The sequence below is a fragment of the Dromaius novaehollandiae genome, chromosome 5 (genome assembly GCF_036370855.1).
Source record: "Dromaius novaehollandiae isolate bDroNov1 chromosome 5, bDroNov1.hap1, whole genome shotgun sequence".
In the NCBI taxonomy this organism is placed as follows: domain Eukaryota; kingdom Metazoa; phylum Chordata; class Aves; order Casuariiformes; family Dromaiidae; genus Dromaius; species Dromaius novaehollandiae.
Genome location: NC_088102.1, coordinates 10,266,632 through 10,410,810, shown reverse-complemented (window position 1 = coordinate 10,410,810; position 144,179 = coordinate 10,266,632). Strand labels below are relative to the sequence as shown.

General features: G+C 42.3%; 4 protein-coding genes across 10 annotated transcripts; 1 reads left to right on the top strand and 3 right to left on the bottom strand.

Annotated features, from left to right (window-relative positions):
• Positions 1-39,882: 39,882 nt before the first annotated feature.
• Positions 39,883-51,087, top strand: CLBA1 (clathrin binding box of aftiphilin containing 1). Of its 4 annotated transcripts, none has more exons than XM_064511977.1 (7): positions 39,883-40,029; positions 41,036-41,179; positions 41,348-42,031; positions 45,468-45,616; positions 47,136-47,265; positions 48,530-48,643; positions 50,290-51,087. In XM_064511977.1, exons 3-7 carry the CDS (start codon positions 41,573-41,575, stop codon positions 50,455-50,457), a joined length of 1,020 nt encoding a protein of 339 aa, XP_064368047.1. In that variant the 5' UTR covers positions 39,883-40,029; positions 41,036-41,179; positions 41,348-41,572; the 3' UTR covers positions 50,458-51,087. The 4 variants fall into 4 exon arrangements, with proteins under 4 accessions (XP_064368047.1, XP_064368049.1, XP_064368048.1 ...); XM_064511979.1 differs by having other exon boundaries at positions 41,334-42,031; XM_064511978.1 differs by lacking the exon at positions 41,036-41,179 and having other exon boundaries at positions 39,887-40,029.
• A 5,899-nt stretch (positions 51,088-56,986) lies between these two features.
• LOC112991693 (SERTA domain-containing protein 2-like) lies at positions 56,987-71,718 on the bottom strand. 4 transcript variants are annotated; one of them, XM_064511982.1, is made up of 4 exons: positions 71,522-71,718; positions 68,401-68,519; positions 66,869-66,963; positions 56,987-60,646 (listed from the first exon to the last, which is right to left on the bottom strand). In XM_064511982.1, the coding sequence occupies exon 4, from the start codon at positions 60,640-60,642 to the stop codon at positions 59,794-59,796; it is 849 nt and encodes a 282-aa protein (XP_064368052.1). In that variant the 5' UTR covers positions 60,643-60,646; positions 66,869-66,963; positions 68,401-68,519; positions 71,522-71,718; the 3' UTR covers positions 56,987-59,793. The 4 variants fall into 4 exon arrangements, with proteins under 4 accessions (XP_064368052.1, XP_064368051.1, XP_064368054.1 ...); XM_064511981.1 differs by lacking the exon at positions 66,869-66,963; XM_064511984.1 differs by lacking the exons at positions 66,869-66,963; positions 68,401-68,519; positions 71,522-71,718 and adding an exon at positions 65,382-66,845.
• Positions 71,719-79,911: 8,193 nt separating this feature from the next.
• On the bottom strand, positions 79,912-88,043 carry CDCA4 (cell division cycle associated 4). The gene is given in 6 exon segments (XM_064511976.1): positions 79,912-81,916; positions 82,077-82,203; positions 82,205-82,365; positions 84,305-84,385; positions 86,744-86,808; positions 87,934-88,043. Coding segments are annotated over 4 exon segments (1,083 nt in total). The 5' UTR covers positions 84,344-84,385; positions 86,744-86,808; positions 87,934-88,043; the 3' UTR covers positions 79,912-81,160.
• Positions 88,044-100,046: 12,003 nt separating this feature from the next.
• On the bottom strand, positions 100,047-118,499 carry GPR132 (G protein-coupled receptor 132). The gene is made up of 2 exons (XM_026114325.2): positions 118,389-118,499; positions 100,047-104,175 (listed from the first exon to the last, which is right to left on the bottom strand). The coding sequence occupies exon 2, from the start codon at positions 104,150-104,152 to the stop codon at positions 103,037-103,039; it is 1,116 nt and encodes a 371-aa protein (XP_025970110.2). The 5' UTR covers positions 104,153-104,175; positions 118,389-118,499; the 3' UTR covers positions 100,047-103,036.
• Positions 118,500-144,179: the final 25,680 nt, after the last annotated feature.

Sequence of the window (144,179 nt, the reverse complement as noted above, 5' to 3'; positions counted from 1 at the left end):
TCCTGCTGAGTTAGGTGACTATGTATTAAGGAGCTCCGCAGTCGTCACGCTCTCCCTCAGGGTCTAGCCTGTACAGTCTTCCCTTTCTTTCTTCTGATCGCTTTCTTCCTTGCTGAGACACACTGGGACTGGGTGGCAGAGGCTCTCTTTTGCAGCATCCATGAAAAGAGAGCTCCAGTTTCATTTTGGGCCTCCTTCAGCACCACAGAACGGGAGTCATAAAGTACAGATAGCAGCAAAGCTTTCATGTCTAAGCAAGAAGCACTTTGAGCACTTTATCTCCTGGTAGTAGATAACCTAAATAAAGCCTTAGTTTTCCTCTAGATATTGAACTAGAAGTGTGCACCAGGCATTATTTCCACCAAATGAGATAGTGATTTATCTAATCACATAGCCATAGAGCAGAGCCATGCTGATAGCTGGCTCAGCACAAAAAGATAAACATGTCAAGAGCTTTTCCTGAAGCAGGAGCAATGCTTGGGCTGCAACTGTGCAAACCATGTTGCCATCATCAAGATTTAAGAAGAACTGGCGTGATTTTACGGCACCACTTGTACACAATATGAGAGGCTTTTAAGGGCAGGCGAGTAGAGGGCATCTTTCTAAGCATGCCAAGTGTGTTACAAATAATTCCTGAGAGCTGCAGCCAAGTCCTACTGAGATCTCCCTCCTGACTGCAATGAGAGAGGGCTTTGTGCATGGCGCTGTGACTCCTGGCTGTATGCGGATACATGGAAATGTATCACAGGATGGGGGATTTCTGCTCCCATTTCTGGAGGGAGGATTGCTGGTTTGCTCTTCCGTGGCTCCTGCTGCCCCTGCACAGAGTGTCCGGGCTTGCAAGCTAGAGACATGTCATGGTACGGCCTGGCCAAGCCCCCATCAGATGAAGGCGGCCGGGGGACTTTCAGGTGTTGACCTTAGAGGGGAGGTCCCATGGTTTGTTACGTACTGACCACATTGCTCGTCCCAGCCCTTCCCAGGCTTGGCAGGGAGCTGCAGGGAAGTCGACCTCCTGGGGGGATTGCACGGGAGGGGATTTGGGGAAATTTCCACTGTCTTTGCCTAAGCAACACAACAAAAGTGGAACTGAGCTTAGACTGCCACTTTGAGCAAAAGGTCGCATTTGTTCCTTGTTCCTCTAACGTATAAAGCACCGCAGCTAAATGCAAAGGGACTTATCCACAGTGGTATATTTGCGCCTCACTCTTACTGAACTTAATGGGAATTAGGCAACTAAATGCATTTCTGGCTCTGGCCCTAACTCTGTAATGCGTCCAGTCCCCCACTGAGAAGACAAACTTATTAAATGTCGCAAAGCCTATGAAAGGAAGGTGACTGATGTGTTGGTAAATTGGAAATGCAATTCATTCCATCTTTAGTTAGAGAACTGTGTCCTGCATCTGACATTAGTTGCATTATATTAATGTTTTTCTTTTTCTTTTTTGGAGATCTTCCTCCTGGGGAATTTGAGCCATATATAAATCAACCTGGTTTACGTTTCAAGGTTTTTATTAAATTTAACAACTACTGGAAGTCAAAGATTTAGGAGCGAGTTTTCAAATTAATGTGAAGCTTGACTTATTCTTATACTGGAAACCAATGGGAAGGAATAAAGTTCCTTCTGACTGGCAGCCAACAGCCACTTAAATTAAGGAAGAGTCAAAACTTTTGCCAGTTTCCAAGAAGTCAACACATCTGTCTGAGTTATGAATTATGATTGCTGAGCTTAGACCAAAAATATGGACAAAACCAGATCTGGATCTTCACTTTTGATGCAGAGGACTGAGCTCTATTTTTATATATTTTATATGTTTGTCAGGACAATGGTGAAAAGCACCTCTGCTTAAACAATTGAAATGCTCATTGGAATAATAACAATCCAGGAGTCCCTTGATACGTTTCTTTAATTTAGGCTTTCCTTTGTTAGTTTGCTTACACTAAAACTCCAACTTGCAATTAATGGCAGTTTTGCTCTATACTGAAAGAACCTGGAAAATATAGGATCTTCTATGTTACTCTGAACTATTGTGTACATTGTCTCAAGTCACGCAAAAATTAAAATTTAATACCAATTTTATTTATAATTTAATTATGATTAATATACAATTTATATATATAATTTGATTCTAATTTAATTATAATAGCCATTCCCAGCCCTGTAGGTAACATTTACTATGAGTAAACTTCAAAGCATTTCACAAAGAGAGTAAACATATGATTACCACTGTTTTATGAATGGGGAAACTGAGGCAGGAGCTGACTTGTGCAGAAGAGAGCAAAAGGTTAGCACCAGGCACAGCACCTCAGTCCTCTGAGTCCCACTCTGCGCATAGACCACAGGGTCGTTTGGATGCTCTGGTGCCTTTCTGGATTGCATATGCTAAGCTGTGTATTTGGGATCTGCATCTTTGTTTTCCAAACCCTCTTCTCCCTGCATCTGCCCTGCAAAGCTCCAGCCATCATCCATCCTAAAAGAAAAACGTTAGGCAATACATGCTAATTATTACTGTGGCAAAACTTGCTATCTTTGGCAGTCAGTCACACAACACACTGTCATGGGAGCATTATATACTTTTAGTTATCTCTCTGGCTTTTAAAAATTGTCTTTGAAGAAGCTAACCCCGTTTAGACCAATTGAGGCTGTAGTGCCTTCGCTTGTGCGAAACCATGTCCCACGTGCAAGCACTTTGCTGTTGGGCGACCTCCTGAGAGCCTCCCTGGCCATTTTAGCTACAGCCACTGCTTAGCCATACAGAAAGGCACACCAAGAGCTCAGATTTTTTGCCAGATCATCATACTAAACAGGTAAGCAGAGCTGGATTACTGCAAGAAATGTGTGGGCGAAGAATTAATCCTTGTTTAATTTGCTACTAATAACCCATTAGCTATAACTCCATACCAAGCATTAGAGTGGACACAGTATCAGATTTTACGAAAGGAGAAATAGGCGGCTAACCCACAATGTGATGCAAAAGGTATAAAAAAGGTGAGTTTGTAACAAACATAAAGCTATAAAAGGAAGGATGTATAAGAATATATGAGGATATTAAAAACGAAAAGACAAAGCAGAGGTAAAGGGCTTCACCGCAGCAGTAACTGACCTGCCTGACTTGCGGGATGCTGATGATGATTTTTGTCACCAAACTAATAAAAAAAGAAGTTGAAATATGTATTTTTTTTCCTTACTCTTTAGCAAGCTCTCTGCAGCAGTGAAATGGCAGCGATTTCTCTGGAAAAGAGGAGGCAAAGACATAGTTCAAACAATTTGAAAAGGAATGCGAAAAGGATGGAGTAAAGGTATGTCTGAATGAACCATGCACATACTGCTAGGAGAGATGAAGTTACACAGGAAAGCTGACATGTTTTTAAAATTTCCTGCCTAGACTATGCCAGCAGAAGTCACAGGTGGCTTTGGAGCCTGCACCAGCCCTCGGGTTCCCTGGGCCGGGGCTTTTGTCCGTGCGATAGTCTCTCCTGTGGCTGTAGACGGTCGCCTGGAGCCGCGGTGCAGAGGGGTGGGGGGTGCAGGCACACAGTCACAGCGGGAAGTGTGTGAAATTTGACCTTGGACTTCTAAGTAATTTCAGTTAGACCAGGAGGGTGAGGAGTGAGGTACAGGAGTTTCATGCCATTTTGTTTAAAGCCCTACAACACAGAAAATCTTGCACTGAAGTGAAGGATCCCCAGATTTGAATCCCGGCACCTTTGTCAGCTTGCTGGTTGACTTTGGACAAGACGCTTAACCGCCTGGTATCCCACCTTCCTCTTCACGCAGAGGAAACTGCCTGGAAATCACGTTTGGAGCACTCCAAGATCCACTATTGAAAAATAGACATGTAGATGTTATCTTTCTTTAGAACTACTGAGTATGTGCAATGCGTGGCTTGTGCCCAGCAGGCAGCAGGCCCTTATCCAAGAGGACTATATTTAAGGTATGAGCATGGCAGCATGACATGAATAAGATAGGGTAGAATAGAATAGAATAGAACAGAACAGAATAGAATAGAATGGAATGGAATAGTTACTATCACAGCTGTTTTGTAGCCAAAGATACCAGTGCCTGGAAGTGGCTGGGTGAGTAAAGCTTGCTTGATGAGCACACAGTTGTTCAGGCCCTATGTGCAATAAGCCCTCTCCACACGTGATTGTCTGCTGCTCCCTCAGCTTTTCCTTGTGCTCCTGCCCTACCCACCTATTTCTCATCAGAGAGGTCCAGGGCTTCCTTCTCCCTGGATCTCTGTTGCTGCCTATTTTTGGTGAAGAGTTCAAAGCGGTTGGCTTGCGCACTGTGCTCATCCAAGCGAAGGGGAGGGGAAAAGGTACAATACGAACACAGCACAAACCAGAAAGGGGTGAGGAATGGCACGTGGGTTTCCTGTGATGCTGCTGCATGGAAGAGCTGCAGTTGCAGTGGGCTGTCAGCACTTCTGGGAGGTGGAGGGGATGGTGCAGAAGACCGCACACAGCAAGGTCAGGGTGAAGGAGTTAGGCAGTAGATGAAGGGAGACACTTAGGTGCACATGAAGGAGTAGAAGACTAAAGGGGAAACTTGACCTAGAGACAAAAGAAGAGAAGAATCCAGAGAAAGGGTAAGGAATGATGACAGGAAAGAGCAAGAATGTTCATGAGCAAATAGGAGAGAAAATCTCGCTGTTACAATATTAAATAGTTAAAAAGTCTGAACATTGCATCACATTATTGCTGGCTTGTTTTCATCATACTGATTACTGAACAAAGTTAAATACATACACACACACAAGAGGAAGGGATAAAGAACAGTTAAGCCTGCATCCCTGGGCTGGCTCTCGCTTGTAGTCATCCCTGGGTTAACGGACTCTGGGGAAACGCTGGTCCAGGCAAAATTTTACCCAAGACCAAGTGCACTTGTAGCAGTATTGGCCCACTGTGGTCATTGCTGTTAGCTGCCGCTTTTATCCCAGGCTCACCAAGCCGAGTCACAGCAAAAGGAAACAAGAAATAACATGGGGAAGAAAGAGAACAAGTATAGGCAGGGTATTAGGAGCAGTCCAACTGCTGTTGGGGATATAGCCAAAGCCAGTGACAGGAATGACGTTGTCAAATTGCTTTCTCTGAACCAATCCAGGACGAGACTAGAGAGGCCCACCAAATCTAAGGTATAATCAGGGGCCATACAACTCCAGGGGAAGCTGAAGAGTTAAATTCTCCCCCAGGATAAATCAGAAAACACTGTTAAAGGCAAAGTAGAGACTTTGTTTTCCAGTGGCTGGAGGGCTGGCCAAGAAGCAGTCTGTTGAGGCTTCTACAAGACAGGTTACGGCCTAAGGAAGGAGGCTGGCAATAAAAGTTTGAAGTTGTGGAACTGAAGGCAACATCTTGGCCTTCTCCTTACAAGAACTGGTGAGGACTGGGAATCTGCAGCTAAAGTCCCATGAAATCAGAGGTGGGAAGCTGCAGGCATCCCTGGGCTGGGAGATCAGGCTCAGAGGCCCATTGTGGGCCCTTACTTAAAGCCTCTGCTAATCTGAATTGATATTTGCTTGATTTGGGGGATGGAAGAGGGGGAACTGTAGGTTTTTCCTAGGTGAAGCTTTCGGGGTCAGGGCAGTGGATCAGAAACCCTTTCCTATTGCCCAACCTCTGCCTACCCTGAGACCCTTCAGCAAGATCCACAGATGCTGTTCTGCTGAGGGAAGCCCCCATAATGTAAATGGCATAAATCCCCTGGCTTTGAGTGCTGAAGGGGAATATCACTAATCTGAGCCAGCTGAGGATCTGGCCCCGTGATTCGTCTGAGCCCAGAATGGTTTGACTTGAGAATAAAATGCCACCCCAAACAGGAGTATGCCAGTGTGAGCCGGAGAGAGTTGACTAGCCTAATGGGTGAATGCTGTCCTGAAAAAGCTGATGTTTCTGCAGCAGTTACATCACTTGTATTTGTTATTCTTCATCTGTTCCTAACATCTCAGTTCCCGGATGTCTCTCTGCTATTGCTGGCTAATGGGAAGCCTGTGTATCTCACTCAGATGTTATTAATTCCAAGCGAATACACTTGTTAGCTTTCTCTACTTACCCTCCTCATGTTCTCACATAAAAATGACTCCAAAAAAATGTATTTCCTGGAACAGTCCTTGACAGCTTGTTTACCATCTTAAATTGATCACCCATCACGGACTCTTTCTCTGCCATAACCACTCAATATTTCAGGGCCAGGCCAAGAACTTGCATTAAGAAGAGAAGATTTGCACGCTGTGTCTCCAAGACAGAGGAGCCCTTTGAAAGATTAAATGCCGGGGTCTGCAGCACTCTCCGTCTTGGCTGGAGGCTGGAGCACTGCAGGGAGGAGTGAAAGGCAAGCACCCTGCAGCAGCCCTCAGCAGGCACTGCTGTTTCCATCAGTTTGGGGCTGCCAGCCTAGCAAGAGCTTCCATAGCAAGAGCTTCCATAACTGAAAGCTGATGAAAATGGGAGTAATTCCAGTTCTAAAGATAATTAGAACTTTTTTTTTTTTTTTTTTTTGCTTTTCTTTTCCCGTGGATTTTTTCAAATCTACACTAAAATCATATTTTTCGTTTTGGTTCAGTTTGGAAAGAAAAACAGCGGGTTTTGGTTTCCTTTATTTTTTCTCCTTTTCCTTTCCCCCCACTTCCATTTTTACCAGATAATAGGACTGAGGATGGAAAAGCAGAGAGGAAGGAGAAACAGGCACACAAAACCTAAATGAATGAAAAATGTGAATGAACTTGAATCACCAGGAGATGCTTCATTTTACATCAAAACAAAAAAAAGCTTTGCTTAAAAAATGAAGTGGTGAACAAGTAAATAAATAGCCAGCACTCTTGTGTTATTTTAGAAGTAGTCTTTTATTTCAAAAGCACTACTCACTGACAATATTTCAGCTTCCACCCAACTGTCTATAATCAAAATTGTAATCTGGATTCTTATATCATGTAGAATTTGGGGTGGCCTGACTCAAAGTCAGGGGACCTGGGGATACCTGAGAACACAGGCTGTTCCCAGCTTTGAGTGCCTGCAGCGCTGTGCCTGGCTCCAGCCCCATCCAGACACCGACTCCCTGGCGGCTGCGGCCGAGCCAGCAGTACGGCACAGCCATGGTGCACGTTGGGTCTGTGCGCCAGCACACTGGGACCCGACCTGGAGACATGGATGTGTCCGGCTGGGGCCACCACCGTCGGCCACGCGGGGCAGAGAGTGCCTCTGGAGCTATGCTGAATCAGTTTGAAGCTGGCAAGTGAGAGTTCACAGCAAATTATTTCATTAGAGTCACTTACTTTCATTAAAACAGGCTGGTGAGCAGCAGGACTTTCAAATCAGTCCATTTCTGGATCGGCCTGGGAAATTCTTTGTTTCCAATGGCATTAATTAATGATGGCTAGCTGTGCGGGGGCGCTGTAAAAACACGACTTTGGAGGTGGGGACTGGTGCTGAGTTACTCTGAAGACAGGATTCAGGGCATTGTGTGCAGTGAGATGTGAGTAAGCCAGATGGGCTGGTAGCATGACACAGCACGGCACGTACTGAGCAGAGATAGCAGCAGAGAGCCCTGAGATACCTGCTTCCAGCAGCTGTGGCTAAATAGCCCACATTAATAGGGAAATATTCTGCTCAAGTACATCTGTGCTAGGACCCAGCTATATGGCTTCTTATTCTAGTACTTACAAAACCTGTGTTAACTCAGGAACCTCTACACAGCATCTGTTGCATGGATGAATCCTCCCTTGGTCTCCAGCATCATGCAGGTCTTGCAAAGCTGAACTGTGCAAAGCCCAAAGTACTCCTCTCCCTGTGCTTCAGTTCTTCAGTAATAAACTGGATACAGTATGACCTTTACCTTACAGGGGAGTTTTGAGGAGAAATCTATCAAAAGTCTGAGCACTGCTTAAACGAGGCCGTATAAGGCCCATCCATACTTTCTGAAATATGGTTAATTCAGTTGAGGCCTTGCCTAGCCATGACATTGTTTTCAGAGAACAGTCAGTGCAATGTCAGTAGAAGACATTCCCTAGCAAGGACAGGCTCCCACTGATAGTTCTGATGTACTCTTGTCCAGAGGAATGTTTTGTTCCAGCTCTTCAAGCAACAGAAACATTTTCTTTGTAGGTTTAGCAGAGCCCAGCTGAAATCCATATAGATTCATTGAAAAGTGGAGGCAGAAGTCCGGCGATCCCTGTCTGAGATTCCTTGCCATTTTGCTGCTAGATACCCTGTAATGGAGTGTGGGCTGGGGCTGAACTGGGCTCCCTGGTTGCTATTTGCCATTCCCCTTCCCTCACCTGATAGCGAAATGACCCCTTTGCCAGAGTTCCCAGGTGAGTCCATCAATGATTTTAGCCCCCTTTTACCATGAATCAAGCACACTACTGGCTGATCCAGCTCCCATTGGATTTTGCTTTAGTTTTGCCAGAAGTTTCTTGTGGAGCATGATCAGACCCCCTTGAGCATTAGTCCAGCCACCCAGCACTGCTCCTTCATCATCACACAACAAGGCAGATTAATGCATTTCTCCCTTGCACACTCATCTGCTCTTTGCTTTCCCATATTAATAGCTTCTGAGCAGCTGACTTTAGCATAATGCAGTGATCCAAACATAAGCAGACACAGCAGGATTTACTGGAAGACACCGTCTCTCACAATTCATTATTTATAACACAGCATTTTATGATTAAACCTGAAGCCATTAGAATGGCAAAAGGTTAGACTCAGACAACATCAGCTTGCTTAGAAATGTACAGGCATGGCTGCTCCAGAAAAACACGCTTTTTTGTGCCCTATCTACAGGATATATAGGCAAAGTTCGGGCAAGGAAAGAAGTTGACAGTGTAAGACTGAAGAGATGGATTCTGATCTTGTGGGAAGGCAGGTGTCTCCCCGCGTGGAGGAAGGTGTCGCAGTTAGTGTGGGTATTGCTGGGGCTGTCTGTTGGGGCCAACTTGTCTGCACAGACCTGGCTGGAGGTGTGGAGGTGTCATACTTCTCCCAGCCTGGCCCAAGTGCAGCTGCTCTCCAGGGAGGCATACCGAGTCCCGTAGAGCATCATAGCCCTGGCACCCTGCGAGCCTCAGGTCCCCAGGCCTCCCTCACACCGGCATCGCCAGTTCCCTATGAAGTTGTGCAAAATCCTAATGCTCAGTCCTTCCATCACGGATGGGTCCAGATGGAGCTCCTCACCAGATGCGTGTCTGAGGAGCCCCCTTCAAGGCTGCTGGTAATTGCTGGCAATTACAGCTAGTATTCAGATGATGCTATTGGCAATTTTGAGAGCACCAAGAATGCATCTAGGTTCTGGCAGGTCTGAACTTGCGGCCCTCAACTCTCCAAGCAGGCAGGGGACTGCTTGCACACTCAGATCCTAAATGTGCTCACCAGCCTTCACGCTCAGGCCAGGCAACCCACGTGGTCATTTGGGTATAATTACTGCTGGGAGGGAGCAAGAGGAGAACCCTTGTTCTTCCCACAGGAGACGATGCCCAGGCATGTCCACAAAGCACAGTGATGCTAACATGCCTCCTGAAGCATCTCTGAATGGTTATCGCCCTGCTACCCCCTCGAGGCCACGTCTACACCGCAGCCCTACTGGGCTGCTCCTCTGCTGAACTGCAGCCTGTGCCGACCGTTCAGGGCCAGCTGCTCCTCTCCAGCGAGCCACCAGTCCCCTGGCACCATCAATAAACTTGCTCAGGTGAAGAGCTGTTCACCGCAGGCAGGAAATGTTCTCAGACGTAGGCTGATGGAGGCTTTTCCACCCCACCTAGCACAGGACTTCGGCGCCCAGGTGGGGTATGGCTCTTAGCCAGCCTCAGCTTTACTAGGTGAGAGCAGCAAAGGTCCCAAGGAGACTTAAAATTAGGCCCTTCCAAGCCTCCTGCTTCATGCGAGGCTGCCAGCGGGCACAGCTCTGCCTGGGGCCTGGCACGCGCTCTCTCGCGCGGTGCTGTCAGTGCGAGCTGCCTCTGGCCACAAGCTGGAGGCAAGGGGCCCCCCAGGAGAGCAGGAGGAGGTGTGGGAGTGCAGGGGGAGCAGGCGAGAGGAACTGCTGCTTTTCCCTCTCTCTCCTCCTCTCTCTAGCACTTAATGAATGAGGAAAGACAGCCTAGGAGAGCGGAAAGGAGGAATAAAGCGAAAGCTCCTTTTTTCCTTTGAGAATACAAGGCCTTGTGTCTGTACAGCGGTTATCTGTCAGGTCCCTGGCATAACCCTAGGCACTGCAGACAGGGAAACCCATTTATCATCTGCTGTGATGTAGCAGGAACAATTTTTCAGTGTCCTTCAAAAATGTTTGCAGTGATGCTGTCCAGAGCCATCCTTATGATAGCCTTTCTTTTGACCCCTTCCTCACCCAGTATCTGGCTCTGAACTGCGCCATGCACAGGCAAGGGCCAAAGGTCAGGAACGTCCAAGCTCAGAGAGGAAAAGAATTGTTTTCTCCACTACAGAAGGCATAGCAACCCCCTCCAACACCCCCCCCCCCAAAAAAATACAGCAGTTTTCCAGAGCAGTGAAATAAGGGACCTCTCAATGGTGAGCATAACACCCGAACGGCATCTTTCTCAGTTTTTAAAGAGTAGGGGTTGCAAGTCTGTCACAGGTCTCCAACAGCCAGCCTGCATCACAGCTCGAGCTGCAGAGTCACAGTTTTTATCTCCAGCATCACTAGTTCGGTCCTGAGTAGAGGCTATTTCAGTCATCCTTCCTTTTGTTCAATACGCCTTGTTTGACAGGCCTTTATTCTGCTCCATTGACTCCTCCAGGCACAAGTTGAGGACCTATATGCTCAGTTCCCAGAAATGGGTAGGGTCTGTTCTTGTTTTCTGGAAAATCAAAGGAGTTCCTGTTCCTCTGTCCAAAGCCGCAAGCTAACAGTGCATAGAAAGGCTCAGAGAAACAGAGAAGGTTGAAGACAGCAAAGTGCAGAAGCAGCTGAAGGGGACAGTCTCACCATCACATAAAAAAAGCCACCTAAATTCTGCTCCTTGGTCCCCTCTCTGTCACTCAGTTTCTCTCTGAGGAGAAGGAAAACAAGAGGTTTTAGTGTCCTTTTTTACTGAGGATCTCTAGCTGCCCCATCACTGCAGGGGAGTGACAGGAGACGTGTTTTGGCCCCCGTGCCCAACCTCCTTCCTGGGGAACCCAGGTGGTCAGGGTGTCCGGCCCTCTCTGGATGTGGAGCTGGGACACAGCCCAGCATGCACACTGCAACCTGATAGACAAGGACCTCAGTACAGGTATAGCTGGCAAAACACATCTCATTTTATTTACACAACTACTCACTCAGCTCTTTTTTGCTCTGGTGCATATTAGGAGTAACACCGCTGTGGTCCAGTGACATAAATCTATGATGACTAATAGATTAACCTTGTATTTCATTATCATACTGGTATGACCTTGCTGCTGAAGTGTAACCTCAATCCGTCATTTCTGGAGAATAAATTCCTTTATCAAACTTCAGGCCTGGAGTTTTTCGGTCCCTGGCCAACAGAGGGTCAGGAGATTACTTTATGCTACCAGACTTCTGACACAATTTTAAGGGCTCATCTACAGCTGTCGGTATATACATATTTTTAATATTTTCATAATCTTATACTTGTACCTTCATCTACATAGCTATAATATTAATATGAAAAAAAATTGAAAAAATACCAGCTTTGCTTAAATAGCTGTAGGGGTATTTCATAGGTGAAATTCCAGGTCTACTCAAGGCCAGTGCATTGCTTACTGGCTTTGCTCACGTAACGGCTACATGCAACCAACAGCTGCACCCCAATCACAAATGGTGGGCCAATATCAAACAACAGATTTTAAAAGAGACCTACAAAATGGCTAAAACCCCAGCTCCCTCCCCCACATTTTGAAGACTCCTAGTTCACTCCTTTGCACTATTATACATATGAGTCCATGTCTAGTCACCTCATTGTATCCTAGAAGGCGAGAATCAGCCCCAGGAAATGAGCATTACCAAACAAGCATACCCTGACCCAGCATATTAAAACAGTAGCAGGCCTTACTCAGTGCCCAGGACAGGTTCCAGCCTTCTGCACTAAATCTCTTCTACATGATTAAACCAAACTAAGCCATGTGCCCTAATGACCCAACCCTTGGAGCAAAAAAAGCAAGCCATCCGGACAGGAGGCTGTGTGCAAAGCTCTGTCATATCCCACCTTATTAGATAAGGACAAGAACGAAAAGAGCAGTACACACTCCATGCCAGATGTTTGCCACTCTTGACACTGGCCTTGGTGATTGCTCAGTCACAGGAGCTGCTGCTTCACTTGCTTTGAGCTTCTCTAGAGGGAGGGTACGTTCATACACATTGTGCATCTATGGACAGTGCAAATGGGTAGCAAAAGGCCTCTTAACAAGAGCTCACTCACTTTTTTGTCTTTTTTTCTGCACTTCTATCAGATTCCTTTAGTATAACCCTGATGGGGTCAGTCCCATGACTCACACTCATTTCAACTTGTGTTGCCAAACTGTTTTGAAAAAAGAATGATACAGCTTGTTAACCAGTCATGGGATGCAAACAAACATGGCAAGCCTGTTTAATGAGCAAATCCTCATTCTATTTTGGATAATTGGCTAATTTTCTATAGCCCTAAACAATTTCTGGTGTTGTTTGAGTTTTATTCTTTTCTTTTAGCAAACCCCTGAGTCAAAGGATGTTCCAGTTACAGCCCAAAGGGATGTGTGGTTTCAGTTGCATTTCCACTTCTTGAAATTCCAAAATCTCATACTTATGCAACTGAAAGAAATGTAAGTAGACTCATTTCTGTGATAACTGGCATCAATGAGTTCAGCTGAATTCTATAGAGCTGTACTTTGTACTAATTTATCCAAGAATTTATTGCTGAACAAAACAAAGCCAAGGCTGGTATTGTTTTTAACCAGGAGACACAGTTCTGTCCACAGTGTTCAGAAGGTTAGCCCTGCTGAGCTCAATTCTGCTGTGGTTGAATTTCTTGTAGCAAAGCAGAGTGCAAGAGCTGGTGAGTTTTGTATATGTTTTGTCATACTAAACTGATGTGCTTGGGGATTTTTCAAATCTTTCTGTGCGTATTTTTACATTTGGGCATAAAGTGATCAATCCACTTCATAAAAAATATTATTGGTTCAGGCTTCTGTATATGTTCCTCAAAAATACAAAACTGGGAAGGATGGCTTACAGGTCTGACTTCATGTCCAGTCAGAAAGCTCACAGAGCAGGCAAGGTCTTATTCTTTCTGTCAAGAAAAAAAGTGAGTTGGCCTCCTAAAACAAGGGCTCTCTCAAAGTCAAATAAATCCTCTGTTCAACTTCATTCTCCTCAGAACAAGCACTGGGAGCAAGCTTGCGCATCATGCTGTAACAGTCTAATGTGTCTGCCACTATTTAATTCTGAGTATGTTGGCATTTATGGGCGATACCAGACTATTCTGCCCCTCTGGGACTGCAGAAAATATTATCTCTAGTTTGTGGTCACTGATCTTGTTTGAGTCATGATACCAGGGAGATGGAATAACAGTAAATGGGGAGGATATGAGAAATGATTAAAGGGGAGGATAAAAGACATTTTTACAATCACAAATGATGTGAAGAAGATGGGTGAGAAACAACTGGGCATTGTTTGTCATACCTGAGAACTGAAGAGCACCCAGTGAAAAGAGCAGGTAGCTTGTTTATTTTAAAATAAACAATGGGAAGTACTTGCTCACACAATGCATCATTGAATCATGACTCATTAATGCATGATGTTGTGGGGGCTGAAAATGTACTCAGGTTTAGACAAATCCAGGGAAAAGAAGCCCATGGAGAGCTATGAAATCAGATAGTTCAGATGTTACCTACAGTTTACAGTCCCTAAACCACTGGTTGCTGGGAATTATGCTGGGCTGGCATAAGCAGGGAATGGGCAACTTGCTTTGTTTCCTACCTCTTTCCCTAGGAAACCACTTCTTGCCGGTGTCAGAGAGAAGACAGTGTGCTAGATGGACTTTCAGTCTGACCTAGTAAGCACGTAGTTCTGCAACACAAGCTTATTTGTGAAACTTGTGCCAAATTGCAGTCATATGGTCCCTATGGTCATGTTGTGCTCCCTAGGGCATGTCTATGGGGAAGAGGACTTTGAGGGGGTAGGCTGTTTGCATGGGATACGTGTGTCTCCGGTACTGAATAAATCAATGGTCAATTATACATCGGAGTGTGGGTCTGCCATTATTCATTTGATTTGCTTCCAGACTCTGTGATAGGCTGTTGTGAGCAAAATCAAAACTCATGAGTGCTGCTTTTTTCATGTTTAGGGTTTTATAGCGAAGATGAAGGGCATAGGTCCTCAGCCAAAGACCAGGGTCCAGTTAGTTTTGCTATGTGGGGTTCTTGTAAGAGGTGAGTGTAAGAAAGAAAATGCAAAAGGCTATTTTGGCACTTAAATGAGGCATTCATAAAAGTCTGTCTAAATACAGGGTCAGCTTGTCACTGTTGGAGAGCCATGGTTTGAAGCCCCAGTAATAGATGGTGTGAACTGTCCCCATGCCTTTGTCCATCCCTCGCAAGACAGGAAGCAGCTTGGATGTGACCCTGAAGGTTTCTGCTCTCCAGCCTGTAACAATTCATGCGCATTTTTCACACCATGGGTAATCCTTGCTGCATCTCCTACCAGTAAGCCCATCCTCCCTTTCCACTGACCTCAGAAATGTCTGAACACTAGGCAGAGCCCTCACCAGACCCTCATGAAGGTTTTGGATAAGCTCGTTTTCCTCTGGCGTCTCTGTCTGCTGGCTATGCCTCCAAAACACAGAGGAGTTAAAAAGATTAGACCTCAAATCAGTAAGGAAGTTCTTGTTCCCATCCACTACTCAGCCTCTCAGGAAGATCACTTTAAATTTCATTTTTTCCATCTATTTAATCTATGTAATTAAATCCACAAGCCCCTGTAAAGCTTTTACATCTGAAGAGGGCTCTGCCTGCATGGGAGAAATGGAGACATTTGTAGCTGGGCTTGAGAAACTGTAAGAATAACAAAACTGCTGCTTTTATCCTCCTAAGGCCACTTCATCCAAGTGGGTCCAAGTCCCCATTGCAAAGTGTGAGTGCATAACACCAGGGGATGGTAGCAGGGTAAGTGTGGGGAAAAGATCATTATATCCACAGATAAGAACAAGTGTGCAACATGGCTCAAACCACGCAGGCTCACATCCCTGCAGAGCGGATGGGCCTGCAGCTGTGAGAAGTATTCCCTTTCTGAACTTCAAGTAGAGAGTGAGCTGTGGAGACCCGAATGTCAAGGAAAATATGAACAGATAAATCCCAGGGCCAAGCTTGGTAAGACGAGCAAATACCGCAGAGAAGTGTCTCTCTTCTGTCTCAGAAATATGTCGTTGCTCTTGTACTGGAGAGCAGTACTACAGCATATTCTCCTCTCTCTTTGCTTTAGCTCATGAGATTGAGACTAGCTGAGCCGTCCATTTCTAAAAACATGATAAATGCATGTTTTTTTCCTGTACTTCACTCTCACTTGGCCTTATGTGTAGAAAGAGGATGTGCCCATGTAGGATTTGGCTTGATTCTAATATTGATTCTCTGAAAATTTTATAGGAATCAGAGCTGGTTGTGTTCCCCCTTCCCCCTGCGAAAAAGTTCCTGGATCATTCAGATGAAAGCAGCTGTACAAATTAGCTATCAGCTGCTAAATGTTTGGCAGCCTGGATGGTGCCAATATCAGTCAAGTTAACAGTTCTGGGTTTTGCTCCTTCTGCTAGATTAATGAAAAATTTAACTGCTCAGCTCATAAAGAAACCACCAGAAGTCATCTTCTCACTACTTAGATTGCTCTTTGCCCAAGGAGACCTTGGTAACGCTTTGTTTGCAAGTGCTGTTTTGTGGAAATACAGCTTATCTCCCTGTGCTATTTGAGAGGATGATTTGTTATGTAGTGTTTTGGTGAGATGAGACAAATTTCATGAAATCAGGCTGGGATGACATGAGAACTCTGGTTGACATTGGGTGGCATTTGGTCCATACTGAATCCCCCAGGTTTAAACTAAGGGACCCTTCTGCTTCTTGTTCAGTTTCCCTGCTTTGAACCATACAGAATCAACTGTCCTTGGTGAGGGAGGGATGAGGTGCAGAAACTCCACTAGTTTTGTACTTTCCCTGTCCTGCCAGAGCTGACCTCTGAAAAGGATCAAGGCTCTTGATGTTAGCAGTCCCCTTGCTGCCTTGAGTCCTATTCATTAAGTCCTGCCTCAAGAAAAAACATTAAAGAAAACCCATGTGTAAACAACAAACAGAAGTACTATATTTTCTTCAGCAATTCATATCTGAAAAAAGAATCCCACTCTCCCTTAGTCGTGAACTGAAAAGCCTTTAAAAGCCCTGGCAGAACTGACTGGGCTTGTCCTGCCCAAATGCTCCTGCTGCCATACGAGCATCACACACAGCACCTGACCGCCTGGCACCACAGCAAGGACACTGTGACTGTCAGTCAGCTCAGGGATGAAGGCCATCAGCATGGACAGGACGAAGGAGAACTGATTTCGAAGAAACTAACATCCATTTTAGTTTTTTGCCCTCCCCTATGCACCAGTTTCACAAGCTTCCTTTTCACGCTGTTCCAGCTAACAAGTCCACTAAAAAGCCCCTAGCAAAATATGTACATTCACAGTTCCCAGCAGTTTTGTTTGAAGAGCTTTTGTGGAAAATGCAATTCCTTATTCCACAACCAGAAAGAGGTTTGAGCTAAACATAGCTGCCTTAAGCCATTTGGGAAACACATATGTGCTTTACCATCTTGTTGAGCTGACGGCTGTACTGCTTGAAATGACAGGAGGGGGAGTCGTGAACTGCTCCCATCTCGCTCTTCAGACTTGCTAACTCCAGAGCCTGCTCACTTCAACACACTGAGCACGGAAAAACCACAGACAATTTCAGCGACTGGAATGTCAGCCACTAGGATGTGACAACTACGCAAAACCTCAAAAGACGCCCTCTCTAGCCACCTTTCATTGCATCCAACTGTCTTGTGACAGCTTTTGGGTCCCAGGATGTCTATTTTTGAAACATTAGTCTCTGTGTGTTCTGTATGTTGCTACTATATAAAACTCATGTGGTTCTGGTCCTGGAGCAATACAAGCCCTAGGATGTCTCCCTTCATATATTGACAGCAACTGTTTTGTTCTTGGAACTGTACTGTGTGATGTGCATAATATTTCATCCCATGAAGTCTTTATACTTGTTTCCTTAATCTGAAATAAGAGCACTTGAGATTGGATCTATGTGGCTGTCCTTTCTTAATGGAAAAAAGGACTACATTTTTTATGTAACTGTTTTCTCCAGGTTCACAGAAAGTATAATTTGTTCTGCTCTGTCATGCAAAATTTCACCAACCTGAACTGGCCTGATTGCTTATCCAATTACATAATTGTTTCAACTACAGAATGCTAAATCAAGAGTTTCCAGAGGGTTTTTTTTTTTTTTTTTTTTTTTTTTTTTTGCTATGTTTAAGTAGGTTTGAAGCACTAGAATTTAACTCAGCTTTTAAAAAACACCCCTGTACTTTGGAAGATGTTAACTTTGGCTCCTGAAAGGGATTAGCTGTAATACTAAACACATGCTATCATAACTCAGGAAAACAGAGACACTTACACAGATTCTTTTTTTCAGTGATTTTGGACATCGTCTCCCTGTGTAACTTTATACATAAATAGAGTTCTTTCTCTCTCACCCCACCCATGTATTTTTAATATCGTCTCTGGAAAGGGCTTCCTTAAACACTTTAAGGAAGCTGCTTCTTTTCCGAAGATCTTTTCCTGCCTCCCTCCTTAAACCAAGTACTTGGGTGGCCTCTTTTCTGATAAAGGGCGTCAGTCCTGTGAGCTTTGGGGTTTCAGCTCTTTCCCTGAGCATCTGTCCTGGCTAGTATGTGCACACATGGTGAATGAAACAGGTGCTCTAGAAAGACTCGAGCAGAAAGTGTTATGCCAGCAATGTTCCCGTAGCAATAATTGAAATGAGCAGAAATTTAGAACTACCTTGGCAGCAACAGTCATGAGCACTTTTGATCCAAAGATCGCTGTGTTTTAAAAATTGCTGTTTCAAAATGTTTTGGACTCCCGATAGCCCCGACCCAGCCCCAGCGGCCTCAATACAGTTGCTTCTCATTGTAGTAAGGTACAATTCGGACAGCAGGTCACAGTTCCTCTCAGTTGCATCCATCTGTCCTTGATTCAAATAGGTCTGAGAAGAAATAGGATTTAGCAGATAGGATATATAGGGGTCTGGAGTGCGTGATGATATTGAGGGAATTGGGTTTGTTCAGCCTTAAACAATTATTTAGTTTTCAACTACCTTGTGGGAGGGTATTGGAGGATGCAGCCAGACTCTTCTTGGAGGTGCACAGCAATAGGACAAGAAGTAATGGACACAAGTAGGAGCATGAGAAATTCTGGTAAGATATTAGGAAAAAAAAAATCACCAGGAGGACAGGCAAACACTGGCAGAGGTTTACCAGAGGAATATCCATCCTGTGCAGTATTCAAAACTCAGCTGGATGAGGCTGTGAGCAACCTGCATAGCTGGCCCTGCCTTGAGTGGGGAGCTGGACTGGACAAAGTCTAGAGGTCTTTTGCAATCTGAATTATTCAATGTTTCTATGATTGCTCGTGTACCGTTCCTCTTCATTCTTTCTTCTGTGCTGACAGCTTTTTGTGTCTGTGCCTGGTCATTTGCTCTGAAACCTGTATGAGAAACAATGTTGGCTAGGCCAAATTTGACGAACTACTGAATAAGCATCTCAGGATGCAGAAAAAGTGATTTTTCTTTCACCTTCAGAAGTGCCTCATTTATAAATCATAGTCTGCTTCTTTCATTGGCCTTCCAATCTCTTTGACCTTCTGTTTTGATACTAGAATGGCACAAAAAATTCTGGTGATGGTCTTTACATAGGTTGGTAACAGAAAAGGAGACAGTGTCAAGCACTAGTGGAAGCAGTATGGAACAATTTCATTAATTTTGCCTTCATACAGAGACTTAATTTCTATGGCAGTATAGTTCTTTCAGTAACTCTAGCACACTACCAGATGTGAAGATACGGATCTTGAATAATCATTCATGTTTCTTGACTTAATAAAACCAAGGCTCAAATCCAGCGGAACATCACGAGCGCTGCAGCACAGACCTGAGGAGGAACCTTTGTCTCACAGAAGTTGGTGTGAAGAAGAGAACAAACACAGACTGCCAGTGTTGCACCTAGCCAGGGAATGCCAGATCTTTTCCCATAAGAAACGACGCAAGATTCACTAATCTTTCCCCTTTCACTAGTACAAAATAGCCAAATATTCCTATTCCCTTTTCTACACAGACATTTCCACTGAAGACAGAACTATCCAGAAGCATGAATTAGCCCCATGTTTGCCAAGAACTTTGATACCCTTGGAAGACAAATCTGTAGAGGTTTTAGCCATTATCAATTAACATTAGTATTGGTTCTTGTAAAAATACCTTCTGCTTGAAATACTGTAATGTCACTTTTTCAGTGCTACAGTATTGCAACATGTACTTGCAGTATAAGCCAGGCTATGGCCTGTGTTTGTCACCCTGAGCACATATGCACACATACAGACACATGCATATACAGATTAAGTGGTGCATACGGTTTAGCCACCTGTCCTTCCTACACTGACTTCAGGGGAGCAAAGATACAGTATTTAATAATTCAGCTGGTTTCATCTGGCTTTTAACAGCTCAATAACCAACAAAGGAACTGACTGGCCAAACAGACAAAATCAACAGTAGCGTGTTTGCTCAATCCAATGACTAATAACACTTCTTAATGCTCATATGGTGCTTTATGAGTAAACAATAAAATGCTTAATTAAGGTTGCACAACACTATTTGGCTGTAGACCTGTAGTTTGGGTTGGCTGCAGCTCTCAGAGTTCCTGCAGCACTGTCTCTGGAGTTGATGGCAGTGTCTCGTAATCACATAGCAATGTGCTTCCATAGCTCACAGAGAAATCCATCATCAGTGCTGACTTCTTATATGGGGAGTAGACTCTCAACATGCAATCCAGGATCACCAGCTTGCTGGGTGGAGAGCCAAAAGAACTGTTGTTTAAATCTCATCCATGTGCAGTAATTAGGGTCCTTCCTAGAGCTTGGTCCCCATCCACTTGAGATCCATAATCTGCAGTCCATCAAGAGAGGAAGCTCACCAGCTTTTTTATAGAAGTGAAATCTACTCCTTTCCTTCAAAACATGGGAGACTGCAGAGTACTGTGGAAGGTACTGCTGTACCTTCATGGGGGTCATTCAGGGCACTTACCTACGACATGAGGCACCCAGTGTCCGTCTCAGTCTAGTGGTTGGGGCAATCACCCAGACTTTCAGCCTCTGTTCCTGGGACTACCTGTGCGCTGCTGGAGAAAATCATCTCCATGAGCACTTCGAGAATTAAGGTTTATACTGCAAGATTTCTCACCCTCAGGTGATTGCTTTAGTCTTAACATTTCTTTTTGTTCTCTTTCTGACAAAACCTATATTGAATACCTTCCAAGAGGAAGCTGGCAGAGACCTTCTCGTTGAGACTTGGGGATTATGGTGGTGTCCCAGGGAGTGGAACATGGATCCCTGTATGCAGAAGAGAGTAATGAACAACAGTCATTCTTTCTTACAATCCTGGTGAGCACTCTGTTGATGGGTTCTTCACTTTTAGGGGGACACTGGATTCACTGTTCTCAAGCAGCAGCAGCTGTCTGTGCTTGTTATGGAGCCCATTTCTGTTGGCATCTCTTCATTGTACTCTGAGAGTGTCTCCTGGATTGAGCTCCTGAGATGTACACGGACAATTGCCTTGTTCGTAGATCTGCAGGGTCATGCCCAGAGCATGGTGGTCAAAAAGAGGAACTTTAAGGTCACAAATTGAAGGATCTATGATGTTTAGATACTTTGGACCTTAATGCCTACTGAAGGGGGATTTTCAGAGCCAGGATTATCTGTTTAAATTCCTTATCAATCCTATATCAGGTGACTAAGAACCACATCCTAAATCTTATGAAGGCTCCTCAATTTCGCTGGTGCATTTGGCCTAATATGTTGAGCATGTGACTGCCACTGGTGTCTGTTCTATGTCCCACATGGTACCCAATACAGAGGCCAAGGACAGGTCACAGATCTCAGCTTGAGAGCTAGGTTTTTGGCTCCATCCAAGCTAGAAGATAAAATGGGTCAGGGCCTGTTCTCTGGTCTTTGCATGGCATAGTTTGCATCAGTACAGCTCACGTTTCTCACTCCACAAGATGTGGTGGCTATATCCAGGCTGCCTATGGGAGCAATCCTTGGCCCCACTAACCCTTGAACTGATCCCAGGCTCAGGCCAGGAAAGTGCTAGTGGGTGCAGGAGAAAACTGTAACATGGTGCCCATCAGCAGTTCAGCAATGTGGATGGTCACATACTGTGCTCAGGCCCAGGCCTAGCCCTATTTACTAGCAGGGAATGAGCTTTTAGCTCAAAATGCAGAGGCCCACACTTTTATTAATGGAGATCCCTGGTTTACTTTGCAATGTACTAGTGCCTCTTGGGCGATTTTTTGTTTCTACTACTTGCAAAAAGCTACTCATGGACTAACAGGTAGTATCCTTTCTAAATTTCTTCTTGGTATTTACACTTCATGGTGAATAACAGGTATCCCAGTGCTGACCCAGTTACAAGCAGAGAATATCACCCACACAAATGCAATCTGTATATCAGGTTATAAAGTCTTTGATGGCAGACAGTATCTTTCTTGTGGATAGGAAGGTACCTTCTAGCCAAACCAGTGTGAACTCTCGCCAGCTAAGTGTCATCTATTTAATCTCTTTATTCCTGTCTCTTAAGCTAGCGTTGCTCAGGAATGTAATCATGCTTGCGGTTCTGCCTCCACTGACAAAAAGTGAGTGATTTCAACAAATCCTTGATGCTTGAAATCCTGCTAAGGTACTTCTGAGAGGAGAAAACAGATGAGTCCAACAGATAATGTCATGGCTGGAAGTGAAGAGAATGAATAAACATTCTCCATGAGTTTCGAACGGGAAATACAACTACTTATTGTAATTAAGAAGGTGAGCATCTCTAAAAAAGTATTTAATATCTTCAGCTAGTGCAGGTCATTATCATTCACTGTCAGCACTAAAAAAAAATCATAGCATGATATATTCCATCACATGGTGACCTATGTACATGTATATTACACACTAGGGATGCAAAATACATGTTACATCCACAGATTTCATTTGTAAAATCAAGACCACTCCCTTTCTCTCAGTTTTGCAGGCAGAGAACAGTTCTCCTGGCGTTCCTCTCTGCCCAGCTCTAGCACGTTTCATCCGTGCAAGTCCTGGAAGCAAAACCTTTGGGTCCTGATCCATTGCAATTGCTCAGTGGAGGGTCTGCCATCTCCAGAGAGGTGTCACCTGAACACAAGACTACCCATGTGGAGCTTATGGGATATCAGGGCCTTGGTCAGTGAATCCCTGGAGCACAGCTGTCAGCTGAAAATGGTCAGTCTCAAAATCTCTAGAACTGTTTTGTAAACAACACGGACAATAATTAATGACTCCATTATAAAGATACAGCTATAGAAATAATCTCAAGTTGACTTTTGGCAGACTCTCTTGGCAGAGCGGATCTGAAATATCAGAGAGGGTCTCATGGGGTCTGGATCTGTTTGCAGCACTCAGCATTTGCCCATTGACTCCTGGGGAATCTTAGGATCTGCATAGAGCACCAGATCACTGCTGACCCACAAAGCCATGTGGCTTGGGACCAGCCTGATGTTTAGTCTTTCTCCTCCAAATGGATTAAACTTTTCGACATCCGGTGCACGGCATGAGTCTCAGAACTTCACCTACCCTTTCGTGGCCGTAGGACTCAGATCTATGAATGAGCGAGTGTGCAGACTTCTGCCAGTGTGCTCAGGGATTTGCACTGTGCACAGCTCACTAATGGCACAGTGCTTGGACTGTCTGACTTTCTGAGTTACAATAGCAGAGCAAGTGAAAAATGGCAGACTCTTCATGAACATATTCAAGATAGGAGGAAGAAAGGAATAATATTTACTTCAGTGAATCAGCTTTATCAGTGGTGTTACATTTTTCAAAATCTGAATGCTTTCTCCCCTTTCTCTCTTTTTTGTCATTGTTACGCTTTCACCTTTTTCTTGCATGTTCTTCTGTAAAAAGGTAAATGAAAGCGGAAAGTAACAGAAAAATCAGCAGAGAATTGGAAGTACTGTTATGGTCCATCAGATATGGATCATACTGTTCAAATCTGTGATTGCCATTGATCAGTTAGACTCCCTGCAAGACAATAAAGAATAAAGAGAAAAATAAACCCCATTATCAGACCACTGAAATATTTATTTCTGGGAAGCTGGACTATTCAACAGAAAGAAACAAACATTCCTTTCTTGTCTGCCAAGTACTCTCTCGCTCTTCCTTAAAAGCACTTCTCCTGCAGCCTCATCCAGCCCCAGATTCCACACCACGTTTCCTCCCCAGTCATCTGCAGTCCAGTTTCTCAACCTTGTTTCAGCTTCTGATGGACTCCTTTTCCCCCATGTAATCTGACGGCAACGTTTTCAAGTGACTTGCCATTTCAGGTGCCTCTTGGGTTTTTTAGGAGTCCAAATGAAGATGCATTAAATTTATCTTACTCTGGGATGTAGTGAGCAACCTCTCCTTCTTTGCCCAGCTCCAGAGCATCTAAAAATTCAGGTTCTTCAATCTGTTTTCATGTACAAAAGCATTGGTCTTGCTACGCAGTTTGCACTGCATTGTAGGTCTCAGGCAGGATGCCATATCATTAAAAAAAAAAAAAGATGAAAAGGGAAAATAGTCTTATGTGTCTAAACAAGGAAATGACACACATCCGTCTCCTTTCTCAAGTAAGCAAACAGTCTAGGAGCAATTGCTTGAGTTACAGCTGCCCGAAGATGGCCTTGAGTAGTGAGCTCCAGACCTTCTCACCCAGAACACCAGAGAGATTCTGTCCTTTCTCATAAATAGCAAGCAGAGCTGAACCAACACCCAGTGACAATTTGAACAGGCAAAGATACAAATCAGTCTGTCACGTTGTTCTGTACAAGCCACTCTTCAATAACTATACGCAAAAGCCACTGCAGCCATAGCAACATTTTTTTAAACAAACTGCTCCTCAACATAGTTTTTATACATTGATGTAACCCCTTCTTAGACAAATGCAGCAAGCAACTCACCCAACAGTATACAGCAAAGCAAAGGATGTAAATGAGAGCTCTTTGCTGCTGTCTGATCCTGTGGACGATGGATCAAACTGACACAAAACAGAATACTCTGAACATTGGTCTACCTCAGGCCATAGCTGTGTGAAATAGTGGAATTGGGAGATGCCAGTGTATAACAATCTAGATTCAACAATGTGAGCACTCAGGTTAAATACTATTGTAATTTTTTTTAGGGAAGGGGTAGTCACTTACAATCTCTATGTATGATTAAAAAAAATTGTATATGGAGATGGTCTAGGGACAGACAGTTTGCTTAAGATTAAAATAAAGGGGTATGCATGTCTCTATATTTAGTATCTAAATATGCATGTGTGTATATATATACGTATATGTATGTATGCATGTGTATGTGTATATATTTGTATACTTAGTGTGCAATGACAGTGTTGTCCTGCAAGGCACAGAGTACTGCGAAGATGCTCAGTGATTCAAAGAATTGCTTATCACCTTGTGAGGGGAGCCCTTACTCCTTAGGTCTGATCACTGTGTGTGCCAATTCAGCCACCAGCCTGGTGGCAAACTAACTCAACAGTAAAATGGCGTCATTTTCTGCTGTGCTAGAGAGAGTCAGTCAGGCTCATGGAAAAGCCTAGTGAGAAGCAGAGCCAGCTCAGGGGAGTAGATGGGCAGGGGGAAGGAGGAAGGGACATCTCTCCTCCAGTGTCTTTTCATGAGGTCAGCTCAGTGGACCCACAGCCCCTGCTGCACTTCTGGAAAAGCCTTTCTCTCTCTCTCTCCTGTGACTGTAGGAAGAGTCTAGGGAGCATGTTATGTTAGCGTTACTGAATATCACTCATAGTGTCTACACTGAGATTTACAACAGCTTAACTGAACAGATCACAGAACTGATTAAAGTAAATCCATGAAATTCAAGACAAATGAATTTCCACAGTCACACCACATCTGTTAGTTTCAACTTCTCATCATTTCTGGTCCACTTCTGCAACACTTCTAAAGCAGAATTGTAAGGTCCTGCAGATTACTGGTTCTTTAAGCTCTTTCTGCTATTTGAAGACAACATGGAAGGGGAATGTTTCAGTGGAGAGCAGTGGAACAGCTTTGAAAGAATATTAACATACTTCAGAGTGGTATTATGTAGCTATGACAGCTATAACAGCTTGGACATTTCACCCCATTCCTCTAACAAGTCAAAGATAAGAACACAATCCCCCTAAGGCAAAGGGTTGTCATATTTCTTACTTAACACTTTGCATCCATAAAAAATGCCTTTGAAAATTACTCAGATAATGAGAAAATAAGCATTAAGTGTTCTTCATACAATCATTTCCTTAGAATGATTATTTTGCAGCTTCATGTATACACTGTGAATCATTCAAACTGAGTATTTACACCACTGCACATACACTGACTCTTTTAGCACTAAGGATCAACCTCAGAAGTGTAAAATTCAGTATGAATTAATTCAAAAGCTCAGGTTGCAAGTCTGTAAAAAGACCTGACTCATTTTCATATTAGCATAGCAATATGTATTACAGAAAATAGTTGTCATTAATTCAAGAAAGCTGTTGGATCAATTGGAACAACTAAAGCTCAGCATGAATTTATCAAATCGTACAGTTATTTCATATATGATGTTAGGGTAAATTATTATTTGACAAGAGAGGAGTCTTCCTGCCTGGACTTTGCAAATCTGTTCTTTCCTTAGCTTAATTATTAATAAATATTGTGGTGAGGTTGGTAGAAAAGCTGGGCAAATGAAGGAACAGTTGTTAGTGAAATATGCAGACAGGTTTATTCCTCTCTACCAGCAGCTGAGGCCTAAGGAAGAGCTCTGTAGTTGCAAAAGTTACCTGGTATAAACACAGCCCTTGTGACTGGGATGGGCAGGCCAAGCTTGGCAACTCACAGTTATGAGAAAGGTGTGGACAAACAATCAAAAGCTATTAAGGTGCCACAGCCTGGGCAACAGTCTATCATGTGTTTTCCATCTGCTTCACCTGAAGAACAAAATATATCTGCTAAAGTCAGTAGGAAATGTGGCCAGGTATCATGGTTCAGCTGATGAGAGGCAGCTCCGTAAGCTGTGATGGTCCCCGTGCTCGTGGAAGAGGTCTAGTAAAACTGATGCTCAACATGATCCATTGATAGTTGAAACTGCTTTGAATTACAACAGCAGTGGCCACTTGGAGTTTGTGTGGTTTTATTCACAGTGGTTCTTAGAGTATGCAAAAGCTAGGAAGGTATCGGGTTATGGTGATTGCTTTCCAGAAAGGACAACTGTAGCTGCAAGGAAGAAGAGTTATGAAAATATACCTCCAGGTGCCCCCTTGTACAGAAATGGCTGTTCCAGTTGGACACACTGTTCTGAAGTTTCTTGCTGAGCCTTGTTTCTTAGAGTGCCAGGGACTTTAGGTGATCTCTAGGAAGCATCGTTGTAAAATCAAAGACTCAGCATTTTATTGCTCTTCAGTTCCTGGGAAAAGTGTAGAGACGGAAAGAGGCACAGTGCTGGAACTAATCTGCACTTCTACACACATGTCAGTTCTGCCAGCTGTAATTGATTCAAGACTCTATCCATGTTATAGATCAGGCATTTGAAATCAGGAATTTTGTCTGGCTGATTGAATGTTGAAATCCTTGCAATAAACTATGCCAAATTAGCTAAGGCTTTGCAGATTTTTGGGAGATAGAGCAAAAAAAAGGGTAAAAATAGCAGCTAAACCAAGATGGAACAGGCAACTCTCTCACACGAAGAGGGCTCTAAATCGCAGGCTGCTTGCATGGCTGTCTGGGAAATGAGGTGCAAATCTTCCCTTTAATGTCTGGGCTGAACTGCCATCTCACAGCTAGCTAAGCTTGAGAAGGGGAGCAGGTGAAGGGTAACCAAAACATAGGTGACAAAGGGAAGAACTTTAGCACTGCCACTCTCCACGTACCAACACGTGAGAGATACCAGGTATAGCCTAGGCACATGGCATCCTCCTGCAGAGCTAGATGAAACTTAGGCAGCAGATCGAAGCTGTCTACGCAAGGGGTGATCGACCAGCAGTTCCTGAGCCACGTGTTGCCTCCAAGTAGATGAAGCATGACTCCGCATCGAGCTTATGGCTCATGCCTGGCCAAGGGACTGCACTGCCAGAGTACTGCTGGGTTAGACAAATCCCCAGCTCAGGGGGGGAAATCCAATATGCATCCTCAAACTGAACCAACCAAGCTGCCCTGGCACCAACCCAAGTTGTGGCCTGAGTACCGGTAGGCTGGAGGGATGGCTAAGAAGTTGCTATCAGCTGCTGCCTGTGACAAGAAATGCTCCCAGCGCTCTCCCTTTCCCCAGCTCTTTGGGTGCCTGTGACACAAGACTTGTGGCAGATTTTGGCATGTGATTCACTGGGCGAGAGGGTTAGCCTTTCTCACCTGTACGGCCAGCTGAGTGCAGATCTGAGCCTGCACTTAAGATCACACCTGACCACTGTCAGTAATAGGCAAAGCGAATGTCACGGTCACCAGCACGTGTGCTGCAACCGGCTCTCCCCATGGACGTCCCTAGAGTGGGTAGCTGGAGCCTGACCTCCAGCCAGCCGTTCAGGTGGAAAGTGCGGCGTCATAGGGGCCTGTTCCTCACCCCACTGCAAGAACAGCCCCTTGCAGCCTTGCCATCCACTTCCACCGCCATGAGACAAAGCGTTCGCAGCAAAGCCATAGCGCAGCCCAAGAGCTGCTGGAGCGGAGCAATGGCTCAGTCACAGCTGCTGCCAGTCAGATAGTTCCCACCACAGTCGTTCTCTGGTTAAGCTGACATTTCCCTTGCCAGCACTGTGTCTTAAGATCATTTTCAACCTGTGGAACCACTGCAGCTGCTTTTTCCTATATGATAGGCTCTACTTCGCTGCTTTTCTTTTTTCACCTAACTGACAGCCTTTCAAATACTGAGCAATCCTGAAATGAGATTTTCTGGGCATAATTTGCCTGATTGGGGGAGTATGGAAAACAAGGTAGTGTGACATGCACCCCAATACACCAGCAGGCTCTACTGGGAGCCTCGGGAAATTACAGTGCTCTCCTTCACAAGAGAAGATTTCTGTCTGGAAAACGGCAGCTTGGATCTGCCTGTGGCTTGGAAGGATCCCTTGCAGCTAACACTGACAGGATGTGCTGATCCAGATGTCCCGACTCTGTGCTTTTGCCAGCTGATATCATCGACTTCTGACTCTCCATTTGGGATGCTCTGTAAGAAGATGCTTTGTGTTGCTACAATTCTTCATAATAATGTTGTCAAACACATTCATAGTCCTTACTGACCTAGTGGAGCTTGCATTAACCAGAACTAAATTTACGCCAACAGTCCTGGTGGCCCATGTTCAAAGATGCTGCATAGAAATGAAAAATTAATACTTTAAAAATTAAACAAGGCAAAGATCTGGATAACTAAAGTTACCCACTATATTCAATCCAGTCATCTCTGTACCCAGTTTTTTGACAATCACCCTTTCCATATAAATCAATTTAAACATAGAAGCCTCAGTGCCGTTACTTCAGATGAGGGGACACAATCTTTTTTCCAGTTATAGTTAATGGCCAAGTCACATCGACTACAGGGGGAACAACATCCAGGTGTTAGCTATAAATGCAAAAATATGTGGCTTCCAGAAGTTTTCAGGTCACATTATTATGTAAAGTTCAACTTATGAGCAGCATATAAAGCATTGATAGAGTATTAGTAGAAGGCACCTGATGAATAATTAGATGGGCTAATACACAGTGAAGTATATTATAAAATGTAATAGTTCAGTAAATTTGCTTTTAAAGGTAGTTTTAGTTAACAAAATGCCTTTCCCTGACATGCTTATACACATATAACTCATGTCTGTATTTAAGCTAATAATAAATCAATGCCCTTTTATACAATATTCACAAAGGGAAACTTAATATAAAGTGTGACCAGACTTCTCAACAAGAGCTTTCTTTAAAATAAACTATTGATGTGTCTGTGCATCTAATTTTGATACTTTGCTGTATTATTAATTCACATGAACTGCACACTTTGAAGTTGCCTGCCTTGAACATTTGCCTTTTACTGCAACTCTTTTATTTGATGTAAAATGTGTGTGGCATAATTCTCATTGCTAATTGCAACCTTATGATAATATTCCATAGAGTACTACTAGCCTCATTTGCAATAGTGTAAAAAGCCTAGTCCAGCTGTTAACAGATGTGTGTTAAGCCTTTTCTGTTTTGTTTTGTTTTGTTTTTTTTCACCATAAATAGAAGTGAACAGAATCTAAATCTCAAGATCCAAGTACTTGGGCATTTGGGGAAAGTTTGGATCTAGAGCCAAACTTCAGAGTTCCAGGCCAGACCCAATCGCAGCAGAGGTTCTCCGATTTTATGGCTGATTTGTTTTGCTCTCACAAAGGTGTTATCAGCAGTGGAGCAAGTAAACCATTAGAGAAAACACATGCTGCCCTCTTCCAGCCTTAGCTGTGATAGCATTGTTAGCACAAGAAGAATTGGTTGTGTACTCTCTCCTGCCCTCTTTTGATCTTCTCTGTAAATTGTCTAGTCTTGCGTTTATAGCGTTACATACATCAGGCTGGAGAGCAGTCTCCTTTCCCATCCGGCTTCTGACCATTAGCTTTAAGCTTGTAGGTTTAAACGGTTTTCTGTCTTCAAAAACTGTTACATTGTTATATATTTAGCTGTTTTCAGTTTATCATTTGCAATACAGAAAAAAAAATGAGACTAACAACTGCCTTCGTATTAACAGCTATGCTGCAGAGTATGTGGAAATACGGCCCTAGGTGACAGTCGCATTAGGCTTAAATGCAGTCCATATGCCATATGCACGCTTCTAAAAAAAAGCTCTATATTTGACTGGATGCAGTACACACTGTATTTTGAGCTGAGTTGGGAAGGGAGAGACAAGCTCCCAGCACGTGTGCAATGTTCACAGTGAACATGGGAGAGGTGGGCCTGTTCCTGCAAACCCTGCAGCTTACGGTCTGCCCTGCCTCTTAGGGCTCGCTCGCAGTCAAAGGAAATCAAGTTACCGCAGCTTAACAAGCTGCCATCTGTCTCCTGAGCTGCCATAACTCTTTGGGTGATTATTGTCAGCTCACCCCCACTATGAGACACACATCACTTACCTTAAAAGCCAGCGGGAGGTTCTAGATAGCATGTTCTCGCCTCCCAGGGGCAAAAGCACACGCAACAAGAGTTTGACAGTTCAGCTGACAGTTCACTTCAGCTTAAAAAGTGTCTTTTATCCGATTAAAAAAAAAAGTGTATTTTATCCGATAGCTAAACCCTTGCTCGTTGTCTACATCATGGTCACTCTGCCTCAGCAGACTGGTGGCACCATCTGGAATAAAGAGCAGATGACTGCCTTACGCACCTACGCAAAACTCACACAAATTGCATCTTTTTTGCCATTGAATCCACATTATTGTTTTCTTGCAATGACAGAATGTATTTTTCATCCATACTTCAGTGCTACGCTTTAAACAGTAAATTAGCATCTTTACTGCTGATTAATTTCACTTTGCAGAGTTTTGGGCATGCAGACATCCACTAGGGACTTAGTGTCTTCTTTTTGGGGCAAATAGTTAAATTTTCTGTAATTCGGTTTCCCCCTGTGCAAAGTGGGATTAGCCATTAGCCATTACTCAGGTAGCCCGGGGCCCTTGTGCAGCTCACTTGGGGAATGAAAAAGTGAGATCCCTGTAATCCGGGAGCTATGAAGATGCTAATTATTATGATTCAGTGTTCTCTCAAATGCTGCTTGAAGTGGCGATTCAAGTTTTAAAAATATTTTTGTGCTAATACTTTATTTGAATTTTTTCTTGAGGCTTGTTAAGTGTCAAGTGCTAAGGCTTAAAGTTGAAGCACAACACTTCTAATTGAGTGTTTGACCTTTCAACAGTCTCTTTGAACAACACCGCTGAAGTTTCCAGGCAAGCTAATTATTACACTGGTACAGCACCAGTTGGGTGTACCTCTAGCAGCTTAACTCTCAGCCAGGAGGATGAAATCCGCCTCCCCTCCCCACACTCACATCTCACTAACAATAATGGATTTGAGACCTAATCAGGCGTTAAAACAGAGGATTAGCGAGCTGCAAACTGCAGCCATCTCAACTCGATTTACAGTGTATGCAGGGGACTGGCAAAAATTACAAGGCACACTTTCAATAAATTAATACCTACATACCCGAAAAACCCATGTGGGCAGCAAAGACTGTTGGACTTGTGGGGCCACCAAATGCAATATATGACCGTTTCGAAAGAGAGACACAGAACAGTGATTTAATGAGAAATTTAAATCACGCAAGGAGCAGGTATAAGTAACTGTAAAGCATCTAGTATAACCTGACAGCGGTACCACACGCTACTGCTATGCTTTTAAGAAAAACACCCTTTTGAAGATGTAGGATATGTAGCATCTTTGTATGAGCTCTAGCAGGTCCAGGGCACGTAGGGCTCACTTTCCCCTATGTTGAGAAGGGGTAGCATAAGAAGGTGTGCTCCTGGTTTTCCTGCTTTGACCACACTGGGGACTAGGAAGAGGACACAGCAGTAAGAGCAGCAGGAGATGCAGGTTTTAGAGCTCAAGGGATATGTAATTATCTGCCTTGAGGACCCTTTTCTTTGCAGAAAGGATGTTGAGCAAGATGTACTCCGAACTTTAGAGAGCCTTTGGCTATGTTTACAGTAGCAAATAATTTGGTGCAATAGGACTATTTCTTTAAGGACAGTACTCACACACCAGTCATTGGAAGGTGCTGAAGTCCCTCCTCTGTGCTGGGCTGAACTCCCTCCTCCTCTGGCTCTTGCAGCAGGCCTGCCTGTGGGGTGTATGTTTGGAGAGTGGTTTGGTGGCTCTGGAGGGAGACACAACTGTGGCCATGCCCCGCCTCCAGAGCCTTTTGCTTTTGAGTAGCCAGTTCAGCACCTAGAATTGCTGTGAGCCCTGCTAAATGTCTGGACAAGCCATTCAACCTGCTAATTGTCTGGACAAGCCATTCAACCTTAGCCTTCGTGGTCCATCTCTCTCTTCTCTCCTCCCGCCAAAGTGCCACCCTGGATCCAGCGTGCTGCAGCATCCCCTCCGGGGTGGCCTCCAGTGTTGTATCTGCCTTTTGCCTGCCACATGGGGAAAGCTGAGGTGATGTGGTCCTTTCTTCATCAGAGGCATCTGTGGAGGGGAGAAAAGCAAGCCCTTGAGCATCTCTGAGGACATGGTGTGTTATTCTGCTCCCTGTGGCTGTCTTCTGCAAACCCCTGGTTCTTATGGACATAGTGGTTGTGCAGGAGCATTTTTTGGCCCTAACTCCTCTGAGGACAGATGAAGTTGAGCCTTGAACAGGATGGCCCACTGGTAAATTGCCCATATGCCATGGCCAACACTGTGATGTGGGAGACTCTTGATCTCTGCAAGGGAAAGCAGAGCAGCCAGTGGTGCCAGGTGAGCTGGGTGCAGAGCCAGGGATTCGTGTTAGGGCACTAAGAGCAGAAAAAGGCCTTCTGGTGACATCAATTCCTTATTTTTGTTTCGTAGTCAGCACTGAGCAGGGTGGATGGAGAAAATCCTGTCGCTTCAAGTGTTTCTGGGTACTGGATTATCTTCAGTGCAACAGAGGCAGCCTGTCAGTGTTAGCCGTGATTCTGCCATGCATCTGGCGGAGGCCTGTGTGGACCGAGGAGCAGCCTGGTTTAGCCGCTGTAGGAGCCGCACAGGCGAGCAGCTGCCTGACAGCTACCGGGACTCCCTGCAGCTACGCAGGTTTGCCTACATCCCCACCTCGTGCAGAGGAAAGGTATGATGTGCCATGGACTTGCTGATTCATTTAAGCAATGGCATGTCAATAAACATGATAGACACCCCTTTCTTTCCCCTTCTCTTGGGGGGTCATGCAAGGCATCACTGATTATCCCTGCAGGCTTTCCATGGGAACCTGCAGTAACAGTGGATCCGTGCCCTAGAGCCTGGGCTCTCCAGACTCCCAGGCCCCTCCTCCAAACAGGGCAGTATTCAATATCAAATAAGGTCTCAGCAGAGACATGCATAGCCAGAAGTCATCTCAGGAGAAGGACTGCAAGTCAGTGGTCTCCCTTACTGTCTGACTAAGCATGGGTGATTGTGTGAGGTCCCACGTCTGTCAGCATACAGGGCATGGGGGAGAAAGCACTGCTGTGATTGATATCAGACACTTACCACCTTGTCTTCCAACAGGTAGACACCCTTCAAGCTGTACTTGTTATACAAACTGGACTTTGTAGGGGTACTAGTGTATTTGTTATACACATGCATTACACAAAGCCTGTTGCATGGTTGTGAAGCAAAGCCAGGATGCACAGGGTTACTCAGACGGTGCCATATCATGAGCCTGTAACCTGCTGTGCTGGGGGAAGAGAGGGAAATGGAGGTCTAAGGGGGCTGTGCTACCCTCTCACACTACATGCACAGCTCCCTTGGACTGAGCTAGTTACCCATACTGGGTCAGGACTAGGCAGGCAGTTTCTGATAGTTGCTGATAGTTTCAGATAGTTGTTGCATGAGAGATTTCTCCTGCAGCTCATGGCCCCAGGGAAATTGTTTTGAAGGTTTTGCCAGCCCTCCTGGGAGTCTGCTGATATTCATCACTTCTCTGCAGATCTGAGCCCAAAGCTTTAATTCCATCAGCAGCATTGTGTCTCCCCTGCCAAGTGACATGTATAGAAAAGCAATACACTTAACATTGTGTTGGAAACTGGAGCATGTGCTCAAGGGCTGCTGATGCCAATCATGGCAGGGAATGGGCAAAAGAGGTATTTTGCAATGTGCCTTCAAAGGGATCTTCTGCAGGACCCAGGAATAGGAACCCTGGAGCAAGGTCAAAGCACTCACATTTCTGCAGGTTCTCCAACATGGTGACAAAGTCCATCTGAGCAGCTGGCTTCATGGTGTGCTTGTCTGCCATGCTCTCAGTGAAGTGTTATGGGACTTTAAGAGGATCACCTTTATTCTCCTGAAATACATGGGGGCTATTCCTTGCTAGTGCTCTCATATCAACAATAGTCATGAGGTCAGCAACCTCCCGAGTCTGCCACCAAATTATTCTACCCAGGAAACTTTTTTCTCACTCTCAGCCCAGATTAACAAACACTACTGCTTCCTTAGAGCCTCAAGTCACAACTCTCTGAGTTTAGGAGGCTTAAGGCAGAAGAGAGAACAGTTAGAAAATGGATAGTAAGAAAAAGGTCTGATAAAAGAAATGAGGAGTTCAGCAAGTGGGAATGACAAAAGAAGGGAAGGTAGCTGAAGAAAGTAAAGGATTTCAAACCAGAAGTGTCAGTGGATGATGGACGCATAGTGAAGAGTTGCAAGAATGAGTTGAAGGCTGGAAGATGCTGGCAAACAGGAAGGTTCCTATGGCACTTGGCCCTTTATATATAGCACAGGAACCATTTCTGGGTGTTTCTGTATGGTTTGAGAGTCTTCCTTCAGCACAAGTATTAGGTTACAGGCGGGAGGATCTTAAGGTAGTGCAGCCCACATACTGTTTTGGAAGATGGTGTTTCTGTGAAATGCTGGAGTGCTTCTGGAGCACTTCTGGAGGGGCACTTTGTTTCCTCCTTCCTCCAAACGGCATTTAGTTTATGCTCTTCAAAATCTTCTATTGCTGGTCAAAATAAGACCAGCAATAGAAACAAATGGGAGCAAATCACACTACTGGACTGGACACAATTGCTAACGTAGATGCAGCCATTGAACCCAGGGCACACATGTCTCTTCAACATCTAGCTTTTTTTGAGAGATGGATTGTGGCTCCTTTATGTTCCACACATGAGAGAAGAAGGGGACCTAAAGTATATGATAAGTCTCCTGGCAGAGGATTTTGCCTTTTTTACAGGTACAGACAGGGTCTTTCTATACTGATCTTTTCTCTAGAGCCGATCAATGAAGGGGTCCTGTGAAATGCCTTTTCTGCAGTCAGCACACAAACCAGGTGGTGCCAGATTGTAATAAAAGGCTGTGACAGAGCTATGTCATTAAATCTCAGATCCATGGTCCATCCTGCTGAAATGTCCACTGGTCTTGTCTGAGTCAAATCTGACAGCCTTTATTTGGTCCAACACCTTTTTCATGTGGCGTGTAGAGGGGACAGATTACTCCCCTGCTCGCAAGAGGAGTTTGCCAGGATGGTTGTGTGCATGCATGAGAGACGAGGGAGAGCTGCCATCTGCTGTTGAAAAGATTCTGGTCCATCTTTTAGCCCAGGGATTGCTAACTGCCCTAAGTGTCTCATTAATGCCATGTATTCTGCCCCACTGTTTTAGCACATGGACCGACCTGGGACCAGGAGATCTGGACCCATCTTGCACTGGAGAGAAATAAAGTTTGTCCTGAAGCACTATTGTTTGCTTTTCGCTCTCAGGAAAAAAAGCCGAAGGATTTTACTGATGTTTTGAAACATCCATGCTGGGATATCAATAGCATTGCAAAGCTGAGAGGCATAGCAAAAAATGCTGCATCTCCAGAAGAGAGTCCAATGGAATTATGGCCCATATATTCAAATTTCAGCCATAATTGGTTGCTTAGATCATTGTTTAGAGCTGATCTCTGCAATGTTTTGCAAAAAACTGAGCATTTCCTATTACTATTGAAATGAAAGAAGTGCTGAAGTCCTACACTTCTCAAAGTTGGGATATTTATGGTGAGAGAGAAAATTACTACTCATCTACTGAAAAGTCAATTTTGAGTCAAACAAAATTATTTATTGACTTCTGAAAGTCAATAAATGTTTACTCTTACTTTATAAATGACATTTTGAGCTAGACATAACATTCTTTTTACAAGAAAAAGTCATCCAAATAGTTCATTTGAATCAAAGAAAAATATTTCAGTCATTTAAATAGCAAACTAATCTGGTTTAATGTTTCAATTAAAAAAAATGAAAATTCTGTTTACAAAGCTACAAAGCTTGTTGATACTTTTGTTTTTTGCAAGCAAGAAAAAGAATGAAGAAAACAGCCATCCGTACTATGCTAGTCCTTTACAGAGGAAGCACACAGTTCAGAAATTTAGGACCAGAACATCCCACAAATGAGTGAAAATTCATATTACAGCAGTGTGGTCGTGTTTTGCTGTGAAAGTTTCTGAGTTCCTTCATTGCAAATTAGTATTTCCAAAGCACAAAATGAAAAAAAAATCTAAACTATATCCACAAAACACAAACATTTTTTCAGTAAGAATGGCAGCAGAAGCAGCAATAGCAGCTTCAGATTAGTGTTCAGTTAATTCAGTTGTTTGCGTTGGCGAGTTTCAGATTAGTGAGGTTCTGCTCTACTAGTTGTATAAACTTAGGCATCTAAATATAGGCTTTTTAGTCTATGTTTGAAGCTTTTAGCTTATTGAATTTTTAAATAAAGACTAGGTTGGTTTTTTTTTTTAGAGAAGTGATAGTTCAGAAAGAAATTCTGGATTTGATGCAGGAATAATGGGGCCAAGGCCTGTTATATCTCTGACAAAATCTTGACTTCTCCACCAAACAGATAATGAGAGTTTTGTCCCTGATTCAGCTCTTCTTCAGAGAGAAAAACTCTTAATCCAATTGCGATATTGCTTTTGACTTAAATTGGTCAGTCCACGAGATGGTGTAATTTAAAGCCCAACTTAGCAATCTTACCATCAGCTATCACACTAACACTTACAGCATCATGTCTTAGCTGGACTAAGTCAGGAGAAGTGAATTCAGATGCCAGCAGGTGGAATTTACTTTGGAGGGCACCTACATCCCACCTTGCTTCCCTCTGATTTAAAACCCCACACAAAACGCACCCGCGCCGGTTTTGCTTGGGGTGATTCTCTGGGTTTTTAGCTGCCTCTGGAGGAGAGGAGGCAGCATTAGGTATGTCCAGCAGGTGGAGCAGCCGGCTCTGCAGCCGGGCGCCTAAACACCACGGCTTCGTCCGGGGCCACTCCGGGTGAGCGACTCGCTTTCCCGCAGTGGGTTTCACAGTGTCTTGGAGGTAAATACAGAGCACTGTTACCTGTCACGTCCTTAAGGCAGTTACTGATGTTACTCTGGGAAGAAGGCACTACAGGTTTTTATGCTCCTACCATAGGGTTTCTAAGATCTGGGGTAACTTCTCATGCTCGCTAGCTTGCCCGCCGCTCCACACACACAAATGCAAAAGCAGCTTGAACTCTGCAAGGCAGAGTCAGCTTTGCAAAACCCACATGTGCCTTCACATCCAGATGCAAAGGGTGGAATGCAGAGGAGCCTTCACACAGCCTGCAGGTAGCTTTTGCTTTGAGAAGATGAACACATCAAGTGCTGCAAAACTATCTCAAGGGCTGAAAAAGCTGAGCTCCCTTCAAAACTCATAAGGTCCCTTCAGCACAAATTTACCATAGTGTAGGAAGACGACGCTATCCTAACATGAGACACTTTGGGTCTCACTGAGCTGGTCAGATATCCTCAGAGCTGCAAGCTTCCACAGGATGGCCACAAAGGGTAGGAAATGGCTCCAAAGTAGAAAGAAAACAAAAAGATTCTTTCAGAGACCTGCCAATAAAGTTTCTTTGGCTCTGTATCTAGGCATTTCTCCCAAATTCAGCCTCTCAGCCTCAGATAAAGCAGTACAGCCTAAAATGAGAGTCAGATGTGTGGGATGGGAGTGCGTGTATCTGTGCCTGGGCTGGAAAACATATGTACTGTAATGCCTAGAAAATGCTTTTTACTTTGGGCCTTGCTCCAGAAAACCTTTTTCCTTGCTTTTACAACTGTCCCCTGTTGCTTGGGTCTGCACGGATTTTAAACCCAGCCCTGAGGACAGGGAGCTGCTGCCAACATCCTGAAGAGAGGCTGAGGGTTTTCTTTGTGCACATCTTTCTGTCGCACAGATGTGGGAGCGGACAGCCAGCGAGCAGCTTTGGGCACAGCACTTCCAGCCCATGCTCCGGCTCCATGTTTTGGGCCCTCAGACACAAGAGAGAGGCGAGAAGGGACAGTCCCCCCCAGCTGTGGGCTGACCTGTTCACACCTTCCACCTTTATCTCAACGAGTGAATCAAGCTTCCAGCCTCAGGGAAGAGAGGGACAAAGGCAGGAAAAGTGGGACAACCAAATATAGAAACTTCAAAGGGCAAAATGAGGGAGAGAGGGAACAAGGAGATCCTGCAAAATAGTAGTTGGCTTATTCCTAGCATTTAATCCTGAGATTATGTTACTGGGTGGGTTGATTGTTATTTTTTCAACTCTGTATCATGGAATTTTGTAATTATGTGAGAAATTCAGCTATTCTCAAATTAAAAACAAACATGAACCACCACCATCAAGATATATGTCCTTAGCCTGCCAGTTTGCAGAAAGTCGAAAAATGTGAATGCATTATTTTTAGTGTCATGATTTTGGAATCAGTCTCCTGATTCTTTCTGGAGGGTGGGAGTTGACCTCTGGTTGTAAAATATAAAATGGGTGGTGGTTCTAACCCAGCCAGACAAAGGTGAAGAAAATCAGAATGACAGAGGCCTAGGGGCACAGTCAGTGAATCAGAGAAGTAGGTGTTAATAACCAGAAAAATGGGGGAGAATGGGGACTCTCAGTCAGGGAAACAACCAGATCTGTCCGGTTGGAAAGGCCACAGGGAAGCTGAGGAAACAGCTGACCACTCCTCTGCCCCTCATGGCTCTTCTGGAAGATGTGGAGAAGGAGCAGGTTGGACAGGAGAAGGAGTAGGTTAGGCAGGAGAAGGAGGAGGTCAGGCAGGAGAAACAGAAGGCCAGGTAGGAGGAGGAGGAAGGCAGGCAGGAGGAGAAAAGGAGGTCAGACAAAAGGAGAAGGAGCAGGTCAGGCAGGAGGAGAGGGAGGAGGTCAGGCAGAAGGAGGAGGAGGAGGCCAGGCAGAAGGAGGAGGAGGTCAGGCAAGAGGAGGAGGAGGAAGGCAGGAGAAGAAGGAGGTCAGGCAGGAGGACCAGGTCTGACAGGAGCAGGAGGACGTCAGGCAGGAGGAGGAGGTCAGGCAGGAGGAGGAGGAGGAGGAGGCGGTCAGCCAGGAGAAGAAGGAGGAAGACAGGCAGGAGAAGGAGGTCAGGCAGGAGGAGGAGGAGATCAAGCAGAAGAAGGAAGAGGTCAGGCAGGAGGAGGAGGAGGAGGAGGAGATCAAGCAGAAGAAGGAAGAGGTCAGGCAGGAGGAGGAGGAGGAGATCAAGCAGGAGAAGGAGGAGGAGGTCAGGCAGGAGGGGGAGGTCAGGCAAGAGAAAGAGGATGTTAGGCAGGAGGAGCAGGAGGAGATCAGGAAGCAGGCGAGGGAGGTCAGGCAGGAGAAGGAGGGTGTTAGGCAGGAGGAGGCGGAGGAGCAGGTCAGGTGGGGATGGAGCAGGTCCGACAGGAGAAGGAGCAGGTCTGACAGGCCCACCCTGCTCGCCGGGCGGGTGACCAGGCCTGCAGTTATGCCTGAGCACTTGAGAGCCTCTCCCCACCGCCCCTGGGGAGAAGCTCAGAGGCCGGGAGGCTCAGTGGAGCCGGGAGGGCCCCTCTGGCACCCCGGGGCTCCCCAGCCCCGCAGAACCGCCGGCGCCCCCCAGCCATGGCGGCCGCGCCCTCGTGGAGGCCCCGCCCCCGCGCGCCCTGGCCCCGCCCCCAGCGGCGCGAGGCCCCGCCCCCGCGCCGTTAAAGGCGCCGGGCCGCCCGCAGCGAGGCCCCGCCCCCAGCGCACACACCTCGGCCCCGCCCCTGGCGACCTGCCGACCGCGGCCCGGCGCTGGGCCCGGGGTTCTCGCCTGCGCGGCGGCGGCCGGGCGGGAGCGCGGTGCGAGGCGGGTAAGGCTGTTTCCTCCCTCCCCCTGCGCTGCGGCCGCGAGCGGGGAGAAGGCGGCGGGGGGGGAAGGGGGGCGGGACCGAGGTGTCGGGGCTCGGAGCTGCCCCGCGGGGCGCGCGCGCCCCAACAGCCGTAACGGTCGGCGCTGGCCTCGAGGCTCCCCCGAGGCAGAGCTGCGCCGAGCCGCGCGGGGGGGGGGCGCCTCGGTCGGGCCCGCGCCCGGCCGCTACAGCGGGGGAAACTGAGGCAAAGCCGCGGCCCTCACCTCCCCGGGGGTTGGGGCAAAACGGCCGGACCTGCTCCCCCTTTCTCCCCCCCCCCCCCCCCCCGAGGCAAATGCTGGGCCGCGCATCGCGCCGCGGGGGCGCCTCCTCCCTCAGGTGCGGCGCCCGGCCGCCGCCGGGGAGAGAGCGGGCGGCGCTCGGGGCCCTCCGCGCTGCCCCCCGGGGCTTCCCTCCGCCGCCGCTCGAGCCGGGGATCCCGTGCCGCGAGAGGCTCCGGCTGGAGGCGGCTCCGCCTCCCCGCCTCGTGCCAAATCCTCCCTGATCCCCTGGAGCCCCGCGTTAGCCGCGCTGCCATCAAAAGCTCCGCTTCTGCCTGCGCAGCCGGGGAGGCGCGAGCCGCCGTTTGGCTGTGGCTGGAGCTGTTCGTGCTTTGTGCCCGGCCCCTCTTCCTTACCTGCTAGGTAAACGTGAAGATCGAGATTTGTAGTAGGTACTAAGTACAGAAAAGCTCTAATATCTCTAATACAGAAAATCTCTTTTAGCAGTCGTTTTACTGTAGCTTCTAACCCTTCCCTTCCCAAAAACACAACTTGTCAATGAGAAGCGTGCTTGCGGAGATGCAATTAGTCTAAAATTATAAATTCAGTCTTGCATATGTAATTTAAAGATATCAAAATGAACTTATTAAGTCTGCCTCAGTTACTTATATAGTTGGAAGTGCTACATCTTTCACAGAATTGCACAGCCAGTTCCTGTGCTGCTGCAGTCATATTTTCCTTTTCAGTGATCTTTCAGCCACGGAAAGCCCGTGCGAACAGAGTCCTGGCTCAGTATATAGGAGACAAGATGAATTAATGATAGAGAATACCTAGAACATTTGTTAAATATTTTCTGAGTACCGATACACCAAGTACTGTGATGTGGACAGGTAGGCGAAATTATTTAAAATTTAGTCCTAACTCTTGCGATTTTCGGTTGCATAATACTGGAATGTGTTTATTTTAACCTAAGCATTCTTTCTTCTACCTTATCAGCTATCCTTGCTTATTCCTATGTAGCTGTTATCACCAAAGTATTTATAGTTCTTTCTTTGCAGGCTGATATTCTACACAAAGTCAGACTGAATAACATGCACATACTGATCACTGGAGGAGAGACTGAAGGACATCATGTTTTGGATTAGCGTTGTTACTGCTCTTTGGGGTGAAATGAAGAATTGGATTATGTTTTGGAAATATTCAGATTTCTACCTCATCTAAACTTCACTGGCTCTTTCTGCAGGGCAGATTTCAACAAATGATTTCTGATTTTTTTTAAAGAAATGCAGAACCTGTCGCTAGTAGAAAGTCTTAGTAATACAGACATGTTACACTGGATGTCTCTGAAAGATCTAGTAGCTGATGTAAGTGATATGTCTCTCCATGAAAGTGACTGTAACTCAAATGAAAGGAGAAATAATGAAGAGATGATTAATCTTGAAGTAATGCAGCAAAGCCTCTCTGTAGTGAATAGCAAAGGAAGAAGTTGTGAGGGGGTTTCTGAGAGCAGTCATAGTACATTAGAACCCAGTGGTTCCTGGGGTGATTTTGAAGGCTTCAGGGAGTCCTTAGATAAATCAGAGATTTTCAGTCATAATCCTGAAGTTTTGGTGAAGTCGACAAAAACTTCTAAAGGTGATACGGACTTGCACGGAAGACATGGTGGTGCTTCTGTTGGTCACTTTTGCTCTGAGCCATCTCTACATACTGGGAGACAGGAGGCTTCTAGCTCTCTAAATGAGGTATGTGCTAACAGTAAACCAAAGACTGAAAATGTTTGTACTACTTGCTACATCCAAAGATCGGTATCTGAATGTCTCCTCTGCGGGGGAGGGGGGGGGGGGATAATGCCATAGAGGGAGAGAAATTGCCAAGCTACTTTGCAATTAAGTGGAACAAAAGCAACTTCTTTACAGTGTTTAACAAATACTAAAGTTTTCCTGCTGGGGAGCTTTAAAGAATGTAACACATTGTTCTGCTTCTAGACACTAGGGATATAGAAGCCTTTAGAAACAATGATCATTTCCCTAAAGCACGTGCAGTTTGCAATGGGCAGAATGGGCATAGGAAACAAAATTTGGGAAAGTGGGTAACAAAGAAAACAAGGTGGACAAAAATCCTATGAGTTATTTGCAAGTTTATTTAAACAAACCATTATTAAGTCAGAAATTGGCAATTTTTGTATTTTATGTACTGCCTGAATAATCTTAACACTGGCATTTTAGATTAACTTCTACACTCAATAAATCTGACACAAATAATAAAGAGAAATAACTTAATATATTTCACTTTTTACCATAGGAAGTTGCATTCTCTCATACAATGTTAGAACTAAAAATTTGATTGAATGCTAAGTTACACAATACATTCATATTAGCACCAAAAAAATCAGTTTAGTGGTTATACCATGTTTCAATTAATATGTTTTAATGCTTATCAAAGTGAAGCAAACTAGCAAAAAGAAAATAAGCATGTCCAAACACAAAACAAAAATTCATACTACTCATTCGTACTACTTTTATCCTGAAGTAAAACATTTCTTTAACAAAAAGAGCAATTGTCCAAAACTTTCATGGAGTTACTCGGTAGCAATAAAAATTTACCACTTGTAGTCTGTTAGAAGGTGAGTTTTTGATACGTCTGTGGAAACTGAGGGCTTTCTGGAGAGTCTTTCTTGTCCTTGATGGGGAACTTTACCTATTGAAGAGATCCTACAAGGGAAGGCAGAAGGATGCATGTGGAGCAAGCTGTAGCACTGATAGAATGGAGATCAGAACATACTTTGTGATGAGTTATTAGTGTGTATAAACAAAGAGGAACCGAACTGTTTGCACTGCTTAAGGTTAGGACAAGAAGTCTAACGTTGAAAAAGAGGAGTATGTAAAGACTGGAGCTGAAACAGAATGCAGCAGATTCCTTTTGGAAGGAAATCCAGCAATACATCTTCGTGTTAATGAAGCCTTTGTTTTATTTTTGCATTTTTTTAAAGGCAAAGGAAAATGTCCAGTATGAACTAAATAACTTCGCTCTGCCCTGAGTTTTGAGTTGTCTTTTTTCAAGGTAGTGAAGCAGCAATAGGGCTGTTGGAGATTTCTTCAGACATATAATATGCATGTATCCTTCATTCCTATGCTTTTTATTTTGTTTGAGATCATAAACTCTTCAAGTCAGGGCTCTGTCTTCTGCATGGTCAATATAGAAAAGTCTAGTTTAGATGGGTCCTGCAAAGATCATCTCATCTGACTTTCAATGTTAAGTGCTTCAGTTAATTAAATGATAATAACCTGAGGGAAAGTCCTGTATTTTAAGATGAAAGCAATCGCTGTTTTGCCTGTAGTAGCAGCATACTTTGCATATGTGACTGAACAACTTTAAGGTTTTTTCATATCTTTAAATACAGACCATTTTAAGAGAAACTCATGGACTTGCTTAAACAGTGGAGTATTCTGTTATAATTGTATGTAGAGGATTTACTTAAAAAGCACAGATCTGAAATTCAGGCATTCATGTATTTATAATCGCTACAAAGCTATAAGGTAAAGCAAAATATACCTCACTTTTGTTTTAGAAATATCTAAGTAGAAAATAATAAAGATTAGATTAATACAAATACAATCTGTCAATTTTGCTGTATGCTGAGCTCTTCATCTGGCTTGGCTAAACTGTAAGCCAGTGAATAATCATTTCAGTGGCCCGTATGCATGACAGAGTAACATCAGACTCCAAGAAGGTACTACAAACAAGACAGGCATGTGCTTCCCTCAGTTCAAGCTTCTTAAAGACTTTTCTTCAAATGCCAAGAACAGCTGCCTGACTTTAGCGCTCTTCCCATTTGGAGTTTGGTACCTAGTTAGAGGGTTTTTTTCCTTGACCCTGACTCTCCCCATATGGTTTAGTAAGTGCTCTTTCATAGAATTCTGCTTTCCAAACTTTCATCCAGGACTCTGAATATGCCAGCAGTCGCACTTCAGGAAAGGTAATTTAGTTGGGCCTATACTTCAGGAAGGAGCAATATGGGGCACAAATTCCATTTCTTGGAGTGTACTCAGAAGTACAGAAGTCCTTTACCAGCTCCACTGATTGTGCCTACTTTCCCATTAGATTAAGTCTGTACTCTCTCAAACTCTACTTTGTTTGTCTGAGTTTAGTATAATAAAACTATGGAAGTATCTCAATTTATTTCAGCTGTTTGAGTTGCAATTAAATGAATACTGTCAAAATGTCAAGTATACCTTTATATTTGTTATGTTTTTCTAGTTTAAATTTGCTTGCTAGACAATGAAAACAAGCTGACTAGTTGCATTTTTCTAGTTTTCATGCAACATGGCTGCTCCTCAATTGCAGTTCATCTGCAGGTTATTGAAGACAATTCATTGTTTTGATTTAAAAAAAATGCAGAAATTCCTTTTTTGAATAAATGAAAGGACAAAAGTTTAAATCTGGACCAGGTGGCACGAGGGCATCCCTGCAAGACAAGATGTAATTCTGCACATTTTACTTGTATATGTATGTATTCCTTACTCTTCAGGTTACTTTGCTTCCATTTGGCTTGTTTGGCCTGTTTCTGTGACTTAGGATCACTCATGTGGCTATATTCAATCCTCCAAACCTCCTCCTTATCGCTGCTGGACGAAGAGCAAGTATGTAAATCTGACAACATAGGTCAAAAAACAGTTTGGTGCAACAAGTAAGATTAACTCCAGCATTTATGTAGACTTGCATGGTGGCAATATTTACTGGTAAATGTAACATTTAGTAGTCATGCAACATTTGGTTAAATTGTGTGTGTTAGAAAATACGAAGTTAGCAAAACAAACTTTTGGATTGATACATGTATCAGTTTTGACCTGGTTTGAATTTCTTGAGCAGTGGAAAAAATCTTAGCTGTTGGTAGGCAAACCAGTCTATTATAGCTTAGTAGTTTAGAGACTCAGTTCGGAAGTTAGAGACTCAAGCTTATCAGAAACTCTTGGACTTTTGTTTCTCCTTCCCTAATTCTAGGTATATACTCAAAACACTGAACTACAGGGTCAGTCCCTCTGTTCCATTAATATTCATACAAATATTAAATACAGATGATAATAAAATCAGTGGAAGCATTGTAAGTTTTGGACCAGCTCTTTGTGAACTGCTGGGTTGGCCTGTGTAATGTCTGTAATAAAACTCTGCTTTCTCTAGGCAAACCACAGCTATGAGGATATATTTAAGTTGGGCTTTCCAGAAGTCTCTGTACCACAGTCCAGCGAGAGCATAAGAAGCTTAGATCAAGCATTTGATACAAATAATGAAGATACTGGGATCCCTGAACATATGAAGAATCAAATTTGGTAATGAGTTTAAAGAAGTAGTTAATTAAAAAAAATACTCAGCAATTACACTTATTTAATAGTTAAAAAAATGGCAGTACTTGCAGACTAACTTCAAACTGAAATTCTTTTCAGTCACTATTCTCTTTAAGCATATGGATCTTACCAATTTTGCATTGTGTTATTAAAGGAAATAGATTGTTTTTTAGCTGTTGAAAACAAGGTAGGAAATATATCAGAAGTGTAAGTTCCTGCTTAGGGTTCTTTCTGCTGTTGGTATGCTTTCTTAGGGCTAAGTTTCTAGAATGCCAGAACACCAACAGGCAGCCTGTTTCCTGTCTGCTTGTTCTTTCTTTACAGCGCATCTGACTTATTTCTCCATCATCTAAAGCAAGAGCATTGCTGCTGCTTCTGCTGACAGCCTGCTCTTTCTTTTCCCCCTTCCCAGTTTTCCCAGGTGGTGGTAGCTTTTTGTGTTAAACAAGATTTGCTTCTGAATCTGTGGTGCATCTGGCTTCTTTCCTGGGGTTATGTTAACAGCAATTAGTATCATTGACTTAGCTCTCTCAAGACAGCTGGAACACTTTTAGACTTGTTACATGGATTTGAAAGATCAGCAGCTTCTGAAGAGTATTGTAGTTATTGTAGTCATTTTTGCATGCATCTGAGGCTTTGTGTCTAGAAGGTTGGATCACTTATTCAGACCATACTTTGGAAATGTCACAAGAATTGTAATAAAATACACTTAATGTGGGCATCTTTTCAGCAAGCTCCTTGTGTGTGCATTAAACTTCAATTAGGTAACAGGTTTGAACTTGTAGAGAAAAAAAGAAAAATGGATGTATGTGTAAAAAGGACTCCAATATTAGAAGAGTACCTACTAAAGACAGAAAAGCCCTGATATATTGCACTGAACAAACTGAAGATAAATGGTACTTGCATTATATACTAAACTAAAAGCACTTGGATTTATCTAGGATGAATGCAATATAAGAACCCAAAGTAGTATACAGAAGGAGCTCTTTAATTCTCACTACTTCAGTAGTATTGTGCCTCTGGCTTTGATTCCCTGTTTTGTAGTATACACATGTCTAGACGAGGTATCAGAAGGTAGCCTGCCCAAGTATCAGGTTGCTGTATTGGAGAGGCATGGCTGAAATAAAGGAGAAAGGTCTGAGAGACAGAATGTGAGGTTCAGAATTAATAGGGCTGAACTGTTTACCTGCGTTTCATGGAACTAATTGGATAATCCAAGTTGTGGGCATATAATGGTCTCTGAATTATGCTTCTAAAGCACTTCTTATCTGAGAAGCTCAAACATACAATTTTGTTGACTTGCTGTTCCCGTTAATTGTCGTGCAACCTTAGTAGTACAATGGCTTGATAGTTTGAACAAATGTAGAAATAGTTTTAAGGTAAGTTGCTTTTTAGCTCAAAGTACTCTAGTGTGCAATTGTCTGTGGTAAAAATAACTTTTAGTTACATGTACCTACTGGAAACTTTCTACATCTTACAACCTTAAATTGTGTTCCTTTCCTAGCATTGATTGTGGAAACATATGGAGAATTCTTAAAGACTTTGATAATACCTACAGCTTAAGACATCCCTGGAGTAAATCTCATTGCCAAGAAAACCTGTTGAGTGTTCTTGGAATAAATGCAAATCAAAAGGTAATTGAACAAAGGCTGGCTAGTGTGTCAGCATAAACACTTGGCTATAAATCCTGATTTATGTAAGCTATATATACAGATGCATGAGGAATGAACTATATGTGGATGAATCATTGGTTTCTTTAAAGAGGGCCTTTTTAAAATGATAGCGTAGTGTTTACTCAGCATTGTGTCAGCTACTATGAAAGTTGTGCAAGGATTAAGTTTTGATTGTCTTTACATCGACGCCTCCATTATATAGTGCTTGTAGTATTAAATGGTATGTTCAGCTTTGGGTATAGTTGTAGAGTTAGCTTTCAGATGTGCTCTGTAAGATGGCTTTATTTTTTCTGCTCAATGTATGAGAATCTTTTCATTAAGTGAAAATTGGATTTGAATCTGTGAGGCTGTTAAGGCAATTACTGTATGTTTTAACTGTATACAAGTTGAAAGTGTGCTCCATTTTCCTTTTTCTCAGATTATTTTATCTGTTTTGGCAAGACTTGAGGGAGAGGAGTATGTTTTAAATAAACTCAAGACAACAAACCAATAGTATTGAAAGATCCCCAAAATAAATCTCTTTGTTTAATCTCTTATTTTGAGAAGACAAAGGTATCAAAAATGGTTTAGTATTCAATCTGGCTATTTAGTAGGCATGAATTAGTCATTTGTGCTTTTCAGAAGTAACTGTTTTAATTAATAATTTGATTGCTGAAATGTGGGGGGGGGGGGAAGGGGGTTGTGTGCAATTTTCCTATTATGGACATATTTCACTTCTCATGCAAGTTAAATGTAAACAGAATTATAGTGCTGAAGGTATAGGACCTATTCTGCACCCAGAAACAGCTCTTACAAAACTGTAATTTGACTTCTCCAACATAGTTAATCTCTTCTTCTGTTCCTGTCCCTCCCATAGATACGAATGCATTAAACCAATGTACAGGCAACTTAAAGTGGTATCGTTACTTCTTCTCCCTTACTGGAAAATTGTGTTGCTTTTAACATTGCTGCTGATGTATTTCTCAGCTATTTTCTAGTGTAGATTAGTGATAACTTTATTTGGAAATAACTTTTTTTTAAGTCACAATTTGGTTCATGTGTGTTGAACTTGCTTTGTCACAGAACTATATTAATACAGGGGGAGACACATGACAAATCAAAATACAGCTTCAGCAAATAAAATTTGGTGGTTATTGTTATTTGAGGGAAAACTTCTCTACAGGCTGCATATGTTGAGATCAGATAGACATTAGTTAAAAAAAAAAAGTAAATTATGCTTTATTAGGACTTTCCAGAGAGCCAAGATGACAATTTTGAGGAATCAAATGTTAAAGATGATGAGGACTTCAGATTTGATCGATTCAGTATTAATAACTGCAAGGCACTGATCCAGACCAAGGTAAGAATTTTTCTGAAGGTAAGTGCTTAAGAGAACTGTGCAGTGTATTTTTACGTGTTCCTCTGTGCTATAGTCTGGAATTTGTCTGCTAATTGTTATGGTGCATCTATGAATGGTACTGTTTGTTTCTGATAAGGCTGTGTGGGTGCAGGGGGGTTTTTCTGCTCCCTCTCTTTGAAACCTACCTGGCAACTTCAGAAAAGGTAAAATACAACATACCAAATGCAAAGTAACTTGATACGGGGAATGTTGAAATGTGTGGTTATTTATGTAACTTGGACTGTAGGTCAAGTTATAATAGCGGGAGGAGAAGAGAGGAAGGGGGAGGGGACAGAGGCAAACATGTAAGATGTAGTCAAGATGCTCTGATGACAAAGGGAAATTAGTGCGTCTGTAGAAACATCAGTGCGTTGATGTGAGAATAGTGATTGTGACTGCTGAAATATACAGTAAGGGAGAAATTAGAAGTTAAGCTGGTATAGACGAGAAATTGCATTCAAACTTCCATTTCAGATATTCAGAATGATTCAGATTTGGTTTCTTCTCTCTAGAAGAAAAGAGAAACTACTTTAAAAAGGCTCAGTAGCTAACCAAATTAGAGGGAGGCAGAACTAATCTTATAATTACTGGGATTTGAGAACATTACTATTTTTAAGTTGTTTTTTATAAAATGTGTAGAGAAATGAAGTTGGAAATACTTTGCCCTTAGTGCATGAATATCTTTGGCTAAGCAAAAGATACATGTCTAAATATGTATCTATTTTCTGAGGTCAGTGTATTTTACCTTACATCTCTGTTTCAAGTTAGCACTTTCTCAGTCAAGGTGGCCTTGATAAACCCTGTTCCTTTCTTGCAATGTAAGTTGGAGCAAAAATTCTGTCATTCCTCATTGCTTTAAATAAATCAGTCACATTGTGTTTTTAACAAAGTATTTTGGATGAATATTCTAACACAAGTTCTCTTCCTGAGTGGAGAATAAACGAGGATAAACCTGGGGTGCATAGTTTGATGCACGCTTTCATTGCTATGCTTTGTTCTATTTATGGAGTTGGATACTGAAGTTGTACTGTTCTGGGAACTTTGTACCTAAGAGATATTAGACTGGGAAATTCAGAAAGAAAAACAAGAGACCATCTGCAGCCTATTGAGAATTCAGTTTTGCTTTTTTTCGATGAGTACATAAGGGTGAAAGTTGGGATCACACTATCTGACAGGTACTTTGAATATTTGTAAAATACAGAGGCAGATTTTAGGCAAAGGAGAAATGGTTCAAGGTGAATGAAGAAGTAATAAATTATAAGACAAATCATGATACAGAATTATGGTAAATGGACAAATGTATTCTGGAGTAGCCTCTGAAGGGAAAGAACAGGCCCTACAGCTTGATATCTCAAACTGAAGTTAACTAGAAAATGTCTGAATGTCAGCCCTAATTTAGGAATAAGTTAAATCAACTAGTGGGATCTATTGTATTTATCTTCCTGGTCCTATGTCCTTGTTTTTGTGTTTTGGTTTTTAAATTCCTTATTTTTGTCTTAGGCTAATTTTAATTTTAAAATCTGTTTAAAAATAGTTTGAAATATGCTAAGCGATTAACTTACTGCGGGATGGGAAAAAAATTAACTTGTTTTTTCTTTTTCACTCAGCTTTCTGTATCACCAGATTCCAGACATGGTCATCTTTTTACTTGTAACCTTTTTTTGAAAAGAACATCATCAAGTGGAAATATGCAATATATAACAATCCCAAGAAAGAAGCAAATTTTCACTACACAGAACCTAAAAATGAAATTTTTCAGTAGTGATGTTTGTTAAACCAAATGCACTTTTTACCTCTTTTTCTTTTTGAACTGAGTGTGATTTACCTTTATTTCATTACTGGCTTGGTACTAGAGACTTGATATGTTCTTCAGGGAAGTGACATATTGCTATATATGAGGTTCCTAAAGCCACATTATTAAAAGGTACTTACCCTATTTAGTTTTGAGGTCAAAGATACAACTTTGTCCTGGTAAGTTTTATTGTTGAGTCATATCTCTTACAGTAAATGCAGCTGCAATCAAACCTTGAAGATACTTTAGTGAACTCCTCTTTTTAACTAGTGACCTTTCAGGCCTTAATATCTCTGATTAAAAACCTTGTTTTTCTGCCAAAATCTAAACACATCCTAGGTGTGTTGTGAAGTGTGCCTTGTCACTCTATCTTCTCATATTTAGTCCAGTTTGGATCAGCTGAGGTCTGGTACTTTGCTACTGCTTAGCATAATGAAAAGAACCTTCTACATCCTGTGGCTTTTACTGGGTTTTAAAAAAATAACTCTTTATCTTCTGTGTCCGATAGAGTCTACTCTGGTAATAGGGGTAGAGTCAGTGGTGTGATCAGATTCAAAACATTTTTTTTCTGGCATTGATTTCTAATTGAAATAAATCATATCTTTGAAGCTTACTGTAACATGATTTCTTGGATTCATTCAGCTACCAAACATTTAAACCATGCCTAATCATGCTAGTTAAAGCTTAACAACAGTATAGTTCAGGACTTTCACTGGACAATGCTGTAAATTGCTACCCTAAGCCTTTTAAAATTTTACAGCAATTATCAACTATATTGCCCACCTACCTGCATGCTTAGGTACCAGATGAGATGCACTTCATTAACATTCATAGAATCCATGGTTCATCCTTGCCAGCTGCAGCAGCTTTATTTGTTGGTAATAACTTATGCAAGTTGCTAATCATTTACTGTTCTGACTATGAAAACTTTGAGTGTTTAAAGAAGTTGCCTAGTCTTTTGGCTTTTCGAAGAAAGTGTCACAGCGTGAGACAGACTTTGTGTTAAAAGCATTGAACAAACATGGATATTCCAAAATTAAATCCATTAGTTAATAATGTGCATAGTCTGTTCTTAAAGAACTGTATAAAGCTGCTGGAATCAAGCTCTTAATCTAGCAAACTGTTTAGCAGTGAAAATAAAATTGCTATTATTTACTAACTTTAGTAATGCTTTTGATGCCTCAGTGCTATTAGTGTAAGATAACTGTATAGTGTTTACTCAGTAAATAGAAACAGACTATTTGAATAAGTGCTATTTGAAAGTGGCTCTGCAGTTTTCCTGTCTTAGGAGGAGTTCTGCATGGCTAGATTGAAAACTCTATGTGGGTATAAGAGCAGGGTTAACTTCACTTAACACTGGGTTTCCTGTTTTCAAAAACTTTCCCTTAATAGTAATCTAAGGTGAGGTGTAATTTTCTTTGCTTTTGTTTTGTGTTTTGAAAAATGTTGCATAAAAACACCAACCTGATGAGACACTTAAGAAGCTCTATCAGTAACTATTTCCTGTTTTCACATATTCAGTAGTTTCTGAACTGGGGCTTAACTTTGTTTTCACTTTAAGCTAATGTTGATTAGACTAGCAAAACTTTGCATTAGGCTGAGGCAGTTGCTGTGGATTTCCTGCTGTGAGGGAGGTGAAAATACTAATTGTATTTAGGCAAGTAGCAGGATCTTTTTTTTTTTTTAATTGACTCTTTGCATATTCATTTTGAATTTCCCTTACAAGTCTTTCAGAGCACTTAAACATGTACTAAAGAGAGGCTGTAGCATTAAACTCGCAAAACAATAAATTGCCAATAAATGATAAGTGGAAATTTGAAGCTGGAAAGAAACATTATTGAAATCAGCTACCAGAATAAAATCTCATTCTTAGGCTTTTCCCTAAGGGAGGGAAGAGGTTTGTAGCATGTATAACACTGAGGTACCAGACTCCCTGTGACCCTCTTTCTGGGCATTAAAGTTGCTTTCTTTTCATTAACATTTGATAAATGGAGCAGATAATCTTTTGCACTATTACCCCAGGGGAGCAGTAAATATGTAGTGTCTCAGTCATAGCAGCAGGTCTTACAGCCCTGCCCAGGTTTCAGGAGAACTGGAAGAAAAAGTCTCAGCCCTTTATGATTCAGTGGGGAAAAACACTGAACACTCCACACTTAAGGCAGCTTCCCCCCCGCCACCCCATGCTTTGGGCTACCTGACCCCTTAATGCCTTTAAACACTGGCTCCACAAGACAGTGCTGGTTGTGAGAACTTTGACTTCTTTCTTCAGTCTGAAATGAACAAGTTCATCTCTTTCAGGTTGACTCTGACAGAACTGAAAAGTAATGCCACTCAGCTGAGAGTTTCTGGGTGTCTTGGCAGCCCTCATCTGAGTGTGGACACAATCAGCATACTCAGGGGGAGCAATATTCACAAAGACAAAATTAGGCTCTGCTTCCCTTAAGTGATGAGGGAGCATGCTCAGGGAGACAAGCCTCTCCAAACTGAATTGCAGTAGACCATTTTTAGGGCTAGTGTAGAGTGTAAAAGTAACCTTAACTTCTGTTGTTAAGGCATGAGGGAAAGCCTTCAGATGTGTTTTGCACAAATGCTTGGTGTTCATTTCCTTTTGTCATTTCCTTGTTGCGGTTTTTTCCCTGGCATGAAGCCAGTCATGCTAACAATCAGCTACTTACCAGCTCCTGAAATACAACTTTAAGATTAAAAAGTGGCAGGTGTTTATTCTGTGAAAATGGTGCATGGAGGAAGTAAAATTGTGCATCTTAGTATGATTTAAGCTATGAATTTTACCATTTCTAATCTTAGTTGTGAGCTCTTAGCTGCAGCTTACTTAGTTTTGATGAACTGAACATGTTACTGTACTGTGTTGTATTTGTGGAAAGAAAGTAAATACCATAGACTTTTGACATTTACTTAGGATTTTGAAAAGGTGAAAACCAAAACAGGGTAAGAGTTTTAGCCAGCGGAGCTAGACAGAAGTGCCTTTTTCCTTCAAAGTAAATTATAACATTAAGATTTTGGTTTGAGACTAGAGGGGGAAAAATATACATAGACCAAAGTTCTAAGAAGTTCAAATCAGAAACGTAACTACTGAAATGTTCTCTTTATAGAAGGAACATTGTAAATAGAGTTGTGGAAAAAAGAACACCTACATTACAGAAGACTGAAAATGTTGCTTCAGTGAAAAGTGTGGTCAAAGCTAGAACACAAAACTTTAGGAAAAAGCACATATTTTAACAATCATTTAAAACTGAATAGAGTAGACAGGCACAGTTTTAGAAAGAAAATTTTGTCTTAGAAACAATGTATTCCCAGTATTTGTGGACCTTATTTTAAAAGTTCAAATAAAAATACTTAGAATTTGGTAAAAAAAAAAAAAAAAAAAAAACACATTTTGGACCCCATTATGGTTTCTAAGTGTACCACAGGCCCAGCATTTGTTAGACATATGCAAAATACTTAAAAAAAAAAAAAAAAAGAAAAAAAAAAAAAGAAAGAAAAAAAACCAAATAAACAAAAAAACTTTTAAAAGTTTAAACTTTAGAACACTGAACTTGGCCATAATGGATTTCATAGATCAAAACAGAAAATAGAAAAGATTTGAAGTAAAAACAATTTCAAAAGACTGTGTTTAAAAGGGAGAACATTAGTATCAGCTCATTTTTGGCTTTTAAAAGTATATTTTTTGAAAACTGACAAGATTCACTTGTCGGAAATATTTTCCAAGAGCAGTTCTCCATGAGCAACAATTGCAGGGCCTCAACCACATTTGAACAACAGGTTCTTTGACCTGTCCTTTTTAGGATATGAGACTGGAGAACTGTATTATTCACTTATACTCTTAAGATCTATGAGTGAAAAACTAGAATTTCACTCCTTTCACTACTATTATTCAATGCTTATATACTTACTCAAGTAGTTTTTTCCCTCACAATTTTTTTTCTCATTTTTTTGAATGACAACTTACACTGGGGAGAATTAAACCAAGCCTTAGTTTTGCTAAGCATTTAGCATGGATCAGTGTGGTGTAGTGTGTTTTTTGTTTGTTTGTTTTTAGTATTTCTAGCTCTTAATACAAGAATGACTAGAATGAAAAAAAATTATCCCCTAAGTAAATCTAGAGATTTTCATGTTAGTAAAAATTCACTTAACAGTTGCAATGCTTTTAACTTGTTGGAATATAATGGATATTTTTACTAGCCTTACCACTTCATCTTTACTGGCTTGCAGATACCAATTCCTTATAAAAATAAAATCTTTCCTTCAGTGCTTCAAATGAATTGTTTTTATCTACCTCAGCTAAATGTACTTTGTCTGTTTAGCTTAAAATCGCCTGTGGACTTTTTACAATATTTTGGGTAATATTAATTCCATGAGACAACATAAACTGCCCCACAGGCAAATCTCCATATTGATTTAGCAACAAAGGGCAGTTTATCCAATGCTGGGAGCTCAAGAGCTTTGCACCCTGAGCTGTACTATATCTAATTTGAACAGTGCATATGTTGCTACAGTCTGTTTGGCACCATTTAATCATTTTCTAGGTTTTTGTGCATCATTGAGACATGTGGCTCTTTTCTTTAATATGACTTCTGAAACGCTACATCTATTTTCAAAGTTCAGGGTAATTACAGAATTTATAAGCAACACTGATCTTTCCAGCAGTGAACATTTGAGAACTTCCTGGAGTACTCATATGCCAGGTAGGACTGCAGGCACATTTAGCTAAAAAATGAGCTGCATTCAAATTAATTGTTAAAATGCAAACTTCACTCTGGATCTGAGTTTAGCTTGCCAAATCTACTGTTGATGATTCAAAGAAAAACAACTCAGCAAGCAGCTGTGACAGGCTTGCTTCAGTTGAGTCTAATAGAGGCTCTCAGTTCCTTCTACTGAAATATGAAGCAGACCCTCAGAATTTGTCAGCCCAAAGCACAAGTTGGGTACCAAAGCACAGCCAGTCTAGCATAGTGCTTTGCTTGGATAAATGGATCCTAATGAGGAAAAAATGTCTGGAAAGAAGTTTGCAACTCAAAGGGTTTTTTTTTTCTTTCTTCTTCTAATAAAGGCAAGATGCCTGTAAATGTTGGTAAATACTTTAATGCAAAAAATCTTGCTTCCCTGAATCTCTGCTTTAATAATGCATACTTTTATAGCCACACCTCTGCATCTTAATGACTTCATTTTTGAATTCTGCTAGTACTATTTTAATAGCTCAAAATTAAAGTTGGTTTTGCAACTAACTGTAACTCATTTTCCTCACAGGAGTACTGCATAGGTTATTTTCTCAGGGGTATGTATTTTACTCTCACTTGAGCTGGAAAATTAGTTTTTTTAAGACTTACTTCCACAACAGAGAGTATTGAGCCAGACAGAGCATTCTGAATATTACATTCAACACCTCAGCTAGCCACATCTTTCAAACCATAACTGCACTGTGCTGTTTGGCATGCTTCTGAAGTTCAAATCCTTCAGTGTGGCAGTGGCTAAAACTGAGGAACATGCAAGAAATATTACAGCACCATTAAAAAGTCTCAATGTGATCTGAAAGCAATACTTGAGAAGTATTTTCTTAAAAAGTTAAACTGCAGTATACCTCAATAAAGGCAGCTTTTTTCTATTACCAGATTTCAGGATGGAGCAAAACAGGAGCAGCTCTCTTCTCTCCTGCAGTGCAATGTCAGAAGTGTCCTGCTGTAGTAGAACAGACAGTAGTAATAGGGCCAGTGCCATGACAGCAACCACCTCGCACCCAAAAGGGAATTACTTTCAGACCCATGATTTTCTAACTGTGGTCAGCAGGCCCAGGGCAAAAGGTGGGAACCCCCACTCTGTAAGAAGCAGCCAATAACAACAATCTTATCAATAAAACTAAGCTCATTGCAGAAGGGTCAGTGGCTCAGTAGAAGTATTTTAGAGGTCCAAAACAGAAAAATCTTTAAACCTGAAGTTGCTGGTGTAATCTGCATCAGCACAGTCAATTCACTGACTAGCACTGGAGTTCAGCTGTATGCTCCTCCCAGACCAAAAAGCAGAGAGTCTGTTGCATCATCTGTATACATGCATAAATATATATAATCAAAACTTGTATTTGACACTTTATTTCAAGCATGGCAACTTTCAAAGTAATACTAAGAACTGCATGGACAAGGAAGACTTAGCTACCTAGTGCAGACCCCCCCCCCCCCAAAAAAAAAAATAAATAAAACACAAGGATGGCTAAAAGGTAATGAATGTGTATCAGTGGCTCACAGTAAGGATCCCCCTCCACCCAAGCTAGAAAAAAATGCTGTGCGAGACAACCCTTGTTCTGTAAAGACAGGAATCTTCATGCAAAAAGAGGATGCAAAGCCTTAGATGGGGTATTTAATATTTCTAAGAAAGACAACAAATTTATGAAAACAACCATCTAGGGAAAAGTGTTATATCTTCATGAGTAGAAGGAATAAAGAAGGTTGTCAAAGTACTTTTTTGTTTTGTTAGAACATTCAAATACTGAAGGCTTCAAGATGTAAGTGGTTAAACTGCAAAACTGTGGCTTTTATTTCCAAACATACAATAAATAGGTCCACCACAACTAGCCTCTAGCTTCATTTTACATGGAAGGAGTTCAAAATTAGTTTGTGCATATTTTAAAATTTCCCTTTGCACATAATTCCATAAATAACCAAACTGCATTACATACCAGTTTATGGTCTTGGCACTGTGATGCAAGCAACCAATTAGAAATAGAGATTTGCAGCAAGCACATTAACAAAAACTGCATTTTTAATTATTTGTTGATAAAATGTCTACCAACAATTTTGATCCATTTCTGAAGTGTACAAAAATGCCTTTTGCATGTAAATGCTGAAAAGTACATTTTCTTCTATCTTATGTTTCTGTAGGGCTGCAAGGTAAGTGGATTTGTTACATGTTCACTATTTGCTACATGATACAAGTTTCATACCAAAATATGATCTTTGCTGCATAGTAACATTCCATATTTTCAATTGTAAAAAAGAAATTAGATGCAGTCATTTCATTCCCCATCACTGAATTTAAAGACGTTTTTAGCCAAAACTCTGCTTCATCACAGTGCAGAAGGCCCTTAATATTTCAAGGATTTATTCAGGCATATCTTTAATACAAAAGTAGAGGCTGAGGAAAAGCCAGAGTAGTCTATACACAATGCACAATCTGTGTACATTCTGAAGCTGTACCTCTTCAAGAACTATTTATACACTCTTCAAACAAATCCCTTTATCCAGCAATTCAAAATACTTTAGATCAGAAGTTTTATATTAGAATCAATACATTATATGCATATAAATACATTTATACCCTTCGGTTGCTAAACAACCCAAATGGCTGTGAGGATGTAACCTGAACTGGTTCTCCACTGGTTTGGGATACCAAATTGTATTGGCAGCTAACTGTTAACCAAAACAGTCACAGTAAGTAATAAAATAATTAAGTGTGCTACAGCATCCGGTAAGACTAGAAATAGCAGATGACATCCTGGCCCCTTCAGTAGGTCCAGGATTCCAACTCTTATGAGATGCAACACGTGGGGAACATTTTCTTCCTCTGCAGATGCCCCATTCATGAAAAGCTGCAGCAGAACAAAAGCAAAAAAAAACAAACAAAAAAGGAAAAAAAACAAAAAAACCCACAAAGCAAAGCTTTTACAAGTTTTTCCATGAGACAGGTGCTGCAGCTTTCAAGAACAAAATAGAAGTTTTATAGTTTAAAACTGAAGTGTGCAAGTGTATAGTTTAGAAGACAAAAGCAAGGGTCAACACAGACCTCAGGTCAAGCTGAAACACAGTATCCCAACTGTCATATGGAAAAATAGTTCTCACTGCAAATGTCATCTTCAGTTAATGAGTGCGCTTATAATATATTTATATACACACCCGCACACACACACAACCCCCCTCCTCCCCTGGTTCTTCAGTACTATCTGCAGCATAATCATCAGCAACCATCACGATGCTTCCAAAACACACGTAGGCCCCAGTCCTAACGCCACATCCGAGCGGTCAGGCCCCTGAGCTCTCACAAATACAGCTGCATGACGGTACTTAGTCATCAGTACTGACTCACCACATATAAATGAGTATTTCAGGAGTATTCAAAACAGTAAGCACTGGTGCCGTAAGAGTGTTCTCAGCTTTGTTTCTTAAAGGATACAGAAATGCTGACTCTTCAGGTATCCTCCAAAGGTGCTAGAAGTTTTAAGTTCGAAGCGTTTCTTTCTATAATGCCAGGTATAAAAGTGTGTATCTTTTTAAATAATATTGCACATAAAAATCATCTTAAACTTTGTAGTGAAAGCAGGGTTGAAAGACAGTGTTTTCCAAAACAGATTAAAAAGCTACCTGTACACAGTAAGTTTTAATTTAAAGAATGCCGAGATTACTCAAAATCTAAGCACATAATACTGACAGAAAAATGTTAAATTGCACAACCTACATATAAATTACATTTGTAAATACTTAGTTTTTAAACATTGAATACCCTTGATTTCACAAATCAGCTAGGTCACTGTCAAAGAATCAGCTTAATGAGTTAGAAGTATTTTTCCCAAGAAAAAAAAAAAACAGAAACAAAAAGATTTGCAGTCTTAGACGAAGCACTGGAAAGAGTTAAAGCATTTCAGCTCAGAGGTAGTGCTAAACACATCCAACTAGAAGTCCATTATATTTGAACTATGATGAAATAACATAGTAAAATGTAGAAAGACTATAAAATTTACAAAAATAAATAGTTCTGAATGCTTTAGAAAATGCAAGAGACTTTGTTGACAAGTGTCTTGATCTGCTTTTCTGACCAAAAGAAAGCAAAATGTGTCTCATTTTTAAAATATACCCATCTCTAGTAATGCAGCTGGATCCATGAAATCCAACTATGCAACTTGATGTATGCCAACTTGGCATAGACTCTGATATTAAAAATAAAGTGGAGGCTTTGTAAAAGATCATCTCATATGAATTTTGTTTTGCATGTAAGTTCTTCTGACAAATTAAAAATTGCACATTAAAAAAGTTTATTGAAAGAGGCATGAGGGGTGATACGGGTATGTGCCTATTGTTCCACATACACCCTGGAAGGAAAAAGATGATTGCACAGTTCTGATAAATAAATATTTCTTAAAAAAAAAAAAAAATCTGCCACTTTTTGGTTTATAAATTTTGGAAATATTTAGAAGATTCCCCTATAGACAAATTATTTTTAGGTTGTGTTTTAAGGAATTCTTTAGAACTTTTCCAGTGGCTTTTATCCTTAAACCAACTGAAAGTGGCAGTCAGGAAAGTATCTTTGGGTAAAACAAGCATCAGGATCCAACGAGAATTTCCATGATGTGGTCCAATTCACTCAGATCTGTTCTACATATCTGAATGTTGCTTGCTGAAGACGAATTACAAGATGGAAAGGTTTTCAATGGTTCTTCTGTAGCAACAGGTGGTGGTCTGGGCGGCATTAGTGGAGGGCAACAAAAGTCTGAATCATACATTGAAGTGTCAATATCTTCGAAAATGTCATCTATTGCCAAATCCTTCAAGTAGCTGGTTGAATTTGAAATCTCAAAGGAACCAAACACGCATTCAGCTCCCTTCAAATCCTGCCTGTCATCTTCTAGTTTTAGACCGGTATTTTCTGGAAACTTTGGCTGGTCATCTCCAGTAGGAACCAGACAAGTAGGTGGGCTTATGTCTTCTACAAAGTCTAAATCCTTCAGAATAGATGAAATAGCAGATGACATATCATCATCTGAAACTATCAGCAGGCTGTTTTCAATTGGGTCTTCTACAGACCGCAAGTCACAACAGTTAGACTCTTGCTGACTAATACCTGAAGGCAACTGAAGAGAAATTCCAGATGACTCCATCCCTGTGTAGCTGTGAGAACTAGGAGTAATGCCAGTGCAGACATTAATTGGCTGACTACTCTCTTGTCTCATTTCCTCTTGAATTTGCCGTACTGTGTTGGCTATGAGGACAGAACGATGCAAGTTCGGTTCCACCAGCATTTTGTAAGTCTGTAACTTGGTGAGGCACATATTAAGCACCAACTGCCTCTTAAGTGGATATGGCAGATTTCGACTGGAATCAAAGGCACTAGAGAGACCAGCCACGTTCTCCTCATAGTCACTCAGCTTGCGTTTTAGGCCTCTCCCCAACATGAACCTGGAAGACAAAAATTCTAAATTAACTGTGGACAAGACTATCGCTGCTTCTGCAAATTCTCAATGTACACTTTGGAAAGTAGGTAGCATACAATGCATTGGTTAATTTAAATGGGTTCTGATGCTGTAAAACAGTAAAAAGGCAAAATGAAATCATACACAAAATTTTGTTTTCATCAAGATGATGCACCTTCCAGCCATATTACTTCACAGCAAAATTTTAGCGCAAAAAAAAATACAGTAACTAACAGTAACAAAAAAACTTTGTACTTCTAAGTTGATCTGTTTAAGGTCTACTTTTAACTCTACTAACAGAACATGAATTTAATTATTTAAAAAACTATTTGGCTAGGTGTGTTTTTCAGGCTCATCCTTTAAGATTAAATGGCATGCAAGAAGTTTATTAAAGAGAAATGTCTGTAAGTCTTATGTCCACATGAAATGAAGGTGTATATTATGGATTAAAACAACTGCACAGGCTATTTCATCATTTTTGTTTTAAAATTAGTTTGTTACCAGGTACAGTAATTAAAATTTTAAAACTTGTTTCAACACCTGTTTTCATCTCATTGAAGTTTTAACATCTTGCTCAATTTCTCTTGTGCAGAGATCATCCCTCTCCTCTGATGCCTTTAAGAATTGTTTAGCTGCAGTTGAACTGTCCAGCTACAGTAAGACTTGTCTTGTTCACGACATGCCCTCTGTATCCCACATAATTAGAAGATGGACTTTGAGACTAAGTCAGGACAGCAGTAGCATTTACTGAGTACACTATTTACCCTAATAAAAAATAGATAAACTTGTAAGCAATAAAAAATGGCTATTAGTTCATACAAAAGAAAGCTGCCTTCAGTTAAAGCAGTTATAAGCAGAGGTGCACTATTTACATGCTCATGAAGTACATATTACTAATGGTGTATCAAGTAAATGCAAGTCAGCCAGGGACTGCATAAAATATACATTCTTCTCTATTAGCATTTATACTGTCATTTCAGAGATATAAATTCCTGAATGTTTACATTGACATAAGCAGACTTAAAGAGTCAAAAAGCACACACGGGGGGGTGGGGGGGGGGGCAGTTAGTTGCTTACATTACAGTCAATTTTAATTGCTGCCCAAAATGCATGCCTGCAACAGGCACTGAACCCAGCAGTGAAATATTGCAATTTACAGGTTTAAGAAAACCAAAAATCACACCTGTTTTTTCAGGAACACAAACAGAATTACTCCCAACTTTCCCAACTCCCAGAAAACATAAAAGACAAGAGTTATCTGATACAAAGATTTTCCATTAGTTCAGCCTAACCACAGTCCCCGAGTTTACAGAGCATATCCTCCAGAAAGCCATTTCCAAGCATATGAAAAAAGGGGTGACTGGGAACAGGTAGCATGGATTTACCAAGGGCAAATCATGCCTGATCAACCTGACTACTTTCTATGTAGTTTTGTGAATGAGGGGGAGCAATGAATACTTGTCTTGACTTCAACATGGCCGTAAATGGAGACTCTCATAGTATCCTTATGTTTGGTCCATAGTGTACTAGTTTACTTAAGCGTGCTATAAGGTGGGAGAAAATTTGGCTAGGCCACACAGCTCAAAGGATTATGATCATTGCTCATGGGCAGAGGTTCACAATCTGCTACTGACTTAACACTGAAGACATCCAGCTGCAGGCTAGCAAAGGTGTTTTTAAGCTGACCTATTCTGGTACATGGAAAAAAAATTAGTTGCTTTCAGTCAACTTTTTTACTTTTGCATAGAAGCGGGTAATCTATAACACACACTAAAACAAAAGATTGTACGCACATCTAAAATACATGAGATCCAGCCAAATACACGCTTGGATACTGAGTAATCACCCATTCAAATTTTAACTTTTTTACTAGGGACAACTTCAGAGAACAGAGTACCCAGCACTAAATAATCACTCATACATACACAGAAAAGGAGTTATATCGTCAGCAGGAAACACCGGTAAGATCTTGATTATATGCAGCATCTTGGTGTATCGATAGAATACAGAGATATCCTTCCCAAACAATTAAAAAATCATCATAAATTAGACACTCAGTGGCAGATTAAGGGCAGATCCTTCATACACAATGATCCAGACCCCGCACGCTGCAGAGGGCCTCCCAACTTCCTTTTCATGTGAGCACTGGATACTGCCAGCAATAGCTCAGCTGATTGTTGCAGCTGCCAGCTGCTAGCCTGTTGCTAGACTTTTGGGGACAAGGAGATGGCAGAAGGATAAAGCCTCTTTTACTTTTGGGATTTCTCCAGATTTGCAGGAGGCACTGCAGGGCTCCATGGCTACATCCATCTGCCTGTGCTAGATTCTTAGAGAACTCTGACTCCTCTGAAAGGAAAGAAAGCAAGCAGCGCGTACTTCTCAGTAAGACACACCAGAAAGACAGACAGGAGACAAATTTAAGACATACCCAGCACTCAGTTTAAAACAGATAGAACCAGATAGTTTTGAGGACTCAACTGCAAACAAAGTCAGCAGAAATTATAATTGGGACATGAAGTTCAAGCATCATATGTAATTACACAAAGTACCGGGGGGGGGGGGGGGGGGGGGGGGAGGAGGGGAAACAGGTGTCCCCAATCAAACTATCAACAATACTGTCAGAAACTGATAACTTTAGCTACAGTCTAAGGAAAGTGTGAATTATGCTGGCCTTTAGAATAAAAATACTACTAAACATACCCACTACTAACTGCTAAAAATACCAATGTAATCTAAATAGTGTCTGCAAATTGTAGAATTCACAATAAAATTATTGATTATCCTTTCTAAGCAGTGTTTAAATGCTGTGTACTACCTAAGGCATGACCCCATATGCTTACTATAAAAGATAAAAATATACATCAAAACAGGTTCACTAAGCACCATCCTTTCCAGGCACTGCACACTATGATTCCCCCCCACTAACATAATTAAAGAAAATAATAAATACACCAAAATTCATACTTACAAGGGAGCTAAATTAAGACCATAGAGGGAAAAACAATTCTCACATTTCATAAATTCATAATGTTTGATTTTGCCACTTCACTACTTTTTAATATATCTTTTAAAAATACACTTATGCGTCGTTATACGCACAGGAAATACTAGGCTTTTATCCATTTGAATACGAATAATATCTTTTGAGATACTAGCAATTGACATGCTGGTATTTAAATTCTGTAAGCAAGCTTAAAAAGGAAAAAGGATGTGAAAACACATACTTTGACAAAAAAACACTTTAAATTAGATGTTTAACTTTTAAATACACATGGTAGTCCAATCAGACTAAATATTTCATGTTCATATATGCAGACACCCTCCCTTTTCTCCCCCAAACTTGCTTAATAAAAAAATTGTCCCAGAGTATTCTAGAAATATGTAACAAGGTTTCAGTGTGACACTAATCTGAACTATAAAGTTTAAGAAACCTTATTCGCTCCAACTTCAAATGTTTCTACTTAACAGACTCCCCACTCTAATTTTTTTTAAACAAAACATTTGTTTGAGATTTGAAGGATCCTGAATTCTGCCTGTTTAGTATGATTTTTGCTAGTTTCAAGGATCCTTAAGTTTCCCTATAGGAGAAAATGATTTCAGACATTATATAAAGAATTTTGGAAAGCTATTTGGTACCAGAGTATCACGGCTACAGTCGATTTAAAAATGACTACTGTCATGGTTGCTACAGGAGACATTAAATTTCAGTTCTGTGTCAAACACTCTCAGCTGCTGACCTACAAAAGATACAAAGCCCCTTTGTTACCAGCTAATCTACATTTTATCAGGCCTTTTGCTTTATTTTCTAGTGTAAGAATCTTTGACAGGGTCATATCCTTAACAAGCTACTCCATATTGCCCAAGTAACTTGCCCTTTAATAGTATTGTGTGTTTAACAAAAAAAAAAAAAAAACCCCACAACCAATCAAATGCTCTTCTTTTGATCATGTTACTTTAAAATATAAGATACTGATCATACTGTTTAATTATGCAGTGTTTCCTCCACTTCAATTTTTGGTACTAACGAAAACAAAAATCAAAACACACACACACAAATCCATGTTTCCATACCCAAATAATTCTGTACTATGAACTGCTGTACAGTTGTCAGTCCATTGAGTCAGCTGACAGAACTGCACAACCAGTTCAGGGAAACACAAGTTGGACTTACTAAAATACAAGGAGTGTCTAGAAAATGTACTCTTTTTGCTCCCAGCTAATTCCAGGAATTTGCCCAGATCTCAAAAAATTGGATCAGCAACAGGATTCTGGAATATGCCATTCTGATAACTCTGTAATTTGTAAATAAGTAAAATGAACAAACATTAAAGTTTATTCCATCTTCAGATGCGAGGTACACACATATCTGTAATAATAAAAAGGCAAGGTGAAAGCTTCACTTATCTTGAATTTAAACAAAAAGTTCAGCGACCAAATTAAAAAAAAAAAAAGAAAGAAAAAAGAAAGCTCCTCTATTCAAAATCTTTTGTCATGAAAAAACAAGAACAATGAAGAACACCACATCTCAGTATTTTTTCCTGGCACACTCTCATCTCCTCTCATTATATTAACACAAACCTAGTTACAGGCCACTTATGGCAGAAGGTTTTTTAATGCTTTATTATTTTTTGTATGTGGAGAAAAGGAAGCAAAGTGAACTCTTAATGTTTAGGAGTGTCAAACTCTCCATCCATGTCTCTGAAATACAAAGGAGCCTATACCTAGAAATTCTGCCCCCCTGACAGCATACTCCGCAGTTCCTTTCAGTTTCGTGGAGGACATTTCATAGCAACTTCTCCCTGCTAAGCTGGGAGGAAGCATCCATGCTCTGTAATCTTAGACTGTATCCAAGTCTGAAAAAACTTAAAGAGGGAAGAGGCACGTCACTGGTTGGAAAATCAGCACAGAATACCAAACAAACAGGCCTCGTCAGAGATTGAAGCTACTCAGAAGCAACATTCCAGGCTACCAAGAAACATTCACATTGCAAAGTGTTGTGGACAATACAGGACTCGTGCCACCATTTCAGAGGAAAAACACAGCTCCATCTGTCACAGGGTCTGATACTGCAGCACAGCTGCCACTGACACATGGTTAGGAAGTGCAGCTGGAAATGGTCACAAAGAAGAAAGCAGCAAGTGAAAACCCTTAATTACTTCTATCTGGGCAACCTACTTACTAATTTCCTCTTCCTCACCTTTTACAAAATGTTTCAAGAGCAGGACAAAGTGTTTATAACTTGTAACCGCATAGAGCTTCATTTTCAGTAAATAAAAGTTTCAAAAACACAAGCATGTTAAAGTATGACTGACACAGCTAAGCTGTCTGAACGTGTACTTTTCATGCACAAAATAAGCACCACAGCCAACTACGCAAGAATTATTCATCTACCACTAAAAATATGTTTAAATGGCAAGATCACCAATGAAGTGCTTGGCCACACTATGTGCAGGTCAAAAATCATATGATCAATAGTGGTCCCTTCTGGTTTTACTTTTTAGGATATTATTAAATTCAAGCTTGCCTGACACTTTTCATAAAGGCACAGTGTCTAAGACTGTCTCAGGTGATAAATATGACTGCTTATCATCAGATAAGATGCTAGATTTGAATAGGTATAAGCATCTCATGAGTGAAAGCTGCCCATCCAGTTTTCAGTAATGCAACTGTATTAACTCATATTAACATTGAAATTAGGGATACCTTGCTATCATAATTTGACTAATTTCCTTTCAGAGTCTCCTAGGGCTCATAACTGTGTAAAGTATGTAACAGATAAGACAGAGAGAAGTCTCTTTGGATTGTAGACTTGTGTTACTGACTGACAAGCTAATTCATAACTTGATTTCCTGCTCTCCCCTCTCTTTCATGCACATATGCTTCATAAGCACACACCTATCTACAGGAATCACAAAAGAAGACAGACATCCCTATAGTTAATAGATACTTCCCAGAATTATTTCATGTATACTACACAGTATTTAATGATAATCTTTCCCCTCCCCCTCAAAGGATCAGCACAGATAACATATCAGGCAACAAGATTTCGTTAATGATTTTAATTAAATGGTGGACTGGGTCTTGATTAGCACTCCAAGCATAAAAAGCTGCCCAGTAAAAAGGTAAAGCTAAAGATACAGGTAACAGACACGGTATAAATCCTTTCTTCCCATCCGGACTTAACACTGATCACTTAAACATGACTTACGTAATACAGTAAGCTGTCAACAGACTACACAGAACAGTGTATTTGATCTGGTGTCCTCAGCAAATGTTGGAGATTCCCATAACATCACATCTTGGCTGTTAGTAAAAATTAAGAGGAAGTGAGGGAAGAAGAATTAAACACATTAAAAGATACCAAAGTAAAAAGCAACCCAGATCTAAACACATTTTAAAATATTTAAAAATGGCATTAAGTTTTTCTCCTCACCTCCTGCTCCCAACTTAGTGAAGATGAGCAACTGTTTGAGAAGGCACATGTGGCTATAAGTGTGCATATAGGGAGGAGTTCAGTCCTACCAGCTTACTCCCACACCTAAGCTCCTCTGTAACAACTTCTTTACAGGAAGCAGAAAGGACCAGGAAATAGCTGCTCATTAATGTTAGCTTTTTGGTCACCAAATCCTGACATATAAAGCACATAAGTGTCTCTCTTACTATTAATGCAACTGGAACACAGAAGCAAGACATGCTACTATTTAGACTGAAAAAAAAAAACCCAAACCAAAAAACCCACATACCTAAGAATAACATCCTTGCCCACATTCTGAAAGCAAAAATAGGCTGAAGAGTACTCATTAATTAAGTAGAAGAAAGAAATGAGGGGAAGACTAACCTTAACATAGAATAGAGTCTGGAATTCATAACCCTCCCACCGTCATTTCACTATTTGCAGAAGCAGAGAACAAATATATACCCTACAGTAATACTTTAGGGCTGAACTGATGTTTACAAAGCACTTAAGAGCAAGTTTTACCTCCATTTAAAAGTTAGCTGGGAAAAGAATCAACTACTCTTACCATGTCTAATTGGATCTGAAAACCTTCTGCACTTAAGATATCTTAGAAAGTCCCCTACCCCCTTTTTATTTTATAAAGTATTGGTAACAGCTTTGTTTTATAGACTACCACAGTTGTGGTAAGGTTCAAAGCACAACATCTCACTCTGGACAAAAAGGCCCCTCTGTCAGGGTGTGTACTTTCTACAGGCCAAAACAAGTGGCTCTGGGCCATTTACAACAATAAATGAAATATATTCTTACAGCTGATATCTATCACTAGAAGCTTATATAGAAAAAGGTGCTGAGTAACACAGTCAGAGAAAAAAGATGCATCCTTTAAAAAGCTCTGTCACTTCTCTCCTTCATCGCCCCCTCTACTTGGATATAGTTGACATTTGCAAATAAAGCTGACAGGTTATGTTCTTAATGCAAGTGTGCTTAGCAGATATTTTTCAGGAATTTGCACTAGATGTCTAGCACGAAAAAGGACCTGGAATCATGTAAACTAAGGAAGAATAGTAGTGAGCAAAAGCAAACACACAATCAAAAGTTACTAGACCTAGAAATTCTTATAGTAAAACTGAACTGTAATTAAATTAGAACATGAAAAACAAAACCCAGAACAAGAAGCCAACAACCATGGTTCCACCTAAGCAAAATCTCATTGGAGTGACAGTGATTATCCAAACATGAATTATGTACATAAGATTGATTTTATAAAACATACAAGTAGTTACCCTTAAAATATGAGAAGGAGTCCAGGCAGGAAGATTCCAGATTTTGCATAAAGTGTGGTCATCCAAGACTCTTGAACTATTCAAGAGTCCAAGCCATCCACCGAGGTAGGATGATGAGACTTTGGAGAAAAAAAATTAGAGGAATATTTCATTACTATGAGATTTGTTTAGTAACAGTATTAAGCACACAGCCCAATAAAACTTACTAAATGATTAGTGCTAAATCCTATTAAAACAGTTAAACTGAAATAAGAAAAACTGAAGTTCATAAATGCACTGAAATAAGATGATGTAATAATTTTATCTGTGAACACATGGAAGGTGGAAATGATCTTTCATGAACAAACACTACATAAAGGAACACTGATCCTCCAAGTGTAAGCTTTAGCATTACAATTTGCATCAATACCTCTTCAAGTTACTATACACCAATTAACAATCATCTCAGATATCATGCATCATGACAGCCAATACCATAAACTGTAAAGAAACACATTTCAAAGTAATCCCCTGATAATTACAGAATGCAAAAGGAGTTCAACTTTTAGTCTTGGACTTTCTTAAAGAATTATTCCCCAAAGTGCTCCCTAACTTTCATTTTCATCAAATACACACATTTTCATCAGACACAAAATCATTATGAGAAGATAGCTGGCATGATGCCTTATGATTGCATATAATATTCAATGTAGTATCACCTTCATCAGAACCTTGATAAAGCAACATCTGCAATTTGCCAACAGCTACACAGATTAAATCATGGATTAGATCAAGGAAACCTAGGGATACCCAAAAAGGTTGAAGTGACAGTAAACTATGGGATAGGTTAGGAGATACAGAAAGAACTGTGGTCCATACTCTTGAGGTCTCAGCTCTGCCTGAAGAACGTACATTTTTTAAGTCCAAGAATTAAAGCCCTTAAACAGCCTAACAGCCTACCTTCTGGATTGTATATTACATTTGGGTCTACACAATACACATATACTCCCCTTGCTACTGCAGTCCTATTACCTTACCAATTCAACATGAGAGCAAAGATCAGTGTTACACAGATGCATTCCTTCATGATCAAGAATTAAGAATTTTTAAGTTATTTTTAAAATAACACATGATAAAAGCCAGTCTTATATTTAGAGAGATGGAGAAATAAATGAATACAGTTCATTTAACATAGTAACTCAGAGCCTGACGCTAGCAAAAGGCTCCTCTGTTTATAGAATCTTGGAACAGAAGAGCAATAACGCAGCAGTAAAATGCCCATGACCTAATAATGCCAAATCTAACCCACAGTAATATAACTACAGTAATATCTTCCTCCTCATTCTAGAAGCTGGCTTCTTTCCTAGCATAAGAAGATCCATGCCATTTGTGATTAATAAAATAAAAATGACTAGACAAATGAAGATTCACAACCTTTTTTGTTTTTAAACAGCAAGACTTTAAAAGTGCACTACTGAGGCTTATTAAACTGTACTTGTTAAGTTATAGTGGGAGAAGTACATCTATTACATTTTCTATTTAATATAAAAGAACAAGTATTTAAAGTATGAAGTCTACTTAGCATTAATGAACCCTAAAAAAGCTAGCAAGCACACTGAAACATTAAAAAGTTCTAGATTCCAATACCTGAGGGGAAAAAAGCCTGAAGTCATTTAAAAAAAATCCTGTTTATTGTATTTTAAAAGTCTGACCTCTTGCTAGAGAAAGTTGAAATTCAAGGAGTTTCTGAATTAAATTACTTTATTATATACTTTAAGAGATTACTACAAAATTGACTGTTGGGGTTATGCTTTTTCCCTATGTGATTTCACACTGAGATGAGCGACAATAGGAAGTACAGAGGTGCAGTTACTAGGTTTCATTTTTATAATCAGCTTTTTTTTTTAATTATACTAGACACATAGATGTTGTGAAAGAGGATGAATTACACGCTGAGCAGAAAAAATACGTTTTTTTCCCCATTTCTTCTATTGTTTTCCCTTGCAGTTTTCTACTATGTGTTTATGGGTCACTTTGGAAATCAGACACAGTATTCATTTCCACGTCCATAGCATTTTCTGTACTGCGGTTAACTTAAGAACTGCTTAAACTGAAGGACCTTGGCTGAATCAAAAAATAAAGAAGAAAACTACTGCACAGGGGTCCTACCTATGGTTTTGGAAATAAACTGCTCCGACATAGCTTGAAAAATTCCAGGCCTATCTAGGGCAGAAATTATTACCTGCATCTATTAATGAGGTGAATTTAGGATACACATAGGAAAGACCAGGCTTATACTCCAGCCTTACCCGTTTACTAGTAATCCAGACAAACATATGCACTTACTGAGACAAACAAGAACAGCAGTTATTAAAAATGTGAACTGCAGCAAACACGCAGGACACTCGCTATTAAGAGGCAGCGATCACGTGTACCAGAATTAAAAAGCAGCGATTCTGAGAAAGTCTCCCTTTCCTGCCACCCTCCCTCCAGCTCCTATTCCGGGTGCACAAGTCCTAATAAAACCCAAAGGAGCCTGCCACCATTTGGCCTTTGTGGCAGGAGACTAGTTGGTACTTCCTGCAAGCGGCTGCCTGCACCTCCCCCCGCAGCAATGGGCAGCAGTAACCAGAGACAACCTTGGGCTTCCTGAGCTGCGAAAAGTTACACTCCTCCCCCTTCCTCCTCTCCGGCTTACCAGAGACCCCGGCCAAGCTAATTATAACTGCGCTAACAACTTCCATCGCAGTCCCTGCGCCTCACGCCCGGCCGGCCGGGCTCCCCCTGCGCGGGCGCCCGCTGCCCCCGCAGCCCGGCGCGCTCCGCGGGCCCCCCCGCGCTCCGGCCAGCCCTGCCACCCTCCTCCGCGCCCCAGCCCCGCCGCCCCCCCAGCGGGGCTCTCTGCCCCTTCACGAGATTTCCGACCCCCCCCCCCCCCAGCCGGCCGCCCGGCCCAACGGTCGCCTGGCGGCCGTTACGCCCCCCCCCCCCGCCCAGCGCCGCGTGCCCTCCCTGCCCCCCGGCGCGCCAGCCCCCGCCGCTGAGGCCGGGGGGCTCCTTCCCGCCCCGCGTCCCCTCACGGCGCCTCCCTCGCCCCTCAGCGCCGCCGCCCCGCCCGACCCTGCCCTGCCCGGCGCCGCACCTGGGAGCGCAGTGTCCCCCCGTTCCTTCGCAGCCTGCCGTGCCCTCCCAAGCCAGCCGGCCGGGCTCCCTTCGGCGGGGCTGGGACTCCGACCAGGAGGAGGCGGAGGCGAGCGCCACCCCCGCCGGGCCCCGGCAGCCTCCGCTCCTCCCTTCCCTCCGCCCGCGGCACCCACAGGAGCGGCGGGGCAGGGAGGGGGGAAGCGCTGCGTGCACCGCGCCCGCCAGCTGGCCGCCTTCCCATTGGCCAGCGGCCTTTTCAACCTGCCCAGCAACCATTTTCTCACTGGCCGGCGAGCCCGTGGGTTGGGCTCCGGCTAGCCCCGCGGCGCCGACCAATGAGAAAGCTGGGCAGCGCTAGGGAGGGCGGGGCCTCCCGCCGGCTTCGTCCAATAGAAAGGCGGGCGCCGACGAGTTCCCCCGTCCCCCGCCGCGGCGCTCCAGGAGGCGGCCCCTCCCGCGCGGCGCGGGTGCCCCTGGCCGGGGGGAGGGCGGGCGGAGCGCGCGGGCAGGCACGCGGCGGCACGCGGCGTCGCCACACGCGGGCAGGGCGGGGGCCCAGCGCACCCTTAATTTGGGGCTGCACAACCTCCCCCCACTGCCGCTGCTCACCCTCGGCCTCAAATCCCCCCCGATCCACCCCCCCGGTGTTCGGTCTCACAAACGGAGCGTGGCGACCCTCAGTAAAAGCCGAAATTGTCAAATTTAAGTGAGTGGAACTGCAAGGGCCTCCATAAAGAATTGTTTCTACGGCGCTCTCTGCCAGAAATAAGGCACCTACGTGTCTCAAGCAGTGATAAAGCTACATCAAACATTGCAAAATTCTTCCATAAATATTCACTTTTTTTTAAAAAAAAAAAAAAAGAAAGATGAAGCTCTTTTGTATTTGCTTTCTGTGGGCATTTACGTAATCAAGTTATATTGGCACAAGTGTTTATGCAAGCCAGATTTCAAAATCTGATGTTCAAGTATTTGCAAAGATTGACAAAAGACTCAAAATCAATCAATAGCATGGGTTACCTGATGATTTCCCCCCAAAACTGCACCTCTCTCTCAGAAAACAGGCTTAGGTTATTCCTAACACGGTAAAAACAAAAAATCCCAACTTAAGCACCCTTGCGCACACCAGGTTTTCCTCAGAAATGCACCGAGCAGTGAACACAGCCTGCATTCAGGCAGGTTACGTGATTGCATGCTCCAGAAAGCTCCTCAGTTGTTACTGATGGAGCAAAACAGCAGATCTGACACATTGGTTACTCTTTAGGATTAGCAGACTGATGGATTTTTGCAGCCCCCCAGGTGCAATAGATATCAGCCCTTATGCCTCACCATGGGTGTTTCAAAGGGTAGGAGCAGGCAGAGATCATGACCCAAAAGATGAGGCAAAGGGCATAGAGGCACCAAAAACTGCAGCCAGTGCTTACAAGATTCCCCCCCCCATCCGCAAGGCCAGCGGCAGCTCCAGGAGAGGAGGGCACCATGCACCCTGCCCCGCGGCTCCCCTTCCTACCGCCGCTGGGGCTCAGGTGGGGGAATAAGCCAAGGTGACCAGAGAGAAGAAACCTGAGGGAGTCAGTCAGGGACAGCGAGGAGTACGACACCAAGGCAGGCCTCTGCCATATGCTAGGGATTATCTCTGAGAAATAGATACAGGATAGGGGGTACGAAGGCAGTAGATGCAAAAGGGACATTTTTGGAATGGTTATGCATAACAGCAGCATATAAAAGGGTGATTTAACCAATATGAAACCAACAGCACCACAAAAGTATTTTAACAATTTGAGCAAAAATGAGATTCTTCTAGACTTGGCCCCAGCTGGCCAAAACTATCCATCTTCCAGGCAATCCCTTAGCATTGGTTCATTCCCCTCTAGAGCTATAGCAAGATAATACAGTACCAACTCACCCTGCTGTTCTTGCAGCTGCTTCACCTTTATCTACTCACGCTTTCCAGCTCCTGCTGCTAGGAGCCTATATGGGTAAAGCATATTTGCTGCCCCTCAGCAGGCCTTTCAGACACCAACCACTAGTAACCCCACTTTTCCCACTTTGGCTTAAGTTATTAATCTAATGCAGTCAGTTGTTTTGTAACTGACTTTTGTTCTGTTTAATAGAAAAGGCTGCATGCGTCTTCTACAGCAGGAGGTTTCCAGAAAGGTCAGATCCGTTTCATGCATGCTCTGAAAAGATCTATGAAAATAATACGGTGTTGTTTAAGTACAGAGCTTTGGATTTATTTTTATGACCTACTGAAGTTAATAGAAATCAACATGGAAAACACATTTCACTGATTATTTGCAAAGGTTTTTGTCACTTTTTCACTTGTCAAACATCAACTAACAGTGGGATACATGCAGGAGAACTGGAATCCACTTTAACTTAATTGCATCTCTGTTCTATGCAACTTACATCTTAAGATAGAAGAGCTGCATTTATTTCGCAGGCATTGTTAAGAATTTTAATGCCTGAGCTCACACTTAGAGTCTTTCTTTATAAAACCTTCCCTTAAATGCCCTTAGTTTCTCAAAAGATGCCTACGTTCTAGGAGTCTGTAATGCTCACCCATTTCACTTTAAACTAACCTAGGGGCAAACAGAAGCCTTAACAAGATTTTTTTCTTTTCTTTCTTTTTAATGATTAAAATGCAGCCTTTCAGTATGACTATATTCACCATAACTCACCATGGTGAGGATGCCATTTTCATTAGCAGTGTTTTTGCTTTTGCAGCAAGTTTCACATGAACCCCAAAAAACCCTCCAAAACCAATCAGGATCTCTATATAACTCATGAACAGATTACTGGAGGTTTGCTACTTCCACTTACCTTAGTACTAGGCATCTAGTCAAACAACAGTTCCAGGAATACAGGAACTAATGAAGACTGGTTTCCCATGGATTTATGTCTGTGATAATTGACTTCAGTATCTAAAGTACAAGCTCTAATTGAAACTGTTCTTATACCCAGAAACTTATAGATGTCTCTCCCTTATGTAGATGCCAGTTCAGGATGCAGTTTTCACCTTTCGTTTTTCTTTTGCCTGCCCGCTTATTCTCAAAAATAATTTTCTGGAAGTGTAGTTACTATGAGATCTGTCAGATGCAGCTGAAGCTCACTAGCCGTTCTGAAGCTGAATAGCAGAGTAGTCACATACACCATGCTTCCCTATAGAAGGACAGGATAGAAAGGATAGATAGGTTAGAGGATAATGTATCCTAAAGGATAGGTTAGAAAGGATAACACCTACTGCACCAAGCCTGGTCTGTAGTACCACCTATATTCTTGCTATTAGGCCACTATGAAGCACTAACTACAGAATAACCTACAATTATTCAAGTTAAAAATTCAAAATGGTAGGTTTTTTTAATAGACTACCCAATATTTGTCAGAATACTAAATAGACCATTATTTTATTTAGTTACAAGAATCCTGATTTACCAAAAAAGTGCTTTTTCCTCCTACACATACCTTTCAGAGACCAAGGTGGAAAACAGGAAGACCAAATTCTCTCATTTAGACAAAATAGTTAATTGGGCTTTGATTTTAAAAAGTTCAGCAATTTGATTTAAAACTTCAGCCAGCTCACTGGACAAAAAAAGCACCAGTGCTTTATATATCTAACATTTCTTTCATTTAAGGATCTCAAACATACAAAAGTGAATGTCATAAATACTCACAGGCAGAAAAAAGTTTTTTTTTTTTTTTTAAACAACTGGTAAAGAAATCTTTAAGCCAAAGGAATTCTAAGCGAAAACAATCATCATCAACACTGCCAGTATTTGAAGTTGTGGTGTCATAGTCCTCTGCTTTCAGTCCAAGATCCTTTGTACTTCCATTAATTAAGGCCAGTAATATTACAGAGCTATTACAGAAACTAGGAATAATACTACTGCAATCAGAAAGTGTCTTGGCTATGGCTAAGTTAGACTATAAACATATGCATTTTCTGCACAGCAATGGAAATAATTTCCATTGTTAACTATAGACAGAACAGCCTCTAACAAGAGGCTGCAACAGCAGCATTAACTGCCCTTCCTTCCACTGGACTCCAGGCAGAGGGGCTTGTGATAAACATGCTTTCATTTTATCCTGACAAATGAATCAGCTAGTTTACAGAAAAGTTTGAATTACTTCGCTAAGTTAACTGACTGAACTTTTCTTTTTTTTTGGCCGGGGGGGGGGGGGGGGGGGGGAAATCACACAAACCACACCATTGGCAAGTCAGTAATATTGAACTGAAAGACAAAAACTGACATAACTGGACACAGGAAAAACAGCTGGTCACAGCCCTATATAATAACATTTCTGATACAATAAATCAGTGATAGCAGGATCCAGAATTTGCAAATACACATTTTTTTTTTTATTTGGAGAAAACACAAACTTTCTCTCTCCAACGTCACCTGTTTTATGTTTTCCCAGTAGCAAACAGCAGATTCAGTACTAAGTAATTTAAACTCCTTCAGTATTTTCTAAAATAACCTGCCAGTCCTTAAAGAATCTTGTTTTGAAAGCTGGCACAGCCTCAAGTTTAAAGTTACATTACATTTTTTTGATCCCCAAAACTTGTTTGTCTGTAACTGGTATGTGAAAAAGATGACAGACTATCCCTTGGTTTTAACAGTTTGCTACTGCAGTACTTAGTCACTTCCTACATGCTCATAGGGGACTTCCAAATACAGCAGACATATAGATACAATTTGTTTTTAATACTATTTTTGCAAGAAGTCATGTAATCCCATGTATCGATTATTGCTCCCTAAAAAAAAGATGACATTTGAAATTACTGAACATTTTCCCTGCAATGAAAAGCTACCTTTAACTTTGTATTTTCCTGTTAACAAGATGGTCATGCATTAACATTTACACTGGCTGCATACAAACATTAAGGTTTGCACAGTAATTGCTCAGGTCATAAAAATACTCATTTTAGAGGAATCTTGGTTAAGCACGGAAGTACTCTTATTTTAAAGAAAACAGAGCTACTATGCAAACTTATGAAAAATCACTTCAGATAATAAAATTGTAGTATTTTTCACTGGTTTTAAAAGCAAAAGTCAGGTTACCATAGACAACTGAAGTATTTCTTTTCCCTAACAGCTGGAATTATTTGGCAGGATTTCATTTATTTATCTGAAACGTGGAACTTCCTGAAAAAGTACTAAGTTTTTTTTTCATCTATCAATTTTGTAAGAGACACCACAAGATTTGACACAATCCTTGTGAAATCTTGTAACTGAATGAACCAAATTGACTTTTTTTTTTAATTTTTTTGGTTTTGTTTGTTTGAAGATACACATTTCATTTCGTCTGCTATGGAGTCTTAAAGCCAGCTTGGTGTTTTTGTACTTTAATATGAGTATATTTAAGGGTTGATGAGCAATCAAAATTTGGTGTGATCAGGCATGATTTTTGTATAGGGGACATACATCTGACATCAGACATACAGTCTGAGACAAACATACTTTCACTCAGAACAGCACTAACTTTTGAGAGAACTTTTGTCCTCTGCCAGGTGTCAGCAAGTAAATGGTATTGTTTTTCATCCTGTCTTTTGACCAAGTCTGTTTGGTTATATGGGAATATGGAATAATTAAGTTGCAGAATTTTAAGGCAGCCATATACTCAGAACCACAGTGCATTCACAGCGGCCTGGTAATTACAGAACTGTATCAGTCAACTTACAATAACGCTTTTTAAAATGCCTTTTGTAACATGAGAAACATTTGTTACAGTGAAGTTTATTTGACCTACATTTGCCAAACCAGTCCAGACATACTTGAGACTTCAAAAATAGCATAGGGACAGGCTGGAAAATAGGTAATTCCTCCTAAGTGTGAGGACTCCCCTGCAAAACCCTAACCTGCTACAGGATGAAAGCCACAGTTGTAACCCCGTCTTTGCTGTACCTCTGAGGCAATGTGGAAAGGTGCTTTTCATCCTAAGAAACAATTCCCTCATTTCCTGATTTGTCCTTTATGCAAACATGGTTACATTTGTAGAGATAGGCAACATCTTGTTAGATCAACACCGAGCTGGGGAAGAGAGAGAGGAGGAAAAAAGGAAGTGGGGGGAGATACCGAGACAAGCAAATAGACAAGCTTTCAGCCACACAGCCACGTTCAACTCAGCCTGGATTCTCACTTTCGCCTTTGTTGAATGCCCGAACTCCAGAAGCTCCATGTGTTCTGGGCTTCCTTGCCAGGGAGAAGAAATAGAACCACAGGCTGAAGGGGACATAAATTCAAGGTGACCTAAGAAGGAAGCAAATTTGATGTTAGCTATTTGCTTGAAAGTGTTTTCTTTTGTGCAAGACTGAGTTCTGTCATTCAGCCCAACAGCCCAGTTTTAGACTGTCAACTGCTATGCAAGTTTCATGATTCTTTTCCCTGGGAACACACCAAAGAGCAGGGAGGGGGAGAGCTGCTATAAGTAGCTGCATAATTTAGCAGAGGGTTTTTTTTGCATTCATATATAGGAACTAAGAAAATCACCTTCAGCAAGTATCAGCTCTCCCCATGTGTAATTATTTTGTGAACTGTTATTTACATTCCCTTACAGCCACCCTATCATTTCTGATCTCTGTGTCTTAAGAGAAATACCTTAAGGTTAATACAGTATATTTCCATGCAAGTGATGTGTATTTAACTATGACCTCTTTGCACTAGCAAAGAAATAATACGAGCTAGAAAATAAAGTTCTTATTTACAGATGAGGTGAAGCTATCCTGAATGAATAGCTAAATAGAGAGACAAGCTAATTTTATACTGACTGGATCCTTTCAGATTCAGTCCAGTTCTAAGTACGCATCCGTAAAGTAACTGCAAGTTTCAGCAGCGTGAATGCTTAAACCTGCTAAAGACTTGAGCCAAGATATCGGGCATGTAATAGCACATACGAGAACATCTGGAGAAAGTTCAGGGAACATAAAACATTTCTCTTATTAAAAGACTTCTTTTAAAATGCCTAACTACATAAATCACATACTTACCCAATATCTTTCCTGTTAAACCAAGTAGTCTCTGCAAATTACTGTAACCAGGCATAGTTTTCCCAGTAAAATAAGGTGCATATCAAGATGCTTGATGCAGTAAGATATATGCATTGATTTATACAGCTTAAGAGTTATTATGAACAACTTATATTAAATCCTACCTAATAACATGAAGATTGAAGCAGACTGGTGGGGGGGGAGGGGGGCAAGGAGGGTTTTGTTTTGGAATATGTATACCTGCAGTGTCCCATTTAATGAAAATGCGGGAAGTGCCAGGAAGAAACACCCACAGCTGTTCAAAAGAGTTTAAATATCAAATCAGTTTTGGGGAACTTTCCCAGCAGGACAGAAGACATTTTGTTATTCAACTCGTCACTGTTGCTCCCTTTACAAACCTTTGAAATTGCCTGGCCTTCTACTTTCTAAGACATCTGCTGTCCCATTCAGTGATCTATCCACACAAGAAAACACATCAAGCAAGTTTTCCTGAGGATTTATAATTTTGCAAGGAATCTCTGATGTTGCAACAAACACTGCCAAGTAAAACAGACTATTATTTCATAATTATTTTACTTAAAGATATAAAAACTCACGCCAATATCTGTAACCTCATGAAGCAGGCTTTACCACTGCATCATCTTTTCGATTCTCATATTGGACAATTTCAAATGAGTGATATGTCTATTAAAACATCTTGTACTGTTTTTGTGTTTCTTTGGTCCAGCTGTATTACATGGACTGAACTTGCAAGTGTCTATATGGTATTTCATACTTTAATGCAAAGTTATTATCAAGCTTTAATTAAGGAACTAATGTTTAACTACTACAGCAAATAAAGATCACCTCATGTTTAAGTTTATACAAAAAGCATTTTTAAATTCACTAGAGACCCACACCAACTGCATAGTTTCACGCAACTGAGTTAGCATGCATTCAACTACCAACTTTGAAAGATACTTTGTGGAAGCGATATTGGAATGCACTTAACACCCTCCTCCCCCAATATTTCAGGGATTTGAGAATCTAGAAGAGATAGCACACGGGAGCTAAGGTCACTTGTGCAAAGACAAGGTCTAATAGAGAAACATACTCTGTGCGTGTTCACTGACCCACTGGACACAAGTCTATAAAAGCTTCAGAGTTACTGGTGGATGTCTCCCCCTTCCATAACCAATGCTAAAACATTCCAGAATCCAATGAATCTTTTCCCCCTTTTCTACATCCCTGCCAGTTTAGAACTCTTCTCAGTACCAATTTGTGAAGATAAGTGTTTGTCATTTTATAACAAAATCGTATATGATACTTGATCCATCCCTTCCAAAAAAAGTCTCATAGGAATAAGATTAGTTATATGCCCTCTAAAACAAATGTATGACTACTTAAAGAAAGGAACACCATCCCACACTTATTATTCTTTGTTATTTAAAAAAAGCAAGAGGAAAACCTTGGTAAGATTGGAGCATACCAATTACGACAAGACAAAGACATACCAGTTGAGATTTAAAGGCCACTAGTAACACTTTTTGTAGTAATTAGTGCAAGATAATTATCCCATATAAACAAATATTTGATGGCAGACTTCAGTGATAAACAATTCGCTTGATGACATTTACATATAAATACACATAAATAAAAACCTATGTAATTTAGGTTTGCAGTTAACAAAAAATATGGTCTGAACTGAATTAAATGTAATTGTATCTAGCTGGATCAGAGTTTTTCCTCTAATGACACTCAACTATATGTGGCATAAAAAGCATAATTGTACAATTCTCAATTTAGTAAAGTACTACTCTATAAAACAGAATCATGAAAACAGCTCTTACATTTTAATGTAAAGTATAAAATCATATATTTACATTTACAAACACTTTACTGAACTACATTGGGTAGCTCATGGTAAAAAACATCCCTTTTTGAAAAATCTTTCAAAAAATACATCAACTGCAGATATGATCAAAAGTTACTAAGTTAGCAGCTGACACAACATTTGTAGTAAAAAAATATTTTAGGAAAATACCTGGAAAAAATCTAAACACCAATAAACACTTTAAAACTATTTTTAAAGAAAAAAATAGTAGCAAAACCCAGAATAAGCTAGCTAAGATAATGGGAACTATTGCATACTGCTCTTTAAGAGCCATGTAGCGACTTAAAACAGAAGCAGCAGATATGATAGGAGTTGTGGTGTAACAAAGTGTTGGCCTGGAAACTGGAGGAAAATAGAAAACCAGTTCTCCAACTTCTATGTTTATTACTTTTTTTTTTTTTTTTTTTTTTAAACTGAGGGAAGGATAGGAAAAAGGAAAGATGAGAGAATCCCTCTTGCTGAGCATATCCTCTACAGGCTAAAACAAACTGGCAAAAAGAACCCAATTTTGAAAGCCTCAGATCCCAAACTTAAAAATATTTACCATAGGGTACTTACAGTTCAATGGACAATAAACTGGAATTATTACACTACAAGTTGCAGGTTAACTTTAAGAGTTAACACTATTTTGCAATATGAAGTGCTTTTTTAATATATATATCTATATAATATATAGATATTTGTAAAATACACGTGCAGATTTGACAGAAAAAACTATGTTGAAATAGTTCAAGTCTTTCATTTCCATTAACAGATCTTTATCTCCTAGACAAATAGTCTCAAGATTCAACAAGGATTTCCACAATATGATCAAGCTCGTTAAGATCAGATTTACAATTAGAGTTGGAAGTTGTAGTTGTTGGAGAAGAAAATGTTTCAAGCCCATCACAGTGTCCCATTTTTGTGTTGCTCATCATTCCTGTTAACATTGTATCAAGATCATAGTAAGAATTGTCAACTTCTGAAAACAGATCTTCAACAGAATTAGGACTCTTATTCTCCAGTGTCTCAAATATCTGATCTAACGATTTTTGAAAGTTTCCTCTGTTTTCTTGTGCATTCTCCATTTCCCACACATTGCTTTGCAGGTTTCTTGGAGCTTGCACTGAAGAAGCTGTTGACATAGTTTCTGAACTGTCTTGTGTCTGGTCATCCTCAAAGTCTTTATTGAAATTACTATAACCTGGAACCTGCTTTCCCTCAGCTTGTTCCCTGGATGAGCGGCAGAGGATATCCGTTGAAACAAGACGATCCAGGGATGTCTGCCCTGTACTCTGTGTATTTATCATTTGCCAAGTCCCATCTTGGGTCATTTCCTCTTGGATTTGTCGTACCGTGTTGGCTATAAGTACTGAACGACAAAGGTTAGGTTCAACCAGCATGTGACACAGCTGGAGTTTAACCAAGGACATATCTAAAAGCGACTGTCGCTGAAGATTATATGAAGGAATAGCCTTAATACCAGCCAGAGTTCCTTCAATATCTTCTTCACCATCAATACATTTTCTCTTTAATCCTCGTACAAACATTGTGTCCTGTTAAAAAACAAAACCAAAAAAAATTGTACAATGTAAACAGCTCAAGACAGGGGCAAAAAAAAAAAAAACTAGTAAAAACAAAACAGAAAACTTTAGAATCATAAGTTTAAACAGCAAAAGTAATTCTTTGAAGATAGAAATGTCAGAATTGTCATACCAGGTTATAGAATGGCCACTGTGGTACAACAGAGGTCAGGAACATATGGACTGGGTCCCAAAGACGGCACTCGGGAACCAAGGGTGAGCAGGTCCACAAGTCATGGCATCGGAGAGAGGCATCTGAGAGGCTGGGGCTTCCAGCTCCTGGCTCCCATTAAGTTCCATACTTGATGGAAGTCAGGAGCCGTTGCTTCGCACAGAAGCAAGCACCTCAATGGCTGTATTTCGCCTACTGGAGAGGCAGTTTCTCCTCGCTCCTCCTGAGTTTCTACTTGCATGCTTAACCTCTAATTTTGGAAATAAAAATACAACCTGGCACACCATTTTTAAAAGATTTTTACCCCCTGCAGAACATCAATGCACCTAACAACAGAGTAAAGTAAAATTAAAACAAAAAAACGAAAAAACCAAAAAAACACACACCCATGGGCAGCATGCGTGAAAGGGTAAGTTTATTTCAGGCTACGGGGAGGCCTAGATTTGTTCCATCTAACTTAAGGCATCCAACTGAGGTGCCTAAAAGCAGCCCCCCCCAGCTTCCCTCACTGCAGTGAGGAACTGAACTGTGCAATTTAAACGTTCAATTGAAATGTGAACTGTGCAAATCCAGTTAGGACAGACACAGTCATCCTCTGTGTGGGCCATTCTTTCTTACCTGACTATTAGGAAGCAGAACTCTGTATTCCTAGTTTACACTCACCAGCTACATGCCTAAAAATAAATGGGATGCATCCAGGCCTCTGATTATTTACATCTGAAAAAAGTCACTTGCTGAATTAGCTAAGATATGAATTTCAATTGCTAACATCCAGATCACCACCTGAATTGCACTAATTTTTATAACAGTCCCCCACACAAGTTAAATATTGTAGCTAACCTCTTGAAATAGACAGTAACTTTTTTAATGTGATACATGTCACTTCTTCTAGTCATATAAAAGTTAGGAAGCAAATGAAAGCAATTACTTGATCTTTAAGTTTATGCACTTTCATGATGTCTTTTCCAAGTCTTTTGCCCTCTGAGTTCCTGTTTGCCTAATATTTTGGGAATTTTGTATGTAGTGACCTAAACAAGATTTTTCAACTAAAATCATAACACATTGTTTAACAATATAGAAAAGACAGTTTAACATTTCCTTTGGTAAGCCTTAACCCTCTAACTTGCTTTTTTGATTACTATGCCGAATGCTATCATTTTCAATGATATCTCTCCCATCTTTTTCAGAATCACTAAAAATCCAAAGTAACTATGCTGTTCTTTTCAACATTCATTACATACTTATCTGCTCTGAAAATCCGAAGACATGACAGTAGCTAGACAGAGCTAGACAGATGTTTCATCTGACCCTATGCAACAGTTCTTATACTGCTGTATATATCAACAGGGCAACTTTGTTTGGATTTCAGTACTCCCTGTAGACTTTTTTCCCCACTGAAGCTACAAAACTCTTTAGAAATTATAATATACAGAGATTGCAACAGAGAACACATGAACTTGGTGTTATGGCCATTTTTCCACAGACTTCAAGGTTATCTATGAATTACCAATATATCAAATTCTTTGGAAGTTCCTTGTAAAAAAAACCACTCTCCAGTAACTGAGCATATTTGTTATTCCCACTAGAAAAAAAAACCTAGTTCTTGTTTGATAGCACCTTTTCCAGACTTTTAGATATTTCTATAAACTTCACATTTGAGGATATCCCATTTAATTCAGAGGAAGTATGCACTGTAATTTCTAAACACATACTCCCATATGAAACTGCAATCCTCTAGAAACATCTTTTGGGACTAATAACCACATATGATTATGCCATCAAACATTAAGCAGTATGCACAGAGCTTGAAGCTTCTTTTCATTCTAACTTATGTTCATGTGAAGAATAATTAAATCCTCAACTAAATGTTAACCTGGTTTTCAGACAGCTATTATTTGTCATTTAAACTGCTTCTAAGGCACACCAATAGAGAACAGAACATTACAAAAAAATTGAAAGCTTCAGTTTGTGAGTGTGTGACTGTGCAAAAGAGACCATACAGAGGAAAAAAGGTGTGTATGAATCCTCAAAGATAAACCTTGCATAGAATTTGCTGAAAACTTCCTTTTTCCTATAATACTCATTTCAAATCAGCATCTTAAATCATAAGAACAGTGCTTTGTCACTCAACTTCCAAGAATGCACAAAAACTACAAGGTTACTGTTCCACTTAAGAAAAAATTACATACCAGTAATTGTGTTTGATGCAGTCCTTCCTCTTCTCCCATGCTATTGAGCAAGAGTCCATACAGTAAAAGTTATAGCACCACCTACCAAGTACCAGGAAGCAAGATGTCAGGCAAGTAGAGGAGATACATGGCAAAGCAATTTCCCATTTCAGAAACTTATACACTTGTATTTTTCAATTGCTTCACTATGTTTATCCTTGCAATACTCCTATAAACTGGAATAATACTATTAGACCCTATTTACAGATACAAAACAAAGATGATTTACCCAACACCACATAAAAAATCTGTGGCAGAAGGAAACTGCGAGATTAAGTCCAAGTCCTAGGCTATTATCCTGACCTTTGGACTAGCCTCTCCCTTATCCCTGTGCCTTTGCCATTTAAAAAGAGTAAACAAAATCTTTATCTATCATCTGAAAAATTTTAAATGCACACAGAAGCATACTGAAAGCAAATCTTCATTACTTTTATTAAACAAAACCACATATTTTTCCCCTTTTGTTGTACAAAATCATATATGACTATAGTATCTAGAGAGAAAGAGCAAACATGAACAAATACAAAACTGAAAGGCAGCAAAAACAGGAACAATCTCCCTTTAGCAGCAGCCCAGAAACTTTATTACTAAGGTTTACTTTGCAAGATGATAGTAATGAAAAGGAAATTGTTTTAACTATAAAAACCATGTTTTTGAAGCACACAAGACAAAATAAGATTTGATATACCAAAAAACAGAAGAATTCCTTTAATTACTGAAACAAAAACAATGCTAAGTTTTTGTAGACCTTCTAAGCTGAAGTGATAAAACATAAAAGTCAAATACTTTTCTAGACATGTCTGTACTACACAAGACAGGCTCCAACTAAAGTACATACCTGGTAAAGAAACAAGTAAAAAGGATGCATACATGCATCCTCCTTTGTTTTCTATTGTGTCTGCTAAAAGAAAAATTTTGACAACAGCTTGCTCTTCAAAATTGGGGGGAGGGAGATGGTTGACAAAGGAATTCCCCCCCCCCCCTTCAGACAGAAAACATCTGTTTTGCTCAAGATGCTTTATATTTGTCAAAGAAAAAAGAAAAAAAAGGCCACCTTAAAACACTCCCAAGCCAAAATCTTTTGACCGAATTCCAAAGTATTCAAATGAAATGCTGTTATTCCATGGAAACGGTATTTTGCCCAGCTTAGTGTCATTCTCTTACAGATTGGGCTCACGGTAACATTCAAGACAGAGTCATGGGTATCTGAACTACAACTCCAGCAGGACACCATAGTATGAACTGAATTAAAACATTTATTTCTATCAAACAACTTATGATGCTATAAAAATTCAGAAGACTTTGCTCTCCTCATCCACTTTTTTCTAGACAACTATAGATAAAGATGATGCAGCCATGAGAACAATAAATGATTTTCTGGTGCTATTATGGATATCTGACAGTTTTAGAGAAAAAGGCCTCTGTTTTTTCCCCTCCCAAAACAGCAGACAGATACAGTAGGGGACAGCTGATGGAAACACATGGGCTTTAAATAAAATAAATATTATCAGGTCCACAAACTGAATCAGACAGGATGGTGTCAGACAAGTCCAACCTACTCTGTTAACATACTAAAGAAGGAAACAGTTATCCCATGCAATACAATAATGTATAAGACCTGCTGCATGTGATTCCAAGTTCTTCCCTATAACAATAAGAAAGAATGTGCGACGTTTGTTGGCACAAATTTGTTCAAGAGTAAGCTCATCATAGCAATTCTTTAGTTTCTACTAACTGACAGATTCTATTACCAAAGTGTGCCTCAGTACCTAAATTTTCATTTAAAATGTTAACTTCATAGCCATTGTCAGACATGAAGAAAGCCCTGCAAATAAACAATGCCCCCCAGGCTTTTCTGCACCACCTATAACAAGCACTCATCTCAAGAGAATACTAGTTTAAAGCCTAATTAATTAAAATGTAAGTATGTTTCTCTATTGATTTACATATTAAGCTAATCAAAAAAAGGTATTAGCCACTCTGTAAAAGCCTCCTGGCAGATAAGAGCAAGATTGCTGCTGTTCTACAAGTAAGGTGTTTGAGAACCTCCCAGTAGTTTCAAGCAGCATTTGCTTCTGTCCAAAATAGAAGACCAGCTGTACCTTCTCCCTTCTACTACTACCTATCAAGAGCCCAAACCACTCAAGCCTGTGTTCGCCAAAAGCACAACTGTTGCTTGAGATTGCTGTCATCTTCTTGACAACTTTTTCTGTACAGATACGTGTAGGATACTACAGTTTAAAACACACACCCTTGTTCATAAAGAGTAGTGCAGGGAACACAGTATTATGTATTTCATTAAAAGTTTGTTTCTTATTCTTGAGATTGTGACAAATTCCCAGTCTGCTTTACAAAAAGTGCTTGAAATTTGATCCAATTCTTACTGGAGTATCAACTTACACATTCCAGATTCACGCTCAATTCAGATTCCTGTAGTAATACGCTGCAGAAGACATATGCAGACACTAAAGAATGAGGGCAGAAGTCACCACCGTGTTGGGGACAACAGAGAAGGCAGGAAAGGGGATTCTCGCATTGCTCATCTTTAGGAGCGAGTGCCCAAGAACTACCTACACCAGTACTAGAGTTTCACTTAACGAGAGGTTTTTGGATTTTTGTGCAGACATAAGCATAGCGATGATGGCTGACAAGGGAAGGTATGATATTGTACCTCCCTCCTACCACTCCTTTCCTCCTGATTCTCCTCCACCCCCATCCCAAACTGTCCTTTGTAACAGCTGCAGAAAGAAACCAAAGCTCCGTGCAACGGCGAAAAGGAGTCGGAAAGCCAGCGGCTCCCCGTTAGGCACACAGATGTTGCATATGGCGAGGCTCAGCGACAGCGGGAGCTGCAGGCGCAGCAGAGGGCTGACAGGACCAGAGAGGACCACGGGCGCTGTGACAAAGGCACGTACAAAGCGCTGGGGCAGGGGCCCTCCCCGGCGCCTCGGGGCGGCCGGGCACACCCCTCCGCACGGGGTCTTCGGGGCGGGCGGGCGCAGGGCGGCAGGCAGCCGGGGGAGGCAGGGGCAGCCCGCGCGCGCGGCACAGCGAGGGAGGAGGCGGCCCGCCGCAGCCGGCGGGCAGAGGCGTGCCCGGCCGGGGCGGGCAGCGAGCCGCGGCGCACGCAGCCTCGGGAGGGAGGGAGGGAGGCAGGCAGCGAGCAGGCGCGCAGGGGCCGCGGAGGGCTTGAGCCTCGGTGCGGGCGCCCGGGCGAGGTGCCGAGCCAGGCGCGCCGGCAGCCCCCGTCTGGAAGAGGTGCCAGGAGCCGCGGGCGATGAGGGGGCGCGACCGGGGAAGGGGACCGGGCGACGAAGGGGAAACGCGCCCCCCTGACCCACCCGTCCCGCTCCTTCTGCCCCCTTCCCCCGACCGGGCGCGTGCGCGGCCGCCAACGGTCCCGGCGGCGGTTACTCATCATCCCGCGCTCCCGGCAAGCGGCCCGCCGCCATTTTGAATCGGCTCCCTCCTCCGCGGGCTCCGCCGGCACCGGCTCCCCGCCCGCACCGTCCTCACGCGGAGCGCCGGGAGGAGGCGGGCGGCCACCTGGCCCGCGCCGTGCCCGACCCAGCCCGGCCTTGCCCACTCACCGCCTCGCCGCTGCTGTCGCCGACGCCTCTCAGCGCAGGAGCCCCCGCTCCCGCCTCACCGACCGCTCCGCGCCTGAGAGAAGGGGCGGGGCTAACCGTACGGGCTGGCCCCGCCTCCTCCCCGCCCGCCATCTTATTGTCGAAGCCCACAAAGGAATCCGTTTGCTTCCCCCGCCCCCATCCCGCCACGGGGGGCGGGCTTCCACAGTCCGGCCACGCCTGCAGGAGAGCCGCGGTTGCTATTGGCTGTCCCGAATGCTCGCAGAGCCCGCTCGCTGTTGCTATTGGCTGCGAGGTTACCATGGCGCTCGGCCTCTCCCGCCCTCCCGCCCCACCCCCAGGCGGCTGAGGGGTTGCCATGGCGCCCGGCCCTTCCCCTCGGCGGTGAGAGGCTGACGGGAGGCGGGGGCGGGGGCGAGGTGGAGCCCCGATTTCAAACGGCCGCCAAGGGCCCGTCGGCCTGTCTGGGCTCCGGGCCATGGGCTCCGGCGGGAACAGGTTGAGACCTGGCCCCGGAGCAGCCCGCGGGGGCTCGGGGAGCCTCAGGGGCCGGAGCAGGGGCAGCGGCAGCCAGGCCAAGGCTGTGAGGCGCCGCCTCCCCGCCGCGGCCCCTGGGCCCGGCTGCTCGCAGACCCCGGGAGCTGCTTCCCTCCGCGGCGCCCCCGCGGCCCCTGTGAGCAGGGAGGTTTTGTCCCCGCTGGGAGCGTGGCGAAAGCCAGAATCCTAAAAGCGCCAACCTTCGCGCTGAGGAGGAAAAAAAAAACACGAAAACTTGGAGGACTCCTATTAATTCTCGCTTGCCTTTGCACATCTGCAAGCACTTAGGTCGTGCCAAGCACTTAGCTGCTGCTCAGTTGCTTTCCCGGCCGTGCTGCTACGTGCCGGCGGGCTGATCCGGTGAGGGGAGGCGGGGAGCCAGGTCCGGGCCGGCTCCAGCTGCCGGGAGGGCGGCGGAGGCGCCGCCGCCTGCAGCCCGCGGCTGGGGCGGGAGGAGGCTCTGCTGCCCCCGGAGGCGCCGTGGGGTGGAGAAAGGAAGAAAGTAAGAAAATGGAGAGAGAGTAGGCTAGACAGCAGGACTGGAAGATTAGGTTCAAGACTGTCAAGCAACAGAGAGCTGTAGCGTGGTACGGGAAAGGAGGAGAAAAGGAAGATTTGCATAGCAAAACGAAATCAAACAGCTATTGGGACAAGATGGATAGCTTGCAAAGTGTAGTGTTTCCCGTTGTTTCTACTTTCTTGCACTGTGCTTATGACCTCATGATGCAAAAATACAAGAAAAGGGCAATACCGCAAAGAGAAATGTTTGCATGTGCTATTCAGCTTGACAGCAGTTTTTTTCTAGGTTAGCTGTGGAGAATGGAAATAGGTAGTCCCACACTAAATCCTGCAAGAACCTTCATGCCTCTCTGGAGTTCACTTGCTGAGTAGTGTGGATGCATTTCCCTGCAGGACTGGGGCTAGGAAAGTGCAGTGGTTTTGCTCACTCTTATGATAGCATCATCTATATAAAAAGGTCCATAAGTCTCCTTATCTTTTTTTTTTTTTTTACTTCAAATACAATGAGAGCATCTTGAAATTTTAATTTTCTCAAGAAAATCTCCAGCAAAACAAAGGAACAGCCAGTAGAATGAGAAGAGAGGATGTCTGATGGCTTAAAAATGCTACCTCATTTATGTTTCTGATGAAGCCACTGAAAGAAAACTGAAAGATTTTCAACACCCTATCTTCTTTGAAGGGCTGAGAAAACTTCTGCATGTCTCTGGTCAAGGTATGACAAGATTTGATTATTGTTAGGAGAAAACAACTCTCACTCTCACATATGTGAGAAACAACTTGACACGTCAAAAAATGTGGACAGACCTATGCGAAAGAATGTGGCCGAAACTATTTACTAGAAAGCAAACAATCTCTAATAGGAGCAAAATTGTGTTGTAAGGAAAATAATTGAATTGTAACCACAATGGAATAAACAGAATGAACAAAATGTAACCACACACTAAAGTTTTCCATCCACCTACCTGTTTTGGTGAATGAAATTTTGACACCAGAATTAAAAAGAACGGGTCAAAAGCTAGTAATTTCCTAAACAGAATTTTTATACTGACAAAGCTATCCGAGCACCTGAAACTTTCATAGCTAAAGTAATCTACAAGCAAAAGCAGAACTGATGCCTAAGTTAAAAGCTGGAGTTCTAGACACAGCACAGAGCAAAATCAGAAAGAAATGTCTGTGTGGCAACCTGATGGGGGAAACTGAAGTCAGGACAATTCCTGCGTACAAAAAAAAAGGGGGGGGGGGATTTTACTGATCAGAAATGGAAGGAAGGCTTTTAAATGGAAAGGTATTTGAACGTGTGTGTGCTCATAGCTGCTACAGAAATGAGAGGCATAGCAGTTGGTGAGACACTGCAGAGCAACCTGCTTGCTGATGAAATGACTAACACTAAAGAAGGGCTATGTGGAGAGAGAGAATGATGCAGAGTTCAGACCATCTCCCCTAGGAAGATGGGTCACCGCTGGCACCCAGCAGAAACTCCAGGGTGAGTGGTAGTTTGGAGCGGATTTGAAAATACCAGCAGCTTTCATAGAAGTGTGTCCACCAAAGAAGAAATCACTGAACTGGATGCTGCCTTTGTGTACAAAGAGCAGGTACAGGGGTGGTTTAACCAGAGCAGGCATCGGCTCGACCCCTCTGAGCTGCACCGAGGTGCAGATCCATCCTGAGCACACGGTGGGGCTTGTTCAATGGGGAGCTCCTGCCCTAGGGCTGCCTCGAGGGGGGCTGCTACCCTGACCCCCTTTCCTTGGCCAGGCACTGGTGAGCCAGGGGCGCCCTGCCTGCTCTCCCTCTTGCTGGCGGGGATGGGGGACGGAGCCGGCTTCGATCTGCGGTTCAGATCCCCGGCTGTGTGCGAGCTGCATGTGCGGACTGGCGCTGCCCGCGGCGCCTCCCCCACTGCTGAGCTGTACCGGGCTGCGCGAGCCGCGCTGGAGCCTGGCTCCGGCTTTCCCCATCCCCCAGCCTGCCCGCTCCGGCGGAGAGCTGGCTCTCCTGGGAGCCGCTGGCCTGCCTCTTCCTCCGGTGCTAGCTGGTGCTGGGTGGCGTGACCTGCGTGCCATGCTCGCTGGAAAGCAGCCCCTACCCCCCCCTCCCAGCCCCCTTCCTTGCCTTGTGGAGCAAGCCTGTGCTGGGCTGTGCCTGATGCCTCCGCAGCTTCGCTGTTCCCTTCCCAGTCGCTCAGCCCCTGCTGAGCTGGCCCGGCTTTTGCACATCAGCAGTGACGGGCAGCCTGGTTTAGAGCTGGACAGTGTTTATGAAACCACACAAATTAATAGGACCTCAACGGCTGGGAGAAGGGCTGAAATTGCTCTTTTAAGTGACAAAAAAAAAAAAAAAAAAAGACTGGATTTCCAGTCTCTGTAGTTTCTAGCTGTACAAAGGATCTCAGTCCATGACATTTCCACATTACAAATGTTTATAAAAATAGTGTTTTTAATAGTTCCAAAGGGCTGATGCAGTTAATGCGTATGTAGGTGAGTAAGAAGCAGAAACGTATGAGGAGTGAAGTTCCTCACTGCCATTGGGTCCCCACGCTGATACTGTTTCTGGCCCACGGAAAGCTCTCCCTGAGGGAGTGTTTCTTCTGCTCTGGTAGGCACTGTCTCTGACTAGGTGTTTGTATGTGGCTTAACAGAGTGCTTCTCAGCCAGTGGGTTGCAAGCTTTCAAATGCAGAGGTTAGGAAAATTAGTCAGGAGGTTGCTTAAGCTTTAAACAAATAGTTTCAGAAAGATACGGCTGAGTCCTGTCTCAACACCAATACTGAGCTGACAATGAAGTGTTTTCCACTAGGCACTCCTGTGTGGCTGCAGTGTTTTCAGTCTTCGGTTTGAGGTCCCTGAGGGCAGTGTAGCAGGGCTAATAGTTTAGAGTATGCCTGTGTAGTCAGAGCTTGCGCTGCCAGCTTGGAGCCAACCATACATGAGTCAGCCCAGAACTGGAAGCTACATAGCTGTCGTCAGTGCAGTGCTGTGCTCAGGCTGGTGCTGTCCTACTGAGTCAAGGTGTGTTAGCGCTGTGCTGTACCAGCATGACTACCTAAGTTTTGGAAGAGTTTTGGCTGTGACCCAACTGGTTCAGAACAGGGACAGAGCTTGCTTGCCTCTGCCTGCTAAAGACATTGTGGACATGCTCGGAGTCTGTATTGTTTCTCTTATAATTACTGTTTGATTAAAGCATTTTAGATATGCTCGTCTTTTTAATTTGGCGCAGGAGTACGCTTGTAGTGTGTTGTTTCCTTTAAGTCTAACCTGGCAAATTCTAATTGTCTTTGAAATAGGCAATGTTACGAAACAATTTTGAGTGCTTTTGCAGACTAGCACATTCCTGCAACAGAGCTCAGCCTGAAGAATCCAGGAGCAGATGGAGGGTAAGGAGGGTAATTAAGTATGGCTGTTCCCTGAGAAGTACAGCTGTTGTAGCAGCTCACCTGGGCCCTGTAGGCCATGTACAGGAGGCAACTTCATTCTATGCAGTCACAACACACCAAGTTTAACAGAAAGTGTTTTTGTATCGTTATAGAGTGTTAATGTGTGGACCACCAAAGGTAGTTCAGCTCAGCCTTCAGTGAGGGTAAGTTTTTACTTCACTGCTCTGAGCCTGGAAAGGCTGTTTGCTCTCTCCGTAGATGGGGGCTGGATGAGAAGTGGGCATCTGCTGCCTGTAAAATGAACCAGAGTTCATAGTGAGTGAGTGAGGAGGAAGAGGAGAATATTTCTGAGACTTGCTTTGATGGACTAAATGTAGCTTAGTATTGGATGATAGTGACACTGGTATGAAGTGTTTGTTGTTTTTACAAGATGAGAATAGTGTAAGCAAAGGACTCATCACAACACCAACTAATACATGTCTGCATACAGCAACAACTGGCTATGTTGGTTCAACACTTTTTGTGTTGGGGAGCAGCTGAAGAGCTGAAGTAGATGGGTGGCGGGGGAAGGGTACGTGGCTCTCATTACTAACAGTGCCGAAGCAAATCAGTTCTTATGCAGAAATTTGTCTGCCTCAGGCCACCAGCCTCAGGCCTTGGGTTTTATGGCTAAGAGTATCTCATCTATCTAGTAGGAGGCCAGGGAGATTAGGGATGAAAGGAGCTAAGAATGAGCAAAGAACAAGCTAACGAACATGTTCAGACTAAGAAGCCTTATGCATTAAAAGCAGCAACACTCTGTGTATCCAGGTCAGCTAGTAACTATATGGAGCTGATAATACATTGGTAAGAAGATGTATAAATTTGCAACTGTTTTAACATGCCTGGCTCAAGCGCTTGTGTTGGAGGTAAGGACTCTTCCCAGACTGCTGTAAAAATTACAAATGTTAGTTTCCTCTGATGGTGGAAAGGACCTGAAAGAAAGAGTGCATCTTACAGTGTTTGTCCATGCTCCTCAACAGCCAGGATGTGACAAAGTAAAAATAAAAGAAGTGTTTTCAGCAAGATTTGCAGCTGTCAGCCAGTTCAGAGGAAGTGTTCTCTGTGGTGGGTGATATGCAAAACTGCAAAAGCTGAAGGGACTAGGAGCTGTGCTTGAGAAATTCCAGCCATGAAACCACAAATAATGCGTACGTGCACTGGCAGGCAGAGGACAACAACCACTATGTGGCTCTGTGTTGGTCATGGACATCTGTGGTGGGAACAAAGCCCAGATGATAAAAAAGTTGAATTATGACTTTCAAAGCAACATCTAGCAAGATAGTAATATTGCAATAGAAACCTCTTGTGGCAAAGCTCTATACACTGTACCAAACAACAGAAGTATCCAAATTATGCAGTAGTAGTTAGCAAAGATGGATTTTAAAATGCTGAATGATGTTTGGAGTTTTATTTTAAGACTTCTAAGCCCTCTTCTGGATCATTATGGTAGTTCTGTTATGTTTGTGATGGACAAGATTGTTTTGTTGTTGAAAAAGTATTGCATTAGAAAGATTTTCTAATATGTGGAGGAACACACCAGCTAGCTTCATTACAGGGATATTCTTTTAAACGTACATTTTGGACAGTCGAATGCCATGTTGTCTGGTGCTGCTTAAAATATGTGTTCTGTATCTAAGTATAAATACCATAGGGTATGACAGTTGCTATAGCAACTAAGCATCTACTATTAAATAGCATCCACAAGCTCATAAAACATATGCAGCCTGTCACTACACAAGGTATTGCCGTCTTTCCAGCAAGCTAAGTACCATATTTTCTTCTCAGGAGTTACTCTGCTTCTAATGAATGTGTTTGTGCCGTACATATGAAGATCTTTTGTTCTTCACCAGCTCTACCTTCCTCTGAAAATTGCAAATCCTGTAAGAACAAAATAGCCTGAAGCAACCACAAGCTGAAGAAGTTAATGAATAATTCTTTTTTCATATATCCTTTAACATATGTTAGAGTATGGCTTTTAGATCTTTTAGGCCAGATTTGAGGCTTACGCTTTAGCTGTTCTGCATCTTCTGATATTACAGTGTTTTGCTCTGGAAATGAGTGTTTTGGAAGTCACTGTGCTGTTTCTAAAAGTTATGTCCCTGGAAGTTACAATACCAGTGGGAAAACAATTTCTGCAGCATTAGCAAACTGGAGAGTTGTAAATCAGAGGCTTGGTTAAAAAGAATGAGAATTTTTAAAATATGTTGGTCATTTGTTTGTTTTTAAATTAGCCTTAATGAGCATTTGGACTAGGAGAGAAAAAGTAGAAAAAAGAAAGAACATGGAGTTATGCAGTCACTTAATTCTGGCAGCTGAGACTGTTAATAACAAACTGGTGACAGCAGTAATTATTTTACATTTTCCAAAATAGAAACAGGATTTTTGTTAGACCTACTATTAGTAACCAGGATAATAGAACTTGGCATAGGTAAGAGAACTGTGGATAAGCTGATATAGAAGTAACTTTTTATCTACAAGTTAAATAGACCTTGTGTGCTCCTTGGAAGAGTAAATGAAGGCTATAACGGCTTGTTGGAGTGCTTGGATTGTTTGCAAATTTTGTTTTAGTCTCTGGCAAATTGATAGATTAAACTGTAAAACATACTGTATCCACAAATTATTGCTGATGTAGATTTGATGGTGACTTACCTGAATTACACAGTCAATCTGTAAAAAAAAAAAAATTATATATATATATATATATATCTCCTATATTGTAGCAGTAACATAGCAATTATAGTTTAGGGAGGCTAAAGGAAAATGAGCACAAAAGCTAGGCAAACTAGGGGATGAAAAGGCCTATTTAAAGAGGTAATTTTTGCCCTGTTTTTTCCTAAGGGAATGATTGTTAATGTCTGACAGCCTTATCTGGTTAAAGGGTTAACCTGATTAGAAGCATGACTGTGAACACAGATAACAGGCTGTGAGCTCGTCTTGTTCTCTGCTCTGGGTTCTGGGCCTTAGCGGGAGTGACGGCTTTGACTTTCGTGGCAATACAGGAGTGTTAACTCGTGTCTGCTGGTGCTCTGTCGGTAACCTGTGGCTTCCCAGCAAGCATTTCAAAATGACTAGGTTAACAGAATAATAAATGTTTAATTGGCCTTACCTAATCTGACTAACAAATAGCACTGAATGCTGTGAAACGTGTGATAAAGTCAGAGGAGCTGCAGTGAGCAGTGATGCGGGAACATGCAGAGCGCTTTGCCCGGACAGGGAGGCAGAGGGGGGCTCCTGAAAGAGTTGCTTAGAATTTACTTGGTGTTTAGATCCCACAGGGGCTGGCTCAACTGAGTGCCTTAGATGGTGTGTTTGCCTTCTGCCACTTATATCCTCCCCAGGAAGTTATGGGCAGATGCTGGCAAGTTCCATTATCCTCCATTTATTTTATTGGGTGATACAAGGGAATTATCTCCCCCTCTCCCTCAGCCCCCCTTTTGTCTGTGTTTGTTTTCAGTCTTTTTTTTTCTTGTTTTTTTTCTGTTTTTTCATAGCCACCATTTGGAAAAGGTTGTGCATTGCTGCCAGAGCTGGATAAACATTATAACCTAGCCTTGTGTGTGCCTCAGCAGTTACCTGCATAGTGAGCATGAGTACACAAACATGCACACTCATGTGTACACACTTTTTTACATAGCATCATGTAGTCTGACAAATACGCGATGATGGACAGCAAACTTAAGAGAAGGGATGCTCGTTTTTTTCTTCCACTGTGAAGTCCACCATGGCCAGCAGGAGTAATAGACTAGAGTCTGGTGCCCTCTTGTGACTGACTACATTAAGCTCCTTGAAATGCAACATCCTGTGCCTTAAATGGCAGCAAAAATATTAGATGTTTTTATTTTCCTTTTTTTCCCTCACTTGTCTGGAAGGCAAACTTACACTTCTTTAAATCTCCAAGTAGGCAATTTCAAACCACTTGGGAAAATATTTCTGGGAAGTAGCTTTTGGTGGCTTCATGCATCAAAATATTTATACCTCTCTGAACCAGGAATATTAGTTGAAAATTACAATGTAGGGATCAGAGCTTAAATTACACTAGAAAAAGAAGAGAAGATTATCCAGAACACAAGTTGGGAATATAGAAAAGGGGAATTAACCTTTCAATATTATTTCTGAAATCCAATGCTTCTGTTACATGGCTCAGAAGTATGGGAAGAGGCAGTAGACTCACTACCCTTAGTTGACTGATGTGTTAAATGGTTGAATGAAAAGTTGCTTGCATAAAAGCTTTTCTCTATGTTAGTCAATTAGACATACCATGCTGAAGCATCGACAAGTCAGGATTATCCATTATAATAGCTGATTGTTTTACATCATAAAAGGATATGCTCAAACTACATTTCTGCATCGAAAAAGAATTTCCTCCAGATTCTGGAGGCTTAAAGTCATTATGATCTGAAACTGTAAGCCAACAAAAAAGTTCAGATTCAGTATTATTTCTCATCTTGATATTTGACTAAGAAGCAGTTTTAGTATCTGTAACTGAATGATGAGACAACAAAAGGACAAAGATTTAATATAATTTCCAGCTTCTTTGTCCCTCTCATGAGAGGGGAACATTTCTGGTCAGAAAGAGTGACTCGTCCTTCAATAAAGCAAGCAGGGCCCACTCAGCCTCTCATTAGGGAATGCCCCTTGCTGAGCTGTAAGATCACACACGCCTTTTGAAATGTGCTTTTGAAGAGTACTGAAGGTACCTGCTGACCTTTAGTTTCCCCCAAATCTTTTCTGTTATTAAAGTCTTTCTGTGTCTCTTTCACACAGCAGTGTACAAAAGAACTTCCCCATTTGCACCCCTTTTTCTCGTTTCTGACAGAAACTTCAGAATCATACTTGGCCCGTCTAGAATCTCTTACCTTTTGTTGGCAGGCCATTCCCAGAGTAACGGTCAAGAAAGGAAGAAGCCAGTCATACTCCTGGATTTCCTGGTTTATGTAATGTACACTTTTCTTCCCTTTTGCACATTACTGCATTCAGTCCTGAGTTTAGTTTCAGGTTTGTGTGTTTGTTACCTTTAGGACACACCAACCCATCAGGAGCTATGGACTATAAATTTTCATAAGCTTTATTTTGCCTAGGAAAGATTTGAACAAAAGAATTAACTAAGTTCTTAAAATAACATTAAGAATTAATGGAAAATGGCAGGATGATTTTTAATACCTTATAAAATGTCTTTTATCCAACATATTGTCAAGTTTCCTCTGAGTATTTAACATACTATAATAAAAACCACCTGTAGTGGGTAGTATGAGTCCAGTCTTCTTCTCAGCTATACTGTAGAAAGACAAAACCCAACCCTCAATCAGTCAAACCAGTAAGTCATAGTGCCTGTTGCCTCAAGCAACAAGCATTATGACTGTTGCAGTCAGGCTTAGACTGTCAGAGACCCATTCCACAAATCTGGTGCTAAGGAAGTGCTTCCCAACCTATCAAAATTGTGCCAGGAAGAGAAGAGTCTGAGAGGCAATCCGCATGGATCGTTCTCAGAGCACTAAAGATTTTAAAGATTATTACCACTAGCCTGCTCCGTGTGCAGAAGTTGCAATAGTAAATGCTATTAGTATTACTGATTACTAGGTGCCTTGTGAGCCCTTGGCCCTGAGGGTTTCCAGTCTGGAAGTCAACTTTGTGGAACAGCATTATTAATTTGTTCTTACCTTCTGGAAGAAACAAAATACCCCCAAACTCCAAAATATCCCAGGGAGGTCCCCAAACATCTAGTACTCATGTTACCAGAGAGAGGTCCAAAGTTGAGTGAAAGTCCCAGAACATTTTTCTGAGAGTTCCAGAGTAAATGGGAGAAAAGAACGTACGTTGCATCTGGCTCTGAAAACACTGACTCATTTGAATTTGTGTATTAGTAGCTTATGTTTGCCTCCATGCAATTCACTGCACCATTGCAGTACGCACTGAATATGCATATGACACACACACTTGCTTACTCTTTCTAGTATCTCTTATAAGGACTCATATTTTACACTGAGAAGTCAGCCTGCTCACGGGAAGAAGCGTTCCATTTTAGAGATGGGGAACTGTGATACGGACTGATGAATTTCTAAGCAACTTTCAGAACACGTAGGTATTTGCATACTTGTTCAGAGCATCTGTGACTTCAGGTTTATAAGGCTCCTCAGAGTGCTGTGTACAGTACACTTTTCCCATAGTGCTTCTCTTCTCTTTGATTCTTTGTCTCAAGAAAATCTTTCAAGGAATACCTCTGCACATACAGCGGACACTTTGTGATCATGGACTGAAATATATGGACCCTTTTACAGACTGAGGCTGCCAAACAAGATGGATCATTTCATATTGTACTAAAGAAAATTCTTATTCTGTGGTTGCTTATGTATATGATATTCATATGATGTTCTGTGAAATTTTTACCACATATCTTATCATCTCTCTTCAGCAGACTTTCCATCTGTCTTCAAGACTTGTTTTTGCTTTGTTATCTCTGTGCATTTCTTACAGGACAGAGAAAGAAAATAAAATCCCGGAGGTTATCAGTGATCTGAATTACGATGATGAGACATAATGAGTTTAGAGTCCTACTTTTTCACACCAATTGCTTGTGATGGCAGCAGCTAAAATCTATTGCCAGGATATTACTATTAGTCTAATTTGGGGTAGCAATTTTCTCTCTTCATGGTTGACATTAGTTTCGCTTGAAAATTGTGTGTCATGGATCCGTATTGAATCCCAGGTATGAATGGAATATATGGAGCTTCCCTCTCCTATGCAAAGGTGAATTGTGCAGGGGAAAGAATGGGAGTGCACCAGGATGCAAATCACACCGAAAGGGGCCAGAAGAGATGAGAAGGACTCATAGTTTTGACATCCTTACCTCTAGACACTAGTTGTAGAGGACATGCTGGGAGATCCAGCTTTGAGAATGCTGCTACCTGCATGCATACCCTGCACACCAAGAGGTTCAAAAAAATGATTGCATCCCTCTGAGAGACCCCCACCTCCTTAGCACAGTGTGGCTTTGCTGCCCTGGGTTTTGTACTAGTTTGGAAATAGGACAAGTATTCCAGTCTATTAGGTAACTATGCCTTCATTTCACTGTGTAAAGGATGTGTCCTAAAAGACCTATTCCATAGCGTGACCTGTAGGAAGACAGGAAAGGTAACATGGTCATGAAGAAAAGCAACTGTATTATGGACATTTTTGAAACCTTTGTTCTGCATTAGGTTTCATCATTCACTACTGAACAGAAATTCAACACTGTGTTGTACATGTTACCAGGCGCCGAGTGAGAGCTGTTACAAGATCACCAACTGCAGATGAAACTTTGTCACTCTCAGAGAGTCCGAGCTCATTCTTGCTAGCATTTACCTGTTTCATAGAGGAAATAAAACTACCGCCTAAATGCAAAATTTAATACTGAATATGAAGGCATTTCTTAGGAATGGAAGTTCATAAGGGAGTTACCACAAGCAGTGAATTTAAAAATGTTTAGAAATAACTTAAAATTGATGAATAAGTAAACAAATCAAGTATATTGTTTGCAAAAACTAGTTTGGCCAGCTCTAGTTGGTAGCCAGAAATGATTCACTTTATGCTTCACTGACAAATGCAAAATAATCAGCAATCCACTTATCTCCCATGTACCTTATGAATGTCTGAGCCACATGTAAAAATAAAATCATAATTTATTTATTAAATACCCCAGTCTTCATTCAACCAACTTATAGGAGTTCTACCTGAGTAAATGCTGAGGAAAAATGGAGTGAGGCTTCAGAATCTGGCCCCGGTTGCATTGGTGAGCTACTTACTCACTTTGAGCCTTATGTGTAGAGACATGGTGATCAAATTAGCAAGCACTGCGTAAGTTTGGTCCTGTACTCTCTCCAGGGCATCTTACAGCTTAAGCTGAGTTGAGAAAGCTGGAAGTTTACAAGGGACAGATCCAGATAGCTGGGTTGAGAACTGAAGACTTGATGTAGTAGATGAATCTTTACAGGCTGAAACAGTCCTTGCAGGCTTGTGGGTAATTTCCTTGCAGTAGGAAATGATGGAAAGGTCTACACAATCAATCCATCTTTCGATCTGCTCTGACCTGAGCAGTGTCCTTGCTGTGTCTGCAGAAAGTGTCCCAGTGTTGAGCTCCTTCATTTGTCTGTATGGCATAGTCAGATACTTGACAAACAGTGAGATCACATGCTTCAATTTATTGCATGAGATCAGCTGGCTTATCAGATGGGATATTTTAACAATGTGGAAATAGCATTTCTCGGTGTCCTCACTCAAATGTAAAACACTGCTTTTCCGTTTATCCAAAGAAGTCGGGATTTGCAATTTCCTCATGAGGATACCTTGCATGATATGTGCCCCCTGCAATCCCTTCAGTATTTTGTCATAGAATAATTTAAGTTGGAAGGGACCTATGGAAATCATCTAGGTCACCTTTAAAGTTAGATCAGGTTGCACAGGGCTTTGTCATCTCTAAGGATTTTATTTCAGTGTCCTGAACAAAGAAGCTCCAAGGATTTTCCTTAAGAAAAGATGCAAAACTATATAGTAATGTGATATGGCAAGTAAATTAGGCAAGGCAGAAGAATTACACATGTTGCATTAGACCCTGCTAATCCCTGTCCCCTGCATTTATGACACTAGGCTCCATTGCTATAAATACACTAACTTTTTATCAGAGAAAAAGGAGAGAGGTTTCTACATTCATCAGGGTGAGTATCCAATTTGCATCCGTTTAATTCAGTTTAGAAGTTGATGTCTCCTTGGTTTCTTCTAATTTCACTGCTATTATTCATCAGAGCCTTACATTTAGACTATGAATATCCTGAGGTTGGGGCAGTTTGCATAAGTGTCTTCAGAGATGACTCAACAGTGCTCTGGCTGACTGGGGTTATTCCGAGCAATGCCTGCTGCTGAGCTTTTTAGTAATGGAAAGTTTGATTTTCAGCAGAAGTTACATTCAGCACTTTACAGGTCTCTCCTTAATATTTTGGAGGATTTGATCTCTGGGATCCGTATGAAAATAGGAAAAACATGGTTTGTTAATTAGCATCACAGCAGAATTTCACATTTCTCCAAGAAACAATCTCCTATTCCATTCAGTATTGTGTTAACTACATTATTATTGTGTTTTAAGGACACAAGAATTTCATGAATAGATGCTAGAGAACATATTAAATAATACAAAAATTAAATATGTCATAAATTAAATAACTTGAGGAAAAGCCATTCTGGCACAATGCCTTTTTTCCGAAAGTGTGAAAGAATCAAGCATAGTATACATAAATATCTATAACAATTGTAAAATATTAACAAACCTTTACATTAATGTTAGCTAATATTGGTTCAATTCAGAAATGTGGACATTAATGACAATTTTAAAAAGTCACTAAAATACATTACACATAAAACAGAGATATGAACACTTTAGAGACTCATATTCAAATAAACATCCAATTAGTTCATGTGCTTTGTCTGCTTTATTTTGGTCATACAAAAATATGAAGAAGATGTTTAGATAAATCTTGGCAGGAGGCAGATTTGCATGATTCTTTTTTTTTTTTTTAATTTCTGCTTTGAAGGCCCAGGGTATTATCATCATTAATTTATTCACAGCTACAGTGGAGGCAGGAACAATGAAATCTGCCCAGCATAATCTCATTTATGCAACACCAGCATGTCCCAAGGAGCTCCCATCTGAGGAGAAGGTAGTGTATTCTCCATGCTGCTCCACTTCCTTGTCAATAAGGCACTGAACTCTTGTATAGATTCCTACACACTAAAATCTGGATCAATACCAACATTGAAGTATTATCTTAATCGGAAGTGAAACACAAGTTCAACAAACATTTGGAGATGACATAAAAATAGTCCCTGATTCCACTTGGAAATTTATGAATGTTCTAAATACTCCAGTGCATTCCATATTTAACTGCAGAACAAGTAAAATCTACCAATTGTAAAATATCAAACGTTAGAAATGTACATTTTCAAGAATTTCAGGACCGTATAAGATCTTGGATAACACAGTAGAAGTACTGTTTGTATGTGCTTCTCAGGCCACTGTTTTCCTCTCTACTTGCCCCAGAATGTGCAAGGTAGATTAAACTGTGTACTGAAATATTAAGAACATTTTCAAGGCTCTTGTTGAAAGACTTCCTCATTTTTAATATTTTCCACTGTTTAACCACAAATGCAACAACAGAGTGCATGTATGAGGATCTGAAAATGTACCTCCTAATTAATTAATGATTTAAACAAGAAGAATAGGCCCTACACTATTTTTCTCAGTAGAGATCTTTCTTTCCACCTCAGAAAATAAAACTGATTTTGAATTTGTGTTAGGAAAAGGGCTGGTCCAAAAAATAAGCTTTTAAGACTTCAGTTTGACTCAAAGTAAATGACAGTTTTTTTGAATATGTCCTCAGCAAAGCAAGGTTTGTACTGATGATACTGGTGGGCAAATTTTCTAATAGGAGACAAACGGAAATCTCTTCTAGTGAAAACATTAGAAGTATCCCTTCTGTAGAGTCCTCAAGGAGTTGCTGGCTCTTGCACTCTGACAAAATTCCCGAAGGATATCATCATGTGAATAGCATGTTGCATTATGCAGCCTGCAGCTGATCTTGGGAACTTCTTATTCGTTGCCAGCAGGCCGCTAGCTACCATCTGCTTGGTCTTTGCCACTATCACAGGTCTTCTGAATGTGGGATGAATTTGGTACTTTTTTGTTTTCTTCTCTCAGTACTCCTTCCTGTGATTCTTTTTCCATTTTCAATTTGCCGCTCTCAGTCCTGTGATTAATAGATGAATTCAGCCTGGATGAGTTCAACCTCCATCTTCTCACATTCCTGTAAAAATCTTTTCTGACGTTTTCACTAACCAGCACATAGATGATTGGATCAGCAATGCTGTTTGCAGTGGATAAACACAAAAATACAGTAAAAACTGAATATATATCTCTTTCAAATGGACATGAACAACTTTGATGCAACATAAAGTAGATGGATCTTATTACGAGTACCACATGGTAGGGAGCAAAGCAGATCAGGAAAATGACAATAATGGCAATAGCCAGATACTTCACTTTGGCTTTTTGGCGACAGCTCAAGCTGGTGCTTGTTTTTGTACTTTGAAAAATCTTGTAGTTTGTGAAAATGAGGATTGTGAAAGGTATGGCAAATCCAAATAGGAATCTGGCAAAGTTGAAAGAAGCCAATTTTGTGTCAAGGGGGAAAGTTTCAAAGCAGGTCATGTTATTCACATCCGGTGGATTATCTTCCATAGAAAATACGGGACTGTGGATTATTGCAACCATAGCAAAGAGAAAACATACTATTAGGATTGCTTTTCTCTGTCCCCTTTTCCCCCTTGATTCCAAAGCATATACCAATGCCACATAACGATCCACAGAAATGCAGCACAAGAGCAGAATGCTGATGTATATGTTGCAGAAAAAGATGAATCCTGTAACTCTGCAAGCACTTAGGCCCATTTTCCAGTGATGCTCATCTTGAACATAGATAATCCAGAGAGGCAAGGTACTCAAATACATCAGTTCACACAATGATAAACTGAAAATGTAGATGGCTATTACTTTATTCCTTTGGATTTGTACAAACGTAAGCACGGAAGTTAAGCAATTTGCTGGAAGTCCTATGGCAAAAACAATGCTGTAAACAGTAACCAGAAGCGTCTTGCTGTCTTTGTAGGGCATTTCTGGGCAAATGGAGATATTCTTCATCATGATGCCACAGGCCACAGAATCTCCCATGATTTTTTTCTGACTGGTGTTTCCTGAGTATCAAAGGACAAGATAGGAAGTTAGCATTTACATCACTTAAAAATGTGTCAATAAAGATTATGGTCGCACAGGTGGCAACAGGGCATGGCAGGAAAACAAATGGGATGCTTGTCTTGGGGAAGCATCTAAGACAGGCAAGTTTTCCAAGACCTGCTGGTCTTTTGTAGTGTTCCTAGAAGCCAGTTCTGATTTGCTTCCAGGAAAGAGTGCCTTTCTTTGCAAGGAATTTCTTGACTACAGCATGCCTATTGACTACAACAGGGTGTTGGGGGCAGTCCCTAACCCAGGCTGCCTCATAAATAACGCAGAGCTGCTGATCAATTACTAAAGTCACTCTGGGGGAAACTGAGGGCATCATCATTAAAAAAAGAAAAAAAGTAGCAAAAAATGCAGACGATAGAGATTTCAGAGGCAGACTTCTGAAAGAAGCTATCATTTATGGTCAGATGGGGGAATCATCTCACGTGGGTGGAGGTAGTTATGGCGTCATAGACTACACTTCCCCAGCATATGGGAGTCAGAATCTGGCCACTGATATGTACTTTTACACTGTAATACAACATCGTGGTTCAGACTTAGATAGTTCACTCCCCCCCAAGTAACTGCAGCTGAAGAATATAAACCTGTAGCGCTGTATAACACTCAATGTAGTAAGTCAGCCAAACTGCCTATCACATTTGTTTGATACCTCTGGGAAACAACAGGAAATAAGGGTAGTGAGAGGAAGTAAACAAGACTGAAAAGAAGAATATAAGAATTTAAGAATAAGAATGTAAGCATAAGAAAGAATAAGAATATAATATATAAGAATAAGAATTTATGAATAAGACTATAAGAATTTAAGAAATGGAAGTGAAGAAAATTAAAGCTCTCTTAAGAGGAGTGATTACAAAGAAGTCCATCTTTCCAAGACTACTATACACAAGAGCAGACTCGGCATTTGGTTAGTGTTAAGTAGCGTTAGGAGAAGAATTTCTAGCAAAGTCACGTAATGATTTCCACACAGAAATCTCTTCCATGTGAAGAGAGGAGTCTGGAGGTGGGTGGGCCATAACTGTGGTGTGTGCCCTTAATAATTCTACTTTGCTGTATTAGTGAGGTGAAGGTGTCCTCTCTGTAAAGCCCTTAATAAAAAGAGGCCTTGTCTAGCCTGATCTTTTGGGCTTTCTCCTGTGAGGTGGATACCTGCTCCAGGGAGTAGTCAGATAACTCTGCAAGGAGGAATTGTTTTGAGAGAGTTTGAGTCCCTTCAGACAGAGGAGGGCCGGAGAGCCTGGCTAGTCCATGTTGTAGATGAGCAATTTCTTTAACACTGTGTTCATGCAGGGAGGAAGGTAGCTTTGGCATCATCTGAACGTTTATTTGTTGTTTGTTGGGGCCAGTCCCAAGCAGACCAAGGTGAAGCAGGCTGATCCCAGTGCAGCGGAGACCTGGATTCTCTCATGTCTCTCCGGGAGGGTGGACAAGCCAGTTGGGCTGTTCCTTTCCCTCTGTGTCTGCAAGAGCTGCATAAGCAGTTTCACCCTGAACACCAAACAGGGCACCTGCTGTGCATGGTCCCTAGAGCTTGAAAGGCAGTCAGGTGCTCTGACCCAGCTTCGTTACCACGTAATGAGAACAGTATGAGAATGTAGACACAGACTTAGGCGGTGAGACCCTCACAGCAGCGAAGTGCTAGCCGCAGCCATAAATAGCAAGACATTTTCCTGGAGCTTGATGAGACATGTTTGTTTACAGCAAGCAGCCCAACACAGTCAGAGTCTGCTCAGTGACAGCAGCTTCTGAGTGTAGATAAGTTTCCAGTCCTGACAAGCGGGCAGATGAAGCACAGGCGGACCGAAAGGTCATCCTGTGCGGTACCTGCTGTCCTTGGCACCAGCAGCAGAGTAAGCTGTTCCTCAGGATGAAGACTTGGAATGAGGCCTCTGTAGACAGAGGAACTGAAAAAGTCCTGCTTGTGTGGAAGGAGCACACCGGAGGGTACGACTGTGCTCTGTGACGACCTTCCACTTCCCTCTGCGGCAAACCATGCTTCACTCGCGTGCTGACATGTTGACGAAGTTTAGCAGACAGTGGTTGCTGCTTTTCTCAGGTCAAAGTATCCCGTTCCTGCCAAGTGCTAATGGGCCACATCTTCCCTTGTCTGCGAATAGGACTGTCTGGTGTCCAACGTATTTGTTCAGATCTTCTCAAGGGGGATTTGAAGTTTCCTTTAGTTTTAAATGTCCCGTATTAAAAGGACTGAACAAGAGGATCCCCTCTGCTATGTATGGAACAGGGCTCGTGTAAGGTTTTTTGCGTGAGAAGATATAAAGTTACTTCCTTTCTTTCCTCCTAATGCAAGCATACTTATAGCTGGTGTTAACTTCAAAAAATGATGGTTGCAATAAGGGATGGTAGCAATATTAGTTTCAGCTGCCTCTGGGAGTCTGCCACACATGGTGAAGGAGGTGAGGCCTGCTCCCAGCCAGCTACCAAACAGGTGTGGAGAGGGGATAAAAAACCCTGTTTGATTTCTGCATTAGCAGAGATTCTGTGGCCAGATCCCTCATCTGGCATGTGACATATGAGGTCGTGTCCTCAACTTAGATGTGTTTGACAGACTTGAAAGTCATTGTACACCTGCATAATAGAAAGCTGTCTTGGAGACCACCATTTCTGAGAAGAGGCACAGCAGGTGAATAATAAGCAAGGGAGACAGCGACAGCCGAGACGGGGCTGCTGCGCAGTTGCAAGCTGTCTCAGTTACTCAGCAACCGTCTATGCTAAGCGCCTTAGCACAAAAAATCTTTAAGAGTGGTTGAACGTCTGTTCTCTTCCCCTCCCCCAGGCTTTGCATAGGTTTCTTGACCCGATGCTTGTTTGAATATTCTCCTTGTTTTACTGCCTACGTCTGTTGCTTGCTGCTCATTGTGCGAAGGCATACTTCCCCCAAAGGTACCTGTAACATCAGCAAGCAATCGGCAATGGTGCAAAGCAGGAAGGAAGTGGTAGACAAGTTATTCTGTAGAAACATGGTTCCCAATGTTTCTTTCTCTTGCCTCCTACCTTTGCCTCCTCTCATCCCACTCTGCTCCTCACTTTCTCCAGGCCCCTCTTTCTAGACTTGTTGGGTCTTTGGCCTCCTCCTGTTTTCCCCATGACAGTGGGGAAAACATGTTTGTGTGTCTGTGTGCACGAAGGGAGGGAAAGGGAGAGAAGGAGAAGTGTGGAGCCTAATTCACCTGGCAGCACTGCCTCTCTCCTGTTTCTGTGCCTCCTCCCCCATGCACAGCCACAGCGCTGAGCCTGCCGCTTCCTCTCCGCACTGCACAGTTCATGAGGAAGGTCTGTGGGCACTGGGGAGGGGGCTAGGGAGAAGCTGGGAGCCCCGTCCCCCTGCATCAAGCCCTCATGGCCTTGCTCTCTTGCTTCTCATCTCAGGGGCAGCCCTAGGGGGGCAGCAAGGGGTATTGCAAGGGCCAGGGATGTTGCGACTGCCTCTTAACCTTTCCTGCTGGTATGTCACTTGGCGGTGTGGACGGAGTGTGGTGCCAAAGGTAACGCTGACATTCAGCAGAAAGGGGCGGTGTGGGCAAGGAACACCAGGGCAGCCTGGAGAAAGGGGAGGGTAGAGCTGCCCCAAATCACTGTTCCTCACTGGTCGCAGAAGCAGCTTGTCTTGCAGGAGGAATAGCCTCCTCATCAGCATCAGCAAGGCCCTGCTTCCAGATTATGTCTCTTTCTTGTGTTTAGCACCTGTCAGTGAGCCTCAGGAAGGAGCCGTGTGTGATCTTTTATTTAAGCTGCTTGCACAGGCCATGCTTTCTTTTTCTTTTTCTTTTTCTTTTTCTTTTTCTTTTTCTTTTTCTTTTTCTTTTTCTTTTTCTTTTTCTTTTTCTTTTTCTTTTTCTTTTTCTTTTTCTTTTTCTTTTTCTTTTTCCTGTCTGCATATTGTCTAAGCCATAGGGCTAAGACTAAGCTGAGAAGACCTTCAGTCTTAAATGACTGTCAGCTGCCAAGCAGAAAGCCTCGACTGACAAGGAGATGTCATAGGCATGAAATTACACTTGTAAAGAAAAAAACATGTGGTAAATGCCTCTGCTAGAGGTCTGGCCTGTCAGTTCAGGAGCCTAGGTCCTTCCTCACAGCAACACCCTATTATCTCAGCCTCGTATCAGGAAGGAAGGAGAGGTCATCCATCTGATTCCCTGCATCCCTTTCTCCTGGCTCTCTGCCTTGTGCAGAGCAGTCTTCTGGCCCTGACCAGAGCATCTAGCCTCAATTCTGAGCCTCATTAGTCTCTCTCTGCTCTCCAAGCCTGGAAAGAGGTTTTCTGTTGTTTCTCAAAGTTAAGATCAGAAGAGCAGCAGCCAACAGGCAGTTTCTGAAAATTCAGCCTCTAATACTGCCTCTCTGCAATTGAATACACATTTTTATCCTCTTGTCAGCCCTTTAGAGTTTGCTATTTTGGTACCTCGGCTCATCTCAGAAGCTTCCCAGTCCTTTCTTCTGTGGTGATTGGGCTGTGATGGCTGTATCCTCACATCTCTGCAGTGCAGCACTGATAACTGTACGGCTATATCTAAAGAGGCAGCTGATTACCTGTGAGCATCTTGTCACTGTCCCACACTTGTGTATGAGTGGAGCAGCTAACCTACATCTCAGATATTCACTTAAATAAAAAATAACACAGACAAGAGAATATACACTGTTTTGGGGTTCACTTTCTGCTATTATTTGTAGTGAGCAATTTTTATGATAGAAACATTAGTGGGAACAGCAGAATATAAGAGATTTATCAAATCCAGCAATTTTCAATCATTTGTAAGGGTCAAATTTAGCTGTGATGCCAAGATAGTACAAGGATGAGAGAGATCCAAGAATACCCTCAGAAGAGACTAGCTGTTTCAATGTACTACATTTCTTAGCTGACCTGTGTCTTCCAGCTGAGCAGAGCTACTCTGAAGCAGCTGTTTTCACCTTTCTGTGGCAGATCGTGTTCTGCCAGGGATCATCAGCTGTTGCTAGGTGTTACATCAGATCCTGTCTGTGTTTTGCCTCAGTAGTTCAAGTTGTACTAAGGAGCACTCTGGGGCTGCTTGTTCCCTGAAACTCACTGAGCATGACTCAGACAACTTCAGCACGTGCATGTTTCTCACCTTGCTTTAAGACTCATAAAATATCTCATCTTCATAGTGTGTTGACAGGAAAAAGACACCACTTCTGACGAAGGAAGCGCCTGAGCACAAATGACTGAAAGATGGGACAATCCACCAAGGAAGATTTGCTGCATGCCTGCTCTGTACTTATATTCTTCCCCAGGTACCTGCTTTTGGCCAAGGTTATACCCACGATATTGGGCTAGGTAGACCTCTGGTAGCCTCTCTGATGCTGTTATGTTCACACTTTTAGATAGATGTGAAATCCCACAGTATCAAGGTAAGGCGAGAAAGCAGCACAAGTGCCTTGCTGCAGACCCGTAAAGCGAAGCCATGAAGCCAGCTTGAGAAAGCCTGCCCTTTCCTCGCTTTCTCTTTGATTCAATGCACCTTGCATTCCCTGTGGCAGGTCGCCCAGATTTAGCAGTAGGAATGGAAAGTTGCTCTTTCTCAGGCTTTCCTAAAAGCAGAAGATTTGAATTCAAACACCAAACTGGTATTCTCCAGATTTCCCATCTCATAGGCAGGGGCCAAAGCATTGCTCTGTTGTGCAGGAGAGCCTGTGTGACGGTCATCTCTTTTCAGCATGACGGAGCATCTCTAAAGGTGTCCTACACAACTTGTGAGAGATGAGGCCATGTGTCTGGGATGCTCTGAAGATGTGGTTTCACAGCACAGCCACGTCAATCTAAGTTTGTTTCCCTCTGCCTCGTCCCTGGTCAGTGCCTTGCCTGACCCTGCAGTGAACACAGGCAGGGCGGTGGGCTAGCAGAAAACTCGTCCTTTTTTTTTTCATCTGTGTTAGTTTTCTTCACATTCACATTTCTGAATTGGCTCACTAGGGTCAAAGCAGCACCCAAGCTGGCACAAGGGAATTAGTAGCACATGGCTAAAGGCAGAGCAACCAGAGTCAGATGCAGGGAGGGACTGTACTGACAGCAGCTTAGCCATAATGTGAACTGCACCCTCCATCCCTCTTCAGAGGCACCCCCAATCTCTATTGGTTAATTAGGGGCCTCTGCACCGGAGTTACTCTGCTGGGACCAGGAGCCTTCTTTGTGTATGCTGTAAATCCGAAGCAAAGCACGTTAGGTAAACAGTGCTTCTGGCTTCTTGAGTTACGTGGCAGAGAGACAGCAACCACATCACTCTTTTCCTTGCTGTTATCTTGAAAACTTAATTACTAAGCCTGAAATGTGGGCCTTTGAGAGCCTGTCATCTTACAGCTTAATGCTTCAGCTTTAAAGATCTTCACTGGAGTCTGGAATGAAGCAGAAAAGGATCTTGGGAGGTACAAACTTTTCTGGCTTCATGGAGGCCTGATGCTGCTCACTCAGGCCAGTTGTGCGTTTGGCATTTGTATTGGTGTATCTGATCTTTTTTCAGAGTCTCAAGTGGTTTTGCTAACACAGAGATGTAAAGAGGGAAGTGAATACAAGGGGGAAAGCAGAAGGCTTTATTTTGCTGTTGTCTGTTGTCTACTGGCTACTCATATAAAACAGTTTCAATTTCCAACATAGAAGTTTGGAGTGATAAAACAACTCCTGCTAGGGAAGGTAAAACAGAAAATTGCAGATGCAGTTGCAGGGAAGAGAGAGAGAAGTAGAAAAAAGGACAGCAGTGAAACAAAACATCATTTGAGAATCTTTGGATTAATTCACCTGAAATGTAGAAGGCAGAAGAGAAAAGGAACAAAATGAAATCCATAGCATGAGTACAATTAGATCAGCAGATCACCTTATGATTTAGTTATTTTTCATTTCTAAGCATCCTTCTGTGCCAAGGATTATTGTTACAGCTGAGAATTGGGGTGCTTGTGTGGATATTAAGAATAATTTTAAAAACCTAGTGACATTGGTAATGATTAAGATAAAACCAAAACAACTCTCCTTACTTTCCTCCCACCCCCAATATTTGAAAAGGATATCAACCTCCATGTGTTAAAGCTTAAGCCAACCTTTAACAAAGGAGGGCCTGAGTTTCTCCTGTGGGGTTTCATTTGCTTCCCTCAGTAGCATCTGGTACTGTAACTATTTGAGACAAGATTACTGACATGATGTCTGCCTGACCACTCAAATCTAGTATCGTAAGTCATCAATTCTTAAATATGACAGATGTGCTACCCATGATACTCATCACCAGCGATATCAATCTCATTCGAAACCTGGGCTTCTCTTTCTCATGCAGAACCTACATTACCGATCTGTAAACTTTTCAGCCACTGGCTTTTGTGTTTTCCATTACTTTAACAGAAAGTAAGAATTTGCTGTGGATTATTTGCTCCAGTATTCTTGAAAGTAAGAATCGTGTTCGTGGTATCTTCGTGGATGAAAATAGAATAATGACTTACTAGCCCAGAGTGTCAGTGAACTGGTTTTGGGTTTTTTTTTCATGAGCAAAAAAGAAATTAGTAGATAAAGTCATACCTTCCAGCAAATCTCATCACGTAAAGGGAAAGCAGCAATGGCTGCACTCAGACACCCAAAAGACTGACCATTTTTACTCATATATACAAGGTGGTGGGATTTGAAACTGTATAGGTCAAACATCCTGTAGAGAAAAAAGTGTGTCTTAAAGCTACAGGACAATACTGGGAATCCAGCCTGAACACAAATCCATCTTAAAAAGTCTGTCTCCATCCTAGCTTGATCAGGAGGAAACCACTGGTGAGATTTGAATCCAGAATCAAATAAAAACTGTGTATGAAGCAGATTTAATGCCTAGTCAGAAAAGAAACTCCAAATAATTCCTGAAGGATGAAACTGGCAGGTTTCATGTATTTTCTAGATTCCTTTTTGAGTTTTACCCTCTTCTGGGTACTACCTGGCTATTGTGACCATGGAGAAGACTCTTAAGAAAGAAGAAAGCCCACTAAGCAGCCTGCTGCTGTACCAAGTATGACATATGCTATGTTTTGATCATGAAGTGTAGTCATCTGAAGTTCAAGTGCGTTTTTCATGGAAGTAAACATTCATCCCTCAGTGCTGACACTAATCTTCAACTGTAAGACACCAGACAAAGAGCACTGTGGTGAAAGCAGATAATCTCTCTGTTGACTAATGCTGGTTAAAAGAAGCTATGGAGCATCTGTAGGCCACTGCCAGGAACAGCAAATAGCTGCTGTGAGGAAGCAGTGGGAACATGGGATTAGTTATGTGGCCTTACTATATAACTCTATACTGCCAATGTAAGCAATGGTAAAAAAAGAATATATTTGTCAGAAGAGAGAAAATATTCATCATCTGCCATCATTCCGGATGAGAGAAAGGTGTTTGATTTATCTGGTGATACCCCACTGTTCATAGATGTGAACTATCAGCAACTAGAGGTTTTAAATACGTGTGTGTGGGTGTTTAAAAATCATCACACATCCACTCTCCCCCTAGTATACCACTAAACTTACTATTTTGCTAAAATAAGCAGCTGTGGTGACAATGAGGTGAAATGTCACATAATTCAAATTTGACTAAGGACGTGGTTTAAAGTGATGATCCTTCTATAAATTTGGCGTGTGAGTATCATGTTATACTAACTTTGGTGAGGGACTTCAGGGGAATAAAAAAGAATTTCCAGGTAGATGAGAGAAATGTGTGAATTAAAGCTTTTGCTAGAGAGTCTAAACCCACCTTACTCAACACCTGTGAAAGTAGGCAAAACTGAGTACGTGTCATATGGGGTGGCAGGTGAGTAGATAGGGGAACTGCACAGAAGAAAAATAGATCCCAAAATCTTGCATACCAGTGGACTTTTTCCCCTCTTCTCATGATTCTGAGGCCACGACTCATGATTTGGGGACTTTTGAAACTGGCAACATTTCACAGTCCTTCTTGAGCTGTGAGCACATCAGAGAACTACTGTTTTGGAGCAGATTTATTTCCTGGCATCTATGAGGTTGTTGAGAAAATGTGCTGCAGTCAGAGGAATTACTTCATAAGCTATCAGGAACCCCAGAAATGATGTCATGAATTGGAGACTAAACTATAAAGCCCATCACGTCAAACGGTTGAGGAACGAATAGGTTTTGGAGCAGACGTAGTGAAAGTCAACAGCTGAGGAACAGCCCCGAGACTGGCAAGTTTTGTGCTACTCATTCACGCCCTCTTCTCCCCCAGACATGAAACCAGCGGGCATTCGTGCTGATACCTCCTTAAAGTTGTCACAGCTCTAATTGATAGTCTTGGCAGTGGAGGGGATTTAAATAAGGCTCCTGTTACTTGAATGACATCTTTTAAAAATCCGTTTTACTCAGGATCAAGTCCCTGAGTAAAAGGCCTTAAGTCTGTGAACGAGAAAGCAAAGGACAACCACAGCTATCCTGCAGCCAAGAGAGAGACTTGTCCCTGCCATGAAGAGCTGGATTGCATCATGTCCAGAGATGTAAACATTCAATCCCATCATATCGCAGTCAGGCAGGGAGATCGGCAGGGGAATGGCATAGTCATGCAGATAGCCCTTACTTGGTGCCCCATAACTCTTTGCTCCTGGATCCACAGAGGCCATGGGCCCCTTGGACCCTGAAGGAGGAGGTGTATCGATTGCTACCACACAGAGCAATGTTGTAACAGAGGCAGGCAGAGGGTGTGTTTTTAGTGGCCGTCTATTTATCCTACCTTGTGGTAAGTTTCTTTGTTTGCTGGTAAGATAGCTGTGGATTTTGGCTGGCCAATGGCTATGTTTGTTTACCTGTATTCATTTGTTTTTATTAATGGCCAAGGATTACTTCCAACCACAGTTTGGTCCTATCTGCTGTTGGTCTGTCACCACTTAGCCCTGCTCTTTTCTCCATTAATGACCTTGGTGGCATCCTGCCAGCCTGTCATTGCCTGTCCCCATTTCCCCATATGTGGTCTGTGCATTGCCATGGTTTGTTCTTGCCTTTCACAATCCCACTGCTGCTTTCTCTGTCTTTGCCCCAGATCAGTTAGTGGTTTTCAATCCAGTACTGTCCCAGGAGATCTGTAAATGGTAACTAGCATCTCTTCTGTTGCTCAGGCTCCCACAGAAGCCAGAGCATGTGGCTCAGGGAACAAAAGCATCCAGTACCACCAGGCAGTGACACTTGCAGAGAATATTTATTCATAACCAAACACATCTGTTGATCAAATTCACAAATTCATAAGCTTCCTCCCTTTCTGCACTGACACTTCCGTTGCAATAGTGACAGTCACAGGGATTTCAGGCTTTTCCTACATCTCTAGAATATGGTTGTCCCTTTCATCCTCCTGAAATCCCCAAGTTAGAGTATGGCATAGCAGTACTCAGAAGGATGAACGTAGATAGGATGACTGCTCTCAGCCAGTGATAAGAAAATGCAAAGATGGTGTGGAGCTTTGACCTTGTGACCCCAGATTAGCAATCTGCCTCAGGGTACTCACTGATCTTGGCACCGCTGTGGTGCCTCTGCGTGGGAATCACTCTGACGTGAGTGCTTCACTGATGGGCGTTCTGCTGCTCAGTGTCATCAGTGCTAAAGGTGTTGAGGGCACAAAACAGAACAAAAAGACTCCCAAAATGATCTCATGGCCTACCAGACTTGGGCACATCGACATATTTCTTGTCACTGAGAATTCTAGCTAATTTCCCCCCAAATTTTTCTCTTTTAACCTGAAGTGAATGTTTCTGAGCAGGTGGGATCTGCAAAGTGCTGTGGAAACCACAGCTTCTTCTATTCTTGAAACAATGCTATTTTTAACGGAACAGTTAAAGATGGTAGTTGTGTGTGCTCTGAACTCAGACATCAATATTTCCTCCTTTTCCATTTACCCTGAAACTCATTTTCTTTGTTCCTTCTTATCCTGTGATTCACTCTCAACTAATTGAAGAACTAGTGTTTTTCTTGTATGCCAACTGTGTCACTTCCTATACAGTGAGCTCACATACCAGCAGCAGGGTTTTTCCCCTGAAGACTTTGGTTATACCAGCAAAAACTGTGGCACTCAAAGATTCCTCTTTGCAGTTATGTGTGCCTCTGACATGTCTGAGGCTACTCCCCTGTCTGCTAAATCTTCTGTTGTGCCTTGTCCAAACCCTCAGTTGCAAGCTCTTCCAGCTGCTCATTTATACATCTACCACAATGAGCATCTCATTCTTGACCAGGACCCTTTGACTCTACAGTGAAGGATTTTAATGCAAAATCCCAGCTACCAGATATTCTCTGAAGTGTCCTTCTTTGGGGATATCAAAGTCATACATTGCTTCGGATAGACCCTGTTCTGAATTTCCCACTTTTCTTGGACCTTTCCCCTCCAGTAAGACACTGCTCACCTGTGTAGTGAAATAACCCACTTCACTTTCCAGTTCTGAGAATCAGTACTGAACCCTTAATGTTTACTGGCTTCATTCCTGGACAACCAAATCATGTCACATGCCCTGCACCACCAACAGCACTAGACAGATCTGAACCTTAGATGTGTCTGCTAGTATGTTTCTGCACTAAACGCTGTGGTTTAAAAACAGCCTTGACTCACAAAGGCAGAAAAGATCTAAGTAATGATAGTGTAAGAGCCAGAATCTGTCAAGCCTGACAGCTCTGTACAGAAAGCAGCTACAAAGATGATGGGATTTCTGCAAGTATGATGGGATCCTTGGCTACCTCCTCCTCCAACGCTCTGGAATAAGCCCAGCATATGAGGCAAGACAAAGAGAAAATAGTATTCCCCATATATGCTGGCCCTGAAAGGGTTCAGTTTAAAGGTGTGGTTTTCACTTGTTGGGGCACACCCAACTGAAGAGACAAAACACATGGCAGAGGGATGAGAAGGTGTCCCACCCGATCAACCCCGCTAGATCTGTGCTAGCTCCATGCATGAGATGTGCACAGCTCCCCTGGAGCCGGGAGCAGTGTGGAGACATCAAAGTGCTTGTGGACAGTCAGCTGAGTCAGTGCAGGGAGAGAAAAGAGCTAAAAAGAGATGAAAATAACCTCATGTGGAAGCAGGGGAGTATTTATTAGTTTCGGCACTGAGCTGCTCATTGCTTTAGCTGATTACACCCCATGCACACTGCGAACACAACAGGATTGTATTAAATAACAAGAAAAGGCAGACAAACCCCGAACCAGTGCTCAGCTCATGCCAGATGTACAGTCATTAAGTCACAGAGAGCAGCCATAGAAACCTGCCATCACGTTGTCTGGCACAGCAGTTACTGCAACCATCACTCCACCCATGTTCCTGTTGCCTTAGGATCCCAACTGTTCATATAAGCAGTGGCATCCCTGTTGGGTATGACCTTCTCTGTAGCTGCAGCAATACTGCTCTCCTCTTCCCCAGCTCCTTCTGGTTTGAGAACCACTGATGTACACACACTTTTGCAGCCCCTCCTATACAAAAATAAAGGGACCTTGCTGGGAGGGCAAAACTGTTCTGAACAAAGCTGTGAAATTTCCGTTTCAGCTCAGAAGTGGTGCTGAGTTTTGCCAGGGCAGCCAGAGATAGTTGAAACACTGCGCTCAAACACTTCTGCTTTAACAGCAGTGCTAGTTGCATGATCATGATGAGGCTCTAAAGTCGATGTCTCACTCAGAAGCATGGGAAATGCTGAACCTGAAAGAGCTGTCTGCAGTTTCAGGCAGAAATTTCTACAAGAGTGGGGGAGTGCTCAGTTCATACTGTGAGTACTTGTTTGAATGTTAGTGTCCCGTGTATGGAAAAATCCTTGGAGGAAAATCGTCTTTGCCTTACTGCTAAGGAGCAGAATATGTGGGATATTTTTTTCAGATGAGGTTACTAGAAGCTGAGGACCTGCTGGTTAACATGCAGCATCTTGTCTAAATGGGATCATGGGAAGGGCAGATTAAAACTAAACCCAGATACACCTTGGTCTTTGACAGAACCGTAAACTTTGTTTTAAAATTTCAAGAGAAGTCAGTAGCTATAATCTTTTACTATAAGCTTCTGCTGCAGTATACACAAACAAATGGGGGAGGTAACAAAGGAGAAGCAGGAAAACAACCAAGAAGAGCCCACAAGAAACTAAATCCAGGAAACAGAATTTGGTTTGATTAGTCAGTAGGCTAGCCCAGCTCGGCACAAGTGAGGAGGTAGGACGATTACCCTTTGTTAAATCTTATTTGGCATAGCAAAGATCCGCTCTGATCCCAGAATCTCTCAAAGCAAAACTAGGTTTCTTAAAACTGTCAAAGGAAGGAGTACAAACTGATTCATTCTGCCCATTCACCAGTGTGGTGTGATTGCTCTTACCAACCTGTGACTTTATCACAAGACTTGTGGTCACCTTAAAGCTGCAGCTACTGTGCTAAACAACCGCTACACTGAATGGAAAGAAGTATCAACTTTCATTTAAAAGCAAAGTCTCATGCTCACCAACATCAGCATTAAGCATGGTCCCAGCGTTTTTTGACATCCCAGACAAATAAGGCAACTCCCAAAATATTTGGTGAAAACAAAAGAAATTCTAACTCAGTCTCAACGTGTCTGAATGCTAGAGGTCAGTGCCAGAGGCAGTACTTTGTGAACAACAGATAGAGAAAAATAAGACTACTTGTGTATCCAGTCAATCGCTATAGACCAGCAGGTAAACATCACAATAAAATGCCGCTTGCGCTTTTCCAGCACAGTAAGGACAAGAGGAAAGGCTGGATGTGAATTTTCTTCATGGTCTATCAAAGGAAGCCCATCAATGCTGACTGCTGGAACTGGCATTTTTGTATCTAACATAATTCTGTATTCATGCCTCATTCTCTGCAGCAATGGTTAAATCTAACTTCACTGCCAACCTGGATCCTGCCAAAATCTTTCAGGCATAATTATCATCCATCCCTGACTGGAACTACAATTGCTTTTAAGAAAGAAAATATTTTGTATAGGAGAGGGAGGAAGGAAGACAGGTAGCAATGACTCCATTAACTGCAATGAGCTCTAATTAAGACAGACCCAGCAACACTGTATGTCTCTCACAAGGAGTTTTAGACTACAGCGAAACATCAGCAGAGTCGACATTTCTGCAGCACAGATGTACAGCATGGAGAAGCAGTAAGCAGAACAAAACAAAATACTTCTGCTAAACAGAATGAATGACTTGTCTCAGAGTCAGAAATCACTTACTTCTTTTTTCTCTGTTTTTTGCAGAGGAGACGCTCAGGTGCCCTGACTTGTGCCGTGCTCACAGACTGCTATGTGGGGACTTCAGGAAGTTGCTAGCTATACTGCGTACAGTCATAAGTGTCGCGAGTTGAAAGAAAGTAGATCGCTGATGACTTCATCAGGTTCCCAAAGTCTGTCATTTTTAGTTAGGCTCCCAGCTATAGATAGGAGTCTGACTGAAATACCCCAGTCTAGAAAATCTTAGTCCTATCGTTACTTGAGAAGTCATTGTATAAAGACAGCCTAAGCAAGGAATATCCATATTAACCACAGTGGGAAGGTCTGCCCCTGGAAATACACCAAAAGAGTAAGGAGAGGCAGAAGAAACTATTCACCTGTTAGTTGAAGTAGAGGATAATCAGAAAGGGGGAAAAAATGGTCAAGACAAGAAAATGTGGATTTAGTAGGAAGATAGAAGAAATAAAGAACAATATGCTGGTGGGTCTGTGTGTAAGCGCAGCCCAGGAACTGATGATTATAACTTCTCTATTGAACAGAGCACACAGGATATCAGACTTACCATTGCGGTCAGAAGTGTAGCTGAAAGAAAAGAAAGCCTTAACAATGGAAATAATTGCTTTCAAATTCAGCCACCTGTCTAAGAGTGATGAGTAGAGGGCTCATCTCTTGTATCTGCCAGGCTCCACTTCTAACCAGGAGTTTCATCTCTTGGACTCCTGTCCTAGGTGTGTACATTGGTCATTGTGTTAACATGCCACGGAGGGACAAGAGACTGACAAGCAACCCATAACCCTACTGTCTTCAGTTACCAGGCTCTGGTTGCCTACACAGAACATGATGCCAGCAATAAGCACCTGTAGTCAGTGACCTATTCCTCATTTGTACAGTGGAGATAATACCCACCCTGCGTGTTACACATATTTTCACTTGCATATGTGTGAGATGATTAGGCATTTAGATGGATGAGGAGCAATATTAGAGCCCAACAGAAGGGGATAGTGACATGAGGGAAAGACCATTCTGATTCCAAAGGTGCTAGAAAAGGCTGCAAATACTGAAGAATATGAGATGGTGGTATGAGCAGTGTTATGGAAATTAGGCTTGTCGGCCACCATAACAGGGCCCGACCCTAGGTTCCCGCAGAAAATTTCAGAACCAAATCAAAACAAATTAAATAATTAAATTTTAATGATGCTCATGCAGTAATTACAGCTTGAGCTGGGTGCCTCCAAAGAGGGACCCTAACATAAACAAATCCTGGGCAATTATAGTTTTTTAAACTTACATTTCCCACCCCTCACGTGGTAGTTAGACCAATAGTAATTTTTTGGTGTGGGGTCTCCTGCTCCTCATTGGGTCTCATCATCATTCTGAGGTAAGCTGTTTTTCTCCTTATTTTTGTTTTTTTTGCGGTCTCTGATGACAGTCGTACCTCTGTTTTTGTTGGGTCTTACTGTTGTGTCTTAAGGTCCTGAGGAGGAGGTGATTCTAAATCATAACAATTAACACTGCCCCAGCAGTGAGCTAAGGCTTTGTCCCTCAAGGTCCTAATGCCCTGCACTGGTCTAATTTCAAAGCCTTGACACCCTCCTTTTCCGAGTGTGAGATGCATTTCTGCAGACACCCTCCCTTTTGGAGTGTGAGACGCAGGAATGCAGACTGCTTGTAACTTCCTTATCTTCCTAGCTTGAACCAGCTCTAAGGCCCTTTTCTTACTGGACTAAGTAAAAGTTCATTATTTTATCTAAGTGCGGCCTAAGGCTTCAGCAAATTTAGCTACTCATGCTAAGCAAGTTTTATATAAGTTGTGCTAAGCGGCTACCTCTAGACAGTTTCAGTTCGCTATTCTTTAACAAGCAGCTTAGAGAAGCAGGGTAGATTTGTTTAATGGTAGGTAGCAGGTGTTGTTTAATGGCAAAGAGCACTGATAGGAAAAAGAGCTTCTGCATCCATTCTGTTGGTTTGCGCTGGGAAGGGGTACATGACCTTTAGCAAGTGCCCTAACTCAGGCTTTAAGTGTCAAAGGAAGATGGGCTCCACATTACGGTGCCAGCCTAGACCTTGCTGGAAGACCTGTTCCATGCATCCCTTCAGATGCCAGTTGAGAAAGTCAGTTATGACCAAGTTTATTAAGTCTGCAGGCACCTCCCTGATCATCTTCCATTGATTCCAGCTGTGTTGACGTGCTTACAGCACTCCATGAGAGTCTGTCAGTGTTTGCAATGACTAGGTGCTAGGGTGAGACAAGAAGGAGAAGCTAGGTTATGACCTAAGGCAGACAGATAACTGAGTTTTCTTTTTATAGCTGTATTGAAAATCAAACATTTCCTTTGAAAAATAAAAGAAATGCTTGGCATCTACTTCCATTCTAGGGTGAAGAAGTTAATCTGGTTTAGTTCTGCTGAGCACATCATTCTCAAGGTCCAGAAGGTTGTGGGGAACAGAAAGTATAAGGCAGCTTGGTAGCCTTCAGCTGCATAGAGGACCAGACGAAATTTGTGTCTCCATCAGCTCAGCCGAGCTGCATGTAGCAGTGTTCCCAGCCTGTGTGTTGCTCCAAACCCATGATTTCATCCTTGTCCTCCTCTGTGTAGATACCAAACCGGACCATGGAGAAGGCTGGGACTTATGTTTATGAGATAGTTAAAACTGATTTCTCTGTATAGAAGATGGCCATTCTTCATTCAGAGATATGGGAGAGAGAAGGGGAGAATACTCTCTGTCATGAAGAACTGGAGATTTGTGGAGACCAGTGGGCTCCTCTGTGGTATTTGTGATGTGCCAAGACACAGTTCCCATTTGTGTTTTCATTTGGGTGCAGTCAAATACTTGCCTGATTATGCTCCCCATGATGCTTACTTGGACATGCTGACATACAGGTTAAGATTTTATGATGACACAATGAAAATTGCGTGGTCCTCCAGAGAGAAATGGAAGAGCACAGCCCTCTGTGCCCTTGAATCTTCCAGATGAACCTGCAAATGTAACTATTTAGAGTCTCTCCTGCTTCATGCTTCTGTTAGTAATATGCCCCAAATCAACAGCACCAACAGTCATTGCCCTAGCAAGTTGCAGTCAAATGCAAGATTTCGCACTGTAAGATGCTTTCAAAAGCTTTGACAAGATCATCTGTGACTGGAGATGAAAACAGAGCTAACACTACTATGGGTAGCAAAAACAAAGCAAGCATTTCAAGTAAATTTAGTCTGTATTCAATAAAGATAATACAAGCACCACAGTAATACATATTTTAGCTCGAGCTGCATTGTACTGGTATTGTATCCAGGCAGAAAAAAGATCAGATAAGCAGCCATTTATAGCAGAAGGCAGAGAGCCCTAGGCCTGTGTCTAGATCCAATTGAAGTAAATGGAAACATTTCATTGGGCCTTGGTGAGTTTAGACTGGGAGTTTTGAGCATATTTCTTTTTAAGTTCTCTGCGTGCTATTTAGGTAGTTACCTTTAAAATATTGTGTTTAAGCAAGTTAAGCTACATACCAGATGTCTTCTGTGTACTCTTTATCATCCTTCTCTTGGAGCATAGTGATTATCCAAAAAATAAGAGAGAAAAGAGTCCTGCTTTGTTTTAGTTCACAGCTGCATAACCCAGACCTCTCTTGGGATTTTTGCAGCACAGTGAAAGAGAAAATGCTTATGCACCATTGACAGGAAAACAGAAATAACTTTGGAAGGCTGGAGGGGTACAATGTCTGAAAGGCTTTCAGGCTGAGTTACTCATACCCCTTTTCATTTTGAAACTACCAAGAAAGGCTGGAAGGATATTTGTCCATTCTCTATTCTGCTGCAGATGAAAATGCTTTGTGTTAGTGTTATCTTCCTGTGGTTGTGACCAAAATCAAAAAGAACAAGAACTTATGAATGGCAGAAACCTTGGCTTATCTGCCTCTGCTAACTCCACAGTACAAATGAACACACATAGATCTTGCACTCACATAACATAAAAGATTACCCAAAGAAGACAATATTTTTTACAGTTGTGTGTCATTTTTGTAAGCTCATTTTTCTTAGAAAAAATGGAACTGGGCTTTTAATTTTGCAGGGAGGAAAATGAGGAGCTGAGAACAGTTTCTTAAAGTATGGATCTCAGTATGAAAAAGCCAAATGTCCAGCTCCCCTCATATTATCAGGCAGCACATTGTATGCCGTCTGAACTGCAGACCAGTCTGGGGAAAGTAGCATATACAACATGGCAAGAAGGACTTTCTTAAGGATGAAAGCAATCTAGGAAAAAAATGGGGCAGATTGTCAACAGTGTCCTGCCTTTTCTTCAGCTCCCTGTGAAACTCTCCAGCACAGCAATGGCCAGGGCAGGGCTAAGAAGCATCGAGGGCTGAAGTCTGCTCAGCCCTGCACTCCTCTGATCAAGGACGGGGGGCTTTCTCTGTACCAGTCCCCCTGGCACAGGCATCATCTACAACTGTGCCTGATGAGAGAGTCTCAGTAGCTTGTGGTCCCAACCTGATTTAGCTGTCATAGCGGCCATTGATCTGGGACAGGGACAACGAAAAAGCAGCAGTGGTGCAGTTGTTATCAGGGTCAGCTGCAGGATAGATCCCTCAAGCTAGATATTGTGGGATGAGCAGTATGACAAAACCACAACTCAGCTTCCTCCCAGCAGCTGTCTACATGCAAAGTCTTCCCCTTACACATGCAACATAGCTCCACTCCACCTTGGAAATTGGGGCAGCTAAGTGGCAAAAAACAATGAGCCTGGGCCTCGCACACAGCTAACATGGCTTTCTGGCTTCCAGTTCATGTGTAGTTTATAGCACACAATCTGCAGGGTAATACAGAGCCTTCCTGTTATGCTTTTGGAAATGAAACACAGAAGGGTCAGCTGCAGAGATTTTTGATGCACTATTTTTTTAAGCATCATGTGTCTATGCTGTCATAGGACAGAATTAAACAGTCAGATTGCTTCTGGTTTGTCAGTGTGCTTAAAGATTGCCTGTGTCTCACATCTGCACTTCAAAGTTCTGCTGCTTTTGATTTGCCCTTTTTTGTGAATGACATGTAGGAATTTGGTGTTCCTAAGTTTTCACTAATGCAGTGATGTACTGTGTGCCTCAGGGGTGGAAATCCATAAGTCAAATACTTGACTGATGATGTCCGCATCAAGCAACCCTCTCTCCCCAAAGAGAAAAGCAAGATTAGGTTTGACAGTCCTATCCCTTCCTGCACTGGGATTACTATAAAACCCAGCAAGAACTCCCTGGTATAGCACAGTTGATTGTCACATAGTGCATACTAGAGATCTTTAACTTTACTGAGACTATAAATTATCTGTGGCAATGATTGACTCGTGTTCTGTATGGTAACAGTCAAGAGGTGTCTGTTTGTACTTAGTGGGCTTTGGGACTAGGCGGGGTACATAAGTGTATATTTTTTTAACAGCCTCTTTGGCTGAAAGGTGCTGCTGCCAGTTACTCACCCATAGCATAAGCTGCAGTGACTGCGTTGAGGCAAGAATGAGTTGGGCTCCACATTTCAAATTTGAAATCCTTTCTGAATGCGCATGTCCCCAGACATCCCAACAGGTCAACTTTATTATTTTATACAGCTTGAATTGCCAGAATAAAACACAACTGAAAACTAAAAATAGAATCTGATAGCATGTGTAGATCACAGCCCAGCAGCCTAGAATGCACGCCGAGATCGGCTCTGCTGCTGCTCACAGCCTTTGCAGCCTGGGTCATAGGCTTTTCACAGATATATCTGTTTTTTTTTTTTAAAAAAACACCTCCCCATACCAGGAAACTATAGAACCCAGGGGCTGAAAAGGTTACAGTTGTTAGAGTGCGGAGGAGGAAAAGAGTGTGGTTTAAAGAATATGCATTTCTGATTTTTTAGAAAGACAAACTCAAAGTAGCAGCAGTCGTGGACCAACACCTGAAGCCTTAGCAAACTCTGAGGGAAGAACCCATTGTGCTGGGTTTAGACCATCTAAACTCCTGAGCAACCACATTCATCCTGTGGTGTAAATATACGGAAATTCAAGCTGTTTTTGCACTTTCTACACACAGTGCTATAATTTCTAGCCTCACTTTTTTTTTTTCCTTGGAAGGCTTCTGTGAAAGAGCCAAAAGCTGGTCAAACTGCAATATTCAGTACTCATCAAGGGGATGATTTACTGAGGAGGTGTAACTTTTTTTTGCAGCTATCCAAAGCTCCATGTTACTGTGGGTTTCTTTTGTTTTTTGGTTATTATGTCTCAGGTTAATACAAAAACTGTGTCAACCACAGAAAGAAAGTCATAAAAATTTTCCTCTTATTTTAAAATTCCTAATGAGGTACATGGTTCAAGGACAGGGAGGGAATGGACATAAGCAGAATAAGTGCCTTGGACAAACCCAGGATTCAGATTAGCCAGATCCCACTCAAACACTTCAGCCATCTATCCAAGAGCTTTTCTACTCCCGTGGTTTGTTGTTTGCAGCTTAGCCTCCACCTGTTTGCTCTGCAGCTAGGCTTGACCAAGCCTCTGTACCGGAGATTCAGAGGGCCCTGGTGTTTATAGTGCATCAGCTCCTCTTGGTACGGCCAGGGAGCCTTGCTGCCAGCTCTCTACAGCACACTGGCAGGCAGTCTGCCCTGAAGAGCCGCAGTAAGCGCTTTGTGCTCTGGGGGTGTATGGCCTTAGGAAGCTTGTGCCCCACCAGGGGAAGCTGCCACCAAACTGACAGATGGTTGTGGGTTACCCTCTGCACATCTGGGCTAGGACTTCATTACTGAGGGGCACCTTAGAAAACGCTGCAGGCAGGAAAGCAGGAAACCTTTTGCAGAACAGAGATAAAGTTGAAAAGAATAGTCTGTAAATGGTTTGATTTACTGATTTGCATGTACAAGAGCTGCCATGTAAGTATCACAGGAAAAGGAAACAGGATGGAGAAGGAGTGGGAGGAAAAAGGCACCAGGACAACAAAACAGATTGGCAGGTTTCATTAGGGGACAGGACTTCATGTCCTGAGTTTTCTCCTGAGCATGATCCTCTCTGGAGCTCTGTGATCACAGATGGGCACTGAGGATGTGAGTCATCGGATTCAAAAGGAAATATCTGAATTTATTTCCCAAGATGGGTACTTGCATCATCTTGGGATTCTCCTGCTCCAGGAATTCCCTCATTCATACAACTGGAGACACGGTGGATGTTTTAGCCCTCATCTAGAGCAAGTCGATCCTTGAGCAACTAATCTGAACTTCAGCACTCCTGTACAATGGAGAGATGGTTGCAGAGCAGGCACACAACAGTAGAGTCATACCCTCCCCTTATGGTCCATTTCTCAGGCTTTCTCAGAAGCCCCCTTTGCAGAGTTTTCATGGCCTCAGAGGTCTTCATGGCCTCCCTGCCAGGCAAGCCCCCGACATCACATGAGTCCAAGCTAGCAATAGGAGAGTCACCTCCTACCAGATAGCATGTATCTCTGTAATAGTGTTGAGAAGAACCTGTGACAGCTGAAACTCTCATGAGAGCTGGGCCCATCCATGGAGCTTGTGGTAATAAACAGGTATGTGTGAAACAAGGAGATGGTTGAGGAGGGCCCAGCCAACCCAAAAGCCTGGTATAAACAAGAAGAAAGGATCACAACATTGTTTTCTCTCTGTGCAGCCGATTTGTTTTGAGCCTTTGGCACACATTGCGTAAGCTACCCAACTGCACACGGATGGGCGAGCTCACAGAGTTTGCATAAGCTCTACTTTACAGGCTCTTTTCATGTGGGGAATATAAACCCCACAACCCAACATGTGGGGTTTATATTTGGGTGATGATACCATCCTGCATTGGCTGAGCCCATAAGGCCACATCCTACACAGTCAGACAGTTAACTATGGTGCCTCTCTTGAGATATCCCTCAAGATTCACAGAAGATGTTTGTAAATGCAAGTGACCCCTTCCAGTCTCTGCTCCCAGATTATCACAACTTAACATTTTGGAGAAAGGAAGTGCCTGAGGAAGCATTCAATTAAAGTAAGATTTGGTGAGGCACATATCTAGAGGTAATTTCTTCATCTTTTCTCCTGATGCAGTTGTGGGGACTTCCTTGAGATTTCTAGGTATGTATACACGATGAGCAAAAAAAAAAAAATCCAAGCTCTTTCCCTCCTTTCCGACTACTTTTTCAGATCCTCTTATTCCATCATGAAGGAACAAGAGACAACAGAAAAATCCCCTGGAAATCACCCTTTAAAATGCTGATGTTTGAGCTCTGGCACAGTTTTCTCACAGTATAAATAGACTTTCCTATAAATTGGCCTTCCTATAGACATTTGGAATTTTGGCTTGTGCTGGACAGTTTCCATTCACTTAAACAATGATTTTACAGCTTCAATTTCCAAATGCTATTTCTATGCTCTACTTGGTGCTGAGAGTGTATTTTTGAAGATGTTTTGAAGAGGCAACCATATGAACTAGAAAGATTTTTTAACATTAAACACGGCTCTTCCATTGCCTATTCTCCTAACACTATAGCAGCTTCAGTCACTTTGAAAATAAAGCAACCCAGAAAAAGATAAATGGTGTGACTTCACCTAACACTGGTATGGTACAGACACATTTTAACACATGAGACTGAGGTGGGAAGTCTGTCCACCCTGCAGTCTGTGGTGCATGGGAGCAATACCTGAGTTAGCTCTTACAGAGTGAGTTTGCAGAGTGGAAGCAGTTGAACCTTGACACCACAAAGCTCTGTGTGATCCAGGTTACCCAGATGTGGGGGATTTTTGCATTAAACTTCAGTGCAGGCAAACCTGTAAGGTCTCATCATCTTGAGAAATGCAAATATCTGATGATGGCCCACCAGCTTTGGTAGAGTATGTGACCAAATCATGGGAAGGAAACAGATGCAACTCAGCAGTGCTGCACTGATCTTGTGGGCTCTCTTCATTCATCACATCTCTGTCTGCATCTCCCTTTTCCCTCCTTAAAAAGACAGCTGTGATGCCCACTTCCTCTGTAGATATTTTGAAATGCAGTAGTGAAAGAACACTGTATGAGATCCAGGTATTATTACCAATTAAAAAACATATAGATAAGTATCTGTAATGAATGTGGGTGAAATTCGCGCTTCTGCAGAAATTAATGTCAAGACTCCTGCCGACTTGACTGGGGCAAAGTACCACAGTGCTTTGCCAATGTCATTGCTCAGATCCCAGACAAACAGAACCTCCCTCAGCAGAATGGAGAGTTATGGACATCCCTGAGCCAGTCCAACTGCATCCTGGAGTTGCAGCTTATGGAATGTATACAGTAGATATATGCATCAAAATAAAGTGCATCTTTCTTAGGCTTTCAAGTGCCAGATATCCAAGAAAGCACTACTAGAAGTACACACACACAAATTCTGACTTTGCTTTTGCTACAAGGCCTTCTCTTGGTCTGCTACCTTGTGTGACATCCCAGCCCTTTTGGGGGCAAGAGGAGAGTGCTGTGAGGTCAAAGGAGGAAAGTAGGTAGTCCGGAAAGGACATAGCTTCTTTGCCTTGTTTGCTTTCAAGGTGCTTGAGATACCTAGATGTCTCTGAGTGCTCTGGGCAGTGATACACATGTTAATTCCTTGTGTGGGCAGAGGAACGTGGATATCTGCAGATAGGTGTAGGAACAGCCGCTCATATCCGAGGGATGTTTTTGGGTACCCTGGAGAAATCTGACATTGCCTTAATGCAGCCAGGCAGTGCCTTCGCTCAGGACTTTCAAGACTATGCAAACAAGAGCCAAAGCAGAAGTGTTAACCATCAGTCTCCTGTTGCCCAGCTCAGGCTTTCCTGTATCATAAATCTTGTTTTGCATGAAAACAGCCACTGTGCTTTCAGTCTGCCCCCCAGCAGGCCTCCTGAAATAGCCAGATACACTCAAGTCTGTGGTTCCTGTTGAGTCCAATTTGCAATATTTTTATTTGTACTGTTGCAGTTTAGACCCTGCCATATGGACCAGGATCCCTTTGCTCTAGGCGCTGTGCAAAACCAGCCTAAAGGGAAACCAGAATGCTGTAGGCTGCAATTTAACGTAACACCTAAATAATTGGCTGAGGGCGCAGCTCCAGGAGACAGGATGAGCCAACATCACAGTCTGCCTCTATCCAAAGGGGAAGGTCCTGCTCCCCTTGAAAAATAAACAATAGGATAATTTTCTGCCATTTTAGTGAGAAGAACAGGCACAGCCAAGGGTCTGACAAATGCCAGAGATGGTAGAGGCAGTTGGCAACAACTCGTCATGTCAGCTCAGCTGCCTGTGGAATTGCAGCTTAAATCTGTCTGAAGCATGTTCTTAAAATGCTTTATCAGTCAAGGTCTTATTACTAGACCTTAGCTGTGGAGTTAGGACTGAGTTGCTTTAGTAAGTAGATCTCTATGAGAACAAAATCAGGATTCCCAGTGGCTGTTCCTATAAGCACATAGCAGCACAGCTTAAAAAAGGCTTGTTTTGTATTTGATGGTTGATGGAATGTCAGCCAGGAAGTTTCAGCTAATTTTGTTGCTTTGAAAGTTTAATAACACAGTGAATTAGCACAGTGAATAGGGGCCTATTTCCCTAGAAAGCTGCTTAGCAGTGATAAAAACTGGGGAGGGAAAAAATATCATTTATCAGCATATCATTTATAAAAAGGAGATGGGCATCTTTTAGTGTTTTCTGTGATTGTTCTCTTTTCCCTATACTGATTGCTGTAACAAATTGCAAGTGTGTCATGGTGATCTACAGATTGACACCCAGCCCTAGCAACAATGTCTTCTATTAGGATACCATCTTCTGTCTCCCTGTTAGAGGAGGCCTTACTACAAGCATCAGTGGTAGGACAACAAAACAGTAAATATACATGTTATCATGCCAAAATCCTTTTCAAAAATGCTGGCAGCATAGTGGTATTTACTCTTCAAAGACTAATCCATTATTTGGGAATGAAGAGAGGCAGCCTCTTGTAGTTAAAAATCCTATCAAACTCAATCACAAAATCAAATGAAAAGCTGTATTCAAATGCAACATACTTTACAAGGTTAATTATTACTGCATTGAATAAGCAATTTAAAAGAGTCTAAAAGGAAAACTCAGATCCTCTCTGTTCTTCATCTTTTTTTGGTAACCACTAGATTACAAATAGTCCCTCGTTACTCAGTGGAGGGCTGTTCAATATCTGGTACTGAATTTCAGTTCACTTTATTTTAGCATTTTTGGGGGGAGTTTGTTTATAGTGTACTATAACTAAGGGGAATTTCCAGATGGGAAAGGAGGAGTTAGTAGTTACAAAGCTGGGCTCTGAGATTTTCTTCTAAGCTTTTTTTTTTTTTTTCTGAGAAGGAAAAAACAAAACAACAACAGTTCCCTTCTACTGGTGCTTTTTCATCTGGCTGTGTAGGTGGTATGTTGAAATAATAGTTTGATGGAGATTAAAGGAAGTGAGAGTGCTATGAGTCTTCTGTCAACAGGGGGAATCCCAGCCCTTTAAAGAGCATATGCAACTAGACATGAGTAGTGTTGTTATAGGATTCCAAAAAGAAAAAAAAAAGAAAAAAAGAAAAAAAACCCAACAGCCCAAGCAATCGCCTTCTCCTCAAACCTACCCAAAATTTCCAGTCTGCATAAAAGTGGCTGGGGAGGTTTCTGCTAGCACTGACCTGTGGTCACTGTGTATGAGCTCTGAGTATCACAGGGTGTTTGCTTCCTCGCGTTGCTCTGCTTTGAATCTAGTGAAGTCATGCTGGGCTAAAGCATCTCATGGGGAGAGATGCCCAGTTTTGCTCTGGAGACGCAAAGAACAGAGACTCCACCAGCTCCCAGGTGTGCTTGGTCATTTTCCTGGATATTTTGTCCGAATTACGAAAGAACGTCCCTGAAATGTATCTCCTTTTATTCCAGTCTCAGCATGTCTGGACTCACTGAAAGCCAGCAGATTCATTTATGTATAAGGAATACACCTACTTTATACACAAGTAACACACCTATTTCACCCTTCTCACCTAAGTAAAACAGTTTTCAGTTCTTGGTATTTTCCTTCCAAGTAAGTTTAAGGTACAAAAAAAAGGGACATAACTCCTGGAAGCCACTCTCCATAGGAACACAGACACCTAATGCAACTCCCTTCCTTCTGTTTCACCACCATCTAACCCACCATCTGTTTCCTCTCCTTAGAAATCATATTTTTAAGCTTCTGAGATCCCTAAATACCTTCAGCTGAGTCTTTACGTGTGCCTAGCACTAAGCAGTTAGGCACCTAATCCCCCTATGGATTCAAAAACATGGTGAAACTGTGGTCCCTCTCCCCTGATTTCTATAGTATAGCAGTATAGCAGACCTGCTTTGGGAACATCTGACTCACACCAATAGATCCTTCCAGAAAACGCTGCTGCAGCCAGGACTTTCTTTTAAAATCCCAGTGTCATCTTTTTCTTTAATATATAAGACCAGTTCTAGTTTTTAACTTCTCAGCCCATGGTGGGGTACTAGTCTATGAGGCTCTAGGCTGTTCTGGAGAATGGACGTAATGAAGAGAAGGGAGGTGGAAGAAGGTGACCTCTGTACCCTTTCTACTGAAAGCAGGCCAAATATATGGGAAATACAGTTCAGAAGGAAAATGACTGGCGAAGTGGCCTGGCAAATGGGGAACTTGGCTCTTAGAAGGAAGTTCCAATCCCTATTGCCGGGCTATTTGTGTCTTTCAACAGACAGTTGTTGTAGATAAAAGAGAGGAACAGTCCTGAGAGCTAAGCCCAAAACCCAATTGCTGTCCATGTGCCCTGCCAAAGGTCATGCTAATGGCCAGACCTGTGCTGATGAGGCTAAAGGGCTGCTGTGGTAACTAGGAATGGAGGCAGCAAGTGCTTTTTGGATAAATATTTGTGCAATTAGTCCTCACAAAGTCACAGTGGGTTGAGAGGTAATTTCATGTTGATGAATAAGGACAAAACCAATAAAAGACTGAAGAGCAGAGTGAGACCTCAAACAGGCATGTGTTTGCTCTGGTCTGGGGGTGGTTGTAGGTAGTTTATGGTTTCCCTTTTTCCAATTTCATTGAAGAATGTGCACATCAGAAGTGGGCAGTGAACACAAGACAGTAAGAGTGGCTTTACTGGGATGGACCAAAGCTCTGTCTAGCTCAAGATGCAGTCTCCAGCAGTGGCTAAAAGTGGTGCCTAGCAAAAAGTACTGTAATGGAGGAAGCACACAGCATCCTTTTCCCAAAGCCTGTCCCTGACTTCAGGAGTTCATAGCCATGGGACTGTTTCAGCATTGGTCTTACTATGCACAAACATGCAAAGGTAAAAACATTTCCCTACACCTCTGCCCACACATGACACTGTCTATATACACTCGGAGTTGCATTAGTTTCTTATGTGATAGTGCTGTACCGGGAGCGCACGCTATGGTCATTCTATTTGAAATCTATCAGTTCTCCAGCTCTCATGTGATTTACAGGATGTCCTTTAGTGTTTGACAGGGCACTGTTTCATTTCATGGTACAACATCCAATGCCTTTGAAAGGTCTGAATGCATTACATCTGGGCCAGAACCATAAAGGCTGGTACTCAGTTTGGTAGATAAATGTTGTTGTTCTTTGAAAGATGCATTTGCCCCATCTTTAACTCAGGATTGTTTGCATCTGTCACTTCTGCTTGATTGTAGCTACCTAGTTCATTCTCTTTACCCTTTTGGAGTATTGATACAATACTAGCACTTTTTCAAGCTGAAGCAGGAGAGAGAGAATGTCATCTCTCATCTCTTTTAGAAATGCTAGTTACCCAGACTGCTTATTTAAACAAGTTTTTATCAGTCTCCTGAGATACTACTGAGCTAAAAAATCCATCATCAACCCCACATTATACATGTACTTGATCTAGCTTCTTTCTAAATATAGACAACAAATATTTAAGCACTCTACCCTTTTTACACTGCTATTAATTCTACTATCTCTCCATAGTGATATTACTGTACTATTGTTGAGCTACTTTTGCTCTAAATAGATATCAGAACTCTATCTTTCTTTGCTCTGTCTGTTCTGAATTGTTCCCAGATGGCTTTAATTTCACTTACTCATTTCTCACACTTACTTACTTCTAGTTTATATTTATTGACAACCATTTACCCCTTTTACATTTGTGGTAGATTGCTTTTCTATTTCACATTGCTTCCTTCACTTTATCACTGAACCAGGATGAGATTTCTAGCCTGGTCTAATTGCACTTTTGACTGGAAAATCCTGACTTTTTGACCATCTGATACATTTTTCATAAAGAACTTTCAGGCAGATTTTTTTGCACATATTTTTCCTACCAATCCATCTGGCTAATAATTTTCTCCGAGTTAGAGAATTTGCCCCTCTCATGCTGAGTATATGTGTGGGTAGAGCAGCCAGTGCTACAATCAGGTCATGATCATGATGGCTGCTCCTTAGACAGCAGCAAATTTTCACGTGTCATAAATATCATTTAAATGATATTTTTCTATTGGCTGCCTATGCTTTTAGCATATGTCCCTCACACTGAAGTCCCCTGTGCATACAAAACTTGTCTTTTCACAAATTAGTGGAGCATTTAATAGATGATGGGTTCAAGGAATAACTCATCCTGGTTTCTGACTTTCTGACTGTGTTTGATGATCTGTAGCAGGTCATTTTCCAGATATTCTTCCTCTTTTGCTCAGTGTCTTATAGATCTGACTTAGCAGCAACTCTCAAGCTGAAAGTGATGGTATAGAGAACCACTAACTCGTCACCCAGTCTGCCTTTCCTAACTAACAGTTTTATTACTCTAATCAGGAATGTCATCTCACCAGGTTTCAGAGGCATCAACTACATCAAATTCTTTCACATGTAATTTAACTTCCTGTTACTTATTTGTTACTGAGCTTCCTAGCACAGAGATATAAATGACTAACTGTTCTCGTTTTTTCTCATTCTGTCTTGCTGAATTGCTCTCTGCGTGGTGAGTTGCATGACACTCACTTTCTCAGCACCTTGGTGTTATTGGTCTAAGCTGTCCTGCATTGGCTTCCCCTGAAAATAGATAGTACCTACGTGTGACAGTTGTCTTTGTTCCATTCCTGAAGTCACTCCTTCTCCTCAAGAACAAGACACAAGCAAAAACAAACCTGGCTGCCTCGTATCTGTTGCACTGAGCACCTACAGGTTATTCCCAAGTTGTTCTGCTTTGCCTTGATACGTCAGAATAACAACTAGCAGGCAAAAACATGTCTTCCTTTTGGGTTTGGACTGTTATTTCATGTCAGCTCTAGCCAGATGAAAGCAAGAAAGACCTGAACCCTCATGGGAAAATATCAAATTTTAGGACGTTTCAGGATCAATTTTGTTGATTTTTTTTGTTGATCAATTTCGTTGAGTTTTGTTTCAAGATCAGTTTTCTTGCTCTGTAGGTATTCCCATAAATATCTGTAGATATTCACATGAGACTGACTCTAAACCACTTGCGCCTCACATCACTTACAGTACTAAAAATGACACATCATCTATAATATCTGGGTCAAGACAGGGTGCTTGTGAGACAATTTCTGGTCGTGGGAGTGTCTTTTAAGATGGAGAAAGGGAAGAGAGTGAGACAGTAACAGCAAGTGAATGTGTATTTGAGAAAAGGAAAAAATTCTTGAGGCAGACAGCCTTGCACTTTGGGACCTGCTGCAGTACTTGGGCAGGTCCATGCAGTGCCCTGCAGCGTGGAGGCAGGGAGCTGTCGGGAGCTCTGAGCTAGCTGGTGTGCTCAGGAAGAGCTCCCTGTTCTTAAGAGGGATAAAGCTCTTAAGAGATAAGTGTGGGGAATGGTTGGAAGGTATGGCAATACCATGAGGATCGTAAAAATCTTGGGCCAGATGCAGACATCTGAATAAAGGTTGAGGGCTACCCAGGCAGGTGGCTGCTACTGCATAACCTGATCCAGGGTATCGGTGCTGCACAGAGTAGTACGAAGAAAGGAGGATGGAGCTTCTTGGGAGTGGTAAGGGATGTAAGGATGGAAAAGAGTCATCATTATGTCAGGTCTTGAAAGTCAGGACAAGACTTGAAGGTATTATAGTCTGAGAAGGCACAAAAAGAAAAAGACAGGAGGAGTGGGCTGGTGCAGTGAGGGTAAGGAGATTTCTTTAGCAGTGGCATTTTGGATAGGCAGTCAGGGAGAAGAATTTGTGAAACTGTACGTGGGGGAAAGTGAAGAAGATGTGGGCAGGAGATTTAACTGTGAGCACAATGAGAAATGCCCCAGAGCTGGATGATGCAATAGGGAAAGGCAGAAATTACTGAAGCTGGCTGCAGAGACAGAATAAGGAGGAGGGAGAAGAAAAGGAGAGTGGGTTCATCAGGGAGGTGAAGCTGGAATGGGAATAGATCAAGAAGTAAGATTTATTGTAGCCAGGATAGTATTTGAGATGGTGGTGGGACTCACAGTTGCAGAGATGTCAGGCTGACAACACAGATTAAAATATCCTTCTCACAGAACAGATTACTGTAATAAGGAATAGGGGCAAGTTTGCCAGGGAAGGGACTGGCAAATGGTGATGCTGCCTTTGTGGGTGAGACCTGCAGAGATGACTTGTGGAATAGATAGCAAGGGAATAATGTCCATCTCTGAGCAGTCTCTTCAGCCTGGAGCAAGCTAGGAGGGCATCTAGTGATGGCTGGGAGTATTGCGGGGTTTTCCATCAGTCACTATGGGTTTGTGTCACTGTGGTGCCTTCCCATCGACTCAGAAAATTTCCTGAAACCATGATGTAAATCGTCTCTCTGTAATGCATCAAAACTACTTTTTTTAAAAAAAACCCACTCAGACTACAAATAATTCACATAACATTTGAGGGGTTTCAAAATGAAAATAATGCTGTCTAGGTCCTCTCTGACTGTTTGTATGACTGGGAAAGAGAGTAAATCACTGAGAAAGCACATACTAGAGAGGAACCAGGTTGCCTGTCTGTTTGCCTGTCTGTCTCCAGGCAAGACCTCCTGGCTGGTTGGACAGCCTGCTAGATGTACCCCACAGTAGGCATCGTAACTGCTACAGCCAGGGCTGTCACAGCCTGGCCACCTAGCCAAGGTCACTAAGCCAAGGTCAAAAAGGCAACACAAAAGGTGGCCTGAATGCAGCCCATTGACTGCTTCTGACAGGAAAGATATTTTTTCACTTCTTAACCTAGGGCTCATGGATAAGCATTCCAGCCTCCTCTCGGAGGCAGGCCTTTTCTTTCCTCATGGACACATACTTGGTTTCACTTGTTTGAAGTAGAGCCTGGAAAGCAAAAGCAAGAGGAGCATGACTCTGCCTGGAAAGCCACAGGGGAAGAAGCCTTGTGCTGAGCCAGAAGCAACTTGACAGAGCTACCTGCTGCTGATAGCAGGCTGCTTTTAATTTTGTACTTGGCTATTTATTAAAGAGACCCTGCAGCTGTGGTGAGGAGCCCGTGCATGCTCTCTGTGTGTGAGCATTCAGACAGCATTCATTTACGTTTTGCCTGTGTTATGCTAGGCTGGCTGCCTTGATAAATATCTTCAAATGCTTGTTACCCATGGAGAGCTCTTCTTGTTCTTCCACGACTGAAGGGAACTCACACCTTTTCACATAGAGGAATCAGAAGTGGTACAGAAAGGCCATCACAATTTAGTGATCTGAAAGGAACCTTTCAAAGCCTAAGCAATCAGGGGGAGCTTCTTTTTTTTCTGGGTCACTCTTGTAAAACTATTCCAGTTACTCAGGGGTAGAGAAAATTATCAAAGAGTTTAAAAGAGGCAAATTCAGACATGCCTCGGCTATTGCAGGCTGTGCATCCAGCCTCTTTGCTCTTAGAAGGAATTTAGCTGTTTCCACATTGAAAAAATAACATGACTAAAATGGAGTGCATTTGAATAAGAAAGAGAACTAGTCTTGGTCCCACTGAGTCTTACAAGCAAGACTCAGCTTGTAACATGTGGCTTCAAAGTATCGTGTACCTCTAATAGATGATTTTTGGTCCAAAACCCTCAAACCAGAGGAATGTGCCAGGCTGACGCTACCTAATGCTGGTCCTGCAGAAGTGACATCATCCTCAAGACATGTCCTCTGAGTCAGCTGACAGGCACTGGACAAACCTTCTGCCATGGTGTGTCCAGAAGAAGTCCCCATGGTAGGACAGGAGGCAAACTCTCTCTCATCCACTCCTGGCCAAGGGAGCAGTGAACTGCATACTCACAGTGAAGTGACTCTTAGGTCTCTACAGGACGTGAAGTCCCCACTAGACACTGTGGACACTTCCTAGCATGGTCTGAACGAATGAATGAATAATAAGGAATAACAAGAATTCCTGTATAAAATGGACTATGAAAGGCTGCAGATATCTTTGTTACCATCTAAGGTGGCCTGTGAATTAACTAGACCCAGGCACAACTCCCCATTCTCACAGCAGCCTCAGTCTCCCCTCTGCTCCACTCCTCAGGGTAAGGACTGTTCTCTTGGCTATACGCGGCTGAATGACCCTGGTGTTGGAAACTGCTCAGTCCTGGTGAAGAAAACGTCTGACACACCTTGGGTATGATAGACAAAACCAGGGAGTCCCATGTGAGTGTGAGGCTGCAGAAGTGGGATGTGGTGAAATGTTTCATTTGGCCCCATTGTTACTTCTGTGCCAATGATGAGAAGAAAGTTGGGAAGAGCACTGCCAACATTTAGACTTTGAGGCTCTTTGTCTTTCTTCTCTGGTACTTCGAAAATGATAGATAACGCTCAGAGTCACTACTTGGGCTGTTCACTTTTTTGTTAGAAGTCTGGACAACACCTAAAAATAATGAACACAATCTTAAAAAAGCAAAGCTGTCAATGATCCTAGAAGATCACTTTAAGCTGCCATTAAAAGACTTTTAGACAGATGTTCAGTACTCCCTGGAGAGCAATAGCTCCATCTGAGTGATTGGTACTGATTGTATTAAAAATGTAGGCTGATAGGGACTCTATTGCCACATTCGGAGATTGTTCCCATGGCCCAGGGACAACCTTATCATCAAAACCATCCATGATCTTTCTATGAGCTGTCCAAGAATTTCCTGCACAGTGCTGGCAGGTGCTATCATCCCACCCAAGATTTTATAGAGACTTTCTTTTCCCTTATTCAATTGATAGATTCTCCCCAAACCATCAGCATTCCCACCACCAAAAAACCTATCTATCTCCTGCATCCCAAATGCAAAGCTATTACTCAAGGTGCTTGCTGGGTATAAAATCTCTGGAGCGGTGACATTTAGGAGGCTGTGGATCAGCTACTTTGCAATGTCATGAAAATTTCATGCTCACTTGGCAAGGAAGTTGGTGAGTCAGGCAAATGAGCTCTTATACTCTCTCCCTGACCTGGATACAAACATACACAGTTTCAGATCACTGCTGTGGTTGTTCAGCTCAGAGAGAGAGAGAGATCCAACTGCATTTAGGCCTTCAACATCCAAGGAGACTGAGCTTTCAGACACCTAGCACCCTTAGGCATCTTTGAAAACCTCAGCCTTGGTGCCCTTAAAATATACCAGCCTTACAAGTGAATTCTTGGTTTCTAAATGCAAAGGTACAAGTCATTGCCAGAGAGTCCACCAGAAAGTAAGTTTATTGCTCAGATGGAGAGACTAAATCCTCTCCCTGGCTGTTTATGCTATAGCTAGTACTACTGCAGGTTTGCTCTCGTCTGCAAAGTGTGGCTGGAGGGTGATAGACAAATAGAAAGAAAGAAACCGTGTTAGCTAGTGGCTAAAGTTTTAAGGCACAAAAGAAGCCAGGAGTGGGTAAATTCAGGGAAAAGTAGTAAGAAAAAAGTCAGTAGACTTGGTGGATAAATTTAGCCATAGCAGAACCAATTCTTACAGAGTGAGAATCCAGGCTTTTGAATTGCTTACAATTTTGTTACCCAGTTTGTTATACTTGGCCACTTTGTTCACTGCAGTCCCTGCCTATAATCCAGACTGTCCCACTCCCACACTTTTCTGAAAGGCATCCATACAAGTTCACTTACCTTGTAAATCTTTTCTGCTTCCCTGATCTGCTCCTGCCAGCCCAGGGGTGTTGCAGCCTTGAGCTGAAGGACTCATACCAGGTTTCACCAGACGATGTCATGCTAATCCTGTGGATGCCCTGCAGCCAGGAGCTTATCTCCCAGCCACAAACACTGCAGCATAGGATGCCTTTTGCCTTGCTGCATTAATGGTTTGTCAAGCTCTCATTTTTGTACCAATCACGCAGTACAGAAGGTACCATTAAGGCTTTAAAATTTAATGAGGTCTAATAAAATCTCTCCTTGTGATATACAACCTAAGCAAAGGCTATGCCGCAGGAAAGTCACATTTCTGGTAGCATTTATATATGCTTTTACATCTTTTCCTCCTCTCTGTTCTAACTGAATACTCCCAGCTGCTTAAATAGCATTTCTGCAGCTTTATGCAGTTACTGCAGACTAACTCCACAAAGGCAGGTAGGTATCTAATTGCCACTTTGAACCGACAACTAACAGCTGGGCATCTGTCCCACCAAGCTGTAATGCTTATGTTTCTGACATGCTAATAAATGCAAAACAGCCTAAATCTTGACTTGGCCAAGATCATCATGCCTAAATCCTGCTCAATTCTCAGATAACTTTCTGGCCTATGGAAACAAATGGGAAGCCCATCCTCTCTCCCGACCTGACTAAGGTTTCACACTCTAAATTTACATAGCATGTGAAGCCATATAAATGATCCTGTACCATAAGCTTTCTCAGAGCATAAGTAACATGCACAGAAAATGTATGCCACTGGTTTCAGACCTCTCCTGGGCCGTAGGGTATCCAGGTTTGCATCTCCATTTCCCATGCTTCATGCAGAGCCTCCCATGTTCTGAAGGAGTTCTGTGAGCATCCAGCTGGGAGAGCCTCTAGGATTCAGTCTCGAACTGTCTTGCTGAAGCAGTTTCATGTTCTATAAATAATTAAACATTCACTGGACCAGAGAGAAGAAGTGGAAGATGGACTCTCTAGCTCCATGGTTAAAGCATTCATGTGTGGTGTGGGAAAGTCAGATTAGAAGTTCCTGCTCCAGTAATCAGCTAACTGGCAGCACGAACATGAAAAGCTTTAATAAGAGGGGCTGAGAGTCCCCTTCTTGAAACCATCCAGAGCCTGCTAGTTTAGGCATTTCCCTGGAACAGGGGAAAAAGAAATCAAGAGCTATCCACAAAATCTGTGGGCATCTTGACTACTGATAAAAAGCTGACATGTCTCTGTGGGAAGAAACTGAGCTGCCTCACATAAAACCTAAAGAGCTGAGTTGGAAGGTCCTTGTAGCTCAGTGTCCTGTCTCTGGTCTTGGCTGAAGGCAGATGCTGGTGAAGGAGTGGAAGCACAGGGTAAATCTTTAATGATGCCTCTTGAGGACACACACCCAGCCACTTAGAAGTGGTGACTTTCCCAAGTGGACAGAAACATCTGATCCCTTCTCCTTGCATTCTCCATTGGGTGCCTTACCCAGTTACCTCATTTCTTAGGGTCTTCAGTCCCTTATTTTTCTTATACCCTATGGAGGAAGCCTGGACGTCTGACTCTGAGTTGAGAGAGCCACTGAGTGGCTGTTTTCTGCAGATTTGGGCATAGTGACTTGCCCGTAGATTTACTGTCATACAGCACCAAGCACTGTGCATGTCTGAAACTCACAGGCTTCACTGTAATGCAAATGCAATTGCTGGTGTAGTGTTGCACCAGCGTAAGTGACATCAGCCTCTATTGTTTTTCACCTGATGCTTTTCTTTCATGATACTGTTGTGCAGTACAGTCTGGGTGATTGTTTTAGTCTAAGCCTGTGTTTACCTATTTTGCAGAAGGAAAGGAGAGAAGAAAAAGTATTTTTATAAAAATAGCCTCTGAACATTTAGTAGTTAATTTCCATGCACCATCAAAGGATCTCTTAATTCCCCAATTTTAAAGTGGAGGCAAGGTGAGGAAAGAGAGGCAATATCTTTTATTAGTCCTCCCTGGAATATTTGCAAAGAAAGGCAAGGATCCAGGCCTTGACTGGTCTGAAAGAGAAAACTCTAAGCTAAGTTTAGCAGCTTCTATTTCAGATCTAAAGAATCATGGGAGTATCTGAATTTGTCCAGATCAGTCGAGCTAATGACAAATTTTCCTCTGTAGACCTTTCCCATAGGTTATCCTTAGATCAGCTTGGCTAGTAGTGAGACTCAGCTGAAGTAAGAGGAGTCCTACTGATGTTAAAACTCAATAATACAGAGAAGGCCAAGGCTCTCACATAGGCCCCTCATTAGAAAGGTTTTAAGGACCTTTAAACACATTTGTTATTCCACTGACTTCAAGTCAAGCTCTGCTTAACATGTCCAACACATTAAAAGGTAAAATGGCTTAGTTTTGGAAGCCCTGGAGACTTCAGGGAGAAGTTATTTGACCTCCTTGTGTCTCAATCCATCCAGAAAATGAGAGTGAAAAACAAACAGCACCTCATTAAAAGAGAAATAGATAGTGTGACTGACCTGTGCTTGCCTCGGTAAATAAATTACAAAGCCATAAAACTGCTTGAGAAGCTGCTTTGTCCATTTGAAACAACACCCACTGTAGACACTCTCTAAACACATCATGCTGGAGGTGACACAGAGTAATTGCCAAGAAGCTGTTATCATTTTCTACCTGTCAAGCACCCATACATTCTCCCTGGGCTTGTATCTGAACTGAGGAGAAAGTATGAACCAGTGATGAGAGGTCCCAATAAACACCAAGAGGGATGGGTTTTCCCATGAGTTTTCCCAGCTGTTCTTTCTACACAAAAGCGGCACTGGCCTACATTTTTTTCTGCATCCTTCTCAGTACCCAAAGGGCTTGCCTTGATAATTTGGCTACCCTAGGCATGTAGATGCTGCTGCCATCAATGCTGCTTTCCAGGATGCCAGGTGTTTCTTTGGTACGTATAGGGGTTTTTAGGGCCTGGCTTGAGTCAGGAGCAAAACATGCAAGGACTACTGACAGATGTGTCAAAAGGGTGATCTGAGAGCCCAGATGTTAGAACAACTAGCCAACCAAGCAAAGTTTGGTGCTAATGTAAGTATCTGAAAGCAAGTCAGTGTGCCTCTACTTCTGCACCAAATCTGAATGCAGAGTGGAAAATTCCCATGGATGCAAAAGCAAAATGTGTCTCTAGAGATGTATTTGTAGGGAGTTCCAGGGAAAGTTAGAAGTATCTCTAATACATATACATAGCAAAATCTCTGATATCCTGGCTCTTGACAGAAATGGGAAAATCCTTCCATGGATTTTTGCAAGGCCAAGAATTCCACATAGGCTTTTGCAGTAGATTTTGCTATGCTACCTCAGTTACTTTATCCCTGTTCATTTCTACAGGATGTTGCTGTAAGATACCTCTCTGACACTGACATCATTTCACAGAAGATATCAGATGATGATTTGTACCAATATAACTGGATTCAAAGTGCAGAAAGACTCCATATATCATGTGGCTAGATGCAGCGTGATCCCCTACCATGATGCTGCTTCAGAAGCAAACCAAATGCACAACAAGATCCAGTCAAATATAACAAGATTCAGCCCCCTTCCCAGTCCTGCACAGATTACCTGCGCATGATCTGAAACTATCATCCTGCCCATTCCCTCACACCTCAATAGCCTCCTCTGTCCTTGGGAGCACAACCTGCCAATTAGTAACCCAGCCATGGGTCACATGAATGGCTGATTAGTGGCCTAAACATTGTAAGCTGCATTAACAAGTGTATCTATGCTGTGTTTTATAGACACGTGGGACAGAAATAGCACATTTCCTCTTGCATGTAAACAGAAGCCTTCCCAGCTGATCATGGCCCCTTTGAGGAGAAGATGAAAACCTGCTTTTCAGTGGTTGCAAAAGCAGTGCTTAACTAGCATGGAACTGGCAAAGAGTATTTCTTGGCATGGCCTTTGTACACTGGTGCACCTTTAAGGTCTTGCTTAATTAAAAAGAAGAAAGGAAAAAAACCCCAAACCACAACAAGCACCACATTTTATCACTCCCCCTATGATTAACCATGTCCTAAATATCTGAAAACTGTAGAGACGATCCCTAAGCACGGCAGACCAGAGCTTATGGACTGTATTCAGTCTGCTGTAGGCACTGGACATTGGCAACTGCTGTAGCATAGGACTTTAAGAGATCTTAAGAGAAGAGAAAGGCTTTGGTACAATGAGTGGAGAAAAACATCTGTGGCACTTAAGTTAGGTACCAAATACCCTCTGTCTCAAGCAGGAGGTGTGATTTTGTGTCTTATCAGCTCTTCCCCCTTTTGCTTAGCTGTGTGAAAAGCTCCATTGCCACCAGACATTGTAGGATGGGAATGGAGTTTTGTCTCTGTTTTAAAATAGCTAAGCAGCTGTATTGTGTCTCCAAGTGAAATGCATTTGAACAGCAGCTGAATTCATAATCTCTGCTAGGTGGGATCCTTTAGGAAGAATCACATTTATTATTAGATTTTACTATTTAGCGTTGCATAATGCTGTTCATCCTGAGGCAGAGATTTATTGAGAGAGGTGCAGTAAAAGCACAGCACTCCAGAGAGGGTCAATTGTATTTACATGATATAAATATTCTATTAAATACAATGCAGAGAAAGGAGCTGTTTGCTCAGGATGAGCTAAAACATTTTACTGGTTTCCTGTCATGGAAATTCTTCCCAGACTAGACCTGGCGAGCTCTTGTTCAGCAGGGTGTCTTGATGCTATCAGTAACAGCAACAGACCTGCAAACATCTTAGAGATACAAACTTCCTTGGCTAAGCCACCCCAGGAGCCCTTGGAGTTACCCAGCCTAACATGCACTGTTTTGTAGCTAGAGGTTTTTGAGCAATCTGGATGACTTTATGGGCAGATTTCCTTGGATTTATACACTCTGAGCTGTATTTAACTAATGGGATGTCTTGGAGAGTAAGAGGCCATTCAGTGTGAGTAAAGATTCCAAAACTGATGGGAACTTGGAAATGATGCATACAGTTAAGATCTGCACACTCCAGTGACATAGTTAATGCAGTTAAAATCAATGGGCTGTACTAATTTACCCCAGCTGAAGCCCTCTGTGTCCACATTTCACAGGGCTTTTTAGAGCTTCCTTTGAACTGTATTAATTCTAACATTTAATTGCAAACAAACTGGGGGATCAGTTAAAGAAAAATCAGCCATAAATGGTCAAGGATTTAACTTATCCTATCTATTACTCCTGCTCATATCCTTCAGACCAGTTATTTGCATATGTTAAAATCTAATTTGAGTTGTTCATCACACAGAACTAGGTAAGCTTTTTTTTTTTTTTTAATGAGAGATGTAACTTCAGGGCACTATTAAATTCTAATTAAAAATCAGTCAAAAGCACCCTTCTCTTAGCATTTGTGCCTGCAGCAACACTTCCACTGTGATATCAAAAGCTCAGTTCATTACTTCTTAATTAATTTTGCCTTGAGAAGCTGTAAGTTCTCAGAGGACTTGTTGGATTTTCAGAGCCTTGTCTACATAGTGTTGGCTTGTGTGCAGCAACCGCAGCCAGATGACATTCAGATCAGGAATTCTTACCCATGTAATCCAATTTGATACAATGGCTGCCTCCAGCCAACTTTCTGGAATCTGAAAGACCCTTGAAGATCACAATACAGGGGATATCCTGCCTCGAGCTACTGATCTTGTAGGGATTTTCCCATCTTCCTATTCCCAGTGTGTATTTTTTGGAGTGAAAAGTTTGGTATACAGGTTGTTTGGGGGAGGGGGGGGTTGAGTGAAGATGATTGTGATGAATAAGAAACTAGACTTGTTCTTGACTCCCAGGAAAGTCTT

Bases quoted from the DNA above. Each gene is read 5' to 3' on its own strand.
- LOC112991693 (XM_064511982.1), bottom strand. From the start codon at position 60,642: ATGTTGGGGAGAGGCCTAAAACGCAAGCTGAGTGACTATGAGGAGAAC.
- GPR132 (XM_026114325.2), bottom strand. From the start codon at position 104,152: ATGGGAGATTCTGTGGCCTGTGGCATCATGATGAAGAATATCTCCATT.
- CLBA1 (XM_064511977.1), top strand. From the start codon at position 41,573: ATGCAGAACCTGTCGCTAGTAGAAAGTCTTAGTAATACAGACATGTTA. The intron at 47,266-48,529 runs GTAATTGAACAA...ATGCTTTATTAG, and splicing joins GAATAAATGCAAATCAAAAG to GACTTTCCAGAGAGCCAAGA. The intron at 48,644-50,289 runs GTAAGAATTTTT...TTTTTCACTCAG, and splicing joins AGGCACTGATCCAGACCAAG to CTTTCTGTATCACCAGATTC.